At 49.2% G+C, this 126657-nt stretch overlaps 2 protein-coding genes and 3 long non-coding RNA genes across 8 annotated transcripts; 4 read left to right on the top strand and 1 right to left on the bottom strand.

The window, feature by feature from the left end:
* Nucleotides 1–63314: 63314 nt before the first annotated feature.
* NEURL3 (neuralized E3 ubiquitin protein ligase 3) lies at nt 63315–73591 on the bottom strand. Of its 3 annotated transcripts, none has more exons than XM_070511708.1 (5): nt 73509–73591; nt 71248–72939; nt 65903–66388; nt 64908–64979; nt 63315–64277 (listed from the first exon to the last, which is right to left on the bottom strand). In XM_070511708.1, the coding sequence occupies exons 2-5, from the start codon at nt 71273–71275 to the stop codon at nt 64087–64089; spliced, it is 777 nt and encodes a 258-aa protein (XP_070367809.1). In that variant the 5' UTR covers nt 71276–72939; nt 73509–73591; the 3' UTR covers nt 63315–64086. The 3 variants fall into 3 exon arrangements, with proteins under 3 accessions (XP_070367809.1, XP_044628834.2, XP_070367810.1); XM_044772899.2 differs by lacking the exon at nt 73509–73591 and having other exon boundaries at nt 71248–71506; nt 72464–73083; XM_070511709.1 differs by lacking the exon at nt 73509–73591 and having other exon boundaries at nt 71248–71489; nt 72464–73083.
* An 18058-nt stretch (nt 73592–91649) lies between these two features.
* Nucleotides 91650–93112, top strand: LOC139045487 (uncharacterized). The gene is made up of 3 exons (XR_011503867.1): nt 91650–91787; nt 92332–92453; nt 92978–93112. It is a non-coding gene; the product is annotated as an uncharacterized lncRNA (long non-coding RNA).
* Nucleotides 93113–96493: 3381 nt separating this feature from the next.
* Nucleotides 96494–97488, top strand: LOC139045488 (uncharacterized). Its single transcript, XR_011503868.1, has 3 exons — nt 96494–96630; nt 96936–97040; nt 97294–97488. It is a non-coding gene; the product is annotated as an uncharacterized lncRNA (long non-coding RNA).
* A 1253-nt stretch (nt 97489–98741) lies between these two features.
* On the top strand, nt 98742–111254 carry ARID5A (AT-rich interaction domain 5A). 2 transcript variants are annotated; one of them, XM_044772901.2, is made up of 7 exons: nt 98742–98868; nt 106022–106137; nt 107644–107782; nt 108051–108103; nt 108602–108699; nt 109035–109194; nt 109633–111254. In XM_044772901.2, the coding sequence occupies exons 1-7, from the start codon at nt 98865–98867 to the stop codon at nt 110866–110868; spliced, it is 1806 nt and encodes a 601-aa protein (XP_044628836.1). In that variant the 5' UTR covers nt 98742–98864; the 3' UTR covers nt 110869–111254. The 2 variants fall into 2 exon arrangements, with proteins under 2 accessions (XP_044628836.1, XP_044628837.1); XM_044772902.2 differs by lacking the exon at nt 107644–107782 and having other exon boundaries at nt 98757–98868.
* An 8292-nt stretch (nt 111255–119546) lies between these two features.
* On the top strand, nt 119547–121189 carry LOC106842531 (uncharacterized). The gene is made up of 3 exons (XR_001400955.3): nt 119547–119685; nt 120704–120819; nt 121173–121189. It is a non-coding gene; the product is annotated as an uncharacterized lncRNA (long non-coding RNA).
* Nucleotides 121190–126657: the final 5468 nt, after the last annotated feature.

Here is a 126657-nt window from a genome sequence, read left to right as displayed (position 1 = left end):
CAACATAGATACGTCTGGGTGTGATAGACTGGGAGGATCCTTGCTAAGCTAATTTTTAATGAAGTATGCTCTCTCTCTCTCTCTTGTCATATTGTCTACAGATGGCCCAGCAAACATTTGTTTGTCAAACATTTGTTTTTCCACCTCCTAAGGTGAGGGCTTCAGCAATTTTGGCAAGTTTCTGAGTTTTCCTGGGTTTCTCCCATGTATACATATTATTAAACTCTGTTTGATTTTCTCCTGTTATTCTGTCTCATGTCAATTTAGTCCTCAGACCAGCCAGAAGAACCTAGAGGGCAGAGGAATAGTTCTTCCTCCCTGACACTATATACCCTGAAGAATTGAAAGCAAAGTCTCCAAGAGATATTTGTACATCCATATTCATTGCAACATTGTTCACAGTTGTCAAAAGGTGGCAGCAACCCAAGTGTCCATTTGGGACAGACATTGAAAATTGTCTTGATGCAGAGTGGAGGTCACTGTCTGGGTCTGTGAGCTGAGATCCATCAGTAAAGCCTTGGCTCTGCCACCAGCTCGTTCTGTGACGTGGGCAAGTCACTTCCTGTCGCTCTGGCCCTCGTGTGTAAACATTGGGGTTGAATGGACCTCTTCCAGCTGGCACGGTTTTCGTCTATTGAAAACAACGGCCCCAGTGTACCAGCCAGGAAAGAGCGTGCCTTTCATGCTTCAGACTCATTCAGTGCCAAATGGCAGGGGCCAGCTCCCACAGAGTGGCCCAGGGCACTAAGTAAGACCTGTAACGTCAGCACCCTCACGCTGGCTGAAAGGATCCATGCCCCCCAGTCTCTCTCAAGCTGTAATTCAAAGGTTGTCTGAAAGGACGCACGAGGCTGGAACAAGGGTCTCTTCTTTGCTTTCCTGAATGCGATGCAGCCACCCTTGTACCCAGCACCCACCAAGCAGGCCTTGCCCTCAGGGGTCCTGCCCGATGCCTCCCAAGGCACACTTGTTCCTCTCTGCTCAGCTGACCCAGACCAGCCCCTCCTGCTGGGCACTGAGAATCTGTGGGCTCCCAGCTAGGCTGGCACTGGCCTCAACTTGGCCTCCCGGAGTCCGGCCCTCTCGTTTTTCGTCCTCTCCTCTTGCTCTCAAGGATGGCCCCGCCTGATCCAAGCTCTGCTTTCCCAGTTTCCAGTGTGCGCCTCTGCCCTGGGCTGCGTGCTGCTGTCCGACTTGCTCCTGAATGTTAACACATGACATTTGCAAGGATAGTCCCCTAGACTTAGGTACTAGCTTGATTCTAATTTCTCCAGGATATCTTTGTAAAAAATTTTGTCCCATCTTGAGTTGCTACCTTGAATATGTTGACAACATTTTCTCAGGCTCTAAAATTGTAACACATGTTATCTAGCAGCTATACGAATCCTTACGGCATCACAGGAAGTGAGTGCTAAGATTAGGCTTCCCTGTCAAACCCAAGTGAACGGTCAAAGGGACTGTGGTCTCAACAGTGGAATTCCTTGCTTGTCCGCAAGTCTCAGACACTGCCCCATTCCCTATCCACTTACTTCCTTAAACCTCCTCCTGTCTCCTGGGTCTGAGTGTCCCCTGGGCGAGTGCCTCCTGGCACCCAGCACTTGGAACTAGTGAGCATCAGATTTTAGGGAATAAATTGATGGACTTGGGCCCACCACCCACCTCAATCCAGTCAAAGTCCCTCTCTTGTTTTCTTATCACGTCACACGCCCCACCTAAACTAGGCCTTTGGCTCTTGTCCTCAAAGTGGTATTGTTATAGGAGAAATGCAAAGAGAAATAAAAGCAGCTCATTCTTGGGTTCTGAACTGGAGCAGCAACTCCCCCCCCCCCCCGCCCCCTGCTGTGAAGGAGACACAAATTATCTGAGTGGGAGAGAAGGAGGAAAGGAGGAGAGGAGCACAGAAAAGTTAGAGGCTAGCACGAGTCCTAAAAGACAGGCCCATCACTGCCCTGGGCTAAACCCCCAGAAGGGGCCGTCGGGGAGGAAAAAATAATTTTCCCTCTACTCTTCTAAGTTCTCTGCTGGGAACTTTGCAACAAGAGAAAAACCAACAGAATTTTATTGACATGTGTACCTCATGTCTACATGGGAGATACCCAGAGAAAAGTGAGTAACTCTCCAAGATGGCTTAGAACTCAGGCTTCAACTATAGACAAAAGAGAGAAGGGTGTAGAGGAGGCCAGTATGGGGAAGTGGCCAGGAAAAGAATGTGACAAATAAAAATGGCAAGTAATAGGATATATTGGAATATATGAGGAAGCCATTTGGTATAAACTTAATTCGGCCTGACCTTGTCTTTCCAAAAGGGCCTGACCGAGGCTGTTGAGCATGCATTGTAGATCTGCTTTAGAGATTCCCTATGGCAAGAGCAAAAGGCCCTTGAGATAAAGGTGCAACTTCTCTCCCCCTCCCAATGTTGGCATCTCCTTAAAGATTAAGCATCTTTCTTTAGGCTGGGAACCGATTGCAGCGCTCATCTGTGACTCCCCCAGCCCGAGGCAACACACCTGCCACCCTGTGGCGTTCACTGAGACAGCAGACCTATCTGCCGTTTCCATCAATCGCTGTGCTGACAGAGCAGCCTCGTGGCTATTGTAAAAGGGACATTTCAATCATATGTGAAACATACTCTTTGAGGGTATATAACCACCCTTATACCCCCACTTCTTTGGAGTGTTCTGTTCCTTTGTGGAAAGACTCTCCCGGGTTATAATCCTAAGATTTAAGCTCAGAATAAACTCACCCAAATTTTCATTTATAGATTGGTTATGGATTATTTTTGTCGACAAATGGAAAACAAGAGTGAGGTTTGTTCTGCAGATTTAAGTGTCTTCTGCACTGATGAGTTTCTCTTTGTTCTTTCTTTTTTTAATTGAGGTAACTGGTTGATAACATTGCATAAATTTCAGGTGTGCATCATTATATTTCGACTTCTATATAGACCACATCATGTTCACCACCAAAAGTCTAGTTACCATCCATCACCATACATATATGCCCCTTTACCCCCTTTGCCGTCCCCTGAATCTCTTCCCCTCTGGCAACCACCAATCTGTTCAAAGCAGTGTCAAGTGACTCCTAATGGAACTCAATGGTTATGTGGAACAAATCTTTGGCCTTGGCTACTGCCTGGATGGCTAAAACACTGCACCCTGAGTTTCCTTTAAAAGCAGGGAAGGAGTCAGGCTGAGTTACAACCTCTTGCCAATCTCCCTCTCTTTAAGGCCAGATGGGCTTGTTCAGTGCTCCACTGGTATGGCTATATTTTCAGCTATATGTGCTTCTTCTTTGGGGCTAAAAGCTGTCATTATTACATATGGAAGCTCTGACTAAATTTACTCAAGGAGCCCTTAATGATAGTTAAGCAGGAATAGCCTTATTAAATACCTTTTGACTGCCGTATCTGTTTCTCTTGTTCCGTGGCAATTTCTTGAGCCTGTAGAAGGAAATCTTTTACTGGGTTAGCAGAGTTAACAGAAAGTAGCAGGCATTCTTGAGGCTAGACAGCATAACATCCTCACTTATCATTTAAGTAAGACCCATTTGTAAACCAAATTAAATAATAGAATGCAGTCGTGGTTTTCTCTCCCTTGTGATGTTGGAAGCAAGGTAACACGGTTAATGGTTGGAGCAAATTATAAGTTAGTTCCTGCGTCCAGGGGGCAGGCAGTCAAGAAGACTTCTAGATGTCAGAGTCAAAGCATCTTTTTGCAGCTTGAAAGGTCTCTGATGATGTCATCGGGCATTCAGGTATCTTTCTGAGTGGCTTACAGCTCACACAGCAACAGACAGGAATCTCTCTTAAGTTTCTATCAAGTCATTCAGCTTCAGTTTGCAAGGCTTCAGGAAAAAGAGCATGTTCAATTCTCAATGATTCCCGATGAAAATGAGGTAAAAATTGAAAACATTAGTTTGGAGGTTTGTAACCAGATATTTCAGTAGAAGAATTCAGGATCCAGTCCAGCTCACAGGTAGAAAAAGCCTCAAAGACAATTAACAGAACTAGGATCTAATATCTACAAATGTGCATTATAGTTTTTTCACTGAAACATAATTCTTCTCTCTAAAATGACCCTCATTTTTACCAAAGATATTCAAATTAAGACTAATTGGTTTGCAATATAAGTTTAGTTTCAAGAAACTTGGCCCAATTATTTACATAAGTGCAGCAAGAATAGCAATTGATCATATAGGCTCTTAAATCTGCTTTGCTGGAATTTTTTATGAGTAATCTCAGATTGAACCTTAAAGACCTCTTGAGGCCAGAAAAGCCAAGCCAAGGATTTGTGTCATCAGGCCTTGCCTGCAATACCTTAGATTTGGGTGACTTTCTCTCCTTTCTTGAGATTCCCCAGAATATTTTGAGGTTCATTGCACCTGCCAGATATGCAAGCTTCCTTACTTACCAGGTAAGATTGCTGGAATCTCTCTCTGTAAAGCAAGGTACCAGGCCCATATTTCCAAGTGGCTTTATTTCCAGAAAGTCAACCTTATTCCTCAAAGGCAGTATTGTCATATCTGAGTCTGTATCTTTCTCTCAAACATGACATTCCAGTCAAAGTTTTGGTAAGATAACAAATGTGTCCTGTTATAAGGAGAACAGATTCTTATTGAACTTATGCAAATAACTATATTGCCATGAAATAACCATACTCACTCACAAAGAGTTTCCAAATTCTGGAGGGATCAGATAGGGAGAAAAAGATAAATGTTTCAGTTTTGCTCATAAAGGTATAATTTCACTAATTGCTGTAAGTCATAGTTAGCATAAAAGAAAAGATTTCCTTAAATCTGAGAAAACAAAACAACACATCAAAAACAATATTTCAAACAAAAGTCATAAAAAAATTATAATCATCCTCAGTTCATTCAGCCCTGCATAACCAGTTCTTGAGCTTAATCTTCTGTTAGCAGATCTATGAGCTCAGTTTCTCCGTTAGAATTCTATAATTTCTTACCCAGTTAAGTTTTACAATCTGAAAGCTTATCAGAAACCTGTAGTTTAGAATCCTTGTGTCAGAATCCTTTCTAGGAATTTCTCTGGAGATGAAACATATTTGCAAAAGCAAAAAGCATCAGAGTAAAACAGCAACTATCTGTAAATGGACAAAGACTCAAAAGGGCAATTGACAAAGAAACTTGGCTACTTCTGTGACATACAACACTTCTGGATAATAAATAGAATTATGACTGATAACCAGGACAGATCAGAATTTTAGGAATGTTATATAATTTTAAGACACCTATATTAATAACATTCACCCACATAATACCAACTAAGAAAGTTTATCATCACTTATTTGACAATGCTCCCATGTGATTTAATAGACCAAATAAGCCTAATTAGTTTAGTATTTTCCTCCTTATAGGAAGAGAGAGCAAATTTCTTTGAGAAGTCTCAGGGGCCCTCTGAAAATCCTCAGAGAAATTCTTCTTCCATCTACCAGGTCAAAAGAAAGCCTTCATTCAGGACTTGAATATTTTTGAGGGAGAAGCTTGTCAAAAAATATCGAAAGTTTTTAAACACTTGTTCAAATAGGAAACAACACTCACTGTTAAACAATGCTCAGGTATCCATTCAAAGTGACAACAGAGACAGTCAAGAGCAAACAACACAGTCAAAAAATTTTAGAAGAGACCTCTTTCTTTCTGAATATAGGAAATTGTTTTAACAAAACATAGATTTTTGTCTTGTCAACGAAAATAATCCATAACCAATCTGTAAATGAAAATTAGGGTGAGTTTTCTCTGAGCTGAAATCTGAGGACCATGGCCCGGGGTCTTTCTTCCCAAAGGAAGAAAGGGCACCGAAGAAGTGGGGTGCACAGAGTGGTTATATACGCCCAAACAGGGTGTTTCACATATGATTGAAATGTCCCTCCCACAATAGTCACAAGATTGCCCTGTCAGCACAGCTCTTGATGGACACAGCAGGTAGTGGGTCTGCTATCTTGATGGGCGTAGCAGGAGGCAAGTCTATTGTCTCCAGCTGGGTGGTCACAGGTGAGCGCAGCAATCAGCTTCTGGCCTAAGGAAAGATGCTTAATCCTTAAGGAGACGCCAAGTTGGGAGGGGCAGGGAAGTTGCACCTTTACCTCAAGGGCCTTTTGCTCTTGCCGTAGGGAAAATCGAAAGCAGAATTGTCTTTTATATCAGCATTCTAAGCACTTCATAATTTCTAGGAACACATCACTTTCCAGAAAAGACCCAAACGCTTTTAGTATCTCTGCAATAAAAACCAAAAGCAGATAAACTTAGATGTTTAGCAACGTTTGGTCTATCCAATCCAAAAATTACCCAGATACTCAGATTTTTATCACTTAACTTAGCAGAACTCAAAATTGTTATCAAAAAGAATTTGGAAGCTGTTTTTTCCTCCCCCCCCCCCCTTTTTTTTTCCCTTCAGTCTTAGGAATTAGTGATGGGCTAGGTATTAGTTCCTGGAGAGGGGAGATGATAATCCTTTTCGAGATAAAGGCACTGGGTGGAATCTGAACTGCCTCTAGAGCAGTATTTCCAGTCTTGCAAGGATTTTCTAAGAACAGTTGCTCTTGATTTCCCAGAAACTGGATTGTAACTTGAATGACGTTCTAGGTTGATCTACCTGTCCAACTGCATCAAAAAAGCACAGACAAACCCCTCAAGTTTTCGATTTTACAGAAGGTCCAGGTTCTGGTCAGGTCCAGCCTGAACTTAACCTCGACTTGGTGACAACAGAGGGGATGATGAAGAAAACAGACAAAGAAAGTAAAAGAAGAGATCAGACCTCACCCTCATGGCCTCTTCCAGAGGGTTATCAAGATAAGAGTCACACAACAGTTCCCGTGCTGGGGCACACTACCCTAGCACTGATGTGGGGTTGGTGAGCCGAGGAGTCGAAAGAAAGATTTCTTAGACTCTCAAGATCTGGCAGGAGTGCTCTTTTATTTAGAGAATAGTGTGGAATAGCATGGGGACAGGACCCATGGGCAGTCAGAGCTTCTGCTGCCCCCAGTTGAGGGTTAGAGCTAAATTTAAGGCATAGGTATATGATTCATCTCTTTACAAGACAAAGGAAAGAACATGAAAAAAAAGTTAAAATGGTATCAGTGCAGGTGGGGTCTGGTCATTGGGTGATCCCATGACTTTTAGACAAGAATCAAATCGGATTAAGTAAAGGTTAGAAAGGTTAGACGCCACCACCCTAAACCAGTTACATGAGATTGCCAGACAGCAACCAACTTAAGTTCTTGCCTTCCCCATTAAGAGCTTCTAGGGACAAGGTCATCTCTCCTCTTCTTCCTGGTACAGAGAGGGAGGCACCTTTTACAGATAGAGATTTACCTTACAAATGTAAATGTGTCCCAACAAGGGCAAGTTCCATTCCCCAGAGCCTCCTTCCCTGTCCCAGTTTATCAAAAGCAATCAGCCCCAAACAATCCTGATGCCAAAGAGACATATCCTGGGGTGGCCAATTTCGGGTCCCTACAAGGTCACCCCCCCTTCCTTCACAAACGCAAATGTCTCTCAGAAGGGCAAGCAAAATTCCAGTCCTCGGAGCCTGCTTCCCATCTGTAGTTTTAAAAGTAACCAGCCTAAAATCCTCATCAGCACGACAGTTCACAGAATAAATCACAGGTCTCCTACCCTCATAACTGACTCAGTAGGTGACTAAAATACTCAATGAGTCAACCGTCAAGAGAGGGCACCCCACTTAGGGTTGTTGGGGTGATCAGGCCCAGAAACCCAAAGTTGGGGCTCCCAAGGGTGGAGACTTTGACTCTTTAAAGATTTCTTTGTTTCCCGGTTGCAAAGCTCAAAAGGAGACGAACATGGCCATTGTAACTCTAAGAGAGATGAAGACATTTGGGTTAGTTCTATTCAGAAAAACCTTTTGTAAGCGCTTACTTTAAGTCAATGGAATAGAGCTCTTTAGAAAAGAAGAAGGAGATGAGCTCTGAGATTCCAAAGGCAGCTGCAGAGGAGATGGAAGGGATAAGCGGGCTGGGACGGTTTCTGACTTCTTATCCTTTTTTTCTTAATTCAGGTACAGTCTCTGTCAATTTACGGTTAGTCTCCTGTAAAGAATTCACTTTATCATTATTACGTTTTGAAGCCTCTAAATGCCAATCATAATAAGCTTCCCATTCTTTTGCTTTCGTTTTAGAGCCATGTAGGGGAGGAAGACATTTCCTCTTCCCAAATGGGGGTTTGTCTGGCCGGAGAACGAATTAAATTCACATGAGACAGAATAGCAAGAGAAAATTAAACAAAGCTTTATGAGGAACCATGGCCCGGGGCCTTTCTTCCCAAAGGAAGAAAGGGCACCGAAGAAGTGGGGTGCACATAGTGGTTATATACCCCCAAACAGGGTGTTTCACATGTGATTGAAATGTCCCTCCCACAATAGTCACAAGATTGCCCTGTCAGCACAGCGCTTGATGGACACAGCAGGTAATGGTCTGCTATCTCGGTGGGCGTAGCAGGAGGCAAGTCTATTGTCCGGAGCTGGGAGGTCACAGGTGAGCGCAGCAATCAGTTCCTTCCCTAAGGAAAGATGCTTAATCCCTAAAGAAATGCCAACGTTGGGAGGGGGAGGGAAGTCAGCTACAGGAGGTTACCAGACAAGCACAATAAAATGCAGATTTAAGTCTTTGCCTTTGGTATTAAGAGTTTCTAGAGAGAAGGTCATCTCCCTTCTTCTTCCTGGTACAGAGAGGGAGGCACCTTTTACAGATAGAGATTTACCTTACAAATGTAAATGTGTCCTAACGGAAGGGCAAGTTCCATTCCTCAGAGCCTCCTTCCCTATCCCAGTTTAACAAAAACAATCAGCCTCAAATAGTACTGATTCCAAAGAGACATATCTTGGGGTGGCCAATTCCAGGTCCCCACAGCCGGCTCTTTCTACTTGTGCTCACAAATACAGTAGCTTTGAGATATCGAATGTTCCCCACTTTGGCCACTTAAGTCATTCTTGGTTAATCCTTCTCATTTTGTTAGATACTTGCAAGCATTGTTTCCACACAGGAAACCAGCTGGAGTTCCATTGGGAGGTTGTCCATCCGGGAGCTGGCCGGCTTTAAAAGCACGGTTTTCCCATTTTCTTTTTGCTTGTCTGTTTTTTTTTAAAATAAAGTCTGAACAACTTCTAAGGACAGTGTAGTGGGTCAGAAGTGTGCTGCTTGTGAGTGTTACTCCCTATAGAAAGGTCATAAACACTCTCTTACGTGCCTCAGTTTTTCCCTCTGGCTGCCTAAAACCACCGTGGGGCTCGGAAGTGCGGTGGGTGACCAGCCCTTATGTGCGCATCCCCGGATGAGGCTGTAATTAATTACCGTGAATGAGAGTGGAGTTCCCTATGGGACCGCTGCACGTCGCGAGGATTGATCCTCTGACACTCCCGTTGAGGTCCTTAGTCACCTAAGGGCGCCTTTTGGTAAAGGCCGGGAGGAGCAAGTGTCCCTTTTCTTCGGAGCTGAACACGTTCAGTCTCTCATTTGTCTATCAAGCAATTTGTTCAGACTTTATAAACACAATTCTTTCCAATTTAAAGCCAAATTAAAAGGACAACCAACCCAGCTCACTCCAAGCTCCTCTAAGCCCCTGTGGCTTAGGAATTCTCTCTAGGTTTTTCTCCACCTAGGAACTGTACCGGTACCCCTCAAAACCTCTAGTCTTAAGACCTTACCCAGCTCATATAAACTCTTGGACCGTCAACTTAAAGTAAGGAGGTCCAGGTGTCAGGAGAACTCACTAAGGTCACCTGAAGAATGCAGTGATCCGGGGGGCTCAATGGGTCCTTATTGGTACCGAATGCCGGTTCAGTGTAGATTCCAGGTGGCCTCCAGTGGGTTTCTCTGAAATCCTGCCGACTACGCCAAGAACTGTCGATGAAAATAATCCATAACCAATCTATAAATGAAAATTTGGGTGAGTTTATTCTGAGCTTAAATCTTAGGATTATAACCCGGGAGAGTCTTTCCACAAAGGAACAGAACACTCCAAAGAAGTGGGGGTATAAGGGTGGTTATATACCCTCAAAGAGTATGTTTCACATATGATTGAAATGTCCCTTTTACAATAGTCACGAGGCTGCTCTGTCAGCACAGCGATTGATGGAAACGGCAGATAGGTCTGCTGTCTCAGTGAACGCCACAGGGTGGCAGGTGTGTTGCCTCGGGCTGGGGGAGTCACAGATGAGCGCTGCAATCGGTTCCCAGCCTAAAGAAAGATGCTTAATCTTTAAGGAGATGCCAACATTGGGAGGGGGAGAGAAGTTGCACCTTTATCTCAAGGGCCTTTTGCTCTTGCCATAGGGAATCTCTAAAGCAGATCTACAATGCATGCTCAACAGCCTCGGTCAGGCCCTTTTGGAAAGACAAGGTCAGGCCGAATTAAGTTTATACCAAATGGCTTCCTCATATATTCCAATATATCCTATTACTTGCCATTTTTGTTTGTCAGCAGTTTTTTAAAATTTACAGCCATCCTTTTCTTCCTGGTTCAGTAAGGGAGACGTCCTTACAAATGGAGATTTCCTTTATAAATGTAAATTTCCCTTACAAAAGGGTAACTTCTACTATTTTCAGAGCTTCTCCTATGTCTGCCATTTCTCGAAATGATCTTCATGCCAAAGAGGCGTATTTTGAGGTGGCGTATTCTGGTCTCCTACAGCCATATTTTGGGGTGGTACTTTCTGGTCTCCTATAGCACAAAGGGGATCCCAACAGGGTGAAGGCTAGAGAGCAGAGGAGGGGGCTGGACACAATCTCTGGTGTGGGCAGAGAGGCCTGGAAATGCCCCTGGCAGCTTATGTGAGCCCTCTGAGGAGTGGAAGTGGCAATGAGCATGTAAGAGGATGGACCTGTGCTCAGGGCCTGCATTAATCAGTGGGTGGGGCAGAGGGCCAAGGGGCAGGCTCCTGCTGAGAACCCAGGGCCAGCCTTGGAGAAGGAGGCTGTTGGGGAAATATAATAAAAAACAAAATCTCCTCCCAGGCAGTAGACCTCTCCACAAAGATAGTAGGGGGAAAAAAACCTATTTTATTGTTCAATAAGCATTAAACCAGTGAGGGAAACCAGAACGTCATCTCAAAATACGTGTTTTGACATAAAAATTATTTTGAGCTAAATGCAATTAAGCAGCAGCAAATGCTGGAGAAGCTCTCTCTACCCTCCCTCTTTTCTGCCAAAAGATGGGATATACATTCTCCTTTTACTGGAGAAAGACTCTTTACAGCCCAGAGACGGCACCAGAGGAATCTGCGAGCAACCTTTACTCCATCCATTCCCTCCCATGCATCTACCTTCCCGCAGTTTGCTACCCTTGTGAAACTGCTTTCCGTTGTCCTGTCGTTTCTCCACAAACTCATTGTTCTTTGTTGAAGATGCTCTATAAGCCCGAGTTCTAAGCCACTGCTTTGACTTACTCTTCCTGTAGGTTTCTCCCGCTGTGTCTAGGTTAATAAGCAGTTTGTTTTTCTTTTGTTAATCTGTCTTTTTGTTAGAGTCACAGCTGAAAATCCAAAATGAGTAGAGGTAAAGTTTTGCCTTTTCTACCCCAGAATGTGATGCGCAATCTCCCTCAGTGTTTGCATTTCATAAAGAAGACTCTCGTGTCCTTGAGGAAACATCCCTGAGTTGTGAGACTAGCGGGAGTCATAACGGCTTATTTAGTCATTACAGAGATTTACATACATTGAAAAGGAAAGAGAAAGACATTCTGAAAGGAATGGGAGTGGGAGCAATCTCTTCCCTTATTTTCAGCCAGAAGAATTAAGACGCTTATTTGTATTTGCCCTTTGAGGGGCCTGACTGAGCCAACCTAAGTTTGTCGGGGCTTGTCCTGAATTGACCAGGATAATTTCTGCCACATAATGGAACAGGAACTTAAGCCAGGAATTCAATTCAAGTGGAGAGATTTTTTTAAAAACCAGATTTTTTCTGCACATCTGAATTCCTGCTGCACACCATTTAAAGCACTTAAAGGTAAATGAGATTTAAACCTCACAAAGAGCTGTGGCTTTCTGACTGGGAGGGGGTCCAGGAGCTAACTCTCAGAGAGGCAAATACGCGTCCACCTTCAACCAGGCGCTTTCGCTGGAGGGCGCGGCCATGTGGCAGCCACATTCCTGTGCCGGAAACGGGCCCACCAGTCACACCTTGGGCAACAGCCCTGCCTAGAACCTTCAGCGGCTCCCCCTGCTCTCTAGCCAAAGTCCAGGTACCTATCCTGACCTTAGGCCCCAGGGATGTGTCCCAGCCACCCTGACCCCTGGGCCACTCTGAGCTCCCTTTGGTTCCTTGAGAGCACCATGCTGCTCCTTCTGCTGAAATCCTGCTCACCCACCAGGTAGAGCTGAGAGGACACTGCTTCAGGGGCCTTCTCTGTCTCCCCCAGGGCTGAGTGAGGTGCCCCTTCCATGTACCTTCCCCCATTATCCCCTGAAGGCAGGGTTCTTTCTTTCCATCTCTGTTGCCTCAGTACCAGGTACAAAATAGGTGTCAATTAGAGCTGACAATGATGGATGGGTGGGTGACCAGGGCCTCCCTCACCCGGGGCAGCCCACCTCGCCTGCTCCTCTCTCAGGGCCAACAGCCTGCAGCCGGTTCCCCTCCTGGGTTGCAGAGAGGTCCACCTGCTGGGCTGCAGGTGTCAGGAGGCATCCTGGAGCTGCTCTGTGTATTTTTTTTCTTTTTTTTAAAGATTGGCACCTGAGCTAAAATCTGTTGCCAATCTTTTTTTTTTTTTCCTTCTTACCCCTAAAGCCCCCCAGTACATAGTTATATATTCTAGTTGTGGGCGCCTTTGGATGTGCTATATGGGACACCGCCTCAGCATGGCCTGATGAGCGGTGCCACGTCTGCGCCCAGGATCCGAACTGGCCAAACTTTGGGCCAACAAAGCGGAGCATGGGAACTTAACCACTTGGCCACGGGGCCGGCCCACACTCTGTGTATTTTGCATCCAGCACACTCTGCTTAGCTGCCTGGGCTTCTCCACAGCCACGATCTGTCAGTTATAAAGCTGCTTTTTGGCCCAGATGGGGAAAAGGATGGATGGTCAGACAGGTGGACAGAGGGACAAATGTAGTGGGCCTGTGCCTCAAGGCCACAGCCTCTCTCCTGGGAGCTCTCAGCTTCTCTTGCCCACCATGGTGGGGATGGCCAGACCAGGAATGTGACCAGGAAGGTGCCTAACTCGGCCCAGGGCTACCTAGTCATGACAGAATCCAGGACCCAGGCACAGTCAATTTTAGGACCATGGGGGGGGCAGGATGGCCCGTGGGGAGCAGATCTGGCATCCCCGAGGGCCGTGTGCCCGCACATGTGTGCACATGCACCTAGTCTGCCTACAAGTATGTACACCTTGTCACTCAGCCCCTGTTTGCTCACACCTGGTGCCTGTCTGGGTTTGTAGCTGGGTCTACATCTGAGTCCAGCCACACGTGTCCAAGCACACGTGCGGGTGTGTGAGCCTGAGAGGCAGGAACCAGGTGGGGTCCCACTCTCAGGCCGGCCTGTGTGAGGGTGAATGTATGCCCGATCCCAGCATGTCTCTGTCTGCAGCCGGTGCCTGTGGAGTGTAAGAGCTCTGCTGTTCACGATCGTAGAAAGGTCAGCTCAGCTTTAGGTTGGCTGGTGAAGAGAGATATGGCCCTGGGAATAGCCTAATTCACTTTGCTTAATTTGCATAAAGCACTAAATTGGAACACAAACAGGGGCCTCTGGGTAAAGGCTGGGCCAATAGGACTTGAGCCTTTGACAGAGGCCTCACGTGTTGTCAATGCCTACTCCCCCTCCATTGATTACTTGGGGAGACACTGTTGTATTAGGCAGGCCTTCCTGTGGGCAACTTGAGTTTCTCTGAGTGAGTGAAGAGTTAAGGCAAGGCTCTCTCCGTTAATTTTGAGTATAATGATCCCTCTTGGGTAGAAGTAACTCTTTATTGTGTAGGGGAGGAAAATCTTTTCCTCTTATCCTCTTAGGTGCTGTACCTGGATCCCGAAGATTAAACTAACAAAAATCAGATTAACAGGTGAAAAAGGCATACAATTTTTATTTTATGTGCATGGGGGACTCACAGAAAAGAAGCAGAAAACCCAAAGAAGCTGTTAGATTCTGGTGCTTACATATCATTTTTAAAAAGGGTAATAAATTGTGGAGAAGTGACTAGACAAAGGAAAGGGGGTTTGGGCTCCAAGGGCTGTGAATTGTGAGAAGGTGACTAGATAGCGTGTGGTCAAAAGGGTTGTTTAGTAAAGTTTGTTATGCAGACTCATCTCTGCAGTCTCCAGTCTTCTTGTTATGGGAGAAGGAACACCTTTACAACTGGAAATTTCTGTCCCGCTTTTTCGCAGAAAGGATTAGGGCAGAGAGCTCCCCCTGTGTCTGTTGTTTCTCAGTTGCCTTCAGCTCAAAATAATCCTTATTCCAAACTGGCATATTCTGTGCTGGTGTATTCTGGACCTCTGCAACCGCATTAGCTGAATAGATCGTGGCAAACTACATACTTTTGGCAACTTGTTTTTATACGGTATAGAGAAGCCAAATATAGTTGGTTCTGTTAATAAGCATGAAAAACAGTATTGTAAAGAAACATGTTTCTAAAAGTTGTGAGATGGTATATATTCGTAAAATTTGCTAGTCTGCTCATCCAGAATGCTGGCGTGTGAGAGGCAGTTCACTGTTGTCTACTCCTAGTTTTCTCTATAAAAGAAACGTTACAAAATTATAATCAATATATGTAATTAAAACTGCTGGAAATAACAAGGGTGTAGAGAAATAACTGTGTATGAAAAGTACATAAGGAATTTAGGATGTGTTTTCTCATAAAGAAAGGTATGAAGTTGGAAGGTCGTGTTTTTGTTAAAGGAAAAAGAGAGGAATTTTATTCTAAAGTAGAATGACTGGTTGTTCCAGAACGAGGAGGAGGAAAATGTAGGAAAACAAACACACACCTGAATGAATATAAGAAAGTAGTAAAAGGATTGCAGAAAAGAGATCTTATTTCATATAGTTAAGCTGAATAAGATTTAAATGGACTTATTTATAAGATTTTTTTTTAAATGAGGCTTAATGTCAAAAGTACACTGGTACAAAACTACAGTTTGGTTTTTCCTCTGCTAGAAAGACAAAGTTTTCTTGGATTATTGGTCTGCTCTCCATAAGAGTTTGGAGAAGGTTTTTCTTCACCGTCTGAGTACTCTGACTAGGACACCAAGGTCTTGTGCCTCATCAGAATAATTTCTCATGCTTTCTGCTAACCTTTATCACATCCTTGACTATTTAAGAGCACCAAGGCTTCCCACTTTTAAAAGAGGTAAGGTGTTTTACATTTTTGTCTCTCAAAATTAAGTCCTAAATAAAGTTTTGTTTGTTTGTTTGTTTGTTTTTACATCTGACTAGCTTTGGTATTTCCCTGAGGGGCCCTGGAAAATCTCAAAGGCTTTGTTCTTTCACCTTGTAAAAAAAGAGAGATGTTAAACTAAGTAGATTTATTTGATATGTTAAATTGCACGAAAAGGCATTGTCAAATAAGAGATGCTTTAACCTTTCCTAGGTTATATTTATTTGGGTAAATATTATTAACATAAATATATCAGAAATTGTACAAAGTTCATAGAAATTTATCAATATGCTCGCTACCCGTGATATGTCCTGGTACAACGTTATCAGTCATAATTCTGGTTATTATTTTTGTCATGTGTCACAGAAAACCAAATTTTCTTGTCAAACAAACTCTCATGAGATCTTTAAAAGCTGGTGGGTTCCTGCTAAGCCAGGATCAAGTAGAACAAGAATTAATTACTCAGGACTGAATAAACTGATAACGGATGACTGTGGTTATTGTTTTGGAACAATGCCAGTTCTTTAATGTTCTGTTTTCCAGACGTAAGAAGTCTCTTTCGCTTAGGCTATCTATAACTTATAACAGTTTAGTAGATTATACTTTGTAAAGAGAAATAAAACATTTATCTTTTCTCTCTACCCGATCCCTCCAGAATTGGGAAACCCTTATTGAATATTCCTATTTCCATGGCAATATAATTATTTGCATACATCCAATAAGAATCTGTTCTCCTTGTAACAGGACATAATTGGGAATGTTGGTTAAAGAACCAAGGCTTTGAGTGGAATGTCGCATTTCAGAATGACGCATAGACTCAGACGTGACCAGACTGTTCTAAGGAACCAAGGTTGACTTTATGGAGCCAATGCTTACAAAGCCTTCTTGGAAAAATCGGCCTGGAACCTGGCCTACAGGGTTCCCAGCCTTACAGGTGAGGAAGGAAGGTCACTTCCGGGCAGGCCCAAGAACCTCAGGTTGTCATGGGGCCTCGAGAAGAGAGAATTCATCCAAATCTGTAGGTGCTGCCAGGGAAGTTGCTGGAGAGTTCCCGGCCTGTCATCCTAACCTCGAGAAGCTTTTAAAAGTCTAATCTGAGATTTCTTATGAAAGTTCCAGCAGAGCAAACTCAAAACTGCCTGTGTGGTCAGTTACCATTCTTGTTGCACTTATGTAAATAAGCAAGCCAAATCTAAGGAGACCAGGCTTATTTTAAAAACAAGAATCAAAAGGGGTGACTGTAGAGAAAATTTTTGTTTCAGTGGAAAACTACAGCGCACCCTGTGGGTTCCATCTTGCACATTTTGCCAGTCCTTACCAAATTCTCGGTTCTTCTGGTTTCCCCCAGTACCTGGCTACAACTCTCCAAACTAATGCCTCCACATTTTCTCCCGCTCCCCTGACTTGGCATCACTGAGAACCAAAACTGCTCTTTCCCCAAAGTCCTGCAAGCTAAGCCTGAACGACTTGATATCAACTTCAAAGAAATCGCCTTCAGGCCTGCTGCTGTGTGGGCCACCAGGTCACCCAAGGCCATCACCAAAGACTTTCAGACTGAAGACCAGGAAAGTCATTGGGTTGCCACCTCCTGTCCTCCAGCCCAACATCTGGAAATCTTCTCGACTGGCTGCCCTACGGACTCAGAAACTGAATTTCCAACCGTTAACCTTTGTTTTTCTTTTATTTTCATAGAAATTCCCCTCTTTAAGTGCCTGAATGCTTGCACCATCCAGCAAATATCCTCTACTACGAGGTCCAAACAGATGGTGCAGCTGATGCTCAATGAACAAAAGGTGACTGAATGAGAAAACAGACTGATATTGTTCAGAGGAAAGACGAATGTCTCGTCTTTCCTCGAACAAGGCAGGAACTGACAAAGATTCTCTCCCTGACCAAACTCTAATCAGGCTCCTCTGAGCTCTTTCCAGCTAGGCTTTTTGGAATTTCTGCGTTCATCTCTGCATTATCCAATTTTAGCGAGAACTCCAAGTCAGCTTATCCAGAACCCCCCAGCCTCCATATCTGATCACTCTCAGTATCTGATCAGGTTCCTTCTCTTCCACCTCCCCCGTGACGTCTGATCACCTGGCCTGTCTTCAAGAAGAATCCTTTTAGCTTAGTTAGCCAGAATTGCTCCTGACTCCTGATGTCTCCTCTCAGTAATTTTCCATCCACTGACCCCTCTGCCCCCTGCTCCTTGGCTATAAATTCCACCTGCCCAGGCTGTTTTCGGAGTTGAGTCTCTCCCCCACTGCAAGACCCCATTGCGGTAGTCCCATACCCCCTGCCCTGGTCCCCTTGAATAAAGTCTGCCTTACTGTTCTTTAGCAAGGGTCATGAATAATTTTCTCTTTAACACACCTCTGCCTTCCCTCTGAGGGAGGGAGCCCCTTTGGCTCTTTCTCCTCATTTCTGGGGCAGACCCAGGTGACCCCACCTGAGCATGGTGGCTCCTGGTCCTCCCCAGCTCAGGGCTCCCCTGTCTGCCATCTTATCCCTGGGGCATGTCCCCAGGGCTTCTTCTTGAGGCACACCCAGTGCTTGGGCTTTGGCCCCAGGACATCTTGTCCCTCTGTGTCCTGGCCACAGGACAGTCCTGTGTCTTCAGGCACTGCTCCCCTCAGCCTGCCCTCCCCCCATGCAGCCCCTCCCTGGGCCCCCACATTCCTGTCAGAGGCTGCTGCCCAGCACTAGCTGACATCCTGGCAGGACTGGGCACACCAGGGCCCAGGGGGCTTAGAGATGCTGGCCCGGTCCAACGGACATCCACACCCCCAAGTCCTCGTCTCCTGACCCTTGAGTCCCTTGGGAAGGATGAGAGCTGGCTGCTAGGTCCAGGTCATCGCTTTGTGTTTCTCAGGGCACTTGCCCTGGGGGCTTCTCCTGTCTGCCCTGAGACGGCTGTGCTGGGGGTGGGCAGCCTTGTGGAGGGTAAGAGCGATAGGTGTGCCCTCCTCTCACTGAGGAGCAGCAGCAGTGAGGGGAGAAGTCCCCTCTGAGGGGCCATGTGTCCACTTTTGTTGGTCGTCCTGTCGGCCTGCGGGAACAAGAGCAGGTAGGTAAGGTGGGGGGCTCCCTGAGGAAGGTGGGCAGCGTCTGACTTCACATCTCCTGCTCTTTTGCTCCCGTGGACAAGTGGCCCAAGAATGGGGATAGGGCTGGCACTGCTCAACAAAGCAGGAAGCTCATGCTTGTGACGTTTCCTCACCCCACATGGTTGATGAACACTGACCCACTGACCCCCAAAGAAAGACCTGTGCCTCCTCAGCCTCCAGATGTTGGAGTATCCCTTTGGGTACATCCTCATGGCTTCATGGCCATCAAGAGACCCAGCTCATGGGGGCAGATGGCCGCTCATCTGCTCTAGGAAGTCAGAGGCCTGGCAGCCCACAGCGGAGGTGGCCTCTGGCCTCCATCTACCAAGCGGTGGCTGCCCAGCTTGAGCCGAGGCCAGGCAAGGGGACCCCAGGGCTGCCCTCCGCACTGCCCTCCGCAGGTTGGCAGACACTCTGCAGAAGCCCCGACACTTCTTCCTGCCCTGGGAGATGGGCTGGGCATCTGGTTTCCTCCGTCTTGGTGACTGAGGGTCCTCTGCTGGCATCTTCTGCAGGGAGTGTCCTGGCTTTTGAGAGCTCTGTTCCTGCCACAGGGCCACCCCACACGGACAGGGACACTCTGAGTTCCCCGGCACCTGCTGGGTGTCCAGAACTTTCCCTCAACCCTCCCCAGTGACAGACATCAGCTGCCTTAAATTCAGATGCAGGGAGTGACAGCTAATGCGTTAGTGAGCAGCACAGTCTTAGGGAACAGGCCTGGGCCTCTCCGTCTGTTGTTTCCCTCTTTTGATAGACATGAGGATGTCTTCTCTCCCAGCCCTGGGCTCTTCCTTCGTGTTGAGAATGGAGAATGAGCAAGGCCTCCTGCCCCAGAGCTGGATCCCGGGAAGAAAATTCAAGTTGTTGGCACAGAGTTTGCAAATTGGCAGCCTCCAGGCTGATTCTGGCCCACAGACATGTGTTAGTAGGTCTGCACTAGTCTAGGCAGAGAAAAAATTCGCCATTAAAAAACTTGGAAGTTTTCCCATATAAACATGGATTTCCAGCTCTTCTTTAAAAAAAGGTAAAAAAGATGTGGCAACACTGGGCCCTGATTCTGGCAACAGGTGAGTGGAGCGGAGGAGTGGCTGCCCCCGCTGTCCCCATAGTCCCCATCATCCCTGGAGACCTACCTGACGTCACTGCCGGCCTCGCTCAGCTGCATCGCCACCCGGCCCTTGCGGGATCTGAGTTTGCTGCTGCCGCTGGGGCCCGGTTGGGGCAGGAGCATCCAAGATCCTTGAGGAGGCATCCTCTTGGGCAGAGGTTTCAGAGCCCCATGGCCACCCTGCCAGGCTGCCCTGCCTGCCCAACACTAGAGGCCTTACCTTGGCCAGCAGGTGGCAGTGCAGTGTAGGGAATGGCATTTGGGCTGAGCCCAATGGACAGTTCTCCACCTGTCACTGGCTGGCAGTGGCCCTGGGCTGGCTCCTTCTCACCCAGGTTGCAGCTTTCCCTCAGGTAAAGGATACTCATTGATGAGTTTTTTGTTTTTGTTTCTTTTGTGTGTGAAGAAGATTGTCGCTGAGCTAACATCTATGCCAATCTTCCTCTATTTTCTATATGGGATGCCTCCATAGCATGGCTTGATGAGCCGTGTGTAGGTCCATGCCCAGGATCTGAACCCACAAACCCCAGGCTGTTGAAGCAGAGCACATGAACTTAACCACTGCACCACTGGGCCAGCCTCTCACTGATGGGTTTTTAAGAACAGCTTTGAGGTGTAATTGACATACAAATAACTGCAAGTATTTAAATTGTACAATCTGACAAATTTTGATATACATATACACCTGTGAGACTATTACTGTCATCAAGATCATGAACACAGCAATTGCCCCCAAACGTTTCCTCTTGTCCCTCCCCACCCCTTACAGATTTGTTTGCATTTTGTGGAAATTTTTATGTGTCTTCTTGCACTCACTATAATTATTTTGCAAGTCATCCATGTTGTTGCTTTTATAATATAGTTTATTCCTTTTTATTGCTGAGTACCGTTCCCTGGTATGGATCTACTATAACTTGTCTACCTGTCCACCTGGTGATGGGCATTTGGGTTGTTTCCAGTTTGGGGTGATTACAGATACAGCTGCTGTGAACATTCATGTACCTTGTGTGGGCACCTGCTTGCCTTCTCTTGAGTAAAGAGCTAGGAGTGGCACGGCTGGATCTTACGGCAGACGTATGTCTAACTTTTTAAGAAACTGCCAAACTGTTTTCCGAAGGGGATGCACCATTTTGCTTTCTTACCAGCAGCGCGTGAGTGTTGCAGCCCCTCCACATCCTCACCAACACTTGCATAGTAAGTCTCCTCACTTTAGACATTCTGACTGAAATACAGTGCTATCTCACTGTGGTTTTAATTTGTAGTTCTCACTGGCTAATGGTGCTGAGCATCGTTTCAGGTGCTTCTTTACCATCCATATTCTGTATCTTCTGTGGCGAAATGTCCAAATCTTTTGCTCATTTTTTTTATTGGGTTGTTAGTTTTCTTACTGATATTTAGGAGTTGTTTTTATATTCTGGACACAAGCCCTTTATCAGATATGTGCTTTTCAGATATTTTTTTCATAGCCTGTAGCTTGTCTTTTCATTTTTTTAACAGTTTTTTAAAGAGCACAAGTTCTTAACGTTGATGAAATCTAACTCGTACATAGTTTTTCTTTTATGGATCATGCTTTTGGTGTTGTATTTAAGAAAGCTTTGCCAACCCAAGAGCACAGCATATTGTCTACCTTGGTAAATGGCTTGTGTGCGTTTGACAGAAACGTGCTTTCCGCTGTTGTTGGGTGCAACACCTGGTAAACGTCAGCAGGGTCAAGATGGCTGATAGTTTTGTTCAAGTCTTTTACGTCCTTGTTGATTTTCTGCCTACTTGTTCTATCAATTATGGAGAGAAGGATGTTGAAATCTCCAACTACAGTTGTAGGTGTGCCTATTTCTGCTTCCAGTTCTATCAGTTTTTGCTTCATGTATTTTGAAACTCTGTCATTAGGTGCCTAAATGTCTAGAATTGTTATATCCTGTTGATGAATTGACCTCTGTATCATTACGAAATAACCCTGTAAATCCCTGGTAATATTAATTGCTCTGAAATCTACTTTGTGTTATACTAATATATCCATTCTAGCTTTCTTTGACTAGTTTTAACGTGGTATATTTTTCCATTCTCTTACTTTTAATCTATTTGGGCCTTTATACCAACGTATGTCATTTAACAACAAGGACACGTTCTAAGAAATGCGTCGTAATGTGACTTTCTCGTTGTGCAAACATTATAGAGTGTACTTACACAAACCTAGATAATACAGCCCATTACACTCCTATGCTGTTTGGTTCTAATCTTATGAGAACACGTTGTATACGTGGTTTGTCCTTGACTAAAACTTCGTTACGCAGCACACGAGTATATTGAAAGCAGATTTCTCGCAGAAGCACATAGTCAAGTCTTGCTGTTTTATTTAATCTGAGAATCTCTGCCTTTCAATTGGGGTGTTTGGACCACTGGCATTTAATGTGATTTTTACCCTTGGATATCAATCTACTCTCTTGCTGTTACTTTTCTAGTTGTCTCATCCATACGTTGTACTACTTTTCCTTTTTTTTTCTGCTTTCTTTTGAACTGAGTATTTTTATCATTCCATCCTATCTTCTTTGGTAACATATTAGTTAGAACTCTTTATTATTGTTATTTTGATTGTTGTTTTAGGATTTAGAGTATACGTCTTTAACTTATCACAGTCTCACTTCAAATTGTGTTACGCTACTTCTCAAATAGCCCAAGAACCTTACAACAGTAATCTTCCATTTCTCCTCTCCTGGTTTTGTTCTGCTGCTATACATTTCACTCCTACATATATTATAAGCCCCATGATACATGCTTATTATTTTTGCTTTAAACAGTCAATTAAATATCTTTCAAATAAATGAGAAGAAAATCTTTAGTATTTACCCTCACAGCCACCATTCCCAACGCTCTTCATTCCTTTGTGTGTCCATCTGCTGTCATTTTTCTTTAGCCTGAAAGATTCTTCAACAATTCTTGTGTTGCGGTTCCCCTGGTTATGTATGTTTGAAAAAAATTATCTTCCCTTTTGAAAGATATTGTTGCTGGGTATAGAATTCTAGGTTGATAGATTTTTTTCTTTCAGTACTGTAAAGATGCTTCTCCATCGTTTTCTGGTCTACACTGTATCTGAAGCAAAGTTGGCTGTTACTTTTATCTTTGTTTCTAAGTAATGTATCTTTCTTCTTTGGCTCCTTTTAAGACTTTTCTTTGTGACATTTTAAGCAGTTTGTGTATGATGTGTCTTGGTGTCTTTTTTTTATGTTTCTTGTGTTTTATATTAATTTTGTTTCTTGGACCTGTGGGTTTATAGTTTTCATCAAATTTGGAAATTTTTGGCCATTATTTCATCTAATATTTTTTTCTGTCCTCCAGTCTGAGGATTCCAATAACAGGTACATTAGGCCACTTGACATTGTTTCACACCTCATTGCTGCTCTGCTCATTTTTATTTTTCAGTCTTTTTTCTCTCTGTGTATCATTTTGGGTAGTTTCTGTTTCTATGTCTTCAAGTTCATCAGTCTTTTAATTTGCAGTATCTAAGCTGCTTTTATTTCCACTCGGTGTATTTTTCAGATCAAACATTGTAACTTTCACTTCTATATGTTTGATTTGGATTGTTGTTATGTTTTCCATATCTCTCCTTAACATAACTAATCTCTCTATTTTTTTGAAGATACGGAAGACAGTTATAACTGTTTTAATGCTACTATCTACTAATTCTGTCACTGATGTCATTTCTAGGTCAGTTTTGAGTAATTTTTCTCCTCATTAGGAGTCATATTTTCCTACTTCTTTGCCTGCTTGACAGATTTTGATTTGATGTCGACATTTTGAATTTTATGTTTCTGGGAGCTGGATATTTTCCTATTCCTATAAATACTTTTGCACTGTGTTTTGGGATGCACACAAGTAACTTGTAAACAGTTTGATACTTTTGATTGTTTCCTTTATGCTTTGTTGGGCAAGGACAGAGCAGCTCTTTTCTGGGTCTAATTTTGCCATCTTACTGAGTCAAAACTCTTCTCAGTAATTTACCCGGTGCCCCATGAATTATGAAGTTCTCCATTCTCGCTGATGGGATCTGGAGATTTTTCTGTCTCTGTGTTACCTTGAGCATCATTTCTGCTAATCCTTTCCAGTAGTTCTTTTGCAGAACTTGGTAATTTTCTTACCCATGTGCTCTGATCAGGACTCAGCTTTCTAGAGCTCTATGTGAAGCTCTCCCTGCTGTACCTCACAAACTCCATCCCACCTGGACTCTCAGCTCTGTCTTCTCAATTCTCAGAGACCCCTGGGCTCTGTTGTGTTCCCCTTCCCTGCATAATGGCCTGGAAACTCCAGAAAGGAAACTTGTCAGTCACGGGGCTCATATCTTTTATTTTTCATTTCTCAGTAATGATTGTCTTCCATTGTCTGCTGTCCAATATCCTTTTTTTTTTCCAGGAAAAGATTCGCCCTGAGCTAGTCTGTTGCCAATCTTCCTCTTTTTTTTTTCTCCTCCCTGAAGCCCCAGTACACATGATACTGACCCTGATATCAGTTTCCCCACATTAAACCCAGCATATGTGGGGTTAAAACCAAAACACTCATTGCATGCTTACTCCCTGGCTTCCTGGCTCCAGAATCCACTATCCTCCATGGACACAGACACCACCAAGGACAAGCACCTGGATTCATTATCTTCTCCCCACAAAGAGATACAGGCTGGTGGGAAAGCTGCTGACTAGCAAGGTCACTGGCTCCCTCCTCTCTGCAAGTAGTCTCAAGGCCCAACACAGGCTGGTGGGAAAGCTCTGGCCAGCAAGGCCATGTGCTCCCCCTCCCCTACCTAAAACCCCAAATAAAAACTCTTCCTTTTAGCTTTTCAGGGAGTTTGGGATTTCAGTGTTAGCTGCCCTCTCTCCTCGCTCAGCGCTGTGTAATAACAAAATTCCTACTTTCTTCCACTACCACTGGTATCAGAGATTGGCTTGCTGTGCAACACGTGAGCGAACTCACTGCAGGTTCAATATCACCCGGTTGTATATCATAGGTTTAAGTTGTTTCAGTTCTTCTGTGTGAGCCACTGCCACAGTATGGCTGCTGACAGACGCGTGGTGTGGTTCTGTGACCGGGAAGTGAACCCGGACCTCTGAAGCAGTGAGCACTGAACTTTAACCACTAGGCCATCAGGGCTGGCTCTGTCCAACATCTACAAAACCATTATTTTATACATTTTGTCTGTTTTTTGCAGTTGCTTCAGCCAGGAGGGTAAGCTAGTCCTTGTTACTCTGTCTTGGAAGCATGTATCTCCACTGATTGATTTCAACCAAGCCAACTAGACTTGTTAGGAAATGATTCCAAGCGCAAACGAATAGTCCTGTTGCTCACGGAGGCCTCCTGTGCTGAAAAACAGTGCCTCCAAGAGGGCCTTCTCTGCTCAGTCTCCAGCCACTGCCTCCCTGAAGCTCCATTTCAAGGTCTCAGTGACGTCAGTGTTCCAGATTCAGAAATGAATCCGCATACTAGCTAACAGTAGCTAGTCCTGGTTTGGCTTGATTCGATGCCTGTTCTGAGAATTTTCACATGTATTAACTCACAGACCTGCACAACATCCCCAAGATGTAGGTACTGCTATGATCTTTATTTTCATTTGAGGACACTGAGCCTCAGAGAGGCTAAGTAACATGGCCGATGGTACAAGGCTCACAATCCCAGATCTGCCACTTCCTGGCTGTGTAACCTTGACACGTTCCTCACTGAGCTCAGTGCCCTCAGCTGCAACAGGGGGATAATAACAACGGTACACACATCATGGGACTGTGAGGACACGGCTAATTCAGTGTCCGGCTCATGGTACGTGCTCAGGAAATGCTGGTTATCTTATTAGTACGTGTGGCTGCAGGATCAAGCCCATTAGGGTGGACTGTTGGACTGAGGGGGCTTTTGCACTGTCTGTTTCAAGGAGTCCCACTGAGCCTTGCAACCTTCAGCAAGTCACCCTTCCTCTGGGGACCTCCCTCCAGGACATCAGAACCACCTTCTCTTTGTACCTTTTCACTCCCATTCTGTCCTCATGACCCTTGGGGCTCAGCACCCCATCCCCAGTCCAGAACTCCCCTATGCTTCTCCTCCACCATCTGAGTCCCTTGCTCCTGGGCCTGAGAGCTGTGGCCTGCCCTTCCAGAGCAGCTTCGGCCCAGGGCTCCCGCCTCACTTCATCTCTTCCCTGGCTAGCCTCCCATTGGCAGAGCTTCAGTCTCAGGCGTCTTGGCTGCCCAGCCCCTGGCACAGCAGTGGACTAAATAACAACCTTGTTGAATGAGTCAGTGGGGGCATATGCACTGAGAAGTCAGGCCCTACCGCTGTCACTGCCCGGTTAAGTCTCAGGAGCTTGGCCCGGCTCCCTGAGGCCCCTAACCTCCAGCTGGACACTTCCCCTGTAGCCTGGAGTGCTTGGCTTAGCATAGCTTGAGGGCAGGGACCCCGCGCCCTCACGAACACAGCGCTGTGAGCACAGTAGGCACTCAATAGGTGTATGCTGCAGAGACGGGAATGAAATCGGATCCCAGAAAGCACACGCCCCCTTGAACTTCTGGGAAGTTGTTTGCAGAGCAGCCCGCTGAGCCGGGGATTCCCGGTGACATTGCCAGGAGACTGGCTCTGGGCTGTCATACTCCAGGAGGGGACTGCTAAGGAGGAGTGCCAGGTGTACAAAGGACTTTCTTTTTTAAATCATTTTATTGAGGTCTTATTGGCTTATAACCTTGTGTACCTTTCAGATGTACTTATTATATTTCACCATAGTCTGACCTTGTGGCGAAGGCAGGGTGGGGGAGGGAACCCAGTTAAAGAAAGGAAAATGCCCTGGCCTGGCTGCCACCACCTGCACTGCTTCCTCCAACTCCCCTGGGGCCTCTGCCTTAACTTCTGCCAGGAGCTGGGGCATCTGCACCGTGGACACAAACGGGTGCTGAGAACGGGAGGGGATGGGGTTTCACTTCCAGCCACGCCTACCCCCAGCTCCCTGGGGTGGGAAATGCGCTCATCTCCAGGGGCAAGCAGTCTCCCTCGGAGGTACCCACCCAGCAGTGCGGGTGGCTCCGGGGCAGGAGGGTCTCTGTGAAGAAGGCTGTGGTCTGCTGCTCTCCCCAGCTCTCCCGCTGCAGACAGGGCCTTGCCCGGGGCAGGTTTGTGGCGTAGGGAAGGACCTGAGAGCTCCTCCGTATGTAGCATGGCACGCCTTTGGCTGTTGAATTTACAGCTGTGGCCACAACAGACAAGGAAGTAACACCTTTTTATTCATTTTATAAGATTATTATTACCTAGATTCTAAAAGCAGATGAGGACATTATGGAAATAGAAAATTATAGGCCTATCTCACTTGTGAACATAGATAATAAGTCCTAAATAAAATACAGGTCCACAATCTCTTATCCAGGATTCTGAAATCTAAAAAGCTCTGAAACCAAAAGATTTTCCAAAGGGGTTCCCAGGTGGAGGACAAGCGTAGAAAGAAATTCTCTGCCCCGAACATTAACAGCCTGACCAGGCGGCTTCCAGACCTCAGTCCCTGCATGACTGGTCAGCCTGGATTCCTGCCCCAGTTGACCGTGGGCACCAGAGAGGCCATGGGCTGGGGGGCGCGTGGGGCCCCGAGGCAGGGCCAGGGGAGAGTGTGCTCACCTGCAGGAGTGGGGCTCAACAGTCTTTGAACTCTGCCAACTGCAAGGCACTGGGAGAGCTCCATCTGCAGCTCTCACCCAGGCTGCCGGCCTGGCACTCAGAAGTCCATCCTGGGGTCACCTCTGGGCCTTTGCAGGCACCTGGTGGAGGACGTTCCCTCCTATAGGGGCTGGGGCCCTTTCACCCAGGGCTGGAGGAGCTCCCTGGGGGCTGAGGAGTAGAGGGTTTAAGAACGGGGGGACAAAGAGGGGACACATGAGATCTTGCCTTTGTTTTGGGGGGCCGGGAGCCAGCTGGGTCGGGGTGGCAGGGGCCCTGCTGAGGGGCAGAGAGACCAGGGCTGCAATCCAACTTCCTCCTAAATAGCCACATGGCCTTGGGCAAGCCCCTCTCCCCTCTGGGCTTCAGTTTCTTCATCTAGCAAATGGCCGAGGCTCCGAAGCTGAGCCCCAAATTGTCCCCACCCTTGCCTCCTGGGGAGAGGAAGGCGCAGACCCTAGCTTTCACAACCCCAGCTTGGAATGAAAGAACTCTAAAGCAGAGGGTCCCTTACACACCCGTCGGTGCTGTCACCCCTCCCTTTGATAGATGGGGCATGAGGCTCTGAGTCACAAGACCAGGGTCAGACAGAGCTTTCCCCACCACTCCCGATGGCCCTCTGGGGACGCTCCTGCCCAGTGGGTGGGTAGATGTGAAGGACATCAGTGTGGAGCCTACTGGGGAATGGACTCACGTCGACACTTTTAAGGCTTCTCTGAACTCTAGGCTCCAGAGCTGATTGGGGAAACTGAGGAATCGGGAAGACATAACTTTTTGACCTTTTTAATGCACATAAACAAATACAAAAATAGAGCCTTTTCCCCTTTTGCTCTATTCTACACATTGGAAGAGACATTTTCTTGTGTGTAAACACACATACGTTTCGGACCTTCTGATACGGGTCTTATCTCCCTCTTCTCAGCTCAAGGTAAAGGAAGTAGAGACAAAATGTCTATCTCACAGTGACAAGGACACTTTGGCGGACGCCCACGCCCATTGAACAGGGAATGTTCCTAAAAGCTGATTGTGGGGAGGCTGGAGGCACTGATCAAATACCCCTCCCCCCACCCAGAGTGCATCCTAGGGAAGCAAATCCTCAAACTGAAAAAATTGCGAGAATTGTAGGCAACTGCTCATTGCGATGCAAGTTGAAATACTGGAAAATTGACAACAGCCTAAGGCTTCAACAGGTATTTGGGGAGGATTACTGGAAGTACCCAGACCACTGTTCTTTTAGCTCAAGGTCAGCAAACCTCCCAGTTATACCTGCTCTCACCTACTGCAGACATCACTGGTCCATCCATCCCAGGGTTCTCTCATCCCCTGAATCTCAAATTCAAGGTCAAGTCAATGTGATTCCCTGACACTGGGGGCGGGGAAGGATGTGGAGAGCTGCCTCTGCCCTCCCGCCACGACTCTGGCCCCCAGTGATGGGCTGGGCTGGGGCCAATGGGGTCTGCTCTCTTCTCAGGCCTGAGAGGGCCCAGGTACCAGAGTTTCAGATGAGCGTGGGGTGGGAGGAGGCCGGGAAGGGGTCAGCTGGCATTTCCCTGCACAAATCTTGGGTCAGAGATCCCAAGGAGACCAGAAGGTGGGTGTGGCCACCTACCTCTGTGGGGTGAGAAGCCCGGAGTCTCCACAGGCGATGGGCAGGAGTTTGGGTCAAGCCTGGGCCTCGGGGCAGCTGGGTAAGAACTAGTGTCCATGGAGGAGCCAGAATCCCTTTTCCTCCCTATCCTCCCACCCTCCTGAGCAGCAGCCACTGATTCTTCAGGGCGGAGCGTGGACAGGTGGGCATCCTCTGGGCATGGATTCGTGGGGCAGGAGTGTGTAGAGGATGCACTCTGAGGCTTAAGTCTATATAGGAGGTAAGTTGACGAGTGTGAGGGAGCAAGGAGAGCTACCTGTGACCCAGAGGCATACGTGAGATTAGAGCTCATTCGCTACATCTATTCAATCATTTAATCACTCATTCAGTCTGCCATCCATGCATTAATTCATGCCATCTTTCCGTAGACAGTTCTGGAGCTTCGTGCTGTTCTGTGAAAACCTCTGCAAGCCCAGTGTGGGGACCCCTCTGCCTGGACCTCAGCTCTCCTCTCCCTCTTCCCAGCCAAGGGCGCCCTGGGCTATGTCCCTCCTCCACCTGGCAGCCCTGGAAACTCACACCTGGGAAGGAACCTCTGAGGAGGTGCTTCAAAACCCACTAAGGCCAGACCCTGCCCAGAATCAAGGCCAGCTTTCCAGGGGGCGTGCTCTGAGGAGCGCTGCTCCAGGAAAAGCAGGTGGAGGGGCTGGAAGCTTGGGCCTCGATTCTGACTCTGCCACCTGCACGAGGAACCTCTGAGGCCCTCCTGGTCCCACGGCTTGGCTTCCAGACCCTCAAGGAGGTGTGCAACCTGGGCCTCTGCTCTGGGAATGAAACCCGCATATGCTCACACATGCTCGCACACACACACCCACACTCACCCTCATACACACTCGAATATGGACACATGCTCACACTCATCCATGCTCACACACTCACATTTACACAGTGCTCACACACAGCCACATTCTCATGCTCGTACACAGTTAGACACACACACACACAACCCCTTTCCCGGCAGCTTTATGAAGATATAACTGACATATAACATTATGTAAGTTTGAGGCACACAGTGTGATAATTTGATACATGTATATAATTGGGAAATATTTGCCACAATAAGGTTAGTTAACACATCCTTTACCTCACACAATTACCATTTTGTTGTGGTTGTTTTTCGGTGAGAACATTTAAGCTCTACTCTCTTAGCAACTTTCAAGCATACAATACAGTGACGTTAACTATAGTCACCATGCTGAACATTTGATCCCAGAACTTATTTGAATGGTAACTGAAAGTTTATATGCTTTGACCAACATCTCTCATTCCCTCACCCCCAGCCCCTGGCAACCACCGTTCTACTCTCTATTTCTTTGAGTTCAGTTTTAGATTCCATATATAAGTGAGTTTATACAATGTTTGTCTTTCTCTTTTTAAGCATAATGCTCAAAATGCTCTCTTTTAGTATAATGCTCTCAAGCTCCATCCATGTTCTTGCGAATTGCAGGATTTCCTTCTTTTGTATGGCTGAATAATATTCCACTGTGTATATACAGCACATTTTCTTTATCCATTCATCTGTTGATGGACGCTTGGGTTGTTTCCATGTCTTGGCTGTTGTAAACAAGGCTGCAGTGATCATGAGTGTGCAGAACATCTCTTCAAGATCGTGATTTCATCTCCTTCAGATATGTACCCAGAAGTGGGATTGCTGAATCATATGGTAGTCCTATTTTTAACTTTTTGAGGAACCTCCATGCTGTTTTCCATAGTGGTAGCAACAATTTACATCCCTACCAAGAATGCCGCAGGGATCTCTTCTCGCCACATCCTCACCAACTTGTTATCTCTTGTCTTTGTGATAATAGCCATTCTGACAGGTGTGAGGTGATATCTCATTGTGGTTTTGATTTGCATTTCCGTGATGATTAGTGATGTTGAACAACTTTTCATGGATTTTTTGGCCATTTGTGTGTCTTCTTTGGAAAAATATCTATTCAAGTTCTTTGCCCATTATTTAATCGTACTTTTGTTTTGTTTTGTTTTGGTTTTTGCTATTGAGTTGTATGAGTTATTTATATATTTTGGATATTAGTCCTTATCAGATAAATGGTTTGCAAATATTTTCTCCCATCTGGTAGGTAGACTTTCCTTTGTGTTGACCATTTCTCTTTCTGTGAAGAAGCTTTTTAGTTTGATATAGTTTCCTTTGTTGATTTTTGCCTTTGTTGCTTGTGCTTTTGGTGTCATATCTTAAAGATCGTTGCCAAGATGGATTTCAAGGAGGTTTTTCCATATGTTTTCTTCTAGGAGTCTTATGGTTTCAGATCTTACATTTAGTCCTTAATCCATTTTGAGTTAATTTTTGTGAGTGGTTTGAGATAAAGGTCTAATTTCATTCTTCTGCATGTGGTTATCCAGCTTTCCCAATGCCATTTATTGAAGAGATGGTCCTTTCCCCATTGAATATTCTTTGCTCTCTTCTCAAGTATTAGTTGACTGTAGACATGTGGGTTTATCTCCGGGCTCTTGATTCTGTTCCATTAGTCCATGTGTCTGGTTTTTTGTTGGTTTGGGTTTTGTATTTTCCTAGAATATAATCCAATTCATCTAGATTTTCTGTTTGATTTGTATTGAGTTGTACAAAGTAGTTTCTTTTAATTTTTAAAGATTTTATTTTTTTTTCTTTTTCTCCCCAAAGCCCCCCAGTACATAGTTGTATATTTTTCATTGTGGGTCCTTCTAGTTGTGAGTTTCTTTTAATTTTTAAAATTTCCTCAGTTTCATTGGTAATCCTTTGTGTTTATTTCTTATTTGTGCTTTCTACCTTTCTTCCTTTAGTAGGTTAGCTAGTCGCTTATCTATTTTGTTGATTTTTTTTTACAAAGAACCTGCATTTTGATTTGTTAGTTTCTACCACTTTTCTGCTCTCTACCTCATTCCTTTGGCTTTTAACTGTATTATTTATTTCCTTCTGCTTTCTTTTACTTTGTTGCTCTTTTCTAATTTTTAAGATGGGAGCCCAATTTATTTATTTTCAGTCTTTAATTTTTTTGTTGCTGCACGAATTTAAGGGTATGGATTTTTTGTAATCACTGGTTTAACTATACTCTATTGATTTTGTGTTTTCATTACAATTCTTTTTTAGAAATTCCACAACTTAAATTTTTCACTTTTCATCCCAAGAATTAATAGAGAATTTTGAAATTTCCAAATGGAATTTCTAGTTTTAGGAAGAGCAGAGGAGCAAGACATGGAAATAAGGAAGCTTGCTCTACTTCAGGCTTCCAGAAGTTTTAGTTTTGAATGAAGTCGAATTTTTTTATTATTACCAGAAACTGCATTTAAAACATTTCCAATACAAAGGAATTATTTGTTCATTATTTAAGAGTTACCAGAACAGCGATGGGACCTACCCAAGGTTTCATTCAAGGGCAAGACAGCAATAATTTTTTTTTAAGCATTTCTTTCTTTCTTTCCTTCTTTTTGTGGAAGATTGGCCCTGAGCTAACATATGTTGCCAATCTTCCTCCTTTTTTTCTCCCCAAAGCCCCCCAGTACCTAGTTGTAGGTTCTCCTAGTTCCTCTGTGTGGGACGCCGCCTCAGCACAGCTTGATGACTGGTGCTAGGTCTGCAGGGAGGATCCGAACCGGTGAACCCCGGGCCACTGAAGCGGAGTACGTGAACTTAACCACTGAGCCACAGGGCTGGGCCCAAAAGCAATAAATTTACTGAGGAAATTAATGGAGAGTGATGGGAAACAATGCAATCGATGCGTTGCTGCATTTAGGCCTCGGTCAGCTCTTACCTCCCTCCCTTGGGGGTTTTATTTTTTTCTCCCAGCTTTATTGAGGTATAATTGCCATGTAGCATTGTGGAAGTTTAAGGTGTACCATGTGTTGATTTGATGTACTTGTAGTTGCAAAATGATTACCACCATGGTGTTAGCTAACACCTGCCTCATCACATAACTACCATTTCTGCTTTGTGGTGAGAACTTTTTTTTTTTTTGAGGAAGATTAGCCCTGAACTAACTACCGCCAGTCCTCCTCTTCTTGCTGAGGAAGCCTGGCCCCGAGCCAACATCTGTGCCCATCTTCCTCCACTCCACATGTGGGACGCCTACCACAGCATGGCATGCCAAGTGGTGCCATGTCCGCAACCGGAATCCAAACCAGCGAACCCTGGGCCACTGAAGTGGAACGTTGCGCACTTAACCACTGCTTCACCGGGCCAGCCTGGTGAGAACATTTAAGATCTAGTCTTTTAGCAACTTCCAAGCATATAATACAGTATTATTAACTATAATAACCATGCTATACATTGGATCCTCAAAGCTTATTCATCTGATAACTGGAAGTTTGTACCCTTTGACCTCCATCTCCCCATTTCCCCCACCCCTCAGTCCCAGGCCCACCGCTCTACTCTCTGTTTCTATGAGTTCGGCTTTTTTAGATTCTACATGTAAGTGAGATCACACAGTACTTGTCTTTCTCCGTCTGACTCATCTCACTTAGCATAGTGCCCTCAAGCTCCATCCGTGTTGTCACAAATGGCAGGATGTCCTTCTTTCTTGTGGCTGAATAATATTCCATTATATCTGTATATAGTAGAACGGTATATAGTGTATCTTCTTTATACACAGTACTTTATGCCAGTTCCATACTGTTTTGATTACCATAGCTTTGTAATGTAGTTGGAAATCAGGAAGTGTGTTGCGTCAGCTTTGTCCTTTTTCCAAGATTGCACATCACCCCTTTCAGACAAGTTGCATGTCCAGCTGTGGCCACACACAGCTAGGCTACTGAGTAAGCCTGGCTGGTGGCCGGCCAGGCTAGTCTCGACAGCTCTGCCGTGGGCGGGGGCTCTCGAAACCTCCCTCCTTTCCAGCTCTCTAGAACCCTGGTTGGAAGGGATCATTCAGGAAGGGGGCACCTCAGCTCCCAGAGGCAGAATCTGGGGCTGGGTTACTCAATGTATAGGTGGGGGACCCCCTACATTAAAACCAGATGAGAAGATTTAAAAATTCAGATTCACAGGCCACATCATGGCCTACCAAATCATTCCACAGACCCAAGTGCTTTCTGTGCCAGGCATTGTCCTAGGGCTGTGGATCCCGCCACAAATCAAACAGACAAGAATCCTTACCCTCTTGGAGCTCACTTTCTCTGGGGAAGACTTCTAGGGGTGAGGCCTGGAATTCTGCATTTGCACAGACATCCTCCAGCAATTCCAAGGTCTACTATGTTTGAGAGCCACTGGCACAAGGCTCTGCCCGCCTCCCTCCATCCCTCTCGGGCACCTGAGCGCTTTACCACCACACGAGGAAGCTCCACTCTGCCTCTCTCTGGTTCCCGCGCCTCAGCCGGTGACATCGGCACACTGAGCAAAGGCCTCACATCAGGAAGGACCTGCCACATAGAGGAGGGACCAGAAAGCCCAGCAACAAGCACCGATGCTCCTCAGAAGCCCCTGGAAGTGGCCCCCCACGCACTCTCGTCCTGTGCTGACTGGGCCACGTGGACAGAACTTTGCCAAGGCCCCGTCCTCCCAGAGCCCTCAGGGAGGAAGCCAGCTGACCCCGCTCCATCGCATGCAGCCCTGGGCCCACACCTGGGTGCTTATGGGCCTCCGTCTGAGCACCTGCTTTCCGAGTACACATGCGACCCGCATCCTGGTAAGGTACACGAGATGTTCTGAGGTGCCCCAGCAGGGCACCACTTCTGGGGCCTGTCCTAGACCCACCAAGAGTTTGCTTTCTGTTCTGGGCTAAAATTGTGTCTCCCAGAATTCATATGTGGCAATCCTAACCCTGAGTACCACAGAATGTGACTGTATTTGGACATAGCGCCTTTAAAGAGGTAAGTAAGGTAAAATGAGGTCATTAGGGTGGACCCTAATCCAGTATTACTGAGTCCTGATAAGAAGAGGAGATCAGGACACAGACGCATGCAGAGGGAAGACCACGTGAAGACACAGGGGAAGACGGCCGGCTACAAGCCAAGGAGAGAGGTTCAGAAGAAACCAACTCTGCTGACATCTTTTTTTTTTTGAGGAAGAGTAGCCCTGAGCTAACATCTGCTGCCATTCCTCCTCTTTTTGCTGAAGAAGACTGGCCCTGAGCTAACATCCATGCCCATCTTCCTCTACTTTATATATGGGATGCCTGCCACAGCATGGCGTGCCAAGCACTGCCATGTCCGCACCTGGGATCCGAACCAGCAAACCTCGGGCTGCGGAGAAGCAGAATGTGCGAAATTAACCAATGCGACACTAGGCCGGCCCCTCTGCTGACAGCTTGATCTCAGACTTCCAGCCTCCAGAATTGTGGAAAATAAATTTCTGTTATTCACCCTTAGCCTGTGGCATTTATTATGGCAGCCCTAGCAAACTAATACGGCCTCCCAAGAAGTGGGCAGCCAGCAGGCAAATGATGTGCACATGGTCACTACTGGCCATGTCGCTCTCCATCATGTGGTCCTCCAGCTCCTCCTCAGTCGACCACCTTGACAGCAGCAGGACTTCTGTCTACTTGTCCTGGGCCTGGGATGTACACAATTCAATTGTACTGAGTGAGCTACATACTGGGGCAGTGGGGGCAAAGCAAAGATGAGATGCTGTGCTCTCTGCTGGAGGATCCCTTGCCAGTGGGAGGGACAGCCCCACACAGCCACCACCGACTCTCAACTTCAGCTGCATGTTAGAATCATCTGGAATACTCTTGAAAAAGACCTCCGCCTGGGCCCAACTCTGGATCCACTATGTTGTAATGTCTTACGTGGAGCCCTTGCATGGGGATTGTTTGAAAGTTCCCCAGTTCATTCTCGTGGGCAGCCAAGGTTGAGAACAGTGCTGTAACGGAACATGGGAAGTGCTGGCCCCCCATGAGAGGAATGGTCGATGTCCCAACCCGGCACTCGTCATCTGACTTCTTCTGGTCATGAAGACACACAGGACAGCAACAGCCAGCATGCCCAAGCCATTCACCAATGAACTGACCGCTCTATCCCCCTGAGGGCCCCAATAGATGTCTCCATGCAGCCCCCACCCCCCACACCCTGGCTGCTTTAATGGCCAGTCTCTCCCTCACGATTGGATGTGGGGATGCTGTGAAAAAATGAAGCAAAGGCGTGCGGAATGAAATTGGAAATCCTGCAAGAGATGCTGGAAATTCACGAAGCGGATGAGAGCGATGGAGAACTGCCCAAACCAGTACAAAGTCATTGGTAAACGAGGGTCCGTTGGAGTTAGAAAAATCAACCCCTGAAGAGAAGAAAAGCTTTGACAAGATGGTGGCATGATCAGGGCTTTAAAAGAGAGTTAAATGAATAGCAAGAGATCATGAAAGACTTTGGAGAAAACTGATAAAATGGTTATTTGGGGTCCCGTTGCAAAAGAAAACACTAATAGCGAATAGAATAGCGTGTCACATTGTGCTATTGTACGATTTTGTTGAAAGAACATTGCTAAAACACAATTCCTTGACTCATTGTTTCTAAAGAATTAGCACCTTGTTGAAACGTAACTTAAATTGGTTAAAGACTTAAGATAAAGGACTCATTGTCATGTTTTAGTCATATCTTTCAGGCTGGAGGCTCTGCGCTGGGTGCTCTGACGCGCTGCCCAGACTCCCCTTAGGCTTGAAGGGCTTGTTCCTCTAGCTGCTGCGAGGGCTGCCAGGAGAGAGCCCTCACGCTCTGCTCTCTGTCTCCTTACTCAGTAAGACTCCTGTGCTCTGCCAGGGATTCCCTTTCCTACACCACATTCTGGAAAACACTCACAGGCAGAAAACTAGGGGTGTCTGAAAGCAGTTGTTTCCTACGTCTCATCTAATTGTTTATGGAAGGCCCAGTTCCAGAGCGTCACTTCCTCACAGGGGAAAGAACAGGTCTGGGAGGGGAATGTTCCTTTCATTACATGCCCTTCTATTCTCTTTGATTTCTTTTTTTAACTAGGATCTTACATCATTTTTATAATTTAAACAAAATAAAGTGTTTTATTAAAAATTTTCCTGAAAGTGTCCTCTGAGAGTTGGGTCAGAACTTTCCCATATGCTTATGACAAAAAACCCTGGTTCAAGGGGAGAGGTGTTAAATGGGAGGGTTCTTCTCCTGGCCTGACTTTTGGGTGGAGAGGCGGAAGATTTGGCTTCGAGCTCCGGCTCTGTTCTGTAAAGGTTTTGTGGCTGAGGGCCAGCGGCAGAGCCTCTCGGAGCCCTCCCCCCTCCCCTGGTCCTGAGGTCAGCCCTGACTGCGGTGGCTGCAGTGGGCCTGTAAGAACCTCTGGATTGGGCCGCTCCCCTGTGCCCAGCCACCTGATGAGAAGGGAGCTGTTTTCCAGTGGCGTTCCCCAGTACCTCCCTTATTTTTTTAATGTTCTTTATTGATGCACCGTCTGGGCCGCCCTCAGGGCTGCAGGACAGAGAGGGTGACCCGGTGGCAGAGAGCAGTGCTCAGGAGGGTCCCTGTGGGCCTCCTAGTCCTGGTCCCACTTTGAGGAGGGGGCGAGGATGGCCTGGGGCCCCTCCAGGCTGAGGGCCGGGACAGGGCTCCGCTCCCTTCACGCCCAGGCGCAGGAGGGCAATGAGGACCCCCTGCAGCTCCAGCCACTGGGGCACCCCAGGGACCAAGTCCAGGTTGGCGGGAGTCCTTCCTCTGCATCACTGGGGTGCCCAGGAATCCATGGATGAGGTCTGGACCCAAAAGGCTCCCACTGCACACCTAAAGTCACACCACAGATTGCGTGGATAGGTGTAAACGTGCACACAGGACGTAAGTCAAAAGGGTGCAAGATGAAAAAGTGAGACTCCCCACAACCTGTCCCAGCACCCCTTCATCAACAGGACTTGACGACCTTTCTGACCTTTGTCCGTCTTATGGATGAAAGCTACTTCCTTCATTTTACTTTACCTTTAAAATTATTTTATTGAGGTCATATTGGTTTATAACATTGCATAATTGCAGGTGTACATTATTATACATCAGTTTCTGTATAGACTGCATTGCACTCACCCCGACTAGTCTAGTTTTTATCGGTCACCATACATATGTGTCCCTTTACCCCTTTCACTCTCCCCCCACCCCCGTCCCCTCTGTTACCTGCCAATCTGTTCTCCTTATGCATGTGTTTCTTTATCTTCCACATATGAGTGAAAGCGTGTGGTGTATACACCCAGAAGTGGAATTGCTGGCTCATATGATAATCACAAATGGCTTTAACATATGAAATGGTACTCGACTCAAGAGAAACGAGAATTAAAACTCTAAAGGAAGTAGCTTTAGGTATATATCCAAAAGATATATATTTTTGGGTATATATCCAAAAGAATTGCAAGGGAGACTTGAGCAGATATTTGTATACCAATGTTCTTAGCATTATTCACAACAGCCAAAAGATGGAAACAACCCAAGTGTCCATCGACAGATGAATAGATAACAGAATGTGGTATATATGTCCAATGGAGTATTATTCAGCCTTAAAAAGGAAAGAAATTCTGACACACGCTACAACGTGGATGACCCTTGAGGACGTTATGCTCGGTGAGAAGACCAGTAGCAAAAAGACAAATACCGTATGATTCCACTTATATGAAATGTCTAGACAGGCAAATTCATAGAGACAGAAAGGAGAATGGGGGTTGCCGGGGGCTGGGAGGAGGGGGGAATGGGGAGTTAGTGTTTAATGGGTATAGAGCTTCAATTTGGGGAGATGAGAAAGTTCTGGAGATGGATAGTGGTGATGGTTGCACGGCTGTGTGAATGTACTTAATGCTATAAACTGTACACTGAAAAATAGTTAAAATGGTAAATTTTACATTATGTATATTTTGCCACAATAAAAAAGATAATTGGCCATTTAAATAAAAATATTAACAATGAAAAAAAGCCATTTGTATTGCCTTTTCCTTGAACTGTGTGTTCATAGTGTCACAAAACAGATTTGGTGGCGTGGGTCAAATTACTTATTCCTAAAATTTGCAGAAAACTCTGCAAAGAAGAAATGCTTTACCTATTCCTGGAGATTCTATGCAATTTTTGTATTGGTTGGGTTAATTATATTAAAGTCAGTGATGTCGTAGTGAGTAGGTCAAATATTATGAACTACAACAAACGTCGTTAACTCAAATACAAAAGCAATTTTCTATAACATATTGTCAAAAGTTCAAAAATAGCGGAAGTAAAACCAGTGAATCACCAAAGTGGTAATTAGTACAAGTTTCTTGTGGCACACACCAAAAAGTCTGCAAACCAGGAGCACTCAAACCAAAACACACAGTGAGGCCCAGGAGTCTATCGTTCTGAAGCAGCCGCACGGCAGGAAGGCAGTGACTGTCCTCCACGACAATCGGTTATAATATTAGTTTTCAGTGGTTGCCTCATTAGCAACCTTGAGCAACAGTACAAGCTGATGATTTTCAGAGGCGTAAGCAAGAAATGACCCAGACCAAGTTAGTCTTGCAAAATAAGCTAAGTTCAGCTTTTTTTGTATGACTAAATTGGTTGTGTCTGCCCAGGGAATTTTCAAGGCTGGTCTCTGCTGTTTTTGATTTTAACACGCCATTTCCAATAATAAACCTGCGTCGCAAAACACATTGAAATTGCTGTCTTGGGTTAAGCGTTACATTTGATAAGAGATTAATAAGAAATCTATGGCTTGATTGATGTGCCATTGTGGTTGGTCAATGGACAGTCCCTGTCCTGTTTTATTAATATATTTGTTCACGCTTGTCCCCAGCTCCCTTTTCCACTCTCTCCATAGGCAGCCACTCCTGTGTGTTTAATGTGTGGCTTTTTGCATGTCTTCTCTCCAGCGCGTTTGGTGTGTGTGTATTTTGATTTATGTAAACAATATTGCATTATATATTTAACTCTGCTTCTTACTTTTTCCTGCAGCGATCTACTTCTAAGATCCGTGTGTGTTGCTCTGTGTGTATCTAACCTGCTGCTCCCGAGAGCTCTAAGTCCTCCAAGGTTTACACCCCCCCACCATGTTATCTTGCACACTTCCAGGGGTGTGCTCCCCGATTGGTACCAACTTTCTGCCAGCACGAGTAATGCTACATCAGGACCAGCTACATCATTTGCAGGGCGCAGTGCAAAAGGAGGTGCAAGGCTCTTTGTCCAAAACTTATTGAGAATTTCAAATGGCAACACAAAGCATTAAACCCAGCGCAGGGCCCTCGGCACGTGGGCAGGTTGTACCCCGACGGAGCTGGCTCTGGCTACAGTGACCATCCTTACGTGTCTCCTTACGGACGGCTCGGGAATATCTTTGGAATAGTCACTCAGGAGCAGAACTGCTGGATCTTGGGGTATGTATGGACTTACTTTGACTAAGCACGGCCAGGTGGTCTCCAGAATGGCGGCCTCAGTTGACACTCCCCCCGGCAATGCCGGAGAGTTCCTGCATCCTCACAACCCCAACAAAGATCGCGTTCTCCAGTTGATTTTTGCCAGTTTGGAGGTGTAACTTCCTCATTGCTGTCTTAATTCGCCTTTTTCTAGTTACTAATGAGTTGGAGCAGCCCTTCTTAGGTTTGCCGGCCTTTGGGTTTACTGTTTGGAGAATTGGACAGATCCTTTGCCTATTTTTCTGTCATGGTTTCTGTCTTGTTCTTGACGATGCGTAGGAGTTCCGTGCATATTCTAGACCTGCACTGTCCCATAGGGTAATCACTAGCCAAATAGAGCTGTTTAAATTTAAATTAACGTTAAATTAAATTTAAAATTCAGTTCCTGGTTCACATTAACAACATTTCAAGGGCTCAATAGCCACATGTGGCTAGTGGCTATCCTATTGGATAGGATAGGAATAGAATGCCTACATCATGGCGGAGAGACAGTGCTGTTCTAGCTAATGTTCTAGACGTGAGGCCCTAGAAATTGCAAATGTCTTCCCCTAGTTTGCACTCATCTTTTAAATCTGTCTACTGAGTCTTTTGTTGAACAGAAATCTTTAAATTTGATGTAACCAAAATTACTGATTTTTTCTTTCTAACTTCTGCTTTTGAGATTTTGTCTCTCCTTTTTTTTTTTTTCTTTTTGCTGAGGAAGATTAGCCTTGAGCTAACATCTGTTGCCAATCTTCCTTGTTTTTCTTTTTTCACTCGAGGAAGATTAGCCCTGAGCTAACATCTGTGCCGATCTTTCTCTACTTTATACTCTACTCACTGCCACAGCGTGGCTGATGAGTGGTATAGTTCTGCGCCCAGGATCTGAAACTGTGAACCCAGGCCACCGAAGCAGAACATGCTTTTTCTTCTTTTAATGCCTTTAGTCAAAATTGTTTATGATCTTCAAGGAAATCCATGTAAAATTTCTCTAAGTATATTATACGCTGTAGGTTTTTTTAAAAATGATATGCATTTTTCTTTCTTTTTTAAAATTATTTTATTGAGGTCACATTGATTTCTAACATTGTGTAAATTTTAGATGTACATTATTATGTTTCAGCTTCTGTATAGACTGCATCGTATTTACAACCAAAAAGTCTAGTTTCCATTCATTACCGTATATATGTGACCCTTTACCCCTTCACCCTCCCTCCCACCCCTTTCCCCTCTGGTAACCACCAATCTGTTCTCCGTATCTATGTGTTTGGTTATTTTTTTGTTTGTTTATCCTCCATATATGAGTGAAATCATACAGTATTTGTCTTTTTCCATCTGTCTTATTTCGCTTGGCATAATATCCTCAAGGTCCATCCACGTTGTTGCAAATGGCACGATTTTGCCTTTTTTTATGATTGAGTAGTATTCCAGTGTATATACCACATCTTTATTCATTCATCCATTCATGGGCGCTTGGGTTACTTCCAAGTCTTGTCTATTGTAAGTAATGCTGCAGTGAATACAGGGGTGCATATATCTTTTTGAATTAGTGTTTTCGTGTTCTTTGGATAAATACTGAGAAGTGGAATAGCTGCATCACATGGTATTTCTATTTTTAATTTTTTGAGGACTCTCCATACTGTTTTCCATAGTGGCTGCACCAGTTGCATTCCCACCAGCAGTGACTGAGGGTTCCCTTCTCTCCACATCCTCTCCAACACCAGTTATTTCCTGTCTTGTTAATTATAGCCATTCTGACAGGTGTGAGGTGGCATCTCATTGTAGTTTTGATTTGCATTTCCCTGATGATTAGTGATGTTGAACATCTTTTCATGTGCCTGTTGACCATCTGTATATTTTCTTTGGAAAAATGTCTGTTCATATCCTCTGCCCAGTTTTTGATTGGGTTGTTCGTTTTTTTGTTGTTGAGTTGTACGAGTTCTTTATATATTTTGGAAATAAACTCCTTGTCAGATATGTAATTCGAAAATATTTTCTCCTAGTTGGTGGGCTGTCTTTTCATTTTTCATTTTGTGGATGCTTTCCTTTGCATTGCACAAGCTCCTTAGTCTGATGTGGTCCCATTTGTTTATTTTTTCTTTTGTTTCCCTTGCCTGAGGAGACACTGTATTCGAAAAGATACTGCTAAGACTGATATCAAAGAGCATACTGCTTAGGTTTTCTTCTAGGAGTTTTATGGTTTCAGGTCTTACATTCAAGTCTTTTGATATTAGTATAACCTTTAATCAGTTTATGAAGTTCCTTTTTTACTCCTGGTTTTCTCAGTGTTTTAATCATAAACTGTGTTGAACTTTATTAAATGATTTTTTTCCACATGGAGATAATCCTATCACCTTCTGCTTTAGTTGTTAATGTGGTGAATTACATGGGCAGACTTTCTGACGTTGAACCATCTTTGTGTTTCTGGGACAAACCCTACTGGGTTATCATGTATCTTTTAAAACATGCACTTTTGGATTCAGTTAGATAATATTTTATTTTATATTTTTACATTTAAACTTTTAAGGAAATAATCACATAATTTTCTTGTCTTGTCCTTATTTAGTTTTGGAGTGGAGATTATATTAGCCTCATAAAATTAACTTGGAAAGTTTGACTATTTTTATGCTTTCTAGGACTACTTTTATAAGAAGATTTTACTGTTTCTTGAAATTTTGGAAGCATTCAACAATAAAATCAACTGGGCCTTTTTTGGAAGAGGCGTCTTTGTCTAATGTTTCTGTTTTAAAAAGGCATTGTTCTACTCAAGCTCGCTATTTCTTCTTGAGTCATTTTGTCTTTTTATGTTTTTTCTACCTCGTTTATTTCTGACCTTTCTTGTTTCCTGATGAATGTGATACACAGTTATAACTTCCCTCTCTATATAGCTTTAGCTCCGTCCACAAATCCTGAGTAACCGACTGTTTCATCATCATTCAGTTCACTCACCCCTTGACGTGCTCTGGCATCTTCAGCCAAAACCACATCTCTCACCAATGCTTTAGGGGTAGATTTTCTTCTGAAAGAATCTCAAGAAGTGACAAATACTACTTCAAAGTAGGTGTGAAGCAAAAACAGAGGTTACCTGAGGGAAATTGTACGGAAATTGCACACAATACAGATGTGCCTGTCGTCATTTAGGATAAATGTCTCCTCTACTTCCCCAGCGAGCTTCCGCTTTGTCTTTGTTTGTATTTTATCAGAACTCAATCAAAATTGGATCTGGAAATTCCTAGAGATAAGGACATAAAACAAATAATTTTTTTTTCTAAGATTTTACTTTTTTCCTTTTTCTCCCCAAAGCCCCCCCAGTACATAGTTGTATATTCTTCGTTGTGGGTCCTTCTAGTTGTGGCATGTGGGACGCTGCCTCAGCGTGGTTTGATGAGCAGTGCCATGTCTGCGCCCAGGATTCGAACCAACGAAACACTTGGCCGCCTGCGGTGGAGCGCGCGAACTTAACCACTCGGCCACAGGACCAGCCCCAAACAAATGATGTTTTTATTCTTAAAATAGTTGTCCTGAAATTCTTCTATTCCAGAGTGAACACACACACCCAGGAAACTCTATAGAAATGACCTGACTGTTTTCCAGAATACTGCCTTTTGTCTGGTCCTTCCATCAATATGGCAGATTAGATCAAAAGGCTATGCTGTGTGTCCCCAGCTGCAGCCTCAAAGTCAGGTGGCCCGGTCTCCAGTCACTGGGCAGGAATCAAAACTTCACTTGATCCATTGCTGAGCACTTAGATTGCTCGGATAAAGAAGATGTGGTGTATATATATATACAATGGAATACTACTCAGTCATAAAAAAGATGAAATCATGTTATTTATAAGAACATGGATGGACCTTGAGGGTATTATCCTAAGTGAAATAAGTCAGATGGAGAAAGACAATTACCATATGTAGAAGATAAACAAATAAACAAACACATAGATACAGAGTACAGATTGGTGGTTACCAGAGGGGAAGGGGGTGGGGGGATGAAAAGGGTAAAGGGGCACATGTGTATAGTGATGGATGGCAACTAGACCATCCATCACTTTGGTTGGTGAACACGATGTAGTCTATATAGAAGTCAAAATATAGTGATGTACACTTGAAATTTATATAATGTTATAGACCAATGTGACCTCAATAAAAATTTGTTAAAAACTCTTCATTTGGAGCCCAATGCCTGAGTTCCATCATGGCTCCTCCCTTTCCAGTGACTTCGGTCTTCCTCCAGGAAAGGGGATGGTTGTGAGGATGAAATGAGAGCACAGTGGAAAGGGCCTGGCATGGTGCTGGGTGCACAGTGGGTGCTGTGCTCCATTGCTTCCCTCCTGTGGGCTCCCAACCCTGGGGACAGGTACAGGAGGTCCCCAGCACACCTGCTACCACACCTCCCAGCCCTGGACATTCTCTGCTTTCCTCACCCTGCAAACATGCAAACAAGCTTTACTCCTTGTTTTCTTTCAGAGGACTGATGCCTCTGATATGGATTCAGCTGTAGAATTCATGACCAGGTCATGCTGCCTCCCAGGTGCCCCTTTCTCCCATTACCCTTTCCCAGCTTTTGTTGGCATGAAGACCCTAGAACCAGAGAAAACCATGAGAGAGATGCTGACACCAAGACACCATCAATTAAATACGTAAGGGAGGTGTGATCCCCTAGACAGAATTAAATAGAATTAAAATAAACAAAAAGAAAGGCAATCATAGGAGCTAACCACGTGGCGGGCACAGTACTCAAGGTTTCACACACGTGTTCAGCGCTCACAGAATCGTATGGAGGAGGCAGTGTGATCACCCCCTTTTTAAGATGAGGAAATGGAGGTGTGGAGAAGGGAGGAGACTTCCCTGTTTCCTCATGTGTAAAATGGGGGTGCTGTTAGGCCCTCCTTCAGGATGTTGGTGTGAGCATCACATACAGAAATACCTATAAGATGCTTACAACTGCCACTGGGCTGGGGCCAGGCTGATTTGCAACATTCTTCTGCACCGTGCCTTTTCCAGTCAACATGACGTGTTGGAGCTTTGTCGAAGTGACACTCAGAGCTCTGGCTCCTCCACTGTCTGCTCACACTGAATCCAGCCATTTTCCTGTTGATGGACACTGTGGTACTTGTGTCCTCCCAGGAGCAGATGCCAGACACAATTAGACATACAAGGCATTTATCGCGGGGAACATCCATGAAGGATAAAGGGGAGTGAGCTGGAGCAGGAGGGGAGACCCTTCCGGCGTAACACAAGTCTGATGCCTGTGAAAGGAGGGGAAGGAAGGCTGGATGGGAGAATCTGGGACTGTGTGGGACAGCTCCGAGAAAGGTGTGGCCTGGCCATGAGGCGTCCTCAAGCCAAAGGCACTATTACAGGAGCCCCACCCTGCAGGAGTGGGCCTGCCCTATTGCCTCGGCATGTCAGTCGGAGGCTGGCAGCAGCCTGGGGGATGACAGGCTGCGGTCACCACACTCCTCCAGCAGAGGTCTGAGCAGGGCATCTCTGTGGCAGCCACAGGCATTTGGGTTGGTTTATATTTCCCTCGACTGGTTTTACCTGAGATGTAGTGGTGACAGTGGACCCAGCCCGCCCAGATGCTGTATCCACTGGGTGCTGACAGAATCAGATTTCTGGGCCACATAAATTCACTGAAGTGAAAAGGCCAGCCTCAGGCCTCTCAATGCATCCCCTTAAGAGGACACACACTTTCCTGACAGGTCCTTGTGACAGTGGCCCTGTTATCAGTTCCCCTCCATTAAACCCAGCATATGTGGAGTAAAACCAAAGCACTCACTCCCTGCTTACTCCCTGGCTCCAGAATCTACTATCAGCCATGGAGACAAATGGCCAAGGACAACCACCTGGATTCGTTATCTCCTCCCCCTCCTCTCTGCAAGTAGTCTCAAGGCCAAACACAGGCTGGTGGAAAAGCTCTGACCAGCAAGGCCATGTGCTCCCCATCCCCTACCTAAAACCCCAAATAAAAACCCTTCCTTTTAGCTTGTTGGGGCCTTTGAGATTTCAGCATTAGCTGCCTCTCCTTGCTCAGCACTGTGCAATAATAAAATTCCTGCTTTCTTCCACTACACCCAGTGTCAGAGATTGCAATGGGTGAGCAAACCCACTTCAGGTTCGATATCAATTTGGCGACCCAGATGGGACAATGTCCCAAGTAGACGTCTCGTCTGTGGCACACCAGCCTCTGGCTAAAGGCCTCTCTTGGAAGCAGTCCTACAGCTGCCTGAGCTCCTTGTCTCAGGGACAGCCTGAAGTGACTGGCTGCTAGCCAGAAGTTGTTGGCCTGCAGTACTTTTGCTTTCATGGTGGAAGAAACTAGGTTCAGGACTTAGGAAGATGTCTCTTGTAAGTAGCTGGTAGTTTTTGTTTTTGTCCTTGTGCTAATCTTTTCCAACAGGACGGGCCAGAAATAATGGATATGTGGCAGCCCTCTGGGCTCCATTTGTTTTGAAGTCACGATGCCCTGTCCAGATTTTGGTCAGTGTCCTGGTGTGCTCACTGAGGTCCCCGGTCCTTGCTCATTTGGGAACATCTGCATAGCGAATCTTCATTTGTTGGGCACCCACCGAGTGTAGGACATGGAGTAAGCTGGGACTGGAAGCACTTTGGTTTTTGGTTTTGGTCTTTGTTTTGGCTTCCATTTGTGGGCGAGGCTTTTTGTAGAAGCACGCTCGTTTGATATTTGTTGTTGTTTGTTTGTCGTTTTAAAAGTGTTAACATGGGAGGTGCTGCATCTATTCAGCCTAAGAGCCCCTTGGGAAAAACTTAGGCTGACTGGTCAACCTATAGTTATAAGCCGATGTCTAAATAGGGATGATTTTCTTTTGTAACACCACGTGGCCACAGTATTCTTTAGACTCTGGAGGAAAAAAAAATGGCCAAACGATGGATCCTTAAGTTGGGAAACTTTTTAGAGAGCTCTCATGACAAACAGCTGTTTTATTGGTACGTATGAGAAGACCAAATTAAAAGGAAAATACAATGACTAGTCTTAAAAACTTAATCAAATTTAGGGTCTCAGCTTCTTCTTGTGGTTTTACAGATGCTAAAGAAAAAATTAAGTAAACAAAGAGAAATCAAAAGTGGAAGAGTCACAGGACTCATCCCGACAGGATGAAAATCTTTAACTAGTTATTAAAGAGAAAAATGGGATAAAAGGAACAGATATAAATAAAGTTAAAACAAAGGTTTTAATAAAACACCATCTAAGAGTGGAGGGCTAAAGGGACCCCCCTATTGGCCCCCCAACATTAAAGGACACCAGACAAACCTGTTCTATTCACCCCAGTTTGAAAAATTTTAAAAGGTCTGGAGGCAGAAATCACAATAAAAAAACCTGACCAACAATTGTTTGGGGAAACAGTTAGGCTACTAAGGTTGATAAGACTATAAAAATTAAAGTGCTTAAGCTAATATTATATAAAGAGGTTATGTCAACTTTGCCTGAATGTTTTTTTAGGAATAAATGTTACGTCTAGCTGAGAATGCTTCCCCTACACAATATTGTAATACGGAAACTTGTTAATGGAATTCTAATGTAAGTTATAATTAGGGGTATAAGAGTAAAAAAATTAAGATAAAAGTTTGTAAAAATTGGTATATTTAAATGGGCTTTCTGTAAAATGATTGCATCTTTTTTGCCTGATCTATAATACTATAGATTATGTTGTAGGGATAAACATTATGTCTCACTGGGAACGTTTCCCCTGCCTGATATCGTAAGAGCATATAAATCCACTTTTCAGGGTGTTAATTAAACATGCTAGAGGAGATCTCACTTTAAAATGGCAAAAATGGGCCAATTTCAGTTTACCCAAACTGATGTATGTAATTGGAAAAAGCCAGCTACAACAATGGGAAGCCCATTTTAATCTTTTGAGGCTTCTAAATAAAATCAGAAATACTTTATTGCCTCTTTTAAATAAATAAATAGTAATTAAACATGCCAGTGGCTGAAGCCAAATCTACTACTGTTGTCTCCTCTCTTGCTGAGCCTCCCTTCAACTCCCCCAAAATTCCCGATCTAAAATTAAGCAAGTAAGAATAAGTAAAGTTTTGAGATAATTGGCCATTCTGGGAAACCTCTGTTTCAGAAAAGAGAGGATTCAAAATCTCTCATAATGGAATGCAGTTTTTGAATAATATGCCAAAACTTCTAAAAGACACAGTTATTCAACATGGTATAGAATGAACTTTGGTAAATAAAAGATTGTGTAAGTTTGCTGGTTTGATTTAAAATAGACATGCCCTTAGAGTTATCAGCATTGGATATGATGCTGACATACAGCCTGGGTTTACTGGTCGAATGAGCTCATGTCATCTCTGTTACAAAATTTATCAGCAAAACTAATAACTCAGTATAATAGCTAAGGTTGTTTGATGTTTCATGAGGTTTTTGTAGATAATCTAAATATAATTGTTGAGAACAGGTAAACTAAATAAATGTAAAAGGATAAAAGTTTTTGGAAAAACTTTTTAACAATAATTATATGTGTTATGGTGTATGTACTTAAAACAACTTAAAATGATGGTTAACTACCAAGCATAGATTTGTCTGTCTTTGGTTTCTTATATCAAAGAAACTGAAAAGATACTTAGGTTTATTGATAAACATATTTTATGTATGCTGAGGAATTTTCTATGAGAAAACACATATTTCTGAAATGTTTGTATACAAGAAAAGTAAAATGTATGTTTTCAGTAAAGAAGGTAAAAAGAATAGAAATATTTTTGTTTGTTTTGTTAAGAAAGATAAGTTAGTCCTAGAATACTAGGGAAAAAAAGTAAAAAAAAAAAAAAACATAGTATGAATTCTGAATGTAAGAAGTAAGTGACAGAAGGTTTATGGAAGTAAAATCCTGAGGAATTTTGTTTATGATCAAGTTGACTGAGGTTAAAATGAATTTACCAAATAAATGAGTTTCAATGTCAAGAGGAAACTGGTACAAAATTAAAACTTGGTCTCCTCTTTCTTTTTTTTTTTTTTTTTAAAGATTTTATTTTTTCCTTTTTCTCCCCAAAGCCCCCCGGTACATAGTTGTATATTCTTCGTTGTGGGTTCTTCTAGTTGTGGCACGTGGGACACTGCCTCAGCGTGGTCTGATGAGCAGTGCCATGTCCGCGCCCAGGATTCGAACTAACGAAACACTGGGCCGCCTGCTGTGGAGTGCGCAAACTTAACCACTCGGCCACGGGGCCAGCCCCTGGTCTCCTCTTTCTTAAAAGGGTAATTTTCCTAAACTTCGAATCTGCTCTTGATTAAAAGATTATAAAAAGTTTTTTGGTTTTTTTTTTACTATTTTAACTCTGTTTCCCCTTGACTGTTTCTGTTGTCACTTTGAATAGATACCTGAACGTGGTTTCACAGTGAGCTTTGTTTCCTATCTGAACAGATGTTTTAAAACTTTTAATATTTTTGACAAGCTCCCTCCTACCACACACAAAATATTCAAGCCCTGAATAAAAGCTTTCTTTTGACCTGGAAGAGGAGGGAGAGTTTCTCTGGGGATTTTCAGAGGGCCCCTGGGACTTCTCAGAGAAATTTGCTCTCTTCCTCTAAGAAAAAAATATTAAACTAATTAGGTTTATTTGATATGTTAAATAGGGGAAGCGTCGTCAAATAAGTAATAATAAACTTTCTTAAATGGTATTATGTAAATGCATATTATTGATATAAATATTTTAAAAAGTATCTAAAATTCTGATCTGTTCTGATTGTCAGCCTTGATTCTGGTTATTATCTCAAAGTATTATATGTCAGAAGACTGGTCAAGTGTCTTTGTCAATTACCATTTTTGAATGTTTTGTTCTTTGCAGACAGTGGCTGTTTTACTCTGATGTTTTTGCAAATAGGTTTCATGTTCAGAGAAATTCATGGAAAGGACTCTGGTGCTTACTCTAGAATACAGGTTTCTGATAAATGTTCAGATTGTAAAACTAAACTGGGTAGAAATTACAGAGCTCTAACAGAGAAACTGATGACCTCATAAAACTGCTGACAGAAGATTAAGATCAAGAACCAGTTACAGAGGACTAAATACACCGACAGTGATGATTATAATTTTTATGGGTTTTTGCTTGAGATACTGCTGATTTTTTATGTTTTGGTTTTTTTCAGATTTAAGAAAAGCTTTTTCTCTATTCTCTTAAGGAACTATGCTTTACAGCAATTTGTAAACAAAATTGAGGCATTTATCTTTTTCTCCCTATCTGAGCCCTCCAAAATGTAAAAATCTCCTGGTGAGTAAGTATTCTTATTCTCATGGCAAAATGGTTATTTGCAGAAGTCCAATAAGAATCTGTTCTTCTTATAACAGGACACAATTGGAAACACTGGTTATAATACGAAGGCCTTGATTGGAACATCATGTTTGAGAAAAACATGCAGGTTCAGATATGACCAGACAGATTTTGAGAAATGAAGGTTGACTTTCTGGAATAATGCCACTTGGAAATGTGGGCCTGATACCTTGCTTATGGGTTCCCAGGAACCTGGTAATGTTGAGTAAAGAATGTCCCTCCCTCTGGCAGGTGCAAGAAACCTCAATATTTCGGGGAGCCTCACGAAGAGAGGAAATCACCCAAATGTGTAGGTACTACAGGTGGAATCTGATGACAAGTCCTTGGCTTGGCTTTCCTGGCCTTGGGAGGCCTTTAAAGTTCAATCTGAAACTCCTTATAAGAGGTTCCAGCAGAGCAGATTTGAAAGAGCCTATATAATCAATTACTATTCTTGCTGTACTTATGTAAAAAATTATGCCAAATTTATTAAAACTAGATGTATTTTGAAAACCAGTTAGTCTTAATTTGGCTATGTCTAGTGAAATCGAGGGTGACTTTAGAGAGAGAAAAATTATGTTTCAATAAAAACTACAATATGCGTTTGTGGATATTGGATTTTGGTTCTGTCAATTGTCTTTAAGACTTTTGTTACATCTGTTAATGGGACTGGATCCTGAATTCTTCTAGTCTCCTGAAATATCTGGCTAGAAACCTCCAAACTAACATTTTCAGTTTTCTCCCCATCATTTTCATTCAGAATCTTTGAAAACTAATCCAGCCTTTTTTTTTTTTCCTGAAGCCTTGCTAAGTGGAAGCTGGAGGACTTAATATAAATGTAAGAGACAGTCACGTCTGCTGCTGGGTAAGCCACTCAGAAAGCTACCTGCGTCCCTGATGACACCATCAGAGACATTGCAAACTGCAAAAGATGCTTCCACTTTGATTTCTAGGAATCTTGATTGGCTGCCCCCTGGGTTCAGGAACTGGTTTATAATTTGCTCCAACCATTGACCTGTTTTTCTCTTTTTGTTTCTCTAGAAAAACTTCTTGTTAAATACCTAGTTACTTACTTACATGATACAGGCCTAAATTTGGGAGCCTACCTGCATCACTGCCTTATTAAAAGACTGGTTCAGTGAGCTGGAACAACCTATGCCCCAATTCAGCAGGAAGTAGCTAGACTGGTTGCTGCCCCAAATCCCTCAAGAATGAGAGATGAACATAAAATAGGGGGGAATTGATACCGGCCATAATATCAGTTTCCTTACATTAAACCCAGCAAAATGGGGTTAAAACCAAAGCACTCCCTCCCTGCTTACTCCCTGGCTCCCTGGCTCCAGAATCCACTATCCGCCATGGAGACAAATGGCCAAGAACAACCACCTGGATTCATTATCTCCTCCCCCTCCTCTCTGCAAGTAGTCTCAAGGCCCAACACAGGCTGGTGGAAAAGCTCCGACCAGCGAGGCCATATGCTCCCCCTCCCCTACCTAAAACCCCAAATAAAACTCCTTAATTTTAGCCTTTTGGAGAGTTTGGGATTTCAGCGTTAGCTGCCCTCTCTCCTTGCTGAGCACTGTGCAATAATAAAATTCCTGCTTTCTTCCACTACACCCAGTGTCAGAGATTGGCTTGCTGTGCAATGGGTGAGCAAACCCACTTCAGGTTCCATATCACTTGTGGCTAGCAGAGCACCTATTCACTACACAGATATGGGGCCCTTGACCACAAGGGCCCCCCCCCCACCCTCACAAATATTAACAAAGTGTTCTACCTTAGGGTAACCCAAGGGTCTGCTTCCCCTCTTTTATCCAAGGGTTGTGTCCTCTTCAGTCTCCATTTGGGGAAGGAAAGGGACAGTCTAGTCTCTCCAATGTAATGCTTTGGCTCTTCCTTTTAGGGGGCTCAGGGTCTTGGGGTGACCAACCCCAGGGCCACACACACTTTGAGGGAACAGGTGAGGAACCAAGATGTATTTGATCTTCTCTTCACCAGCAGGACCCAAAAGGAGCAGAGGGAGTCAGGAGAGGTCCTGGAGAGGAAGCCAGAAGGATGGCAGGGCCCGGGAGGGAGATCAGGAGGGGCTTTCACTGTCAGCCCTCCCATCTCAATCACCATTTGCATCCAAATTAATCCCTTTTTTGTTGGGAATGATAAACAAATGGCAAGTAATAGGAGATATTGGAGTATATGAGGAGGCCATTTGGTGTAAATCTAATTTGGCCTGACCTTGTTTTTCCAAAAGGGCCTGATGTGGCCACTGAGTATGCATTGTATATCTTCAAGCATTTGCTATGGTCCAAAGACAAGAACAAATGTCCTTAGGATAAAGATGCAACTTCCCCCACACTGGCATTTCCTTAAGGATAAGCATCTCTCCCCAGGCTAGGAACTGATTGTTGTGCTCACCTGTGACCACCCAGCTTGAGGCAACAGACCTGCTACCTGCTGTGTGAATCACTGTGCTGGCTAGGTAGCCTCGTGAGCTACCTAAAAACGTACGTAAAAAAGGGATTCCTGTCATATGCGATGTACGCTCTTTGCTCCAAGACAGTATATAACCACTCTGTATACCCACTTCTTTGGTGGCCGCGGGCTAGCCCTCAGATCTGGCTCATAATAAACCCACCCCAATTGTGATTTATAGATTGTTTATGGATTATTTTCATCGACAGGAACTTTGGGGGAATGGGGAGAGGTGATAACTACCAGGTGATCTGCATCCGTGTCAAACCAGAAATGGCACAGCTTGAGGCAGAACAGTTCCTTGGCTGATTCAGGGATTCAGGCTCTAGTCCCGACAACACCATGGACTGCTGAGAGGCCTTGGGCAAGTCAGACATAGTCTCTGGGCCTCAGTTTTCTTGGTTGTAAATGGGAATACTACCATGAGCTGTGGCCCACCTACTTCATGCAGACCTGTCCAAGACGGGCGGGCTGGCTATACCAGAGCATCACAGAGTCACCACCTCCAGATTCCTGAGGGGACCCCTGCTTCTTCCTCCTTCAAAGGAAGAGGGAGGCAGAAGAGCTGGCAGACAGGACACAGATCTGGTGTGCAGGTCCATAGAGGAAAGGGACAGCACCTTGTTCTCTTCACCCTGCCACCAGCCTCAGGAATGTCCCCTCCCCTGCCTCCCCAGCCTTTGCCTGTGGACTTCTTCCAAGTGGAATTTCCTGAACAGCTCATGGGCAGTCAGGAGGGCTCTGCAGGCGGTGCTGGGGAGCAAGGGGGGTGTTAGGTGATAATGCTGGTGGAGACCCCACTGAAGACAGCGTGCTGGGGCTGTGGCAGTGTGTGTGGCGGGGGGAGGGGGATGGGGGCAGAGAGGGAGTATGTTACCCCCTGGACCGATGTCTCACATCCCAATCGGTGTGACAGGAAGCCTTATCTAAAAGTCACCTGAACAAGGGAATTTTTCTCCAGCCTCCAGGAAAGCCCCACAGCAGGTCCCTGGACCCAGCCCAGGTGGACTTCCTGCTTAGAACCAACACTGACGTTCCTTTGCTGCACTTTCACTTTCCTTTTACTGTGTACATTGTCCTCATGATAATGAGTCATTACTTACTCCCTTCCTTTACTCTGGTCCAGTGAACTGTCCCCACAGCCTAGAAATCTTGACTTCTAGGAAAGTGAAACTTAAGAGCAGCCTGCTTCTCTCCAAAGGTGTCTTACAAGCAGAGGACAGTTGGCCAGGGTGAGACAGGCCAACTGACCTATGGTCTCCTGACAGACTAGCCCTCCTGCGGCCAGCTCGGAGGGCAAGGGCTCGCCTCAGCCACCCCATGGTCATCAGAATGCTCCACAGCCAGCTCCAGCCACCTTCCCATTGGGCTCCTCTGCCGCTTCCTGCTGCTTTTGCTTCGGCCATTGTGACCTCCTTATAGATCCCTGACACATCCTGCACTTGTCCATCTTTGCATGTGCTGTGCCCACTCAACGGAATACGCCATTTTCTCCTCCTCTGTCAAGATAGCCAATCGCCCTGTAAGACAAGGTCAAATGTCAGCTTCCTGCTCCCAGGGCTAACATTGCCTTTCTCTTCTCCTCTCACTAGCACTTCCTTATTCATCCATTTTGGAGTTTATTACATAAGTTTTAAATTGAGATATAATTCACATACCACAATATCTATTCCTTTAAAATGTTCACTTCAGTGGTTTTTAGTATATTCACAAAGTTGTGCAACCGTCAGCACAATCCAATTTAGAACATTTCTTCATCCCAAAAAGAAACTCCAGACACCTTAGTTGTCACTCCCCATTCCTCCCTCTCCCCACCCCTGGCACTCACTGATCTATTTTCTGTCTTTATGGATTTTCCTATTCTGGGCATTTCATATGGAATCATACGATAGAGTTATGTATCGCTTAATGACAGGGATATGTTCTGAGAAATGCATCGTTAGGTGATTTTGTCATTGTGTAAACATCACAAAGTGTCCTTACACAAACCTAAATGGTATAGCCTACTACACGCCTAGGCTGTATGGTACTAATCTTATGGGACCGCTGTCGTATATGTGGTCCACCATTGACCGAAACGTCATTATGTGGCACATGACTATACACGGCCTTTGTGACTGGCTTCCTTCCTTTACCACGTTTTCAAGGTTCATCGATGTTGTAGCATGAATCAACACTTCGTTCCTTTTTCATGGCCAAAAACATCCCATTGTGTGGATGTACAACATTTTGTTTATCCATCATCGGTTGATGGCGATTTGGGTTGTTTTCGACTTTGGGGCTATTATGCATTATTCTGCTAAGAACATTCATGTACAAATTTTTGTACCGATATATGTTTTCAATTCTCTTGGGTATGTACTTAGGAGGGGAATTGCTGGTTCATATGGTAACTTTATGTTTAACTTTTTGAGGAACCACCAGACTGTTTTCCAAAGGAGGTATTTTTGTTTTTTTTTAACCAATATAGAAACTCATTCTCATTGAAAGCAAAGTTCAAACATCACAGTTAAATTTAAATTTACTCTCAATCACATCTCCTTCCCAGTCCTTTCCCAAGGTAACCTCTCTTATCCTTCCAGACCCTTCACTATGCATTTACCAACACACACACAGCATTTTATATATTTTCACATACATGAGATTTATCATATATCACATTGTGTATGTCAGAAATATGTGATAACTTATTCTTCGTAACTATGGCACCGTGTTCCACACATGGATAAACCCAAGTTGATATAACCATTCACCTGTTGGTGAGTATATAGAGCATGCTCCTAAGTTTTCTTCTGTCACATGTACTATTGCCAGGAACATCCTTGCACGTGCTCACTCACGCACTCCCTCCATTTGTTTAATCCAGTAACTTCCATCGCTCCCGTATGAGTAACTTTCAAGAGCAGATATTGCTGGGGCAATAGTACGAATACTTTGAATTTTAGTGGATAATGTCTAGAGGTTTTTTTTTCAAATCAATTTTCATTCTGTTGGTAGCTCATTGCTGCCTTGATTTGCATTACCCAGATCCTGGTGAATGAGGTCATCTATTCACATGCGTTTTGGGCATGTGGACTGATTTCCTGGAGGTGATCTCAGCCACTTCCACAGGGAGCTCTCTGTGCTTCTTCCATTGATTGTAGGAGTGAAGGCTTTATACGTTTGCACATCAACCCAGTCTCTGTTATGTATGTTGAAAGAATCTATGTCCTGTCTATTAACTTGGATTTAGTTTTATTTATGATATCTTTTGGCATACAGAAGCCTTTTAAAAATTTGTACATAACTAAACTTATCAGTCTCCCGTTTATAACTTATGCTTTTTGTACCTTGTTTTAAAAGGCCATCACTATGCTGCGGTCAAATATTCTCCTATATAGTTTTCTAACTTTTTTGTAGAAATATGAGTCTGTTCTTCCCGTGTATACTGCAAAACATCTTGAACACATCAAATGTACTCTATGTTCATAAGTACATAACATAATCATAAAGAATCATGCTACCAGTTAAATAAAATAAATTGTATCGAGACACATATGAGACATTTGCTCAGCAAATTATATGAAAATAAATTATTTGAGGTTTCAATACTAGCTCTTAAATGGAGAAGTCATGTGCTATAATTCTGCAAAGATGTAAAGTAAGCTCTAAGGAAAGACAGACTTCAGTAACAAGTAGACCCCACCATTTCAGCAGCTTGGCACGACAGAGCTTCATTTCTCACCCACGTAGTCCAGTGCCCTGATTCCCGGTTGTTGGCACCTCCTGTCTTACGTTTTGACCCTCCCTAGAAGCTCAGCGTCCTCTGCATCCAGAAGGGAGATGGGAAGAAAGGGAGGAACCTCAGCCCACAAATAGCACATATCACTTTCTCTCACACGCCTTTGGTGAAGGTTTAGAAATGTATTCCCAGGCCGGCAGCTGCTTCCCAGCAACATTTCTGTACTCGCTTTGAGTCTTGCGGAATACCCATGCATCGTGGATCCAACAGACTTCCGTCCTCATGGCATCAGGATGAACGGAGCTTATGCGAATGGAGCAGCTGGGAATAGTGGCCACGCATACTGCAGGTATCTCCCCCGCTCACTGCCTGCTCATTGTCCTACTGGACTGCACCGCATTTGTGTGTGTTGTGTCCCTTGTTCTTTCTTCCTTTCTGATGTTCCAGGATTCCTTCTTTTATCATTGATTTTCTGTTTGGAGACCCTCCTTTCTCCGCTCCTTTAGGCCTGCGTTGACAAATTCTCTTAGTTTTCCTTCATCTGTGAAGATCTTTATGTCTTCTTCATTCTCGAAGGATCAGTTCTCTGGACATAGAATTCTTTTTTTTTTTTTAAGATTGGCACCTGGATTAACAATGGTTGCCAATCTTTTTTCTTTTTTCTTTTTTTTTTTTGTAAGGATTGGCACCTGGGCTAACAACTGCTGCCAACCTTTTTTTTTTTTTTTTCTTTTTCTGCTTTATTTCCTCAAACCCCCGCCCTGTACACAGTTGTATATCTTACTTGCAGGTCCTTCTAGTTGTGGGATGTGGGACGCCACCTCAACGTGGCCTGATGAGCAGTGCCATGTCCGCACCCAGGATCCGAACCCTGGGCCGCCGCAGCGGAGCACGCGAACTTAACTACTCGGCCATGCAGCCGGCGCCCAGAATTCTGAATTGATAGTTCTTTTGTTCCCCTGTCCTTGAAAAGTGTTGTGACACTTCCTTCTGGCCTCCATGGTTTCTGATGAGAAATCAGCTGTCATCTGATTGCTTTTTCCCTAAAGGTAAGGTGCTGTTTTTCTGCGGTAACTTTCAAGATGTTTTGTCTTTAGTTTTTAGAAGTTTGATTATGATGTGTCTTGGCCTGGGTTTCTTTGCGTCTATCCTGTTTGGGGTTTGCTCAGCTTCTTGAATCTACAGATTTATGTCTTTTTGCCAAATTTGGAGAATTTTCAGCCATTAGTTCTTCAAAATCATCTTCAAGACTGCCCCCTCCTCTCCTCCTGGGATTCTGATGACATGGATGCTAGATCTTTACAGTTCCACACGTCCCCGAGGTTCTGCTCACTTTTCCTCAGTCTCTTTTTGAATCTGTTGCTCATACTGGGCAGTTTCTATTGTTTCATCTTCAAGTTGACTGAGTTTTTCGTTTCGGAATTTATATATTCTGTTTGTAGTCTTCTACTTCCTGTTTGTATGTTCTTCAACATAACAATTAAAACTCATCTTTTCCTCATTTTTATTGTTAATAATCACCTCTTCCTAATGAGAAAAGAACCTTAGCATGGTCTTCTTCACTCCACTCCACCCACCTTGGTATCATCTGCAGTTTTCATTCTAGATTGTTATTAATTTTTTTTTTACAATTAACATTTATTTATCCTCAACTTTTTTGCTTTCATTGATCACCATTGCATTAATTTTTCTTTTTCTTCTTAATGAAGCAGTTCCTCTAATAATTCTTTGGTAATGTATCTGTGAATGGGAAACCATCTTTTTATATATGAAAATTTCATTTTCCTCGTGTGTTTGAATGAGAGAGAAGCTGCCCAGGGCCAGCCCTGTGGCCGAGCGGTTATGTTCGCATGCTCCACTTTGGTGGCCCAGGGTTTGGCCGGTTTGGATCCTGGGTGAGGACATGGCACCAATCACCAGGCCATGTTGAGGTGGTGTCCCACATGCCGCAGCTAGAAGGACCCACAACTAAAATATACAACTATATACTGGGGGGATTGGAGGAGGAAAAGCAAAAAAAAAAAAAAGAGAGAGAGCAGCTGCCTGTAGAATTTCGTATTTCAAAATTATTCCCTCATCAAAATGGAGGCTTAAGATCTGTGCATTTTACTGCATGTAAATTATCCCTCAATAAAATAAAAAATCCCTCTGATTTTTGACGATATTATTCCATTTTCTTTCAGCATCCAGTGTTGTTGAGGAAAAGTCTGCTGTTAATGTGATTCACACTCTTTTGTGTGTAATCTATTTTTTTCTGCTTGGGTCTGCTCTTTATCCCCAGTGCTCTGAAATTTCATCAGTACATGTCAAGATGAAGGTCTTTTTTCATGTATTCTGCGTGGTAACTGATGGGCTTTTTCAATCTGGAGAGTCAGGTCTGTCTTCCACATAAAATTTTCTCTATTCTTTCTTTGAGTATTCTCTTTCTTCCATTTTCTCTATTTTCTCCTGGAATTTTGATATTTGGACTCCTGTATCTATTCTCACTTCTTTCAAACATTTCATCTCTTTGTAATTTTACAGTGCATTCTGTTTGATTCCAGATCTTGAATTCATTTCTCAGCTTAATCTTTCTGCTACTCAGACCACCTAATGAGTTTTTATTTTAATGATTAAGTTTTTAATTTCCAAGGTATCTAGATTTTTTGATGCAATATCCTTTTGCATCTAAGTATATTTATTCTAAAGCCATGTCTGTCTGCTCTATTAACTCCATTTTTTTCAGGTATGAATTCCTCCTTCTGTTGAGTTGGGTACATTTTCCTCCAGGATATTAGCTTTCCTCAAATACCTGGCCTTTCTTGGGTATGAGCTTCCCTTGAAACTGAGATTCCTTGTTAGCTTGAGGGGCTTGCTTGCAAGGAGTAGGATATACAGCTTGGGTTGCACTGCACCTGGCTAAAGTGATAGTGAGAAATGGATGGGATGTGCTACTGGGCAGGACGGCTCAGCAGTTAGCCTTCTAGATATAGAGGCTTCTATTCCCCTAGGGAGCTGTCAGTGTCTGGGGCTTTACCTTGCCCCTCTGACCCAGACATCCACCCCCCACTGCTCCTGTCCATGGGCAGACATCTCTGTGTCTCACTCCCAGCCCGAGATGAACATTCTTGTCTGTCCATTCTGTGATGCCCTAACCATTCATGGCCAGTCAAGCATGGGCCACCTCCCGCTCCCAGGTCACCATTTCTGGGTTTGCAGTACCCCTGGAGCTGCTACCACGCCTTGCAGAAGCTCTCTCCTCTGTGGAACTTTGGGCCGTGGTTTCCATCTTCAGTCTGATCTTATCTGTTTTTCATCTTTTATTATGGTTATTGTTTCACTTGGTGTTCCCTATATTGTTTTCAAGTTAGGATATGAATTTACTTAGATCTTCTATGAACAATTTGTTGAACAAAAGACTAGGAGTAAAAAGAAACAACTGCACGTGCTCCGTTTGCTATCTTGAACTGGAAGTTGAAAAGCTCTTTGTATAGACTATTTTAACACTTATTGTTTTGTAGTATAACTATTTATTCCCTGGTGTGGATATGGGACACAGATAAGGCTGTGCTCATACGAGAATATCTTCTAGTGCCTGGTGCTTCATATTTTTTGAAATTAATTTGATGAATGAACGAAGAAATGGCTGAGTGAGTGTGGTTATAATGAAGATTTCAATTCTTGTCCCATCATTTATAAGATCATTCCTCCTCTCTGGGCCTCAGTTTTCCTATCTATAAAGTTAGAGGAGAGGCTAGAGATCAATCCTTTCATTTTAATCTGAAGGAATTCCTTTAGTATTTCTTGTAGGCCAGGTCTGCTAGCAATGACCTGTTTCCATTTACGTGGGAATGTATCAATTTCTTCTTCAGTTTTGAAGGATACTTTTGCTAGATAAAGAATTCTTGGTTGACAGTCTTTTATCTTTCGGCACTTTCAATATATCATCCCACTACTCTCCGGCCTCTATAATTTCTGATGAGAAGCCAGCTGTTACTAAGGATCCTTTATATGTAATGATTTTTTGCTTGTTGCCATTGAGATTCTTAGTATTTGGTTTTTGACAGTTTAGCTATGACATGTCTCAGTGTGGATTTCTTTGAGTTTATCCTTCTCAGAGTTTGTGGATCTTCTTGGATGTGTAGATTAATATTTTTCATCAGATTTAGAAACTCTTTGGACTTTACTTCCATAAATGTTTTTTTCTTCCCCTTTCTCTCTCTCTCTTCTCCTTCTGGTATTCCCAGTATGTGTCTGTTGGAGCAATTGATGATGTCCCACAAGTCTCTAAGGCTTTGTTCATTTTTGCCCCCTATTCCTCAAACTAGATAATCTCAACTAGTTTATTTTCAAGTTCACTGATCCTTTCTCCTACAGCTCAAATCTGCTGTTGAGCCCCTCTAGTAAATTTTTCCTTTCAAGTGTTGTGCTTTTCAACTCCAGAATTTCTATTTGGTAATTTTTATAATTTCTCTCTCTCTTTTGATATTCTCTATTTGGTGAAACATCATGACATGCTTTCCTTTAACTATTTAGACACAGTTCCCTTTAGTACTTTGAGCATATTTATACCAGCTGATTTAGAGTCTTTGTCTAGTAAATCCAACATCTGGCCTCGCTCAGGGACACTTTCTAGTGACTGTTTTTTTCCTGCGCATGAGTCATACTTTCCTGTTTCTTTGCAGGTCTCATAATTTTTTTGAAAATTGTATTTTTTAGATAATATAATGTGGCAACTCTGAATATCAGGCACACATGCCCCCAAGGTTTATTGTTACTGCTGTTTGTTTAGTGACTTTCCTAGACTAATTCTGTAAAGTCTACATTCCATGTAGTGTGCAACCACTGATGTCTCTGTTCAGTTAGCTCAATGATCAGCTAACAATTGGACAGAGATTTCCTTAAATGCCTTGAGCTAGAAAATCTTCCACCCTTTGCCAAGGAGCTCCCTGTGGGTTGAGGCATGACTTGAACGCTCAGGCAGCTTACAGCTCTGTCTCAGCCTTCAATTCCACTTGCACAGGCCTCAAGGTCAGTCAGAAGTGAGAACTGGGGCCCTCCCAGGTCTTTCTTGACCATGCACTCAGTCTTTTAGATCCCCAGGAATATGCCAGAGCTTTCCAAAGTCCTCTGTGAACATCTCATTTCTCAAATCTTCCTTTTAAATTTCTGGCCAGGGGTTTGTTTGCCTCAACTGATATCAGTCTTAAACAGCTGCAATGTTAAACAATTGAAGCTAATTAAGGTTGATAAATGCCCCGGGATTTTCCCATGGACAGAGTCCTGAGTAGGATGAATAATGCCTTGGGGTCAGGGGTTTTCCCATAAAGAGAGCTCCAAGTCGGGTTAAATAATGACAACACTCTGTAAATAAAGCTTTTCCACAAACTACAGCACAAGTCAAATAGTGACAATGCTCTGGTGATAGAGCTTTCTAAGGAGCTCCCAACCCAATCCATCCCCTCCAGTGGCTGCAAGCCTGCTGGTTTTCAAGGCTACTGTGCAGCTGGGGTTAGAGGGCTGGGAGTAGGCCAAATCACAACATGGAAAATCCCCAAAGTTGAGTAGTTTCTCTCGCATAAACCCTCTTCAGATTGTTGCTGGCCTTTGGTTAATTTCCAGAGTTCTGCGAAAGCTGATTTTTATAATGTTGCCAATATTTTTGTTGTTTTGATGGAGGAATGGATGTACAGAAGTCCTTATCCACATTCCAGAAGTCCCACCTCTGGTTAGAGATCATTTCTAAGATCAGGCTTGCCCGAGTGTTAACTAAGACGGAGGTAATCACTGGAAATAGGATTAAAGTACTGCCTTCACCCTGGAGGGATCGTTTAAAGAAAAAAAAAAAGGCACAAAGGATGAAAAACCTTGTTTTAGGATCCATAGGAATTATACCAAAATATTGGGGTGATGTGGGGGCCCTTTGTAAAAGCCAGTGGGCTGCCAGGACTCACCCCGGGCCCGTCACCTAGCCCGGTGTACTCTTGGCTGCTTCCCCTGAGAGATGCCTTTTCCAGGGGAAGGGAGCTGCCATATTTTGAGTACTTTCTCTACCTACATGTTTCATACGCATTATCCTTACAGCTTACAAGCCAAGAGTATTACATTATTTCCACTTTACAGATGAAGAAACTGAGCTCACAGAAGTCAAGTCACATGCCCAAGGTTAGAACACTCATGGGTGGTGGAGAAGAGATCCCACTTGAGTGAGAGCTACTCCAGTGTCATCAAACTTAATGTCTGGACCCTCTGGCTGGCTATGGTGAGGGCAGGAAGACAGTTTGTGGAGGTGTCCATCATTACAAATTTGAGAACAATAGGCTGGAACTGCCCCCTTTTAGCCCTCTCCCCCTGGAGCTGCCTCCCCACGAGTCAAGGACCAGGGAACAACAGCAAAGGAATAGGTATGGCTTGCCCCTGCTGCAAACACCTGCTGAGGTGGGCTCCTGGGTCAACTCCTCTCTTCAATCAGGAGCCAGAGCCTCTAGGCAGTCCCCCCAAATCAAGGGTGGCAAGGGCAAAGCCTGGCTGTGACTTAAGGGCTGGGAGTACAGGACTATCTCCTTCACGTGCTCAGCAGAATACAGTCCACGGGCCTGAGCGCCCAGAGCCCACTCAGTCCACTGCGAGCCCAGGGTGTGTCTGCGGAGGACAAGAGAGCATGCCCCGAAATGCCCCGGCATCCTGACCAGCCCACGGCTCCACCCACTCCCACTGAAGGCAACAAAGGGGACACGGTCATTACAAAAACATTCATAAAAAACAAACTTTATTTCTACATCTCAGAAATTGGCAAGGAAATAAGCACAGTGAAAACAGCGCACTGCAACATGTTGAATCATCTTCAGATGCATGATCTCATTGGGACCTCACAGTCACCCTGCAACGTAGGCAGGGTGGGTGACTACTGACCCACTTTATGGAGGGCTTGTCAGAGGTGACCCAGGTTTATGGGACCATAAACATTCTACCCAGATGCCCCCCTGCATCTGGGCCAGGCTCTTCATTCCCCAGGGTGGGTGGGGCTTCCCCAGACACACACAGATACCTTAACTTCCTCTGCGATACAGTCAGGGATCAGGCTGCCGGCTCTCTGAATAAAGGACCTTCTCACTGACACGTGTGGGTTCTTGAGAATCCCGGGACTTACATGTGCCAGGGATTGCTAAATCTATGACAGCCGTACCAGGCAGCCAGCCAAGGGCTCTGGGCACAAATGAACGCGAAGCTAAGCTGACGGATCAGAAGTCTGCTGGCCCATGGCGGAGCCAGTTCCACAGCCAGGCACCCCATCAGGGAGACAGTCCCCGTGTGGACAGAAAGAGGGGCTCCACCTTGCTCCACTGGCCCCCGTCTGTTGTCGGAGGGGAAGAGCCATGGCTCCCCGGCCTCCCGCTCTGCACGCCTGTTGCTGACCAGCCTTTCTGACTCTTCTCCATGAAGAGGTGGGCCGCCTCGTCCCTCCGCAGGGGCCGGGCTCAGAGGTAGGCGTCATCTGCCTCGGGCTCCAGGAGGTCTTCTTCAGTTCTCAGAGCAGGAGCCCCACACCAGGGGGGCCACTGCCTCCATCTCCCAGCGACACACTGGGCACTTGGCCGTGTCGCTGAAGACCCGCCAGGCGCAGTCGCTGCAGAAGTGTGTGTGGCCGCAGGGGATGAGGCAGGTGTTGGCCGCATGCTGGAAGCAGATGGTGCACTCCTCTCCTGCTGCGGCTGGGAAAGGGGACAACATAGGTTGGGGGTACTTGGGGGCAAGGGGGCAGCCTACTCACGATAGAACCACAGGACAGAGACCTACGCAGTCATATTTTGAAAACTTTCATCTCGTGAGAAAATGCTCACAATGTAATCAACCGAAAAAAATTAGGAAGAAAACCATAATGTACATACATATATATTATAAAATCTCGATTTAGGAAAAAGGAAACCAAACAGAAACAATTCCCTACATATATATATACGACCACAAAGCACTGGGAGGGAGTCCACCCAAGAGGTAACGGGTGGCTTTTTTTACTTCCTTCTTTATCCTTTAATATTTATTTCTGTTTGACAAAGTTTTTACTATGAACATGGATTGCTTTTTTAAAGCGGGGACAAAATAACATTATCTATTCATGAATGTGCTCTTGTAACTTGTAAAGTCAGCCAGTGTTCTAGAAAGCAGAGCTGTTAAATTGCTTTTAGGTTTGCAGGAGGCAGAGCAAATCTTTTGGTCTAAAGTCTGTGGGAGACTTGACCGACTTGGAAAGACCTGACTGAGCTGCTAGGCGGGGCCCCGGCCTCGCCCAGCTCCCCTGGTGCTGCAGCCCCGGGAGTGCCTGGTGCCAGAAAGCCACTTACCTTCAGGCTCAGACAGAGTCTCCTCCCTGGGGACCCACGCAGTGGCAGGCAGGAGGGCGCTGGCTGTGGGATCTGAGGCAGAGAGGGACACTAAGAGCCCAGGGAAAGCAAGCAGGCACCTGTCCCTCTTCTTTCTTTCCTGGGTTGCTGTGCTGGAGCTCCCAGCGGATCTTACAGTGCTGTCCTGGCCGTCCCCTCCCCAGGTTAACCCCCCAGCGAGATTCTTTCCCTAGACCACCCTTCCTTTAGACATCTCCTCTTCGCCCCACTCTGCGGCCTGATCGGAGACCCAGGTTCCCAACCCCGGATGTGCATAAACCCCCTCCCCCCATTCCGGGCAGGAAAACAGGGGCTTGGGCCCCACTTCAGAACACCAAATCAGGTGTTCCAGGGGTGAGGCTCCAGCACCTGTGACAAGCGACTTTAGAAACATACGTGGGGGCGTGGGGGTGGACTGCTTGTGCGGGCCCATGGACCACTAGCGCGGGAATGCCAATATTTCTTCTGATGGGTGTTCCTGTATGTATCGACTCGCTCGCTGGAAATCTGCTCTCCTTCCAGGTGGCTAGATGGATGGTTCCTCTTCCCCCACCCACTGCCTGACTGTCTCACCCTCCCCCACAGGCAGTCTTCCCGTGCACCTCTAACCCTCATACTTATGATCACTCTGCTTGTCACCCTTGATTTCAGTGAACTCCTACTTAGACCGCAAAGCCCAGCTCAAAATTTCTCCCTCTGTGAAATGTGATCAGCCCTTAATAGATGTTTGGGGTGCTAGTCCTATCTTTTTATCATTCGTTAGGGACACAGATGCCCTCTCTTTGAGTCTTGTCCATCTGGAGTCCCCAGCGCCCAGCCTCATAAATGACAGTGGGCAAAAGCTGATGGAAAACCTGACTGAATATAAGCGAACGAATGGTTCTCCCGGTGGCTCAGGACAGGGGCGGAGCACCCCCTCCCCCCGGGGCGGGTCCGGTCCGGGCGGGTGGCCTCACCCAGCAGCTGGATGGTCTTGGTGGTCCCGTACACGTCCATCACGGCCCAGAGCGGGGCGCCCACGAGCACGCCGGTGCGCAGCAGGAACCAGGGGCCCGCGTTGACGGCCGCGAAGAGCCGGCCGCGGCGGCTCACCCAGAAGCGGACCACGTCCCCCGCGAGCGCGCAGCCCTCGGGCAGCATGGCGGCCCACGTGGAGCTCTGCTCCTCCAGGTCCGGGCACACGAAGGGCGGCAGGCTGGCCGCGGGCACGCGCGCGGGGTCCAGGCGCGTGAAGCCCACGCGGAGGCCGCCGTGCCAGCGGTCCTCGTGCTCCAGCACGCGCAGCACCACGCGCTCGCCGGGCCGCACGGGCCGCTGGCTGAACACGATGCCGTCGCAGAAGGTGGCGCACCGGCGCGCGATGCTCCCCTTGGCGTCCAGGCGCACCTGCGCGCCCTTGGCCTTGGCGTGGAAGCGCAGGGCCTTGCAGGGTGCCGCGGCATCTGTGGGGGCGGTGGGGGGCGGTGTCAGGGTGGGGCTGGGCGGTGGCCGACCGACTGCAGCCCCTCCCCACCGCCACTGCCCACGCCCACCCCACTGGTGGCCCCATGCCCCTCCCCCCACCCTCCTTCCCAGTCCCCTCACCTCAGAACCAGGTGAGGAGCCGGCTTTGCTCTGAGTTTGATCTGAGTTCCCGCCACGAGCCTCCCCAAGCCTCAGTTCCCTTTCCCTGGGGATCCGATAAAAATGAAAGGAACTGGTGCCTGCGTTGGCTCTCAATACCCGGTAACAGTTATTATTGTCGTTAAACAGAGCAGATTTTGGAACAGTAGATGTAATATGATCCTGGTTTTGTTGGACACCGTATGTTTATGTTTCCTGTATACATATGTGTCCTTTCTGTATCTAGAAACAAGCTGAAGGGAGATGATGGTCTGACATGCTCCTGGTGGGCAGCTCTGGCAGATGGTCCCGGTGTTGGTGCTGTGTTTTCCTGTCTGCTTGTCTGACTTTGTTATTTCCCACAGAGAACCTGTCACTTGTGAAGACCATGGCCCCAGTGAGGGTGACTTCCTTGTCCTGGGACAGAAAGGAGCCTGGCAGCTCCCCACAGGGTGGGGGGCCCAGGCTGGAGGTGGGGGGTCCAAGGTCAGCCCTGATGTGGATCAAGGCTACCCCAGGTAGAGAAGCCCAAGGTGACCTGGCCAGATGCCGATCTATGTGACCCAATGGATTTTATGGTGTGGGTTAGGGCTGCCCCAGAGAGAGAAGCCCAGGGCATCCTGGCCTAAATGCCGATCTATATGACCCAATACATATCTAAAGTTATACGACCACACAATAACCAGACCCCATCTTCACTGATACCATTTAATGACTTTTTATATCATCTTTCCTTTGTCTAGTAAAAATAAGTCACATACCCATGCCTTATAAATTTACCCCTAACCCTCAACACATTGCAGCCCTTCACTGCCCATGGGTCCTGTCCCCATGCCTGCAGCTCTTACTGCCCAGGGGTCCCGTCCCCATGCTACTCCATGCTATTCTCTGAATAAAGGAGCACTACTGCCAGACCTTGAGAGTCCAAGAAATCTTTCTTTCGACTCCTTGACTCATGGAGCCCGCATCAAGCCCCCCAGAAGGGTGAGCTGGTTCCAGCCAAGGTCTGGGCTAGGCTTTAAAATCAGGGGACTTCCTGACTCACTCCACTTGGCAGCCCAGCCGGGCAGGAAAAGTTCCCTCCTGGGCAGCACTTCCTCTCCTGGCCTGGAGGAAGCTGGCCTGGAGGAAGCTGGCGAGCTTCCTGCCCCAGAATTGTTCTTACAACTCCCTGGGCCTTATCTCTCCCCTTCCACCCCTCCTCCCCTCCTCACGCTGCACTTTCTGGGTGGGAGGAGGGAGGTCGAACGTAAAAAGAGGTGAATTCAATCAGAACTTGAGCCAGACCCCAGCCCAGAGGAGCAAGGCCCTCCCCTCCCAGATCTACCCAGTTCCCTGGCCCCCTCTCCTCAGATCACTCACATGCCTGCAACATTCCAGCAGTGCACAAGGAGGGGAGGCCCAGTCTGGTCAGGCACAAGGACACCCTTGAGGTCACATTGAACTAGTCCCTGACCTCCACAGGCCAAAGGCCAGCCTCCCATGGTTCTCTCACCCCCGCATTAGGGACAAGTGCTCACCCTGGCTTTTGGGACCTCTAGACCCACCCTCACAGAGCCCTGCTGTCCACGCTCACCCCTCCCTCACCTGAGCCCTTGCCCACGCCACTGCCCCTTCCTGGGATGCCCTCGTGCCTCGCTCCCTTCCTGATGGGTCTGCCCACCACCACTGGTTCCCCAAGGCTAGGCGCAGAAGCAAGGGGGTGTCCCAGAGCAGGTACAGAGAGTGACCCGGAGCAGAGTTGAGAGAGCCCAGACATCAGAAGGACCTGTCCTTGCACCCACTGCTGAGTTGCTGGGGCATCCAGAAGGCTCTGTGAAGGGCAGCCATGTCAGACACCGGATTCTAGTCGGGGCTCTGCTGCTGACCTGGGCAGGTCACTGCCCCTCTGGGTCTTGGTCTCCTTATCTACCATGGGAGTGATATGCCTGGCCAGCCAAGGCCTGGAGTCTCCATGTACTTGCCTGGGGATCCTGAATGTGAGGAGTTAAGTGCCCACCTGGGCAGGATCAGGCTGGGGGTTGGGGAGGTAGGGGTTCCTGGTATAACCAGCCATACCCCACCCTGGGGGGGTGGAGGCCCCCCCCTCATTTGGCTGGGTCACTCTTCATCCCTGAGGTGGGGCCTGGAGAGAAGGCCTGGAGGGGGCTTGGTATGGGTGGGGGGCAGCATGCAAACCCTCTGCACACCCCAGCATGTCCAGTCCTGCCACCACCCTGCAAGGCAGAGATGATGTCTCCTGATGGTGGGCAAGCAGCTGGCTCTGGGCCCACTGCAAGCAGGGCCAGGGCTGGGGTTCAGACAAGGGTTGCCCCAGCCTCCAGGGAAAGGCGGCCGCCCTTGGGTTGGGGGAATGGAAGGTCCATCATGCTCCGCTCCTTGGGCCTAGGCAATAACCAGCAGAGATGAGCTGTCGTGGCTGAGAGCTGGCTCCCCTCCCTCAGGACCCGGTCCGTGAATGGAGTTTCCAGCCCATCCCCTGCACAGCTGCCCTGGACAGAGGCTGACTCAGGCAGGCCTGGCTCTGGGGGCAGCAGAGGGGTCCGGAGGAGGAGAAGAGCAGGGAACTGGCTGTCTGGAAGACAGTGAGGGAGGAGGAAGAACACCCTGGAATGACCATGGTGGGTGCCGGAGTCCCTGCTGGGCAGGGGGGCCCTGGGGACCCAAGGAGAAGCAGGCCTCATCCTGGACAGGCATTTGACAGTCTGCAAAGCTCTCCTCATCCCTGTCTCAGGAGCTTCCCAGTGGCACATGGGAGCTTGTCCTTATGTCACCACGGTTAGAAGAGAGGGGCTGAGAGGACACAATTGGCTGACAGGCCAGGAGACGGCCAGTGGACTTGAGCACCCTTCTCCTAGCCGCACCCCCAGGCTCCACTCTCTACCGCAGCTGCCTCTCAGCAAGCCCCTGAGAGTGGTCCTTGAAAGGTGCCCCACCGCCAGGAGGGGAACAAAGGGCTCCTTGGGCATCAGGCTCTGCACACGCACCCTCCTGTATGATCGTGCTGGTTGTTCACTGCAGAAAGCCAAGGCTGAGTAGGGCTGAAACCCCGTCTCTCCGGCCAGCTGGGCAGAAAGCCTGCAGGACTGGGTGCGTCCGCCCACAGGGGCCCCGTCCTCTACTCTGCACAGGGCCCTGCCACCTGAGTCTGGAGCGGGCTCACAGTGGTGTGAAAGGTGTTGGCGCCCACCTCCACCTGACCCATCCCTGCCCCAGGGCCTTCAGGGCTCCTCCATCCTTTGACCCAGGCTACCGGGTACACCCCACCCCAGGGTGGGGAATGGGAGAGGTGGGCACAGGCCCAGTGTGACTCTCTGAGTGGGCCTGTCCCCAGCCAGCTGGGCTGGGCTTCAGAGCACCCTCAGCCCACAGGTGGCCATTCTTATTGTCAGCCGCATTTTCAGGCAGAATCCTCAGGCCCCATAAGCAGAGTGACTTGCCCGTGGAAAACCTTCCCCAATTTCTCTGCCTGCCTCCCTCGCTCCCCACTGCTGCAGGGGACCAGATCAAGTGCTGGGCTTGATAAGAAGGACTCGCCACTGCTGGCTGCCAAGGAGCTCAGGAAACACATGGCCTTTCGGATGCTCCCGCCTTCACCCCAACACCCACAGGTGGATTCAAATCAGAGTCTCTGCAGCAAGGCTCTTGGAGTCTAAGTGATGGAGGGTCAGCCCCCTGCTCAGCGAGGACCTCCCACATCGTCATCGTCACCATCTTCATCACTACCCTCCAGCCATCAAGCCTTTCTGGGTACCAGGCACCTACTAGGCACTTTACATCCTCTTTTCCCGTCCCCACAATCCCATGGGGAAGCACTCCCAGGGAACTGAGCTTGGGGAGGTTGTGCAAGTTGCTGCCATCTCGCAGCCAGAAGTGGGGGAGCCTGGGCCCAGCTCCTCATCCCTGCACTGCAGCACTGCCTCCTTCATGGCACCCTTGCCCGGAATCCAAACACAGTTGCTGGAGCAGCAGCAGCAGCAGTGGCTTGGTCCCCCTCCCCGCCCCCAGGCTCTGGGTGCCACCTGCTGCTAATGTGTGAGCCTTCAGTGCTGCTAGGGGGCCAAGGGCCAAGGCTCCAGGCTCTTTGCCTGGGAGGGAGCAGGGTCCAGAGATGCACAGAGATCTGGTGGTGGAAGCCCGGGTTCTCCATCTCCCGCCCTGCACACTGAGGGAATACTGTGGCCTCGGGTGAGGCTCGCAGAGAACCATCGTGCCTGATGACCTTTTGGTTTGTGCTTCTGGCAGCTCTGTAAGCCAGCAAGGTCGGTTGCATTGGCCCCGGCCTACAGATAAGGAAACTGAAGCCCAAGGGGAAAGTGACTTGCCCAAGACCCACCGCTCGACCTGGCAGAGCTGGGACCCCCGTCTTCCAGCAGGCCCCCTAAATTCTATCCTCTTTCCCACCCCAGCCAGTCTCCTCTCTGCACAACAGGACCGAAGGCAGATGGGTCCTGTGGGTCATCCATCACTGTAGGGATGCTGCACCTGAGTCACCGGCCTCTGCTGGATTCCTGCAGGGACGGGAGGCTCGCTGCCATGGCTCACTACCTGGGGCAGCCTAGCCTGTACCAGAAGCTCTTTCTGAGCAATGCCTACACTGACCATACCTCTGCCTCCTGGAACTTCTACCCCAGCAATGACACAGAGCCCCCCTCTGCTTCTTGCATCCCCAGGGACCAAGCTCAGGGCTCCCTCTTACCGGTCTTGGAGGAGAGCTGGGCCCCCATCAGCCTTGGGTCCTCGGGCACAGGTCTGGAAGGAAGTGTCCACAGAACTCCCCTGGATAGGTTTGCAAAGACTCAGCAGTTCCCCTTGGTATGGGCCAGGTTGCGTCACAGGATTGATGATTAATTAGACCTTGCTGTCACGAGTTATAACATCCAGGGAATTTCCTGATGATTTCTCCTGGCTCGTAGGGGAAGCCTCTCGCGCTGCAGCTAGCTGGCGGAAGAGATGGCCTGGGGAGGGTTTCAGGTAGACCTCTCTGACCTCTGACCACCAGCTCTCAACCCGGCTGTGCATTATAATGGCCCAAGGCGTGTTAATGAGGACCTATGCCTGGACCTGCCCCCAGAGACTCTGACGCCAGTGGCCTGCGGTAGGGCCCACATAAATAGTTTTTAAAAGCACTCCAGATGATTCTAATGTGCAGCCAGGGTGGGCAACAGACCCCCGCTTACAGAAGGCACTTAATCAACGTTGCCAAAGTGGATTGAGTTGAATTAGCTGCATCCCAGGACCTGTGGAGCTGCCCCAGCTCTGGGTGTCCAGCAGAGACGCTGGCCAGTGGGCCGGTGAGGCAGACAGCACGGGAGTGGTGTGGATTGCTACCCCAGCCCTGCTGGAGCTGGAATTCCACTTTCCAGAATCCACTACAAAATGCAAAAGTCCCAGGGCAGGTCACGCCAAAGGCCTGGCTCCCAAAGGCCTGGCTCCCGGTGTTGGCTCTGGCGGAGAAGTCAGAGTTCTGCCCCCTCCATTTCCTGGGGAAGCTGGGCTGGTGGAGGGAACGTGGCTTGCTCTAACCTAGTGCTTCTCATATTGCAACAGGCACATGAATGTCCTGGGGACCCTATTAAAATGCAGCGTGATTCCCAAGGTCTGGGATTTTGCTTTTCTCTCAAGGCACTTTTCTAACAAAGTGGATCCCACTGTAGGTGGCAAGGCCCGAAGTTTGTTTGGAGGCTGGAGAGTACCCTGGCACTCCACATCTGGGCTAAGCCCTTCCCAAGACCACGGGTCAAGGCCGTGATCAGTGACTAATCTGAACTCGGCTGAAGGGATGGATATCCCCCACGCATGCCCCTGGAGGAGCTGGCAGAGTGGTGCTATTGACTGGACTGAGGAGGTTGTGGGGGATGGGGGGGCGAGGGAGGATGGAGGTTTGGAGCCTCAAGTTCTGGCTCCCATGTTACCTTGCCCTCCCGGGGCCCTGGTGTCCCCATGCGTAAAACAGGAAGCCAGGATGAGCTGGTCTGCAGGTCCCTTCCAGCCCCAACATGCAGTGACTGGTCTTGACGCTGGAGAAGCAACAGCAGCCTGGCCCCAGTTGACGTCAGATGTTGCTGAAACCCTGAACTTTCTCTCTCACACCACGCCTTCTGCCAGGCGCCCTCAGTTTCTCTCTAGAAGCCGTCTTCCAAAGGCCAAAGGCAAACTGGTGAGAAGTCAACAGCAATCTCAGCGAGTCCAAGGTTGATAATTCCAGCTGGTCCAGCCTGAGGTGAGGGGCCCCACGGTTTAGCATCCTGCTGGCCCAGCCTGAGGGATCCAGGCTCAGGGCATCCCCTTGTCTCTGGAAGGTGCTGGGGCCCAGAGGTCCGTCCTTCTCCCGCCTCCCCTGCCCTGGCTCCACCTGTACTGCTGGCTGCTTTGGGCGGTGCCTAGAGGGCTGGAGCCAAGAGCACCTTGTTGATAAACCACATTCCTATAAAAGAGGTAACTGCAGAATCTTATCAGGGAAATTGGGGCATGAGCCTCAGCCTGTGTGGAAAATTACTGGACAAGCTGCAGACATCAGGCTGCCCGCGACCAGCAGGCTGGGGTGGAGGGTCCCATCTTCAGGACCTCAGCGAGGTGGGCTTCTGAAGACCTGAAATCCTGCCTCCAGCCTGATGTCTAGGAGTCCGGGCTGCCCAGGCGAGACCCCATCACACACTTCCACCTTTATTTATTTAACATCCACTACTGGTCTAAGTCCAGGACTGTATTCACTTGCTAATCCTCACAGCAACTTCTCAAAAAGATTCTGTTGATTGTACACTAGCCCTCCCTTATCCACAGGGCATGTGTTCCAAGACCCCCAGTGCATGCCTGAAACCACAGACAGTACCAAACCCTGTATAGACTATGTTTTTTCCTATACGGTAACATTTAATTTATAAATTAGGCACAGAAAGAGATTAACAACAACAGTAATAAAATGGAACAATTATAACAATATACTGTAATAAAATTTACCGTAGCTCTTAGCAACTTCAGCATTCGATTCTTTTTCCTTCCTCATTAAATTGAGAACTGTCACCTTTTCACTTAACTGTGCTGACACGAGCAGGAGCTTTATGGATAGCTGCTGACTGGTTGTCTGAGTGTGAGGTGGAGGCCACCCCACGATGGAGACTGCACCCTTCCCTCCCCACTGGGCCACCAGGACAGCAAGGCTGTTGTAAACGTGCCTTCCAAGAAGAGAGGGACCGGCCCTTTGCCGCGGCAGCCTCTGGACAGAGATTGAGGCGGCCCCTGCTGGCTGTAGTCAGTACTGCAGGATGCCCTGAGTCCCTGGGATCCCTCAAAGCTAGGAGAGGTGCCCGCAGCGGAGGGGGCGCTCAAAGGGACTGAGACTTCCGAGGCCTCTGCACCTCCTCCCCCCACCCGCAGCTCCCTACAGTCTCTCCCTCCCTCCTCTCCCTGGCAGTCAACAGCTTTCCCCGGGCCCCATCACTACAAGGGGTTTTCATGCACGTTGTCTCCTAAGGTGCCTCAAGTGCTCTGAGAAGCCGCTGGTCAGCTATTTCAGTTCCTACCAGACAGCTGAGGAAATTGGGAGCTTGCCCAGGGTTCATGCCAGCCTGCAGCCAAGTAGAAGTGGGAAGCCAGTGGGAACCCAGCCCACTCTGGGGTAGCGCTGAGCAGCCCAGCCCGTTTTGCCTCCTGCCATCGAGGCCCTGGGACTCCTACCGTATTATACTTGCCCTTGCTCAGCTGTTCCTCGCTGGGCCGCAATCTCAGAGGGCAGGGGGCTCCCATACTTGGAAACCAGCCCCTAGAACAATCAGGGCCACGCGCACAGTAGGTGGCCAGCAAGGATTTGTCAATGCCAAACAGTACAATGTGGCAGTGTCTTTGAGAATTGCCCCCCTGCCTACCTAATAACCCAACGATTCCACCCCACGGTGAATGCCCAGCAGACCGAGGTGCGGACGTCCACGAATGTTCAGAGTAGTGTTATTCATGACAGCCCCAGACTAGAAAACCCAAATGGCCACTGTGCTGGACTCTGACGCATCGCTGAGACCCGGCTTGAGGGATGAAGGACTTGTTCCCCCAGGGCCTGCAGTGCTGCCCTCAAGTGGTCAGCTGAGGTTTTTGTCGCAATTGCACCGCAGTGCTGCTCTCCCGCCGTCCAGCTCTCCCGCCGTCCCGATTTCACAGGTGTTGATCCCGAGGACGCTCCCTCATAAGCCCCATCAGTAATCCCCGTCTCAGGGGCTGCTCCTGGGGAACCCAACGCCAACGTCCATCAACAGGAGAATGGAAAATAAATTGCACGTAGACATGCTGTGGGATACTCATGACAACAAAAACGTACAAATTACTGTTATCCACAACACGCTTAGACCTCAGCGATGTGACGTGGATGTAAGAGAAGATCCAGACTGCGCTCGCCACAGTTTCCATTTATGTGAAGTTCAAAAACAGGCTAATCGAACGCGCGGTGTCAGAAGTCAAGCTAGTGCTCGCCTTCGGAAGTCGATGACTGGGAGGGGGCACAAGGCAGCCAATGCGGTGCTGGAAACGTCCTCCATCTTGCTCAGGTGGTGTGTATACATATGGTGTGTATACGTATGGAAAAATCCACCCAGCAGGACCCTCCAATCAGTTGCAACTTGATTATATATTGGCTGAATTCCCTTCCAGCCCTAAAATGCTGATTCTGAGCGAGCTGATGAACGATGGAGCATCCACACTCCCCGAGGAAACCAGAGGGCTTGTCTAGCACTGCCACCTGGTGGGGAGAAGTGGAACTGACCGTGGGTCTGCCATCCTGGAGGGAAATGGTCGGGGGCCACAAGGCTCCCACTTACATCCTGGGCAACAGCTCTCCTTCCTGCCCACTTGCTTCCTGCCCATGAGCCCCCTAACAACTCTGGGGGTCCACCAAATCCTCTGGGTCAATAGCTGGACTCCCACCCTGGGCCTTGGGGGCCAGAGGGCTGAAGAGGGACGCCAGGGTATGCCTGCAAAGCAGCCAGCCCCCAGGTAGGCCTGTGCTGTGACTTCCACCCTGACGCCCCATCCAGATGTTCCTGGGCCCTGATTCTGCTCTGTGCCTCCACTGCCCTGAGTCCCCTGGTTCCTGCCCCACCTGCTCCAGAGCACCCTCCACGGTGGGAACGTGGCGGGAGCCTGCCACAGAGGGGCACTGGGGGATGGAGCCACTGCTGGGCCGATGGGGCTGCTCAGAAGTAGGGGAAGGGGTGTGGAGAGGCATGCCCTCTCCTGTTTTGGTTCCTTTTCCTTCTTCCTGTGCTCCCCTCATCCCACACATATCTATCAGGGGGTCTGTCCTGGGAAGACTGTGGCACCTGCCTGGGTGTCTGTGGGTGTGTGTTCAACAGAAACTTACTGAGTACCTACTGTGTGCCACGCACTGTCCAACTTCTGGGTAACCAGAGATTGAAGAAAACCCAATCCTTGTGCCCCAGTCAATCAAGTATGGCCTGGTACTTAGTAATTAAGGGCGACAGGAGGGCCAAGCTGAGGGCTGGGAAGACCATGGGGGCAGCAGGGGGTCGTTATGCCCAGGGAACAGGTGAAGGTTTTGTGGAGCAATAGATATTAAAACTGATCCATGAAAGATAATTAGGCTTTCAACAGCGAGAAAGCAAAGAAAGGCATTCATTCCAGGGAGAAGGAACTGCCTATGCAAAGGCATGGAAACGTAATTGTGCACAGTGCTGTCTGGTTGCATCAGTTAAGATTAGGATTGCTTGCATATAACAGAATATCCAAAAGAATAGTGGCTTAAACAAGAGATGTTCATTTCTTTTTCACAGGAAATAAATTGAAAGTAGGCAGTCTAGGCCATTGGGAACTCAGGTTTCTCTATTCTTCTGCTCCATCATTCTAATACTGGTCTCCACACTCAAGGTCACTTTATGAACCAAAAAGGCTGCTGAAGCTCCAGCCAGCACATCAGCATTCCAGACAGCAGGAAGGAGAAAGACCCCAAAGGCATTGCTCTCAGCTAAATCAGCTCACTATTTAAGCCAACTTACTGGAGGGCACTGACATCTCATTGAGCAGAATTTGTCATGTGGCCACAACTAGCTGCAAGGGAAGCTGAGAAATGTAGTCTTTATTGGAGGAACAGCTAAAAATTGGGTTCCTAATATTAAGAAAGGAGGAGAGAATGGATATTGGATGGGTAGCTAGCACTGTCTAGCCCAGCGGTAGAGTGGAGCTGTGGTCCTTCAGTGTGTGGGGAGAGGTGACAGCAAGGAGCGAGATCACAAAGGCCATGCTAAGGAGGGTTTGGACTTTATTCTGTAGAGAATGGGGAACTGCTGAAGGATTCTGAGCAGGAGCCGAGGGTGGAGGGGCTTGGAGCAATGTGCTCTGCAGAAAGATCCATCACGCAGAACAACAGAGGGCTGAGTGCAGGTGAGGACAGCCGGGGGAGGCGAGGCGGGTTGAACAGGGCCCAACAGGAGAGCCAAAGCTAAGCCCCGACGACAGTAGGAGGTGATGCCAGGTAGCAGGGGAGGGACACAGTCCTGCGGAGAGCAAGTCTGGGAGGACTAGAGCAAGCTCGGGATATGGGAGTTCAAGGCAGCTGTAAGTCGAGTCAGATGGCTCGAGGGCACCTGAGTATCTGAACAGACGCTCAGGCCACTGGACGGGCTGGGGATACAGATCCAGAGTCGCGGTCACACAGTGGTGGATGAGATCAGCCCAGGTGTTGAGCTGGAGAAATCTGATGGACCCTTCAGAGTTACCAAGGAAGGAGGTTGATGAAACAGGTAAGTGCACAGACTGTGGAGCCAGACAGAGCTGGGTTCGAATCCTGCCTTCACCACCAAACAGCCATAAACCCCTGGGCCAGCTAATGGCCCTTTCTAAGCCTTGGCGTTCTCATCTGCAAAACGGGCACAGAGAGGCCTACCTGAGGGCTGCTCAGAGGACTGAACAGGGGCACGTTTGGCACAGGGAACTGCGCTCAGCGGTAAACACCAGCTCTTCCCATTAAAGGGGCAGCCTCCCCTTACTGGAGGCGACATCAGCGCCTTTCCTGGGGAGCCGGGTGTGCCCTCTGTCTTCCCGCTAGAGGGCGGGGGCCCCTGGAGCCCCGGTGGGCTCGCTGGGGAGTGAATCACGCACTGCAGCCCTCTGACCCAGCACGGCCTGGCAGCCCTGGCTCAGCCAGTCTCCCGGCAGGGGCCTCGGCAGCCCACGCTGGCGGGTGGGGAGGAGCTAGCGTCTGCCAGGAGGCGGCCGGCAGGAGGGTGAGGGCCAGCCCTGGCCCGGCTCCGCAGACATGAGTCTAGGGAGACTCAGCGCTGTTTCAGAAACTAAGGAAGACAGCGATTGCTGGGGCAGGGGAAGAGGGTCTTGCCAGCCATCCCAAGCAGAGCAGTGGCCTACACACGTCCACACGAGCCCAGCCATGTGGCCTGGGAGATGTCCAGCCAGGAGACAAGGCCCGGCTTGGCGCCTGGGAAGACAATAGCTCTACCTTCGCCCAGAAACCCAGCTCACCCCCTTCGCCTCCAGAAGGCCAGTCTAGCTTCTATCCCCATAAGGATCCCAGGCAGACCTTGGGGGAACCAACATGACAGGGGCAAGCACAGCAATTGGGGCCCTCAAAGGACACTGGCAAGGCACGTCAGAGACCCAGGAGGTGCCAGGAGTGTGGCCTTCCTGAAGCTAAGGATGGGCCGAGAGGGAGGAGAGGGAGGCAGCCTGACCAAGCTCAACCCAGTGCTAGGTGAGATGACAACCAGGAAGAGGCCACTGGGGTGTCCAGGGGGAGGTCAGTGGTCCGCAAGACAGCGCCAGAGGAGGGCTGGGGGCCAAGCCAGGGGGCAGTGCTGGGCAGCTGGGGGTGTGAGTGATGGGGCCTGAGGCTGTGAGGGCAGCTGCAAGTGACAGAGGCTCGAAATGGCTCAAGATAGAGGTTTGTTTCCTTCACAGCACACGGCGGGTGGGTGGGGGCTCCGCTGTACAGAGCCATCAAGGGCCAGGCCGCTTCTGACCTCTGCTTACCTCACTGGGTGCTGCCCTTCCCCACGGGCCCACAGTGCTTGCCCCACAGTCAGCAGGAGGAAGGGGCCAAGGCAGGGCGCGCCAGGAAGCTTCCCACGGCCCCCTCCTTCAGCTCGCATCCCATCGGCCAAAGCCTGGTCATGTGGTCACACCGAGCTACAAGGACTCGGAAATATAGCCTTCATTCTGGACGGTCCTGTGCCCAGCCTGAAACCAGGGTGTGGATATCGGAGAAAAACGAGCAGTTGTAGGATGCAGGCAGAGAGGTGTGGGGGTGGCAGCCAGAGGGGCTCGGGGTGAAGGAAGGAAGGCTTGGAGCATGAGAAGGCCGTGTGCATGGCCACACGCGTGCATGCTGTGTGCGCAGCACCTGGGCACCAAGCCCGCGTGAACTCCGCTGTGAGGGCATGGAGGGGAGGGGAGCTCCTGCCGCTGAGAACCAGCTCTGTGGCCAGAAGACAGATCGCCCATGTCTCCAGCAGAATTTTCAAGTTTCCCTGGAGGTCCTTCTGGCCCCTCCCCAAAGCCAAAATAGCACAGAGGGGAAGAGAATATCTTCCTTCTGCTCCTTGGCGCTTTTGCCCATTGTCAATGCTCATTTTGGCCATTGTCATTGTGTCCAGTGCCCGGGCCAATGGCACAGTCCCCAGGCAAGGAGTGACCTCCCCCGGGTCCCCTGAAGCTCCCTCCCCCCGTGGCAGAGCTGGGACTCCAAATGTCCATCACCAGAGTAGGCTCCAGCTCATTCTGTCTCTCTAGGGGTCCTCGAATTCTGTCCCCGTGGCCTAAGTTGTCCTGAGGGCTGATTTCACCGTGGGGCTCTAGGCCACCAAATGCAGGTGTGCGCTTCGGGCGCCACATGTGCACGCCCGGACAGTTTGCCCTTCATCCTCTCCGTTTGTGAGTGGACACGTTTCCAGTCCCTGGTGTGTGCCCTCACTGGGGACTTCATTAACTCATTGATTCCTTTGGTCAGTCAGCAGACATTTCCTGGGGCCATGATGTGCCAGCCCTGCGAGAGGTACCACGGAATAGTTTAGTGTGGTCGGCAGCATGTCTCTGCCATCCACCCACTGTGGGCCCCTGGTACGTTACAGATGAGGAAACTGAGGGTGAAGGCTGAGTAATTAGTCAAGGTTAAACCAAGCCTGATCCCAAAGTTCTCTCCCGTTTGACTAATTCTGGAAATAAAGATAATTAGGATGGAATTGCAGAAGGAGCCTGTGTCTGTGGGAGTCACTCTGAGCATGGGGCCCCTTTGCAAGCTCCTCCAGTCCTCTCGCTTTGGGGGATGTGCTGTTCTTACAGCTGAGGGAAAAAGCCGGAGCCCTCCTTTTAGGTCCAGAGGGGAAGCCACTGCGTCCCCTCAAAGGCCATAGGGACTCCAGTGTGGGCAGTTCGGCTAAGGCCCCACATTTCTCCCGGCTCCTCCTTGCCCCATTTCTTCCTTCTGCTGAATTCCCCTCCCCCATGTCCTTTCCTGTGGGCACTTTCTTCCCCGCAGCCCAACACACCCCAGATAGACTCTTTTTCTCTGATTTTACTCAAGCGCCACTGATATGGGCATTTGTGAGCAGCGACTTTGACTCAAGGTGTGGAGTCGTGCTGTCTGAGGGGGCCAAGGCGCTGTAGTGCAGCTCAGCCCAGAGAACAGAGTGAAACCGAAGCTCACCCCACCACTGTTTCCAAGATCCTGGGATGTTCTGCCCCCCAGGACTCCTCACTGCCCACTCTTTGTAAGCCGTGGACGTCCTTCACCCACCTAAGGCTCATACCCTTCCCTGTCGAGCCAGCTCCATCTCCTCAGCCTGCAGTGCCTGTTTATTTCTCCTGCAGAGATGTCGCACCCCTCTCTGAACCAGTGCCGTCCCCGGGCTGAACACTGCAGGCTCCCAGGCTCCCTGGGGTGCTCTGCCAAACATCAAGACCACTGCTCTCAGATTCCGGCAACGTCATGGGCTGAACTAACACGGACATCCCTCCCCCTGTAAACACGGAGAAATTCAGAATAAAATATAACTGAAAGATGTTAGAATCACAGTGGAACTTGAAAAAAGGGTGGGGACACACCCAGGTGTCGGGTGTACAGAGAGAACTTGGAGGCAGAGCTGAGCTTTGACCCTGGATATGGGCCCTAACCACAGGGGCTGAAGAGTCAACGCCCACCTGGGGTCAAGAGGTGTGGCCCTTGTGTACGGGGATGGATGGTAATTAGTCTTTGTGACCATGATGTATCCTACACAGAAGTGGAAATATAATGATGTACACCTGAAACTTATATAATGTTATAAACCAGTGTTACCTCAATAGAGAAAAGCAAGCCCCATACACACACACACACGTACACACACATAAAAGAGGTGTGGCCTTAAGAAGAAGCGGACCTGAGCCCCCTGTGTAAGCTAGAACCCTGGAAGGGCTGCCCATCAGGAACCGAGGGAACTGACCGTGAATCCTTGCTTGGCATATGACTCCGGATGGGAGAAAAGATTCCTGGGAAAAGTCAAAACACGTAACCTGAACTATTCATGGAGGTGGCATCCAAACTTATGCTCTCCATGGGTGAGGAATTCCCAAGCTGAAAAATAACACAGAAATATCCCCCTGAGGAGCCCTTGGAGCAGTTGGCTTAAAAAAATACAAAACGTCCCTGAGGCCATTTTCACAACCTCAGAGACACACAGCACTCCCCCAGAACAGAAGCACCTCACCAAAGACGAGCTCACAAACACCAGTGAAGTCACACGAAGAATCAACTTCCATCTACTGGGAAGGAGAGTCCGCAGGTACGACCATAGGAAAATCGTCATCTCCAAGAACTTGGGAGACCAGGACAAGTTGAAAGAGATATCAAGCTAGCATGTTAAAATAATTAAAAATATAAAGGGAGGAATAAAAGTGATAATGAAGAAACAGGATACTGTGAAAAAGAGTCAAAAAGGAGGAAACATTTGAAAAGGAGCCAAGGAAATGAAAAATATAGACACTGAATTTGTAAACATAGTGGACAGGAAGGCAGCAGATGAGACAGCTGAACTGACTGGAAGACGGATCTGAGAAAAGTCATCAGAATGCAGCACCCTGGCAGAGGGCTGGAACATTTGAAAGAGAGATTAGGAGACATGGATGATAAAATAAAATGGTCCAATATACAACTAACAGGAGTTCCAGAAGAAAAACTCAGAATGAATGGGGAGAGAGATAACATTTGCAATATTCAAAGAAATAATGGATGAAAAATTTCTAGAAAGGAAAAAAAAAGCATGAATCTTCAGATTGAAAAAAAGGCATTTATCTTCTGCAGGGGCCGGCCCCGTGGCCGAGTGGTTAAGTTCGTGCGCTCCGCTTCAGCGGCCCTGGGTTTCACCAGTTAGGATCCTGGGTGTGGACATGGCACCGCTCATCAGGCCAGGCTGAGGCGGCGTCCCACATGCCACAACTAGAAGGACCCACAACTAAAAATACACAACTATGTACCGGGGGACTTTGGGGAGAAAAAGGAAAAATAAAATCTTTAAGGTGCAGATAAAATATAGATAACAATACATGGAAAATGGGAGTTGGGTATTGGAGTTGAAGCTTTTAAGATCCTTGGGATCGTTTGGGAAGAGCATAAAGATAGTGACTAATTTTATCTCTTGTTAAGTCAAATATACATAACAGAGATATAAGTTAACCACTAAAGAAAAATACAACGTGTAATATTCAAACCACGGGAAGGGGGTGAGAATAAACAAAATTTGATCTAACAGAAGATAGCAAAAGGAAAAAAGAAGCAAGGCAAGAACATGATAAATATAAGAGAAATAAAATAGCAGATTAAATCCAAATACGCCAATAAGAATCAATGTAAATAGACTAAATTTGCCACTTAAATAACAGATTCTCAGATTACATTTTTAAAACTCTAGCTATATGCTGTTTATAAGAGATATACCTAAAACATAATGACACAGAAATATTGGAAGTATCTCTACACTAAGCAGACACTAATCAAAAGAAAGATGATGTGGCAATATTAATACCAGGCAAAATTGACTTTAAGGCAAAAGTCATTACTAGGGAAAAGAGATGAAATGATAAAAGGAATAATTCACCGATAGGATAAAACAATCTTGAACCTGACTGCACCTAATGACTTTAAAATATATACAGCAAATATTGCGGCCGGCCCGGTGGCGCAGCGGTTAAGTTTGCACGTTCCGCTTCTCGGCGGCCTGGGGTTCGCTGGTTCGGATCCCGGGTGCGGACATGGCACTGCTTGGCAGCCATGCTGTGGTAGGCGTCCCACGTATAAACTAGAGGAAGATGGGCACGGATGTTAGCTCAGAGCCAGGCTTCCTCAGCAAAAAGAGGAGGACTGGCAGTAGTTAGCTGAGGGCTAATCTTCCTCCAAAACAAACAAACAAACAAACAAACAACAAAAAAAAAACCATGAAAAAAAATATATACAGCAAATATTTACAGAATTACAAGGAAAAACTGGCAAAGCCACAATCTTAGTGGGAGATGTTAAACAAAGAGTTATGACTCCAGGCCTCCATTGCCAGAAACACAGAAGCTTTGAGATTACAATGTTTCCTTTAACATGGTCTAACTCTAGACATAATCCTTCACCCTCCAGTACCTGTAAACTGAAGGAGGCGGTACAGAGTGTGCCCTCACTCTGGGGGAATAATTGCACACTTGTTAGGCAACAGAAATGTGCATAGCCAGATGTTTTTATTAAAGCCACTTTTTTTGCCACAGATGCATGAGCCCAAGGGGTGGCAGCTGTCCTAGATGCATTTCCTTTAAACCTACAGTAGCTGTGGTCCCTTACATTGAGGGCAGCTGTGCTCCGTAAGACATCGGGTTGCCGTAATCTGAGTTTTTGTAAGTTAAATCATATCCCCCAACACATTCATAGATGCTTGGATGGGTATTGCATGTTTGCATATTATAAATTAGCAAAGAAAAGGGCTTTAAAAAAAAATGTAAACGTTACATCATCCAACATCTGGTTTACCGATAAGGAAACAGACCTGGAGAGGGTAAATGAGTTTCCAAGAGCCCCACAGCTAGCATGGTGCCTGGGGGGACCGGCACCTGCCCTCTGACTCCATTTCAAATTGCATTGAGCTTCACATAACAGAAACCCAGTGACGGCAGCTTAACCAGACAGGGTTCCTTTTGTTCAAAGGACAAGAAGTACCCAAGTGGGAAGTCCAGGCTGATGCAGCTGCTCAAGGAAATCATCAAAGACCCAGCATCTTTTCAGCCTCCTGTTCTGCTTCCTTGGCAAGCAGCTTTCTTCCTCATGGTTTCAAGATAGCCACTTCACCTCAGCCCCTCTCCACCTTCCAAGCAGGAAGAAAAAGGAAGTGACAAAGAGGAAGGGGCGGGGCCTATATCAGGAAAGTCAAATTCGTAGAAATCCCCAGCTGACTTCTCCTTACATGTCATTGGCCAGCACAGGATCTCAAGGCTACCCCTAGCTGCAAGGGATGCTGGGAAATGTCTTTTTTTTTTTTTTTTTTTGCTGACCCCATCAAAATCAGGATTCTTCCACGTAACTCCATTAACAACAAATTAACGTACATTTGTTAATTGCCTACTGTCTTTAGGACCATGACTCAAGTCCTTACCTACAGGTACTTCAAGATTAGGGATTGTTTCCCCCTCACATTGCCTTCACAGCATTGCATCACAGTTATTCACAACTTTCTCCAGGAACTAAATTATCAGTTTTTTGAAATCAGGGACTATTACGGCAAGGATGAAAACGAGCTAGTGTAGGAAAGTGCTTGTGAAGTTTTCCAGGCCATACATATACAAAGTGGTATTTTTATTATCCATAGCAAGAATACTTTTTGCACACTCTCTCCCCCTCCTCAGAGTGGCACTGTCTTTGCACAGAGTACGTGCTCAGCACGCGTGCATTCTACTGTTCAATACCCCGTATGTGCATTGCCTCCCTCACCAACCCCTCCAGTTTCTGCGGGTGTGCAGGAGCTCAGGCTTGGTGGTGCACCTCTAGTGCCAGGATGTCCTCTCCAGGCGGAGAAAAGTAGGTCTAAGGGGAGTGGGTCCCCCTAGCAAGTTCTTCCTGAGGTCCACTGCAGGCCCTGGACCAGCCCACAGGCCTCTGTTTGAAGGCTGGGGGCCGCAGGTGGGCTGTGGAGGGAGAGAGGGAAGTGGAAAGGCTAGGGCAGACTGAGCTGGAGGGGCACTGAGGAGGAGCTGAAAACACATGAGGACCAGGGAAAGCCCTTGTCCCTCAGCCCAGAAACGAAAGCCGATGGTTCTCCGCCCAGGTCTTTAAGGCCCTGCCTACCCCCGGGCCGGATGCAACTCTGCCCAGCTCTGAGAAGAGGGCAGGATGCAGGTTGTAAGCCTAGTGACCCACAAGAGGCTGATTTTTCACACATTAACCTCACTGTCTTCACATCAATACCAAGAGGTAAGTATTCCCATTTTACAGATAAGGAGAGTGAGGCCCAGAGGCTAAGGGGCCTGCCCAAGGCCACAGAGTAAGGGGCATGGCTGGGAGTTGATGTGGCTCTGAGCCATTCTCTTTGACTAAAGATGGGTACTGTGCCTCCGACTCATGACTCCTGGCCTCAGCAACCCCCTCGGCCTCATCCCCCAGGGGACGAGTGGCTGGAGCAGAAGGGGTAAGACGAGAGGGCAGCGGGCCCTGCAGGGAGGGGTGCCTGGTGGCCACCCTCCCCATCTGTGGCTGCCTCCTCCCCCTCCCCGGTTGACAGGAGCCATTCCACAGAGCTTGGGCTCCCCACTTCAGGCAGCCCCCTTAACTCCCCAACCTGGGGGCCAGTCAAAAAAAGCTTCCCAGAACGTACCAGGCCAAGACCGAGACCCGAACCCTGCCTCCTCTCCCGATCCCCCAGTGCTTGCTGGGAATCCAGAACCTGCTCAGCTTTCTCCCTGGACCAGGGTGCCCTTCACCCCTGCGCCTTCCTGCCTTCTCGGAGGCTCCCCATTCCCTGTCTCTTTCCTGGCTGGCCTCTGGCATGGCAGTGGGTCCTGGGCTGTGTGCACGGAGGATGGGACGGGGTGGGGGTGGGATGGAACGTCGGGAAGGCTGAGCCCCAGCCCTGCCCTTTATCTGCTGACCCCTTCCCAGAGGAGGCACAACAAATTCAAATGAAGAGAACGGTCAGGCTCCGGGCCAAGAGTCCTCAGTTTGTTGCAGGCAGTCCCGACCGCATTGGTTTTTATGAGAAAGCAGCAAATCATAAGAAAACCCTCTCCTTGGGAGGACTTAGTTGGGACAGAAACTGCAGATGGATGCCAATTCTGGCCAATCTCCATGTCGCCACATGCAGAATGTGCAATGGCATCCAACCCGTGATCCTAACTCTGAGCACAGAGCCTCAGCCGACCCTGCAGCTCCCTGACCAGCTGATAACAATAACAACCGCAGTGAGAGCGGCTCCGCTTCTAGAGAACACACGCTCCTCTTTCTAGTGCCTTTCACAACCTAGCGAGGTATCGCTCTGTGAGTTTTACAGATAAGGAAACTGAGGTTACTGAGGTTAGGTAACTTGACCAAGGTCACATATTTAGAAAGTGGTGGAACTTTTCAAAATACTAAGTTGGGGAAATGCTCATCATTTGTAGAAAAATTTTCAACAAGGGCTAAGAACACAGGTTTCCAGTTAACCCTCAGTTACCCAGAAAAGTCACTTCCCCAGAAGGCCCCTGCACACGCCTGCATATGTGTGCCTGCACGTACTCGAGTATTCTGATCAACAGAGCTCTTGATAAACAGGCCAGACCACAGGGAAAAAAATGTACAGGAGCCAGCTACTGCATTCTCTGAATTCAGTCATGTGCTTGGAGATCCCCAGGTATAAGGTAGCAAAACATACCTCATTCAAAGTAACTGCCAAGGAGGTGGCATGAAGCATCTGCCGCCATTAGGGGCACAAGCATCCCTTTGGGTCCCCTCTCCACCCTGTTGCTCTCACGAGCAGCTCACCCAGGGTTGACAGGCCACCTCCCTGAAGTCATGCAATGCTGAAGGAAAAGCAGAGGTGGCAGGCACAAGACAGCGCTCAGCCACCAACCTGCAGTGTGGCCTCGAGCGGATCACTTTCCCTCTCTGGAGCTTAGCTTTCCCATCTGTAAAATCAGCAGTCAGCACTTTTTACGTAAAGGGCCAGATAGTGAATATTTTGGGCTTAAGATCTCAGTCAAATGTTCTTTGTGTTTTTTTTCACAACCCTTTAAAAATATAAAACCCTATTAAAAAAAAAAATGGAACCAAGGGCTGGCCCCGTGGCCGAGTGGTTAAGTTTGCGCACTGTGCTTTGGCAGCCCAAGGTTTCGCGGGTTCGGATCCTGGGTTCGGATCCTGGGTGCGGACATGGTACTGCTCATCAGGGCATGCTGAGGCGGCGTCCTACATGCCACAACTAGAAGGACCCACAACTAAAACATATACAACTATGTACTGGGGGGCTTTGGGGAGAAAAAGCAGAAAAAAAAAATGGAACCAGGCCAGAGAGGCCTCCCAGAATGTACCAGAATAAGGCAGAACCACCTCTGCTCCCTGTCCAGCCTCCCAGTTCTCCTTCAGCTCCTTAAAGCAGAGATGCCCCCAGCTTTCTCCTGAGGATTACTGGTCAGCTCCCTGCTCTAAGCCACTTATTATAATATTGACGTACGTCGATAGCAGATTAGCAGGGGCCACAGGGCCACCCTGGTGCCTTCCCCTCCCCAGACTTCCCCACAATATGACAACCACACGGGGACAATGCCAGGTGTTCTGATAAGTCAGTGGCTATGCTGACCCAGCCCTGCGCCCCGCCCCCCCCCCCCCCCCCCCCCCAGCCACTAGCACTGCCCTGTACAGGGCCGGGGGTGGGGGGTGGCGGGAGGGCATCTGTGTTCTCCTCAGACGCTCAGCTGACCCTGCGTGCCCCTGAGCTTGGCCATGTTCTGTGTTTGTCCTTGTGTGTCAGGTACACCAGTCAGGCCCTCTATGCCACAGCCACCTCGCTGTCTACAGGACTCTTCCGCATGAGAGCAGCCATGTGGCTGGCCCTGCCTGGAGCTCACGATGGTCCTGCTTACAGGGCGAATTTTGCGCTGAGTCAGCGAGCTGGGCCAAGACGGCAGGGCAGCAGGCCCAGGCCAGGTGTTCTGGGTGGCCCAGGAAGATGAGCCATCAGCCTCTCCTTTCCACACCTGTCCTGAAGTCAGAACGAACTTGAGTCCAGCAGGGTCCCTGAGCCAGGGAATTTCTGTGACTGCAAAGGCTGGGGCTGCTCAGTCTGGAGGGTCAGAATCCACACAGGTGTCAAGCTGGATAAGCCGATGAGGGGAGCCCCCTGGGCCCCTCCTGGCCCACTGTGCCCTGGTAGTCTAGCCTGAAAAAGATGATTAACTACTATATATAGATGAATGTTTCTCTGGATTAACGTCAGTTCAAAAAAACCGTGTTAATTTGGGCCTCACTGTGTCCACTAGGATGCTGGCCAGAGGGCAAGCCTCGCCAAGCTAAGGGGCCTGGAAGTGAAATTGATGGTAGGGGGCTGGTGTCAGGGATGTTGAACCTACTTCAGTGGTTCTTTTCAAGTTGGTTTCTAGCTCGTTTCTGTGATGGGAAGCCAGGCCTGTTCTAAGCAGGGCTAGAGACCTCCAGGAGTGTTGATGTGAGACTTCCAGAAAATTTCTTTTTTTAAAAAAGTATTTTTTGGTGAGGAAGATTGGCCCTGAGCGGATATCTGTTGCCAGTCTTCCTCTTTTTTTTTTCCCCCAAAGCCTCAGCACACAGTTGTATATCCTAGATGTAAGTCATTCTAGTTCTTCTATGTGGGACACCACCTCAGCATGGCTTGATGAGTGGTGTGTAGTCCACACCCAGGATCAAAAGCAGCGAACTCCGAGCTGCTGAGCGTGCAAACTTCACCACTTGGCCACAGTGTGGCCCCAGAGAAAATTTTCTGAAAAGCTTCATGCCTCTACTCCCAGGAGGGTACTCAGGAATTTGCAAGCTGGGGGAGTGGGAAAAGTAGAGGGAACAGAGGGTGCAAACGCACAGAAGCATGAAGGACTTGTTGACTAGTGTGAGAAGGGTGGGTGCAGGGCAGGCGCTATCGGGGCAGGTAGAGGTCTCATTCATCACTGCCAGAGAGCCCCAATTATCTGGGGCTCAAGGAGGATCAGGGACCACCCTGGGCACCCAGCAGAGCCGCTGGGGCTGGAGGAGACACCCTCCCCTCCAGTCGGCCCTTTCAGCCCCTAGCCCTCCCTGGCCCCTTATCTGGAGAAAAGAGGAACTAGGTGGGGGCGCGGGGCTTTCAGCGAGGCCCGAGGGGCCAGTAGCGCTGCGGCCCTGGCGCTCCTGCCTGGCAGTAATTTGGGCCCCAGAGAAATATTGGCGGCCTCGGCTAACCGAATTATTCTTTCGGTTTGAACCAGCTCCGCGCTTTGACTCAGATCCGGCTGGGCAAGGAAAGCGCTTTCCGAAACCCCCTCCCGCCCGTCTTCCCCCGGCTCCGCGAGCGCACCTCGCCCCCAGGAGCCGGGGCTCGGGCCGCGCCCAGGTGGCAGCGGGTGCCCGGAGCGGGCCGCTCCCTCCCCGCAGGGCCGGGGCCGCTCCTTGCCCGGGCGCCCTCCCGGATCGTGGAGGACCAGGGCGCCGGCTCAGTGCACGCAGCACGTGCTTAACGCACCAAAATAGAAAAAGAAAAATGCTTGGAAAGAATGTAATGTTTCCAAACGAGCATCGAAATCGCCAGTTACGGGAAAACTCAGTCTCGTGGGACTTCCTTACCCTGATTTAATCGTTCAAAGTTGTTTTTATCTCAAATTACGCGAGGGGGCGGGCACCGGGGTCTTTTTCAGGGTTTAGCGGCCCCCCTCTCGCCCCCGCCGGCCGCGGGGCCCTCAGGCCTCAGTGCTTCTCCAGCGCACCCTAATATTTCCGAGCCCCCATTTCAAATCCCTGGGGCCGCAGGGCCGCCCAGCTGTTATTTTGCAGAATTTCTCTCGCAGCAGCCCACTAGCAGTTCTGCTTATTGCTCCTGCCGCTGACTCACAAGGGGAGGAGGGGATTTCTGAGCTGTTTCAAAACTTAACCAGAATATTAGGGGTTTCATGTAGCCCTTGTTGATAAAGAAAAAAAAAAAAAAAAAGCCCCCAAAGCCAATAAAATATGACACATAGGAACAGAAGGAGGGAAATGGAGTGGGCAGCTGCTTTCCAGGACCAAGGGGCCCATCTGCAGTGTTGGAGCTGGACCTGGGACCCAGGTTTCCTGTCTCCCTCCCCCAGTCAAGCTGTCCCCGGGCCTGCCTTCGCTCTGCCCTGGGCTGTGGATGAGAGCGGGTGTTGACGGAGCGCTTTCTCCTGCCAGGCGCGGTTCTAAGCCCTTTATGAGAAATGGTTCATGGAGGGCGCAGAACCGCACTGAGAGGCGTGAGGGCTGTTATCATGCCATCCTCACTTTACAGATGAGGAAACTGAACGTGAAGAACGCAACTGATTTGGGGCACTTGTCTTCTTATGGAGAAAGATGCCCGTCACTTGCCCGCTTTGCCAAGGCAGATTCTGCTCAGCCACAAGCGGGCCTCAGACTCACTGGAGTGAGGCTACTGGGTGCCTGGAACCTCCTCTTGTGGAGACCAGTGGGTCAGGGGCTTGGGGGCTCTGAGCTCCTGAGGAGGCTGAGGACCACTGCCCTGAGTGACGTCCACAGCCCCAGATCCTGCTCCCGGGCCCCATCTAGGTCCAGCAGCAGCAGGTGACCCAGGGTGGCGCTCTGATCTGAGCTGCCAGCCTGGGGCCAGAGGGATGGAGTGACTACCAGCTCTGCAGTTACCCAGCCCTGCGAGTCCAGGAAGGAGGGAGCACGTGTGACCTCAAGGCTAAAATATCATAGAATATCCTGCCCTTAAAAATTAGGAAGCGCTGCCCTGGGGAAGGACGAGATGCCCCGTGGTGATGTGGGGAGGCGTGGGAGGAGATGGAAATAGGTATCCTGCCCCTTCTTCCTTCATTCCTCTCCTTCATTCCCCTTCCATGGATCGTCATTGAGCACCTGCCATGCATCCACCCTCTGGGGCTCACTTTCTCCTCTTCCTTCCCAACTCCTTTATTCACCAACTCTCAGGTCTCCTGAACCTACTGTGGGACCTCAGACATCCGGCTCCTCTGAACATTGGGCTCCTCTCTGGAAGGGCAGTGGTCTGGGTGCTGTGGCCCTGCCAGCAGCATGGTACAGGCCAATAGGAAGGACCTGTCCCATGATGGCGTGGGACTGACCATAGGAGCTCCAGTGTGACAAATGTCACAGCAGAGGTGTATGCTGGGAGTGCTGGAGGGGATGTGGATGCCTGCTTCAGGCGGAGCATTGAAGGATGAGCAGAAGTTTGCTAGGTGGACATGGCGGGACCTGCAGAGCTAGGGAAGGGGGCTCAGGCAGAGAGGGAACAGCACATGCAAACATTTGATGTCAGGAATAGGGCATGGGGCACTGGGGAGACAGTCCTCCTAGTGTGACTGTATTGCCAGATTTTCCAGGTAGGGGTGGATGCCAAGCCACCGCCATGCCCAAGAGCAGTCCTTACCCCAGGCCCAACACCCAGAGAGGCCAGCTGCATGCAGCCCTCTGCCTTCAGCTGTGTCCAGTACCACCCAGGCAGGTCCAGAAGAGCCTGCCGAGGCCAACACAGGGAGGGAAGGCAGTTATAACAAAGCAAAATCCAAAATCCAGAAAGAAGCAGGCCAGCCCTATGGCTGAAGAAACCAAGGCACAGGTAGGCAGTTGGGGAGAGGCAGGGGATGCTGGACAACCATCTATCCCCTTCAGGGTGTCCAAGGTAGGCCAAGGTGGTGCCCCAGATGGGGAGAAGGAAGCCGTAGGGACTGCGGGCTCTCCAGTGAGTTCTAGTTGAGTGCGTACATATGTATGTGTGTTCCCAGTGTGAGGTATGGGCTCCTCTGCACGCAGGATGCTCATGCAAATGCACAGGTGTGTGTACACAGATTTGCAGACATGCTCCAGAAAGGATGTGCAGTGGGCGTGGGGAGAATTCAAGCCCTTGGTTGGCAGACTAGGAAGGAAGGAGAGCCTGGGGTGGAGACAAGACCATTTAGACCCGAGTTCCGCTGGGGTCCTCCCTACCAGGTGCCGTTTCAAACAAACATTGTTGGGGAAGGCAGGAAGCGAGCGCAGGCCCCCCGGTGGCAGTCGCACGGTGGATAATACCCAGATGACGAAATCAGAGGCCTGGCCTTCAGGTAAGGGAGTGGGAGTGGGGACAGGTGTGGGGAGAGCGTGAAACCTCTAAGGGATCTTGAGTTCTTGGAGCCAGGGGGCCCCAGACAACTCCTGGGCTGGAAGCTTTAGTTTTGATGTCAGTAAAGTCCCATGAGTTCGTTTGGGGAGCAGGAATTAGAGCACTGCCCCCCCGAAGCCTGGGTTTCCAGGATTGAAAGGGTTGAGGGGCCCACTCAGGTTGGAGATGAATCACTTACCTTACCCACAATTCCTCTCGCCATCCTGGCCAGACCCTAAGACCCTGGGACTTTGAAGCCACGACCTGAAAACCTGGAAAACTGGATCAGGCAGGGAGTCTCAAAGCTAGCCTAGGTCACCAAGGCCAGGGTCTGGGGCCTCAGCCTGGCCTCCCCTGGGGCGCACACAGGACAGGGCTGTGCAGACGGGCCAGCTGTGCAGCCAGGGCTCCGTCCCGTGGTGTAGGAGGATGGCTGCTGTGCTAAGAGATGGTCAGGTCCCTGAGGGTTTATTTAAGTATTATGCCTTTCCTCTTTTCTTGCACAGGCTCAGAAGCACACCAAGTCTGCTCTGTTGGAGGCTGCCAGAGGATACCCCTGACACAACAGAGTGATCAGTTGTGGAAGGACTGTGTTATTTCTAACCCTCACACTAATTTTGCAAGATAGGTATTGCTAAGCCCATTTTACACGTGGGGAAATTGAGGATTAGAGATGGGGAGGAACTCATGCAAGGTCACCTGTCAGCGAGGGTGCAGGGTTGGAAGCAGCTGGCCTGGCTCCGGGGTGGGGGGGTCTTCTTCCAGCGGACTGGCTGAGAGCGAGTGCTGCCTCCTGGGAAGCCGTGAACCTATCTGTGCTTGCCTCTGCCCTTTGGTAAAAAAGGGAATTTAAAATGTACCTAACATTGCAAGATTGGATGTGTGTAAAGAGCTTAGAGCTGCGAAGGCCACCTCAAGCACTTAGTCACTGTTTCCTTTGCTGCCTAGGGGACCAGTGGGGGAAGCCAGTGGGAAGTCTCTGGGCCCCAGGGGACCGACCTGGCAAGGGTCTAGGTTAGGACCACCGGGAGTGGGATGGTACCTGTGTCCAGCTCACTGCTGGGCCTGGGACCCATCTCGCGGCTGAGAGGGCAGGCTCCAGAGGCGGACAGGCTGCTTCTTGATCAGCTCGCCCTCCCCGATTCCTCACAGGCCTGCCCTCAGGACACCGAAGCTGCGCTGGTGGCCACCCGTCCCCCCCAACGACTTTTCTGCAAGTCTAGAGGGAAATCGGCACCTCCCAGGAGGTTTGGGGCCCCTCTCTCCTCTCTAAGTGTCCCCAGGCCGTTCCCCAGCCCTTCGCTCTGACAGCGGGCCCGCAGCTGTCCAGATACTGCCTCTGGAATACGGGAGAAAGCGGGGACACTGAATAAAAGGGAACCCCAGCCCCGCCTGGCCTAGTCCCCTCTGTCTCATTCACCTCACAAGGCCGCCCCCACGGAGGACACCGATTCTCCGGAGAGGAGGCAGCCCCAAACTGTCCCCGGAGCCCTGAACAACGAGGTAAACTGAGGCGAGCTGTGGCGGGCCCCATCCCAGGGCCCAGCCCCGCCCCCGGCAGGGCCGAGCGCGCCCGCCGCGCCCCCTCCTGGCTGCGCGCCCGCCGGGTCCCCGGAGCCCGCCTCGCCCCTGATGTAAGCTGATATTTTAATTCTCTTACAAGGAATGGTGTTTAGAGAAATGACTTAACCGGATTACTCATCGTCTATAATGACTTGGCCTGACTCCGAGGCTATTCCTAGACGTGACGCTTGAGGCTTTGATTCTTTCTCTCTTTTCTTTTTCTATCTTTTTTTTTTAATACCAAGAAATGACAGCCTTGTGCCCGCGGCGGCCCCACCCCTCGCACCCCTCCCACCCCTCGCACGGCATCCTGGGAGACGTAGTTCTTTCCGGGCCCGGGCACCTCCTCCCCCATCCCCCCTACCCCCCCGGGGCCCGGGGAATGTCGGCACGGTGCGGGCGTCGGGCGGGGTCGGGCGCGACAAAAGGGTCCCGCGTGTGATAAACCCTAGGGCAGAAAATCTGGTGGTGGGGCTTGGGACAAGTCACTTAATCTCTGCAGGCTTCGGTTTACTCATCTGTCAAATGGGAGACAGCCGTACACAGACCCCACGATTTAAAAAAGCCTTTGTCCAGTGCGTTTGTACTGATCTCCAGTCTAGACTTACCACTTCGTGTCACAAAGTGACACAAAGAACTAGGCTTTAGTTATCCAAGTACCCAGGGCTTAACAGGGACCTGGCTCACAGCGGCCTTTCCTACCTCCTTGCTGTTTGCGGAGAAGCACTTACTCTGTGCTTCTCAGTGTCGTCGGCTGTAATAAGGGCATAAATCGGGCGCCCGCTTCATAGGGCTGGGGGACACTAAGCGAAATGATCCCGGAAACACGCCGGGTGAGTGTCTGAGAGAGTCAACACTGGTGTCAAAGGCGTCTTCGCCCCTCCCAGCACCAGCCTTGGCTCAGTCACTGAGGAAGGAATGGCTGATTCTCTGAAGCCAATGAGGCTGCACCTTCAGGGGCACAAGGTCAGAGCTTTGTTCTGGTCGCGACTATGCCTCCAGTGTCTTGGCCAGAGCTAGCATACAGTACGACCACGACGACTGTCCGAGGAATGAATAACTGAGGATTACCCCTGCTGGCCGAGGGACCTGAGGCTCTGAGAGGTCAAGTGACTTCTACACGGCCACACAGCTGGGCTGTCTGAGTGGGGATGAAAACCCAGATTTTCTCTCCTTGTCCCCCCCCCCCCAACACACACACACACACACACACACACACACACACACACACACACACAAGGGAATTCGACTTTCACCCTTCAGGCTCAGGAAGTGCAGAATCTCGGTTTCCACCCTGCTGGGACGTTGGTGGGAGGGGCGCCCTGCCTGGGCCCTGCCCAACAAAGGAAGTTGTTCCAGATTCAGCGGGAGGGAGGGCTGGGGTGGAGTTGGAGGGAGACAGCCAGGTGTGGACAAAGCGGGGAGCTGGTTTTCACCTGCCCTGGGCAAAGTGGCCAATGCTGCTCGGGCAGGCAGGCGGGCAGCGGGGCCCTTGGCGATCTTGACTGGGTCCCTATCCCAGGGCCACGCCTCTCCACTCCCTCACCCCCAGCAGTTCCCCAAAGGCCGAAAGCTATTCTTGGCTTTTTCTAAAAGAGGCATTTGAAGCCATGAGCCAATTTTTTCCATTCCTGAGCTTGGGTATCGTCTATTTCGGGCATTTGTTGTTTTCCATGAGTTGCGAATGCCACTGTGAAGCCGGCCTTTCCTGGACAGCTAGCACGAGGGAGCCAGGCAGGAGCAAGGCGGGGCCAGCAGTTAAAAATACTTCCCGCTTCATTTCTCCTTTGAAAACAAAGCCCTGGGGGCCTTTTGCAACTGCTGAGCCTGGGAACGGAGCTTCCTAGGCAGAAAACTGGCTGTGCGTGGTTTCCTGAGTGTGGTGGATGGGTTTGTGAGTCCCAGTGGGAGTCCCAGAAGAAGCGTCACTGACTTGCTGTGTGACCTCGGGCAACTCACTTAACATCTCTGGTCCTTGTGGCCTTCTCGCTAAAATGAGGCCAGGTGAACAGAAGATCTCCAATGGTCCCTCCAGCTCTGAAAGCTCCAGGGTGAGAACCATCCCAGGGCCAGGTTTTCTTCCTAGTGTTGGGCTGGCAAGGGGTGCTAGGACATGGAGGCAGGCGTTAGGAGAAGACAGCGTTTAGCTCAGTCTCTGGGAAGAGTTTGCGAGTTTCCAAGCCCTGACAGTGTTCTTAGGGGGTCCAGAACGTTCTCAGAGGATTCATGTAATTACAAAAAGATTAAGCACCGTTGGGGCCGGCCCCGTGGCTGAGTGTTTAAGTTTGCCCGCTCTGCTTCGGTGGCCCAGGGTTTCGCCAGTTGAGATCCTGGGTGCAGACATGGCACCGCTCATCAAGCCACACTGAGGCTGCTTCCCACATAGCACAGCCAGAAGGACCTACAACTAGAATATACAACTATGTACTGGGGGGCTTTGGGGAGAAGAAGAAGGAAAAAAAAAAAAAGATTAAGCACCGTCTAGAGGGGCTTAAATGAAAACACTGGTAGATCCACACCAAGGCACGCAGCCTTGCAGATATGAGAGAGAAGCAGGTCTGTGTTCTGACAGAGAGGGCTTTCCGAGATAGATTCTTGGACAAAAAACCAAGCTGCAGAATGGGAAAAATAGAATTATATCATTCACTTAAAAACATGTAAAACAAAGTTACATATTTTTCTATAAGATGGATACATATATTTATGAAAACACATAGGGAAAGTTCTGGCAGGGAGGAGCTGAATTTGGAGTGGTGTCAGAGAGGACTGATTTATTTGTAATGTTTTGACAGGAAGAATGCATTTATTAGTGGCGATGTTTGTGCTATTGAGACACAGCGAGACACGAAGACGTTGAGGGGCGAGGCCGACTCCTCTCAGGCTGTCCTGGGCTGGGATCCCATGGTTGGAGGGTGCAGGAGGAGGGTGGCTGTGGGTGGAGGGGTGGAGGTGTGTGAGATAGAATCTTGAGCAATGGAAGTGTTTATGCTTTTAGGGAGGCAAATGGAGATGTCCGTCCTCTGCAAGATTTATTAGCCGTTGTAAATTACTTTCTACTGCAAACAGTTGCCTCAGGAGGCAATTAAATTTAGATCATATTGTTCCCAGGTTGGCACCGGCAGGTGTTGACTTGCTGAAGCTTTGCACAACAGCTACTGTCTGTAAGCGTGTGCTCGGCTGCCTGGATGGCAGAATAACCCTAGAACCCTACCCCGTGGTGGAAAGAGCAGCTGCTTTGTAAGGTAATGAGTTCCTTGGTCAGAAGAGGCATCCAATCCAGGAGGGAGGGGTTAGCCTGGACTGCGACCCTGAGGGCAGTGTCCTGGTGTCCATCCCAAATCTTAGGCAATCAATCCTTACTGGTGGGACTAGAAGCCCATTAAGCTTCCTGATGGCATTCCTTTGTGGTGTCTGCCACCACAGCCTCAGTTCTCCTGGAGAGCTTGTCAGCTGGGAAGTGGGGTGCACTATTACAATCACCATTGTGACGATTGTTCTCGGTAGTTACTAAATATTGTCCATGATGTGTCTGCTACCAAATCTACAGGCACTGACTCGCACAGACCAACCGATTGTGAGGCGGACAAGGGAGATCACAGTGCTGTCTGCTCTGGGCTGGGCCTGGAGCGATCTTCCATCCCCAGGCCAAAAGGTAAGGGCCAGAGTTTCAAGGTCACCAACCTGCAGCCCTGGTCCATTTGCTTAGGATGATGGGTGGGCAGTAATGGGTACGAACAGGTTTGGTGGGTCCCTGTGTATGAGGGCTCCTCAACCATGTATATTTCCAGTCCGTTTCTCACTCCTGGATTCCAGGCCTCAGTTCCAGCTCCTGGCTGGACATCTTGCTGGCCCACCACTTCCTCACCAGTGCTCATGTCTTCCCCCTTCCGCTCTCTCCTCTTCAGGCCATGGTCCCTATTCTCTTAGCAGCACTGCCAAGAGATGGCTGAGGGGAATGGTTGAGGAGGCCTGTTCTGGAGCGCCACCACTTACCAGCTGTGTTACTTGAACTAATGAACCTCCTAGAACCTCAGTTTTACCCGATAAAATGAGGACCATGATGATGTGAAATGCATAGACCCATTGTATTAAAACTAATCAACAAAAAATCATGAATGCCTCCTACGTGTTAGGAACAAAGTTCAAGTCCTAGCTAGCCACATGCTGAGACCTTAGGCTCTTTTTCCAAATTGCGATAAAATATACAGAACATAAAGTTTACCATCTTAACCATTTTTAAGTGTACAGTTCAGTGGCATTAAGTGCATTCACAATGTTGTGCAATTATCACCACCATCCATCTCCCGGACTTTTTCATCTTGCAAAACTGAAACTCTGTACTTATTAAACACTAACTCTGCATTTCCCCATCCCCCCAGCTCCTGGCAACCATTCTATTATTTGTCTCTGTGAATTTGAGTCTAAGTACCTCGTGTAAGTGGAATCCTACAGTATTTGCCCTTTTCTGTCTCGTTTATTTCACTTAGCGTAATGTCTTAGAGGTTTATCCACATTGTAGCATGTGTCAGAATTACCTTCCTTTTTAAGGCTGAGTAATAGTCCATTGTAGGTACCGACCACAGTTTATTCACTCATCCCTCAAGTGTCACTGGGTTGCTTCCACCTTTTGACTATTGTGAATAATCCTGCGAGACTTTGGGCTCTCAAAGCGAGCCTCAGTGTCCTTCCCTGTGACCTGCACAGGACAGGGTTACTCCTCCCTCCTGTGGAAGCCCTGCTGTCGCAGCTGGCTCAGCGTCTCCTCCGGCCCCCACTTCATCCTAAGCCTGACCCTTAGCTCCCTCCGCGGGGGTCATGCCCCCTCTTTGGACTCCTCACTCTGTAGCTGACACTCTCTTGGTGACACATGTGGACATTGGCCACCACCGGCAGGCTTCCTGTCACAGGCATTTCTGGAACTCCACAGAGCTTTTGCCAAGGACTTGCTAGTTTGGACTGAATCCTTGTTTAGCTCACACCAACCACCTCTACTTCTATGTTGGGCGGGGCCGGAGTTGGGAAGTGCCCACGATCCCCTTCAAGTCAAAATCAGAAGCGCTTTGCTCACCCAACCCAGCCCCCAGTGCCCTACGGGCAGCGCGGGATTTTTCCAAGACTCTGCTTGTGCCTCTGGAGGCAGTGATTCCTGGGTGTCCTGCCTCCTCCTCTAGGGGAGGAGCCTACTCAGGTGCCCTGGTCTTTGATCCTGGACGGGGGTGGGGGAGTGAGGGGGGCGCACACTACAACTCCCAGAGTTCCCCGGGCTCGGGGGGCGGGCCCTGCCCCCTCGCAGAGGCCTGAGACCCACCAACCGGAGCCCAGAGCGGGGCGAGGGCGGTGCCCGGGCGGGGCGGGGCGGGGCCGCGGGGAGGCGGCGGGCGAGCGGCGCCGCGGGCCAGTCGCGCGGAGAGCGCGGGGACGGCGGAGCTGCGCGCGCGGAGGGGCTCGGGCGGGCGCCGCGGGACCTCGCCGGGCCATGGGTAAGCGGCTCTGCGCTCGTCCCGGGACGGGGAGGGCGGCTCCGGGGGAGCGCGGGGCGGCGGCTCCAGGTGTCCCCCGGCCCGCGTGGCCGTCGGTGCCGCCTCGGGGGGCGCAGCGGGGGCGGCGGTGGGGTCGGGGCGAGGGCGCGGGGACCCAGCCCGGCCCGCGGCGCCCGCGCCCTCCGCCCTGCGCGGGAGGGGTGAGGCCGGCTGTCGGCGCGTGCTCTTCGAAAAAAGGAAAGACAAAAAGTTCTGGCGGCCAGGGGCTTCCCGGGCGTTTATCTCGAAACTCTTCTCGCCGTCTCTTGACTGAAATTTACCAAGTCCTGTACGGTTCTGTCATCCCACTTCCTGCTGTGGTTTCAATCTCGAGCTGGTCTCAGCTAATTTGTTGTGACAGCTGTCCGCAGCAGTTTCTCCGCGCCCAGCCCCCCGCCGCCCCCACCCCCACCGTCCCGGCCCCGGCTTCTCAGAACCCGCCGGCGCCGCCGAGAAGAGGCTCCGGGGTCCGCGGGGCGCTTTCCACTGCGGCCGCCGTTTCCTGAAAGTGACTCTGCGCGGGTTTTGAAGAACTTGCTCAATACACTTTGAAGAATCCACTGTTCCTCTTTCAGTAGAGGGGTGTGCTGATGCTCCGGCGGTTACCTGCTGCTCGCCCCCTACCCTTTCTCGTCGCTCTTCCCTTTTTTCTTTTCTCCTCTGGTGTCTCTTCTTGTCCCCTGTCCGCCCTCCTTTGCTCCCCCCCCCCCCGCAGGAAAGAAGTAGCTTCCCTCTTTGCTCTCCTTTCTTCAGTCTCTGCTCCTCTCTCCCCTCCGGGCTCCAGAAGGGAAGTGATGGGGGAAAGAGAGAGGAGAAGCGGAGGCTGCGAGCGTTTGGCTGCGCAGAGATGTTTGGCTGCGGGGCGCAGCCGGGTGGCCGCATCTCGGTCCCTCCGCAGAGTGTCCAGGGGGCGCCGCCGGGCGGGGCTCACGTCCCCCAGCCGCGCCGACACGCGGGGAAGTGGGGGGTCGCCGGACCCCAAGGGCTCGGCGTGCGGATCCGAAGGCACTGCGCTGGCCTGGCCCAGCGTCCCTTTGTTTGCGGGGTCGTCAGCGGGCGAGGAGGGGTCCGCGGGGAGGATAACAGGTGCTTCTTGTCCTCTCCCGAGCACCACTGTTGAGGACATCGGAGTCTCTGCACCTGCAGTCCGCGCTGGGGCAGAGGAGGGATGGGGGATGGCTGCTAGAGGGTCGGACCCCCGGAGTGGAGTTCCAGAGTCCATCGGAGCCCTGGGGACCCGTCTGGGGCCTAGAACTTGGAGTAGCAGAGGTAGAAAGGACCTCAGACAATCAGCCGCTCCGTCTTTGATTCACAGTCTGAGAAACTGAGGCTTAGAGACCAGTCGTGGTCTGGCCGTGAGGGAGGAGCAGGCCTCCAAGACCCCGCCCCCTCCCTTCCCCTTGGTCTCCTCTTTTCCGGGTGGGAAACTGGCCTGGGATGCCCCACAGTCCCCCTTAGGCCCTGGGCCCACAGGCTTGGAGAGCCACCTTGGGGGGCCCTAGAAGGGGAGTGGCAAAGGGGAGAGGCAGAGGAGTGCCCCATGGGCGGTCAGGCAGCCTTCCTCCGGTCCTGGCTGTGCCTCTACTGTTGGCCACATCTTGGACAAGTCGCTTAAAGCCTCTGAGCCTGGTTTCTCTGTAGATGGAATGGGAACGTGAAGTGTAATTCATGGGGTCATAGGAAACTGTGCATAGATGGAGCTGTTACTGTTATCATCAGAATCACCCAGACTTGGAAGAGGACAGTGGGGCTTCAGCCCCATCCTGCAATAGGGTCTTTTAGGACATCCCAGAGCTGGCTAAAGAGGGCCAGGGGTCCCAGTGGGGCTTGGTAGTCTCCCATTTGGTACCCCCATGCCCCCTACATTTCTGTACTCTCTCAAGGCTGTCATCCTGGCCCCAGCTCCTCCCAGACCCTGCCCCCCGGCCCCCAGTCTGAGACACTGAGGCAAGGCTGTTGCAGGAGCTGCACCCTGTGCCTCAAGGGTCCCATGTCCAGCTCCGAGGTCCTCAGTGCTGGCTGGAGCGCAGCCCTTGGCAGGTCCTCCTCCTCACACCGCCCACTGGAGCAAACTCGGCATGCAGACTCCGCCAGGCAGCCGGCTCCTGGGCCACGAAGTGGACTGGCCGCTTCAAAGGCTGTCTTTGTTTCGGCTCCAGCTCAAGCTAAGGGAAACTTAAGCCAACAACCTCAGGCGAGGGGGTGGGGCCATGTCTGCTGGTTGTTATTGAGGCTGCTGTTACCATTATTGTCGTAATTGACACAGTGCTCCCAGTGGGTGACTTTTCATGAAAGGAAGTGTCGCTTCCTTCCCATCACACCAAGGGTGAATGGGGCGGGGCAGGCAGAGAGAAAGAGAGAGAGAGATAAGTGGGGCAGGCAGAGAGAAAGAGAAGTGGTGCAGCCTGGCACTGGGTTACTGACAGGCTGGGTGGCCTTGAACTAGTCACAGCTCAAGCCCCTCTAAGGGCATCAGGAGTATCTGAGATCAAGGGGCTTGTCCTGCGTCCACGTGGCTGATGTTTATGGAGCACCTGTTCTGTGCCATACACTGCTCTGTGGGCAGTGAGCAGGACAGGCAGACCTCAGATCTCACCCAGGGATGTGTGTGCGTGCACACACACACAAACATTCAGCTGTGTTTTCCGGGGGAAGCCTCGTTTCTCACTTGGTTCTGCTTAGAACATTGGGCCCACGGATTCTAGCACACTCACCTTATAGATGGGAGAACTGAGGTACAGAAGTGGTAACTGACTTGGTAAAAGATGCACCTTTATGGTGTCAGAGCCCCTTTCCCCGTCTCTCCTCCTGCCCACTCTCCCCGATTTCAGCCTGTCATCTGGTATGGCAGGGGCAGGCTCTTGTTAGCCGATTAACTGGAGTGATGTGACAGGAGACTGCAGATCCACTCCGGGAAAGTAGGCATGGTTAAGGAACTTGGGGTCTCCCTGTTCCCATTAAAAAAATGCTCTAGATCTCAGGGTCGCCATCTTGAGTGTCTAGGGACAGACTGTTCTGGTTCTGAATCCCAGCTTTGCCACTAATAAGCTGTGTGACCTCAGGCAAGTTACTGAACATCTCGGAGCCTCAGGTATTGTATCTGTTAAAGGGGGAAATAATACCCACTGGGTGGCTGGAAGCTTCGGTGAGTCAGTGTATGAAGACGCCTAGTCCAAGTCCTGGCAGAGCCCTGGTCTGATTTGGAATGTATCGTGCTTTCGGAAAGGGAAGGAGCGTAGTGGCAGAAGAAGTGGTCTGCAGGGAGCATCCTCTTTTGCAGTCAGTGACTGAAACTAACCTCTTCACTGCTGTGGTTTTAGGATCTGGGGGTTAAGCTTGACTTGGACATGAGTCATGGAGTTGAATAGAAATCAGATGCCTAACACAGGAAGGGCCTTGAGCAACCCCTGCCACGCCCACTCCCTGCACAGTGACGGACTGGGCACAGGGGCCCAGGGTTCATCTCCTGGCCCAGCCACCAACCTCCCCCTGTCCTCTTCCCAACAGTGAAATGAGGAAATGGCAAAGGCTGTGGGGCGAAGTCCTCCGGTCAGCTCTCAAGGCTTTTCTCACACTGTTGTCCAGCTGCACCAAACACAAGGATAAACTCAACAGGAAACACACCAGGCCTTTAAGAAGGAACACTGGGGACTGCAGAGGGAGACCTGAGTGTGGAGACACGGGCTTCTGAAAAGGAAGAGGCAATGTCAGAAAGGGTGATTTCTCGTAACTTTTAAGTTTAAAGGCAATTCCATCAAAACCCCAGTGGGTTTTGGTGTTGTGTGTCTCTGTGTTTTTTAAAAGGGAATGTGACAAAATTATCCTAAAGTTCAGATGGGATTTTTTAAACAGAAGAGTAATGATGGGGGACTTGCCTTCCGGATAGTGAGTTGTTTTACAAAGCTACAAAGATTAAAACGGTGCACGGGGCCCAGCATTCCCCAGTGAACGAGACAGAATAGAAAGTCCAAAACCAGTCCCAAATATGTCCCTTATAAGCCTTTAGATTGTGAGAAAAGTAGCATTTCAAATTATGGGGGGAGGGGTCACTCAGTCAATACCGAGACCGCCTAACCATTGGAGGGGACGTGATTAGATCTCCATCTCACACCTTATAGATTCCAGATGTGTTAAAAGTAAACAATGAAACGATAATCACCGTTATTGTCATTATTGCTTCCTGGATGGAAAAAGCAATGTCTGAATGACATTCCTCTGGAGAGCAGAGGTTTTCTTTCTGTAATCGAGCCTACCTCCTCTGAATGGACACCTAAGGCGTTGCGCTCAGAGGGGATCTACACCCACAAGCTCGGAGCAAGAGAGTTGCTCAGTGGCTCCTGGGCAGCAGCAGTCACTCAGGGGCAGGGGGTTCTCCTGCCTCTGCAGGCTGGATGTGGCTGGGGGCCTGGAATGGCCGGTCCATAAGCCCCTTCCTTCCCCTGCAGAGCCAGGAGAGGGGCCCAGCCCTGCTGCCTGGGACCTGGCTGGGGGAGGTGTGGGAGCTGGGCAGGTGGGAGGACTGGCCCGTCACCTATGGCAAAGGGTTTCAAACTTGTTTGTTGTAGCAGAACCCTTTTCCCAAGTGGAGAGTTGCCTGGAACCCTGATCTACAAATGGTTGGGGAAGGGAGGGACTGGGGCTGCCAGGGACAGGACTGAGGGCACCCTGGAGGGGGAGGAGTCCTCTCCCATGTCTGAGGCTGCAGAAGTGGGGGCCCATGCTCTTGGGAGAGAATGGAGGCTGGATTCATTTGGGGACTCCGCTGGACACACAGATAAAAAGACTGTTTCCCTCCGTGGCTTTGGTGAGAGCTCTAATCCCTTTCCCATCTGGGGTTAAACAGCTCGGATTGGTGACCTCCTTTCCAGGTAACCTGAGTGCCCAACTCCAGGAGATTGTGGCCCAGGCAGAGCTCACCAGAACTGAGCAGAAGGGACTAGAAATCCTGTAGCCGGTGGCACTTAACCTGGCTGCCCCCTGGGATCCTCCGGGGAGCTTTAAACTCAGATGCTCCTGCAGGACCTTAAATCAGACTTGGGGGGATGGGAGTAGGGGGTGGGGAGACAGGCATCAGTGTCTTTAAAATGTTCCCCACGTGATTGATTCTAAAGGGCTCTGGTCCGACCACCTTATTTCTCTGAGGCCAGAGGGCAGTGACTTGCCAGAGTCACATAGCAGGTTTGCAGGAGGGCTCCAGCAGGAAGCCCCTGTCACAGGAACAGACGGAGAGAGTCCTTTGATGCTGAGGGTCTGAGCCAGCAGGAAGGAAGGGAGAGAGGATGTGAAAGAAGGGAGGGCAGGAGGGGAAAGGAGAAAAGCTGGTGGAAGCAGGTGCTCCCATGACCTGGAAAACTTCAGGAATTCACGGATAGTTAGCAAAGGACTCCTGGGTCTTTTTCTCCTATTTCAGAGAAGGGAAGACCGAGGCACAGAGTTGCCCAAGGACTTGGTTGGAAAGGCATCCGTCTTGGTTATTTCTGGAGGTTGGCCATGTCTCCAATGGTCAGGAGCCAGCCTGAGAGGATGGCCGAGTCGCTTTCTCTTTGACCAGCAGGAGGATTGGTTTCTCCCAGGCCTATTTGGACTCTTCATCAAGGCTTTCAAATGTTGGTGATAGCCACAGCACCGCAGTGGTGGTGAGGCCAGGCCACTGGGCTGGTGTCAGACAGACCTTGTCTTGAATCCTGGTCCCCAGGGAGACAAGCAACTTAACCTCTCTGGCCTCAGTTTCCCCCTCTTTAAAACAGGATCCCTCCTGGGACTAAATGAGAAAATATACATGAAAGAGCCAGGGACACAGAGCTGAGGACCCACACAGTGTGAGAGGGTAATTGCAGGCATAGTGGCGCTTATGTGAACCACTAAGGGGGCGTATCCAGTGGCCAGAGGTTCTGACACCATGTGCTGGCTCATGTTTATGCGCGTTTATTAGTCTCAAGGAGATTCTCTCTCTGGGATGAAGGGGTAATCGCACAGGCTCCCAGCAGTAAGAGTTTCCTGAGCTGGACCGAACCAGGAGTATGGGACAGTTCATACTAGATTATCACAAAGAAAAAAGGAAAGGAAAGGAGAAAGCAAAGGTGGTCAGGAGGCGTGGATCCCCCTGGCCTCGGACCTGCTGCCAGCCTGCGCGTGGCCCGAAGCAGTTTCCCACAGTTGTGTTTTTGTACTGGTAGAGGTGGTGTGTGTTTGCCACGGTCGGCTCATGGCTGCCCTTAGTAAGCTTGAGCCCGTGGCTCCTCCCTGGCCTCTATGTAGGTGGTTGTGAGACTCGCTCCTTCTCCCTTACCTGGCACCTAGTGTGTGTGGGTGCTGGGAGACCGAGCTGCCAGAAAGCCAGACAAGTGATGGGAGTCGGTCAGAAGGGCTGGAGAGAAGCAGGAGCTTGGCTGGGAGTGGGGAATGGCCTCCCAGAGGAAGCAACTAGTCAGGTGAGCCCTGAAGGGTCACCAGGCCCCTTGCCGGTGGGGGGAACATGGGGCCTAATTAGGGGCAGTTAGGACTCTGTAGGTGCGCAGGGAAAGGTCGGATGCGTCACAGACGGGCACTTACTCTCTTCTCGATTATTCCCGAAGGATCTACGGTGTGTGTAAGCAGCCCCCTGGGGCCCACAAACATGGGAGCCTCAGTAGCTTTCCCGGTTTGGCTGAGCTGCTCTGAAAACTTTCTGCCTGGATGTGGCGCAGGTTTTGGCGACAGGAGTTCCCGAGTGCCACAGCCCCACCTCCAGGCTCCTCTGACTTGACCCCGTGCTGGTTTAGGCTTTCCTTCAAAGGCTTGGGGAGATGGCCTGAATAGAGGAAGGCCAGGCGGCAGGTGTGGCGTGGGCGGGGCCTGGTTGGGGATGAGCAGAGGAGAGGAGTGAGAGCAGAGTCACTCTCAAGGGGGAGCCCACATGTGCTTCTGGGGTCGGCCTGTGTCCAGCGCAGCAGGAGGTGGTGGTGGTGGGGGGTATTGCGCGGTGTAGAAGACATGCTGCAGAAGGAAGGGAAGGAGAGGACTCACCCCCACCGGGCATTTAGACCTGCCGCCTCTCCCCAGCAGACCTCCTCCCCACCTGCATCTCACGTGTTCTCTCTCTCTCCTTCCTCTCTCCTTCTTTCTCTCCTTGCAGCACCTTCTGTCAAAGGGAAAAGGAAACAGTCAGAGGGGGGTGACCCCCTAGACCCACCTGTGTCCCCTCAACCCGATGGTGAGCAGAGCAAGAGCCAGAGTCCCATCCAGCTGGAGGTGAGTTGAGGGACCCCCGGGGGGCCTTCCCCCCCAGACCCCTGCCTGTGCACAGCCTCCCAGGTGACCTGGGAGACTCCCCAAGCTCTCAGGAGGGAGGTGTGATCTGTACCCCAATCCTGCTGTCCGGGGCCCTGCATTGGGAGGAGTGGGAGCTGGAAGCTGGCAGGCAGGAGGACTGGCCCGTCGCCTGGGCAGGGCTCCCACACAGTTTTCATAGCAGATCCCTTTTATCAAATGGAGATTACCTGGAGCCTGGTCTGTAGCACAGAGGAAAGCACTCTTCTGTGATGTAAACCAACACGTACTCCCAGCCATGCATCCACACGTATGACGTGGACATCAGAGTCCCTCGGCGAGACCAATGAGGCCATGCTGCTGAGCACGGTCTGAGAGGCGAGCCGTGGGTGACATGGCAGAGCGGTCAGCCTTGGCGTCCTTGCGTTTTAGCCATTTGCTTTGGTGGCACAGTCTGACGTGAAAATCCTGATTCTCATAGAAGAGTAGCTGCAAATGGTAACCGTTTTCAACAGTTTGTGCATCATTCAGAGATGAGGACCAGAGGAGCAGGTTCCTTTGAAGAGCAGTGTGAGCGCGCCTGCTCAAACCAGCTGCCTCGGTCCCCCGCAGGTCACAGTGTCATAGGCAACATGTGAGTCTGTGTGTCAGTTATTATCAGAGGTCTTTGATGTTCAAAAACACTGAAATGGGGCTTGAATCGAGTATTTTGGGAACAGATGGCTCTCCGCACGTTCTAGGCCCAGATGGTTCGTGTCCTTCTGGTGTTGGGGGCCTCCCCAGCCAGGACCTGGGAACTGTCTCTTCTCCGAGCCCTCAGCTCCAGCCCAACCATCCCCTCTGCCCTGAGCCACCAGCCAGATGAACAGCATCAGCAAAAATTGCCTCTCTGGGAGCAGACACCAAAGTCCTGTGCATCTGACGGAAGCGTGACGGGAACCCAGAACAGGGCCTTGCCTCCCTGAATTCAGCTCGCACACTGGCAGGTCAGAGAGGCAGGCCACCGCAGCAAAGGCTTAGTGGACACAGGCCGGCAAAGCGGACCCTCAGTGCCAGAAAGTACCAAGCGCCTTCATTCCTTCAGCTTTGACCACAGGGGCCGCTGGGAGGCCTGCTGCCAGAAGCTCAGGCTGAGGAGCGAAGATACAGGTGTAACAAATCTAGAGCGAGCTAAAGAAGTGATCTGTGCCTGGAGAGAGGCTTGGAGAAGCTGCGGGGCTGCTCCTAGGGCCATCCCTGGAGCCAGGCTTCTGTGGACTCTGCCCTGGGGTCCTGGGCCCTAGTAGCTGACAACTGCGCCTTTCTGATGCCGGGGACACTCACTTCAGCCCAGAGCAGTAGGCTGGGTGCTGGGGGCCTGCTCCCTCCTGTGGGAGCCTGGGGTTGGGAGCCAGGCATGTCATTCTTCTCCGGCAGCCAGTGGTTCCGCCTGTCCCCAGCCACCCACCAACTGGGGGCTCATCCCACTGCCTCCTGTTCTTTCCCCAGGACTCCCCCGAGGCAGGCGGGGAGCGGGAGGAGGAGCAGGAGCGGGAGGAGGAGCAGGCCTTCCTGGTCAGCCTCTACAAGTTCATGAAGGAGCGACACACGCCCATCGAGAGGGTGCCCCATCTCGGCTTCAAGCAGAGTGCGTCCCTGGGGTGCAGGCAGGGAGGGGGGGCCCAGCAGGGGACCCCACCCAGGCAGGGCATCGGGGCAGGCACCTCCACTCTGGGTGACCCTGGACGCTGCCAGCCCACAGGGGTTGCACATAGAAAGGGTGCCCTGTCCCTCGCAGTGGCCCTGTCTGGGGGTGTGCTGGTTCTGTGCCTGCCTGACAGGGCCATGGGAACGGGCTGCTGGCTGCCCCTTCCTCCGGCAGAGACTGACGGGGCCCTGGCCTCTCTTTTCTCCAGTTAACCTGTGGAAAATCTACAAGGCCGTGGAGAAGCTGGGGGCCTATGAGATGGTAAGAAGGGCACCTGAGTCCTCACCACCTTGCATCTCCTGGCACATTCCCACTGCACCCCAGGGGGAGCTGGGGCAGAACGTGGGCCCAGCAGGGCTGTCCTTGCCTCCAGAGTGGAAGAGGCAGCAGGTCCCAGGTCCTGCCCCTTCCCCAGCGCTCCTGCATGCTGCGGGGAGGTGGAGGGGCCTGCTGTGCCACTGGTACTTTGCTGGTCAAAGCAAGTTTTCCTCTCTTCCCCATCTGTTCTGTCCTCCCTGTGTCCGGTGCTCGGTACTCAGTGCTCGGGAAGCTGCTTGGGCCAGCAGTCGGGCAGTGGCCCCTGGGAGGGAGAACTGGCTGGCGGCCAGGCGCGCCCCACCAGTCTCCCATTCCTGCGGCTGGAGGAGCAGCTGCAAGACTGCACTCCTGGCCCCTGTCCCTGCCAAGTGAGGACCCAGAGCTGCGAGGGCCCCCGGCCAGGGGTGCGGCTGGCTGTGCCCTCACATGGTGCCCTTGCAGGTGACTGGCCGCCGCCTCTGGAAGAACGTGTACGACGAGCTGGGGGGCAGCCCAGGCAGCACCAGTGCAGCCACCTGCACGCGCCGCCACTACGAGAGGTATGGCTCGAGGCTGGGCCCCCTGGGTATGGGATGCCAGGGCCTGCACCCCCAGGGGCGGGCAGAGCGCATCTGGGCTGCGGGGAGAATATACTGATGGGAGGCAGGATGTGAGCTGCACGAGCTATGCGCACGCTGCAGGCGTCCTGCACGGGTCGGGAAGAGCGTGGGCCCCGGTGGTGTAGGTTGTCTGTGTACACTGTCAGGCAGTGGTGTTCGTGGTTGGGGAGGAGCCAAAGGGGCTTGGAGGAGATGGGGTGGGCCTAGAGGGGCAGGAAGTGTGGAGCGGGCCTGCCAGCCCTGGCCTCCTGGTGGACATGCCCGCTCCTCCTCAGGCTGGTCCTCCCGTACGTGCGGCACCTGAAGGGGGAGGACGACAAGCCTCTGCCCCCGTCCAAGCCCAGGAAGCAATACAAGATGGCCAAGGAGACTCGGGGGGATGACGGGGCCGCTGAGAGGCCAAAGAAGGCCAAGGAGGAGAAGCGGGAGGATCAGGTGAGCTCTGAGCCTTGCTGGGGCCACCAGCTGACCCTGGGCCTCCCTGTCCCCTGCCCCTCTCAGCTCCCCCACCTGTTGGCGTGGTGTGGCCGCAGAGCTCCCTGTCCAGAACACCCACAATGCGGTCTGAGGGCAGAACCTGTGGGGGGCTCCAGGGCCTCTGTGCTGGTTGTGCAAGTTGCTCCCTATTTGAGGGCCCTCAAACGAGGGCACATGTGGGGTCTGAACTCCAGTCTGCACCCCATTCACCAGGCCCCGTGTCCTAACACCAGGCTGTATCCACTCAGAGGACGGGACACCTTTTGAAATTTTTGCACAAAGTCGCTGAAGAGGCTCCTAGGCCCTCCCTCCCCCCAGGACCCTGTTGTCACCAGGTCCCCAGGTCAGGATGCATAGCTCACACCCAGCCCTGAGGCATGGCCTTTCTCATTCTAGATGATGCCAGGCAAGACCAAAACAGATGCCGTGGACTTGGTGCGGCTTCCCAGCCAGGAACCCCTCAGGGACAGCACAGAACAGCCGGGCTCGGCCTCTGGGCCTTCTCTGCCCTTCGTGGGTACCAGCGGCTGCCCTGAGGCCTACAAGCGTCTCCTGTCCAGTTTCTACTGCAAAGGGACACATGGCATCATGTCACCACTGGCCAAAAAGAAGCTCCTGGCCCAGGTGAGCAAGGCAGAGGCCTTGCAGTGTCAGGAGGAGGGCTGTCGGCATGGGGCAGGTGGCCCTAACGGGGAGCCCCAGACGTCCCCAGCTCTTTGCCCCCCAGAGAGTCCCCAGAGCCCAGGAGGGCAGGCTGAGAACTCCAGGCACCGACTGACGCCTCAGGAGGAAATGCAAGCCCCTGGGGGCAGCCTCAGGGAGGAGACTCCGGTGGGTCCCCGCCCGGCAGCCCCCCTCTTCACTGGCTGTTTCCACGCCTACCCCACTGAGGTACTGAAGCCCATCAGCCAGCACCCCCGGGACTTCTTCCCCAGTCTTAAAGATGGGCTGCTATTGGGGCCCTCTGGCAAAGAAGAGGGGCTGCTGGTCAAAGAACCCCAGCTGGTGTGGGGCGGGGATGCCAACCGCCCCTCTGCATTCCACAAAGGCGGCTCCAGAAAGGGCAGCCTCTACCCCAAGCCTAAAGCCTGCTGGGTGTCCCCCATGGCCAAGGTCCCTGCCGAGACCCCTGTGGCCCTACCCACCTTCCCTAGCAGCCCAGGCCTCAGCAACAAGCGCAGCCTCGAGGAAGAGGGCTTTGCCTATGGTGGCAAAAAACTGCGGGCAGTGTCTCCCTTTCTTAAGGAGGCCGAAGCCAAGGAGTGTGGGGCCAAGTCTGTGGGGCCTGGCTTGGCCGTCTCCTGCCTGCTGGGCCCAGCCCTGGGGCCTGCCCTCCCAGAGGCCTACAGGGGCACCATGCTGCGCTGCCCACTGAACTTTGCCAGCACCTCCGACCCCTTAAAGGGCCAAGCTACCCTCCCCTTCAGCCCCCTGGTCATCCCGGCCTTCCCAGCCCACTTCCTGGCCACTACAGCCCCCTCACCCATGGCCGCTGGTCTGATGCACTTCCCCCCAGCATCTTTCGACGGTGCCCTCCGCCACAGACTTTGCCCGGCCTCGTCTGCGTGGCATGTGCCACCTGCCGCAAGCTATGCAGCACCCCACCTCTTCCACCTCAACACAAAGCTGTAGGTCAGAGCCCGCAGCGCTGTGCTGTGCTGTGGAGGATCTGACGTGGCCCAAGATGGGTAGGCACTGCCAGGGGGCTCTGGGCTGGAGCTCTTCCCCCAGGAGAGCTTGGCTGTGTCTGATGGAGACACATGCCCCTGGCTGGGCAGCCCGGTGCAAAGAGGGAGGCAGTGGGAAGACTGGGTTTGTCTTTCAAGGTAGCAGCCCGACCCTGGGCACTGGAGGCCCAGTTGTGGCAGGGCCTTGGGAGAAGACGGTGCAGGGCTGGCAGCTCCCAGCAGAAGTCCTCAGAGCAGAGGCTGGGAATGGGCTGAGGGGCCAAGGAGCTGGATAGCTTGAGGCATCCAGGCTGCCCACAGAAAACCCAATAAAACAGCAATGTGAATCCACCCAGTCCTGAGGTGCGCGTGGTGCGGATCTTCACAGGGCAGGCGGGGCCGCCAGTGGAGGGGCCAGGGGGGCCAAGGACCCACTCAGATCTGGAACACAGCCACCCCACTGAAGAGCAGGACCCAGAGCAAAATGCAGCTTCCTGCTCATCTTTCAGCAGGTTGTGACAGTTGTCCTGTGCCTGCCGTCCACTTTCCTAGTCGAGCCTCAGGACAACTGCCTGTTACCTTGCTCATTGTACAGCCAGGAGCCTGAGACTCAGAGAGGGCCAGTAACTTGCCCAGGTTCCCCAGGTAAGTGGCAGAACTGCACTCTGAGTCCTAGCGAGAAGACCCCCTGCAGCTGCTAGCTGACGGCATGACCAGGAAGCGTGAATTGGTCCACCCTCGTGTGGCCGCAGACTTCCAGGGCCTGCTGGTTCCCCCTGGCGAGCCCCCCACCCTGCCCCCACTTGCCTGCCACGCACGCACGAGTGGGTCAGCAGGTCCCCTCTGGGGGCACCGAGAGTGAAAGGGCCAGAATCTCTGCCTGGGCATCTGTGTTGTTTCAGAGGTGCCTGCTCCAGGGTGCTCACTCAGAAACTCTGTAGCCTAGTCCTCCCCCACCCCACTTCCTACAGGCTGTGACTGGGGAGCCATGCCCCTCCCCTGCGCTGTGCCTACCTCAGTAGGAGGGGGCCCCATCAGAGGCAGGCCGCCTGCCTAGTTCACACGTGTTCCTGGAAAGGCAGTGCTGCTATTGACCTGGGTGGCAGGCATGGGGCAGGCCCCCAACTTCCTGCCTCGGGTTGATTGCTGGGTGGCCTTTAACCTGCACCATGGAACTTGCCCTGCTCTCTGGGATACTAATGACCTCAGGCCATGGGAGGGGCAATCTAGTGTGACACCGCCCCCCCCTCAGTTAACAGGTAAATGGGCTGAGGCCAGGGATGGGTCTTGTTTGCCCAAGGCCACCAACACGTATGACAGAACCCACACCAGGGCGCACAACATGTCTGGCAGCAGGGGGTGGGCTGCCAGGGCTGAAGTCCATCTTGTCCAGCCTCCAACTCCAGGAGCTGCCTGTGGAGGGGGAGTTCAGACCGGCACCGGTGAGACAGCTGCCCTGGGGCCAGTGATGGGGTAATGGTCACCCCTGTTGTGAACACTCCAGTTTTGCAGGGGGATCTCCCAATTCCCTGCCTTCCTCCTCCCAGAAATGGCAGATGCCAGCCCAAGTAGCTGTGTGACTTCCAGCCCTGAGCTCGCACACATGCCCATGTGCTGCCTACTTCTCTGAGCCTCTGGGGTCTCAGTGGTTGACAGAGGGGTGAGAAGGCTGAATTCTGCCACCTCCACAAGAGCGTTGGGTGCTGGGCCACAGGTGATGGGGTAAGATCCCCTGAGTAAGGGTGAGGCCCGGGCTTCCTGTTGTGTGTGGGGTCCTGCCTGAGATGGGGCGTGGTCGTGGGAGTCCCCTGCATCTGCAAAGCCACAGTGGCTTTGCCCTGGCACAGAGGTAGGCAGGTGCACCTGGCAGCAGGACTTGGCACAGACCGCTCAGAGCTGTGATGATGGCGCCCTCTGGAGGCTTCTCTAGGGAATACACCTTTCCTCGTGGAGCATCCGTGTCCTGAGCGGGCCCATGGGCAGGATACTGTGGCCCCTGCTTGGGTGTCAGCAAACACCTAGGGTTTAATGTGAGCATGCCTCCTCGAACATCTCTGTGCCCTGTGTCCTGCAGCTCCAGTGTGCTAGCGTTGCATGATTTTTCTCACTCATCCTCACGATTCCCTGAGAAGGTACTGTCCCCATTTACAAATAAGCTGAAGAAACAGCTCTGAGATCCCATAGCTTCAGCTGCCAGGACGCAGCTGACCAGGAGTGCCTCACTCGCTGGAAGGGCATCCTGCCATGCTTCCTGGGCTCTGCCCCCTTAAGTGGACAGGTGTGCTCCAGGTTGTCTTTCCTGTCCTGCTCGTTACTTCACATTGCCTGCTGTGTCCTGACAGTCCCTGACTGCCCTGGGGACCCACAGGCCAGCAGGACTGGCAGAGCATCTACGTTTGGGGCATAAACTGTTTCAAGGCCACTTTCAGGACCCCTTTCAAACTATGTTTGACCTGTTGATGGTGGCGGTGAGTGGAGGCAACTCTGGAAGGGATGTCCCCACAGTCCCAGCCCCTTTCCTGGTGACAGTTTAAGTAGAAGGCCGTGTGTTGCTCATTCGAGAGACACCGACTGTCTGCTCCCAGTGGGCGTCAGGCACTGTTCCAGGTGTTGGATGGACATGTCACTGAAGAAAACTTTCAAGTCCCTGCCCTCGTGAAGCTGATGTTCTGCAGGAGGAGGCAGGAAATAAATGGATAAAACAGAGGAAAATAGGGCTGGGAGTGGAGTGTGCAGTTTGTTTTTGTAGTAAAATAGAACTTAGCATAAAATTTACCGTCGTACCCATTTTTAAGTGTACGATGCAGTCGCGTTAAGGACATTCACAATGTTGGGCCACCATCACCACCATCCATTTCCAGAATGCACAGTTTAAATGGAGCGGCCAGAGAGGCCTCAATAGAAGGTGGCATCTGAGCACAGCTGGAGGAGGTGACAGAGGGAGCCATGCGCCTTCTCAGGGGGATAGCAGGGGGGAGTGTGTGTCTGAGGAAGTAGAAGGCCTACAAGGTGGGAGCAGAGTGACCGAGCAGGAAGGATGGCATGGCCACGGACTGAGGCTGTGTAGAGCCTTCCAGGCCGCTGGAGCAGTCCTTTTACTCAGAGTGAGACAGGAGCTGAGGAGGGTCTCTAGCTTGAACAAGAGCCGTGCGGCTCTGGGTGGGCCTAGATGCTGGGTGGGAGTAGGGGCCCATTCTCAGAGACGCAGAGGCAGCCTACCTGGGTGGAGGCCTGGGGTGAGTGGGGGTTGTGGGCGCCTCTGTCGAGTGATGTTTTGCTAGTGAGTGGAAGTGAGCAGGACCACCAGGGGTGGGGGCTTTGAGGTGAGGGAGAAGGGGGACTAGAGATCTCCAAGAGAGGGAGCAAGGCTACACCAGTCCGTGCCCTGGGGTGCACCCAATTCCCGCCTGAGGTTAGTGGCAGGAGTTGTGGTGAGGCTGGGCCAGCTAGGTGCGGAGTTGGGGTGCATGAGAGGGGAGTCAGCGCCCATGGGAGCTGGGCCAGGAAAGTCAGGTGAGCAAGAGGGTGGTGCGGTGGTGCAAGAGAGTGACGACAGTGGTGGGCTTCAGAGTCGAAGTTGGGTGAGGGGGACATGGGGACGTGGAGGGTGGGAGAGAATATTGCTGGAGGAGAGGAAGTCAAGGGCCAGAGAGGCCAGCATGTGGGAAGCCTTGAAATCAGCACAGATAGGACGGCAGTGGTCTGGGGCAAGGGCTACAGTCGGCAAGGATCGGAGAGGAGGGCCTGGAGGGCCCATGGAGAACTGCAGCAGGGACACACGGCAGGGTCCAGTCTCACACTGTGACCTTCAAAGCGGGGAGCCACAGGGTCTGGAAGCAAGGGGTGGCTCAGCCCCCTCGGGGTCACGTGGAGAATTGGCCCACACTGGAGGGGGCTTCAGGGGAGCACAGCTGCAGGTGGCCGCGGGAGGTACTAGAAAGGGCAGTTGGGAAGCCCCCCCGAGGTGAGCAAGGGATTTCCACTTAGGCTCAAGACCAGAGGTTGCAGACAGTGGCCTGAAGATGTGTTTAGTTTGACCCACTTAATTTTTTTTTTTTTTAAGATTTTACTTTTTTCCTTTTTCTCCCCAAAGCCCCCCGGTACATAGTTGTATATTCTTCGTTGTGGGTCCTTCTAGTTGTGGCATGTGGGACGCTGCCTCAGCATGGTTTGATGAGCAGTGCCATGTCCGCACCCAGGATTCGAACCAATGAAACACTGGGCCGCCTGCAGCGGAGCGCGCGAACCCAACCACTCGGCCACGGGGCCAGCCCCATGACCCACTTCATTTTTAAAAATGTAACTAGTTGCCAGCACTTAAAAGTCAAGAGATTTCACATAAAATTTTGGAAACAGGCTTCTCTTTAAAAATCAGAATTTCTGGCCACGAGGGACCACTTCCTGGAGCTCCGCAGTGGCTGCTGCCCTTGGACAGGGAATACCACCCATTCATTACTGTCCACCCAGCCGCACCTGTCCCCAACCCTGAGGGAGCCAGCCGAGCCGGCAGCCGTCACCAGGTCTCCTGCAGACTCGGCGTCTCTGCTCTTCAGGCCGGAGTCCTGCTGCTACCCAGACGCTAGGCGGCAGCGCCTGTTCTTTGTTGTCATGAGAACAGCCAAGGCCAGTTTCCTAAACAAATGACTCCCAGAACATCGCTGCTGAAAACTCACCAGGGCTTCTAGACAGGAGCGCAGGGCAGAGTCGGGTCACCGCCAAGGCACCTGTGCAGTGTCCCCTGGGTCACGGGCCAGCGAGAGCAGGTGGCAGTGGGCTGGACAGGGCACAAGCGTGGGTTGCCATCCTGCCCGACTCTAGAGGTATCAAAACCTTTTGCCTCTCCCTAGGCCACGTGTGTGCCTCTGCAAAGTGTCTGCAGTCACTTCCAGCTTCTGCCCCGTGACCCAGAATGAGACACAGATCGGGTCTAGTGACTGGCAAAGGGAGGGGACCTTCCCCCTGAACCCATTCCTGGTCCCTGTTCCCAGCTCTTCTGGGCCCCTGGCCACTCCCAGAAAGCCAATATCACCTACGCACAGCAAGTGGCAGCCACTGCCCAGCCTTGTTTGTGAGGCCCTCCGGGGAGGGAAGGGGCTGCTGGAGGGAGAGCAGGGAGATGGGGCTCCTGGGTGGGGTCTTAGAAGGGTGACTGCCTCCCATCCCCACCCCTGCAGGGCTCCTGTCTCCAGGTCCTTGGCTTGGTGCTTGGGATTCCTACCACCTGCTTGGCCTTGTCACCCTTCCCTTGAGGGAGCAGTGGGGTGGGGAAGAAAGATGAAGGAGCTGGAAGCCACAACGCAGGCCCTGAGACCGACCCACACACGAGTTCAGTGAGGGTTCTCAGGCCCTTCACTTGCAGGCAACAGCGCGAACTCGACCCAGGCAGGAACCAGCCTGTGTGGCTCAAAGAACAGCAGGGAGAGCTGACCGACCAGGCCTCTGGGGCACTGCCATCGGAGAGCTGCAGCTGGCTCCTACTGGCTCATCACTTCTCAACTCTGTGTTCAATGATGCCATGCTGTAGCTTGAACTAGGCCAAAGCACCAGTATTCACAGCCCCGGGAATGAGCAAATGCTACAAACCAGAGCCTCCCGGGTCCCTAGTCACCCCGCCTCCCCAAGCTGTGCTCCAGCATCCACCAGCACACCACCACCATCTGGCTCAGCTCCAGCTGCTTCCCTCCCAGTGGGTCTCAGCTCAAGGGTAAATTTTCAGGAGACAGAATCTGACCTTATGTCTTGTGCTTACCTGTGGTCCCGAGGCACAGGCCTGTTACCCCAGAGGAAGCGAGTCAGCCAGGTAGACCAAAACAGTAGCTGCCACACTGGTGACCCCAGGTGGATTCGCTTCACTGGGCCTCCACTTCCTCATCTATAATATGGAGGTGAGTAATTTCTACCTCAAGAGTTGTGGGCATTTAGTGAAAGTGCTTCGTAAACTAAAGTTCTGGACGAACGTGAATCATCACCTTTCCCGCAGTGCTTGGCCAGTCGGACCAGCCCTGCCCTGCCCTTCACCTCAGGGCTTTTGAAATTCCTGCTGTGTGCTGACCGCTGCTGTCCTGCCTGGCTTCTGACTCAGAGTCACCTGACCTTTGGATTCAGTCTGTTTCTGGGTCAAGACTGGCAAATTAGCTTCAGCCCAGGTAACAGCTCTGATTGATCGTGGTTGTCTGCAGCTTTGGGGTGACTCAGTATGAAAGTGATGCAATGGATTGGTAATGTCTGCCAAGGACTGGGACAGGGAGGACGCTCACCTGCCACAGAGTTGCCATCCCGTCTATGTATACAATGATGACTAGCTGTGACCACCTGATGATGGGCTGTCTAACTTAGGTCCCTGACCTCACAGCCACATCTCAGCCACAGGTCCTGTGCAGAGCTGTCTCGCCTCCCTCCCACATGAGCACAGGTTGTGGGGGAGCAGGGCTTGGGAGCCAAATCCTAAAGGCCTGCATTGAACATGACTTGCTCATGAGCTACTGAGTTGAATGCCTGGGTAGTACTCAGGGAGCAGCTTCTTGGGAGAAATCTAGGTAGCCCACCCCCGCCCCCTGCGAGAAAAGGTCTTTCCACATGGGCTGTATGGAGAGGAATAATCTGTGATGGACACCAAGAGTAGAACAATTCTAGTGTCATGTGTAGAGCAACTGCAGTGCTTTTGAGATGCGGCCTGTGGCCTTGGGTACGGGGCATTAAAAGAATCATTCCAGATTCCAACTCTGATCAGCTCACTCCACTGCATAAACCTGGCCACGGCCTTCCACTGCCCTCAGGTTAAACCCCAAATGTCTTAGCTTGTTAGGCTCTTCACTGGCCCTCCCCGCTCCCAGGCGTCCCTGCCCCTCACAGCCTCTGTCTGGGCTAAGCCCTGAGGCACCACTTCAGCTCCCCAGCATGCCTGGCCCTCCTTTGGCTCTGGAAACACAGAAAACATCTACCTGAAAAATATTCTGTCCACTCTTCCTTCCAGCCTCACCTAGAAGACTTCCTCCCGGAAAGTTACTGGCTCAGGGCCCACCCCATGAGCCCCCACAGCACCCAGTGCTTCTCCTGTCCTGCCACTGTCGGAACTGTTACGAGTCTGCACCCTGCGCGCAGACTGTAGGCCCCCTGAGGGCAGTCAGTGTGTCGTGTTCACTGCCAATCCCCAATTCTACCTAGCCCCATAGGACAGGTGTCCAGACTCACCCTTTCCATTTTTTTACCCCAATTATTATGGTACATGTGCCCATTGGCCAACATAAGAGCACCACCCTCAGAGTTCCTCAGCTGCCTCTGAGTTGTCCCCGGAGGGCTCCTGCATGTTCAGGAGCCATCCCAGGTTATTTCTGGAGAACTGTTCCTCACCCCCCAGCCCAAAATGCTGGTGGCCCTGGAGAAGAGCAGCTCTTCCCAGCAGTGGCCTTGGCTAATTCCCCACCCAGCTTTGGAGTAGGGATAGGACCCCCCTTGACTACTGCTTCAGAAATATGGGCCAAACTCCATCCTCTTCCCCCTATACACACACACACACAGAGTTGTAGGGACAGTAACAAGATTTTATTAAAGTTTTAGGAAAAACAGAAGAGAGGCACAACAAAGACACAACCCATAACTGCTTCCTGAAGTTGCTACTCAGCTCAACCCCCAGGGCAGGTGCTGCACCCAGTTCCGTGCGTGGCTCTGCATCAGGACCAGACCTCCAGCCGCCACCTGCCAGCTCCAGGCGGCTCCACGCCTTGGGATTTAGCCAAACTCACTCGCCTTCACCTCTTCTGAGGCTTCTCGCTGAACCTTCATTTCCAGTCCCATAATCAACCTCTGCTCCTGGACCAGGGGTTAAAACTTTTGAAACTCGGAGCAGCAGGGACTTTTGGGTCAAGGATGACATAATACAAGAAGCCAGAGAGAGACTCAGAGGATGACGTGGCCACACTGGAGCTTCTGCTCTCCTCCAGTTAAGTGCGCCTCAGTCCTCAGTACCCTCATTCTAGCCCTTTAGGGACCCCACACGGGAATGGCTCTGGTCTGAATGTCTGTGTCCCTCAAGTTCAGATGGTGAAAACCTGGTGACGAGTGTGATGGTGTTAGGAGGTGGCCTTTGGGAGGTGAGTCAGTGAGAAGGGCGGACCTCGCGAATGGGACTAGCGACCTTATAAAAACGGCTCGGGACAGCTCCCTGCCCCTACCACCAAGTAGGGTTACAGACCAAGACAGCCTAGGAAGCAGGCTCTCGCCAGACACCGAATTTGCTGGCACCTCGATGTTGGACTTTCAGCCTCTAAAACTTGAGAAATAAATTTTTGTTGTTTATAAGCCACCCAGTTTGTGGTATTTTGTTATAACAGCTCAAACACACTGAGAGTAAACTGCTGGTGCCTGCGTGAGTGTGCGTGCGTGTACAATGTGCCCGTGTGCATGCAGGCACATGCGTGTGTAAGTATGTAGCTATGATAGCAAATAAAAGATCACCCCTTTCTTTTTTTTTTTTTTTTTTCCTTTTTCTCCCCAAAGCCCCCCGGTACATAGTTGTGTATTCTTCGTTGTGGGTTCTTCTAGCTGTGGCATGTGGGACGCTGCCTCAGCGTGGTCTGACGAGCAGTGCCATGTCCGCGCCCAGGATTCGAACCAACGAAACACTGGGCCGCCTGCAGCGGAGCGCGTGAACTTAACCACTTGGCCACGGGGCCGGCCCCTTGATCATCCCTTTCTTGACCTCCCTTCTCACCACGTTCCCATATCCCCAAACCAGAACTTGGGACATGTGGTTTGACGGGAATTTTCTAACTTGGGAATTGAGGTATGTGAAAAGAAAAAGTAAACATTTTTCATTATTTTAAATTAAAAATATATAGTGAGATGTGATTTTAAAAAACAACTGCTGGTGAGAGTATAATTTATCACAATCCTCTTGGATATATCAAGAGTCATAAAAATATTCATACCAGTTGACCAGTGGTCCTATTTCTGGGTCTTTATTATATAAAATGAGTGGAGATGTTTGGCAATAGAAGAAAGGGTACATAAATGACAATCATGCCTCTGGCAAGAAGACTGTCTGCGATCTATGACACTCAAATTATGAACAGGAAGACTATGTAGCAAAACGGGAAATAGAAATATATCTCGCACGTTATTACTAGTAGTTTTTACATGAGTATTTAGTAGTATTCTTTGAATGTAAGCAACAGGAAGCATCTGGGTAATTTAAGGAGTGTACGGAAAGGAGACGGTGGCCCACAAACTTGAAAGGCTTGAGGAGGACCAGGCCTGGAAGGCCCGGGACAGACCTGTGCATGGGGGTCTAGGGCTCGAGACCCAGGACAAGTCTCCTGGGGGGCAGGGGGCAGAGTGAGTCTGCCCTCGTGTCGCGGGGCTCATGGAGTGTGACGAAATGGCGGGTCAGGAGCATGCCTGTGTGTGGTGTGGCAGACCCTGTCATCTGTCCACCTCACACCCAGCCCCGTCTGTCCTTGCTAACAGAATTCCAACTAGGTCCAGGGCATCATCCCGGGATTAATGGGACATGATTGGTCTAAGCAATCCTGTTCCCCACTTCCCCAGCCTCCTGGCAGCCGGGAGCCATGACCCAGCTCTGGCCATTGAGATCTGTTATGGACTGAATTGTGTCCCTCCCCAACCCCCAATTCACATGTTAAAGCCTTTAACCCCCATTGTGACTGTGTTGGGAGAAAGGGACTTTAAGGAGGTAATTAAGGTTAAATGAAGTCATGAGGCTGGGGCCCTAATCCAGTATAACTGATGTCCTTTTAAGAAGAAGAGACACCTGAGAACTCTCTCTCTCTCCCCATGTACAGAGGAAAGGCCATGTGAGGACGCAGCACGAAGGCAGCCATCTGCAAGCCAGGAATAGCAGGCTCATCAGAAACCAACCCTGCTGGACCTTGACCTTGGACTTCCAGCCACCACAAGTGTGAGAAAATACATTTCTGTTGTTTCAGCCCCTCAGCCCATGGCATTCTGTTATGGCGGCCTGAGCTGATACAAGACTCTAAGGGGAAAATCACTGGGAAGGACTTCTGGAAAAACCTTTGCTCCTCTCCTTTACCTCACGGAGAATCACTCTCAGACAGGTTAGGAATGAACCCTAATCAAGGGCCTTCCAAGTTCGCCCAGCTGGATTTGAAAACTGCCCTAGACCAGTGACTCCTCTGTGCCCGTTCCTCCCCTTTGTGAACAGGCGTGTCTACCGTGGTTGTCCCATGCCTGTCCCACCACTGTATGTTGGGCATGTGGGGGCAGATAACATCGCCTTTTTGCTCACAGGCCTTTGGATGCAGAGAAACTCTACCTGAGGAGCTGCACTTAAGAAATTATACTCAAGGAGCCTCATCCACTGCTGGACCTGATTTAAATGATGGCGTCCTGGCTCTCAAACTGATGCTGTAGAGTTGGAACTTGAGGGGATCTTTAAACAGGCTGAGTATGATTTTGTATGTGGCAATGTGGTAGGCAGAATAACGGCCCCCAAAGATGTCCCCATCCCAATCCCCAAAACCTATGACTATATTAGGTTACGTGGCTAAGGGGAATTAAGACTGCCGATGAAATTACAGTTGCTCATCAGCTGATCGTGAAACGGGGAGATCATCCTGAATTATCCAGGAAGGCCCAATGTACATAAGGGTCTTCAAAAGCAAACTCCCTTGCTGCCACCGAGCAGGCATGTGACCTAGGTGCCACCTATCAGAGCACACACATTAGCAAGGGAGCCATGGGAGGAGGCGACCAAACGGATTTAATGGTTTATAGAGGTCTTGTCCCTGTTGGTGAAAGACAATGGAGCATCTAGTTTGCTACTCTTTTCTGTTTGTGTATTTTGAACTCAAATCAGTTAAGAATTCATGCCCATGAAGTCAGTTACCTGAGTGTTACTGTAAATATTTAATAAGAACATGATTACCAAAAATGGAGGAAGATGGACATGGATGTTAGCTCAGGGCCAGTCTTCCTCAGCAAAAAGAGGAAGACTGGCAGTAGTTAGCTCAGGGCTAATCTGCCACAAAAAAGAAAAAAAAAAGAACATGATTACCCTTCAACCTTGTTCCCAACACAAACACAGATGAAAAGAAGTTAATCTTGTTAATTTGCTGTTTTCTTGTTTAACCTGAGGGGTGACTTAAGGGTCACAAGGATTTATGAGCTTGTTTTGCAGAAGAAAAAGAGTGCCTTCGAGGAAGTTATAATCACCAGATAACCAGCCCCCAGCTGCCACTGAGGCCAAGAAGTCTGGTTGCCCAAGGGCTTACCTGGAGTGAAAGAAACCCAGATTTCCCTTTTGGTCCTCTGAAACTCCTCCTCCCAAGCCCCTCAGCTCTATAAAACCCCCTGCTTTCTTCTTTTAAGGCAGATTTGAGAGAACCTATCCTCTCACCTGTTGTGGCCAATTTGAATAAACTCTTCTCCATCTCTAGTCACCCAGTGTCTCAGTGATTAGCTTATTGTACACTGGCATGTGAAATTGAGACTAAGAGGGTCAGTATCACCCACTGGGAAGGAAACAGCTCATGGATAGGAAATGTTCAACACTGAGTGTTGTTTTTCTCTGTGTATGCTTGACCCATGGTTGAAATTTTAGAATTGAAACTATAAATTCTGTTTGTATGTGTAAGTGTCTGACTGTGAAGTACTTATCTTCAGATGGTATTATCAAATTAGATTAGGTTATAAATCTCTTAAAGGACCTCTATTCTGATTGACATTTATTTATCTTAGAAATAAGAGGTTATGTAAACTGAATATTCCTAAAATTCCCCCAAATTAAGGAAATTGAACCTCTAATACTTTCAATGTGGGAAAAAGCATTCTTATGCAAACTAACTCAAATGCTTTAAGAATTCAGTATCACATAATTTATATAAATCTTTTGCAAATGACTAATATTGTTTTACCAAAAACAGCTATGTCTTCTCTGAGTTATCAGCATTAAGTATAATACAAGCTTACATTTTATTCTGTTTGGCTATGTTCTTCCTAAACTCAGAGGTTTACTGGTCAAATACGCTAGTATCACTTAATGTTTAAGATTATGAAAAATTTATGTTTAACCAAATAGAATAATTACTCTGACAGACATTATTTCAACAATAATTACATTTTGCAGTATGTCAACTGCAAGATAGTTTCCAAGAACTTTAGGTAACCTAAAATCTTGGACTGATTGTAAATTGAGTTAATTGATATTCATTCAATTCCTAAATCATTTTTTAGTAAAATAAAACACTGAAACACTAATTACAAGCATACTTTTATGTATTTTTGTCTCTTTATATGGTAATGAAGACTATATATATATTTAGGTCTATTAATAAACATGCTCATTTTTGCCACCTTGACAAGCTATAAGGGATATGTATGGATATAAAAAGTTATAGGTTTGTAGAAAGGAATTTTATTTGAGTGGTCAAAGCTGGCTAAGGTTTGATGTCTTTATTTATAAGATTTTCAGAAAGAGCTTTAGTATCAAATATTATACTGACAGAAAACCAGAATTTGGCTTTCTTTCTGTTAAAATAACAAAATATCGTGATTTATAAGAAATATACACATTTGGTCATTCAGATAACCAAAATATCTTTCTCAGATATATTTGATTTTCACCCACAGTTCCTGGCTCACAGATCCCAAAACCCTTGGAATTTCCTGAGTGATAAGACTCCCCCGAAGGGTGGGCGCCAGTTACCAGGAGAACCAGCCAGTGATCAGAAGATGGGAACTTTCAGTGCCACCCCCTGATTTCCAGGGAGGGGAGGGGGGCTTATGGTTGAATCAACTGCCAATGGCCAGGACATATAAGAAAAGGTTCAATATAGCAAGAAGATGCAACAATTATAAACATTTATGCACCTAATGCTCGACCATCAAAATATATGAAGTAAAAACTAGCAGAAGTGAAGGAAGAAACAGACAGTTCTACAATAATAGAGACTTCAATATCCCACTCACAATAATGGATAGAACAATCAGACAAAAGACAAGGAAGGAAACAGAGAACTAACAACACAATAAACCAACTCGATCTAACAGACATATACATAACACTCCACCCAACAGCAGCATACCCATTTTTCTCAAGTGCACGTGTCTCATGGGACATTTTCCAGGACAGACCAGATGTGAGGCCATAAATAAAGTTTGAATAGATTTAAAAAGGCAGATATCATGCAAACTATCTTCTGTGAGTACAACAGCATGAAGTTAGAAATCAATAACAAAAGTAAAACTAGAAAATTCATAAAACTGTGGAAATTAAACAATACACTTTTGTGTGTGTGTGTGTGAGGAAGATTGGCCCTGGGGTAACATCTGTTACCACTCTGCCTCTTTTTGCTTGAGGAAGATTGTCCCTGAGCCAACATCTATGCCAATTTTCCTCTATTTTGTAGGTGGAACACCACAACAGCACAGCTTGGTGAGCAGCGAGTAGGTCCACGCCCAGGATCCAAACCCATGAACCTCAGGCCACCACAGCAGAGCATGCAAACTTAACCTCTATGCCACCCTAAACAAGACACTTTTAAGCAACCAATGGATCAACGAAGAAATCACAAGGGAAATAAGAAAATACTTAGAGGTGAATGAAGATGAAAACACTTAAAAATACAACTACCATGTGATCAGCAATTCCACTTCTGGATATTTATGTGAAGGAAACAATCGTTTCCTTTTATTGTTAATCGTTTCACAATATATACATACATCAAATCATTATGTTGTACATTGAAAACTAATACAATGTTATATGTCAATTATATCTCAATCAAAAAAGGAAAAAATATAAAACTTTGCACACACACACACACAAATAAAACATACCAAAACCTATAGGAAAGGGCAAAAGTAGTACTAAGAGGGAAATTTATAGCTATAAATATTTGCATTTAAAAAACAAGATCCTAAATCAACAACATAAGCTTACAACTTAAGGAACTAGAAAAAGAACAAGCAAACTCAAAGCCAGCAGAATGAAATAATAAAGATTAGAACAGAGAGAAACAAAACATAGAACAGAAAAATAAAACAAAATCAATGAAACCAAAAGGTGATTCTTCAAAAAGATCAACAAAAGTGGTACTTAGCTAAATGAAACGAAAAAAAGAGAGAACACTCAAACTACTAAAATCAAAAATGAAAGTGGGAACATTACTACCAATTCTACAAAAATAAAAAGATTTATACGAGAGTATTATCAACAACCGTATTCCCAAAAATTGGGTAATCTAGATGAAATGGACAAAATCTACCAAGACTAAATCAAAAAGAAATAGAAAATCTCGGGGCCGGCCCAGTGGCGCAGTGGTTAAGTTCGCACGCTCTGCTTCTTGGTGGCCCAGGGTTTGCCAGTTCGGATCCCGGGTGTGGACATGGCACCCCCTGGCAAAAGCCATGCTGTGGTAGGCGTCCCACATATAAAGTAGAGGAAGATGGGCACGGATGTTAGCTCAGGGCCAGTCTTCTTCAGCAAAAAGAGGAGGATTGGCAGTAGTTAGCTCAGGGTTAATCTTCCTCAAAAAAGAAAAAAAAAAAAGGAAAATCTGAATAGACCTATAACTAGTAAGGAAATTGAATCAGTAATCAAAAATCTCCCAATAAAGAAAAGTCCTGGACCCGACAGCTTCTATGGTGAATTCTACCAAACCTTTAAAGAATACCAATCCTTCTCAAATTTTTCCAAAAAATCAAAGAGCAGGAAACACTTCCTAACTCATTTTATATGGCCAGCATAAACCTGACACAAAGCCAAAGACACTATGAGAAAAGAAAACTATGGACCAAAATCCCTTATGAAAATTGATGCAAAAGTCCTCAATGAAATAACTAGCAAACTGAATTCAGCAGCATAGTAAAAAAGGATTATCCATGACCAAGTGGTATTTATCCCTGGAATGCAAGGATGATTCAACATATAAAAATTGATCAATGTAAAACACCACATCAACAAAATGAAGAAAAAAATCCCATGATCATCTCAGTTGATGCAGGAAAACCATTTGACAAAAACTCAATATCCTTTCATGATAAAAATACATAATAAAATAGGAAAAGAAGGAAACTACTGCAACATAACAAAAGCCATATATGAAAAACCCACAGCAAACCTCATAGTTAATGATAAAAGACTGAAAGCTTTTCCTCCAAGATCAAGAACAAGGAAAGGATGCTCACTTTCACCACTTCTATTCAACATAATAATGGAAATTCTGGGCAGAGCAATTAGACAAGAAAAAAGAAATAAAAGGTACCTAAATTGGAAAGAAAAAAGTAAAGTTATCTCTTTCTGCAGATGATATGATTTTATAGGTAGAAAAACCTAAAGACTCCACAAGAAAGTTGTTAGAACAAATGAATTCATCAAAGTAGCAGGACACAAAGTAAACACACAAAAATCAGTTGAATTTCTATACACTAACAATGAACAGTGTGAAAAGGAAATTACAAAAACAATGCCATTTACAATAGCATCAAAAAGAATAAAGTACTTGGGAATTAACCAAGGAGGTTAAAACTTACACAATAAGAACTACAGACTATTGCTGAAAGAAATTAAAGAAGATGTAAGTAAATGGAAACACATCCCGTGTTCATGAACTGAAAGACTTATTGTTAAAATGTCAATATTACCCAAAGTGATCTACAGATTCAAGGCAAGTCTCATCTAAATCCCAATGATGTTCTTTCCAGAAAGAGCAAAACCCATCCTAAAATTCATATGGGATCTCAAGGCACCCTGAATAGCCAAATCTTGAGAAAG

The sequence above is a fragment of the Equus asinus genome, chromosome 6, assembly GCF_041296235.1.
Source record: "Equus asinus isolate D_3611 breed Donkey chromosome 6, EquAss-T2T_v2, whole genome shotgun sequence".
Lineage (NCBI taxonomy): Eukaryota > Metazoa > Chordata > Mammalia > Perissodactyla > Equidae > Equus > Equus asinus.
Note: the sequence above shows the minus strand (reverse complement) of the source record. Positions and strands in the feature narration are given on the sequence as shown.

Bases quoted from the DNA above. Each gene is read 5' to 3' on its own strand.
- NEURL3 (XM_070511708.1), bottom strand. From the start codon at position 71,275: ATGGGGGCCCAGCTCTCCTCCAAGACCG. The intron at 66,389-71,247 runs GTAAGAGGGAGC...CCGCCCCCACAG, and splicing joins CCAGCTCTCCTCCAAGACCG to ATGCCGCGGCACCCTGCAAG. The intron at 64,278-64,907 runs GTAAGTGGCTTT...CCCCTTTCCCAG, and splicing joins GACTCTGTCTGAGCCTGAAG to CCGCAGCAGGAGAGGAGTGC.
- ARID5A (XM_044772901.2), top strand. The intron at 106,138-107,643 runs GTGAGTTGAGGG...TTCTTTCCCCAG, and splicing joins AGAGTCCCATCCAGCTGGAG to GACTCCCCCGAGGCAGGCGG. The intron at 107,783-108,050 runs GTGCGTCCCTGG...TCTTTTCTCCAG, and splicing joins CCATCTCGGCTTCAAGCAGA to TTAACCTGTGGAAAATCTAC.